The sequence below is a fragment of the Nicotiana sylvestris genome, chromosome 10 (assembly GCF_000393655.2).
Source record: "Nicotiana sylvestris chromosome 10, ASM39365v2, whole genome shotgun sequence".
Classification (NCBI taxonomy): Eukaryota; Viridiplantae; Streptophyta; class Magnoliopsida; order Solanales; family Solanaceae; genus Nicotiana; species Nicotiana sylvestris.
In genome coordinates, this window is record NC_091066.1 from 14,646,844 (window position 1) to 14,791,022 (window position 144,179).

Consider the following 144,179-nt stretch of genomic DNA (forward strand, 5'->3'; position numbering starts at 1 on the left):
AACCCATTCTCCAACACATTGTTCATCCCACTCAATCCAGTTTTCAAAAAAACCGTCGTGCCTCAGATAATGCCATCATTGTCCAGGAACTTATATCCCGATTCCAAAAAATGAAAGGCAAAACCTCATATATGCTGCTCAAACTTGATCTTGAAAAAGCATTCGATAAACTAGAATGGTCATTCATTCATTACACACTAGTCACACTCAACTTCTCATCAAAATTCATCAAACTTGTCATGTCTTGCATTACAACAACTTCCACGTCAATCCATATCAATGGCAATCCAACGGATTATTTTAATCCAACAAGGGGTATTCGTCAAGAGGATCCTCTTTCACCCTACATCTTCATACTTTGTCTATAAATGCTTTCTCGCCAAATCAACACGGCAGTAGATTATCGTGCTTGGAAACCGATTCCTATATCTCCTAGAGGACCCTTCCTATCACATCTATTTTTTGCGGATGATATTAAAACAAACATTTTAGACATATTCCATATGAAAGAAGGAAAACATTTTGGTAGATATCTAGGCTTTCCCATCTTCATTAAAAACCTACTAAAAATAATTTTCAATTTCTACTCGATAATTTCAAAAATAAATTAGCTGGGTGAAAAACAAATTTCTTAACAAGGGCGGGTCGCACTACCCTCATCCGCTCAACCCTCAACCAACTATCTAACCACATAATGCAATATATCACCATCTCTAGCAATATCCTATCTCCTTTAAATAGATAACAACGAATTTTTCTTTGGGGAACAACTCAAGAAAAGAAAAAACTTCACCTCCTTAAATGGGAAAGTGTTACTAAACCACTTGACCAAGGTGCCTTGGGCATACAAAAACTTTCTACAAAAAAATAAAGCGCTACATGCAAGTCTGGCATGACGCCTTTTCCACCACCCACAACAACTTTGGTCACAAGCTCTAATAAATAATTACCAATGACCTAATAAGCCACCAAAATGTTTCCCTTCTTTTATATGGAAGAACCTAATAAATGGTTGGTCTTACTGCTGGTTAGGCTATAAATGGAATCCCACTAACGGAACACATATCAAGTTCTGGATAGACCCTTGGATTAGCCATAATTTTACACTCAGTTCCTACCTACATGGCCCCTTTCCACCCAATGAATACCATAAAAGGATTTTTGATTACTATTATGCCAATAAGTGGCACTTTGACAAGATTCCCATTGAACTCCCCACTGAATTAAAAATTAAAATACACAATATTTATATGACTCTACATCATCTCACACATGATCACATCTACTGGGGTTTAACAAACGATGGAATCTTCTCAGTTAAATCTAGTTACATTTCCATAACTCCTACTGAAAATACTCCTTACTCCTACAAATGGATTTGAAAACTTAAAATCCCTTCTAAAATATCTTTTTTCCTATGGATCCTATCACATAACCGACTCCCTACAGCTACATACCTAGCCCATTTAGGTATCACCAATTCCAGTATTTGTAAGAAATGCCACATGGCACCAGAAACTATTCCGCATATCTTCTTTCACTGTCCCAAAGTAACTCAAATCTAGGCAAGACTAAACATAACCCCTCCCATACCTCCTGATAACTCTATAATAGGCATATCATCAAATCTTACTAACCATACCCAATGGTTATACGCCGTCATACATGAGTCATCAACATCAATTCCTTATAACATCCCAAATGCCATCTTCTTTTCCTTTGCACTATGGCACATATGGCATATTTGTAATAAAAACACTTTGGATAATCAACATATGTCTATTAATCTTCTTTTAATTAAATCTACGGCTGCTGAATATTATTTCCTAATACAACACAACCCTAAAAAAAGTCATTCCTCTTAATATCAAATGGCATCCCCCATTACCATGTTTCTATAAACTTAACATAGATGGGGCATCCTCCCCAGCTCAAAACAACTATCGCATAAGAGGCATTTTTTGTAGCACAAATGGACACTGAGTCCTGGGTTTCTCAGAAGGAACACATCTAGCAACTGCCATCCACACAGAACTTCTAGCATTACTCAAACGGCTGCAACTTGCTGTGCGTCACCAATACACACCATTTATCATCGAAACAGACGCACACAACATCCTCAGTATGTTAGATACGAATAACATACACTACACTAACATTTTAAATGACTGTAGGTTATTGCTTTAACAACTGGGTAGGCTGTCTCTACAACATGTCTACAGGGAGAAAAATAGTGTCGTAGATAGTCTAGCTCATTATGGGGCCAAGCAAGCAATTACCAACAGTTGCATCTTTTTTGTCGAACCACCACTTTTTGTTGCAACCCTCTATAATCAGGATTTAGCAGGAACACTGCACCTGAAACTTGTTAACGTGAACAACTTTCCCTTTTGTAATCGTAATGTTTTGTGTAGTAATGCACCCCATGAAGGGGCACTTGTATTAGCTTCTCCTAGTACTAGCTCTAGCTTACAAACTACTATGCCTTTCAGGCACCCAGCTCCCTGTACTAATGTAACAGTTTAATATCTAATATAAGTCTATCTTTTTGACCCAAAAAAAACACATTACCTACTGTAGGCCTATAAAATTTGCGAAATTAAATTCATAAACTAATTTGGATTACATTTTAAATTCAAGATATATTGATCCAAATAAATATTATAGACTAATATAATTGAATTAATTATATAAATCCAATATACATGGATTAAATAAAAGGATTTTTATATTCCTATACACTATATGAAACTATATTACCCTCCCTACTTAAGTTTTACTATAATTACATTTTATATACCCAATTACCATTTATGTACATTTTAAGGGAATTATTAATAATAATAATTAGTGTGTGATCGAGGTCAACCCTGCACTACTACAAAGTAGCAAGAGTGGTCGAAGCAGCTTTTACCCGAGAAGGTCGGGATCGATTTCCACAGGGAGCTAGAGATGGGAATTGAGTTTCTATCTAAATTAGAGATGCGTAATTGCTCCTATTTGCACTTCTAATCATAGTTGATTTTGATATTAGTTCTAAATTTATACTAATAATATGCTAAATTAAGCTAAGTTGAGTTAAGAGTAAACTATTGAAGGTTGTCTAAATAGTTAAAAGGCACTAGGGAAGTGACTTTCTCCTAGGTAGATACTTGACGGGTTCTCGAGTCTAAGGCTAGGTTGTCATGTTGGGGATTATGATATAACCATTGCAAGATACTACTCACTCTATACCTCTCGATAGTTTGAGTGATTTTGGCCTAATTGACTTTCTCAAGACCAATTGGGTATGATAATTTGTGCAAGCAATTGAAGTTCAAGTCGGGTATTACTATCTCTAGGTTTAACCCTTTATTTGGAGCTATCAATCTCTTGAATACGCCCCAATTCCTTGTTGGGCTAATTTTTCTAGACTTAGGCTCTCTTTCTCAAGAAGAGCCCAAGTCAAATAGGCACAAATTAGTATTTGCAACCACTAATTTAACATTAAAACCACAAATTAGTCCAAATATCAAACACCCATAGACATTCAAGCCTTAAAATGCAAGACTCATCAAATACCCACACTATGGTTGAGCCACAACCTTAGCTAATGGGTCTAGCTACTCATGATAGTAGAAGAAAACAAAGAAATAGATGAAGAAAAACCCATAGTATTTAATTATAAGCTAAAACTTGAAGATTCAATGATAAAACTATTGTAAAATAACTCCAAATGGTAAAAGGACACTGTTCACGAGCGTAGCTCTGCATAAAACTACAACTGATGACCTAAAAATTGGAAAAGAAACTATTTATACTTGGCCAAATTTTCTGGATAAAAATACCCCTTTGGGAGTAGTGCGGTCCGCACAAAATCGAGTGCGGCCGCACTGAGGCTCTTGGCTTAAAACTTCTGCTCTTTGAACTTGGCCACCGCAGTCCGTACAAAATGCACCGCGTCCGCGATGGCATCTATTGCGGTCCGCACAAAAAGGATCGCGGGCCGCATTGGCAATATTTCCCAAATTGGCAACTCTCTGAACTCCAGCTTTTGCGGACCACACAAAATTGAGTGCGGCCGCATTGAGTCCATTGCGGTCCGGACAAATTGCTTTGCGGCCACAATGCTTGAGTCTCCAGAATAGCACCTCTCTGAACTTACTCTTTGCGGACCACACAGAATAGAGTGCAGCCGCATTGGTCCTATTACACTGTGCTTGGACTTGTTCTTGGTACTTGTGCATGTTTCACTCATTTTGAGCTGGTTTTGACGAATTGTCACTTTGTGGACCAAACCCTGCAATCAAGTACAACATGTAAGCCTTTGGGACTATTTTGTACATATTTCTAATCAAAACTCAAGTAAGAAGGAGTATAAAATGCATCATAATTCTTAGTTATCAGTGTGCTAAAATCACTCTAACGTATCTTCCACTCCTCGTTTCTCTCTCCACATCCCACCCCTCCCCCACGTATCTTGCACAAGAGAGAAGCAATTTCACCATTGACAACCATTAAAAAGTTTTGAAGCTTTGAATTCGAATTTGGGTCTTCAAAAAATATTATTTGTTTGAATTGGGTGTTGTTGCAAAGAATTGAAAATTCTCTCTACGTCTCTCTCTCTATCTCTCAATTCCTAATTTCAATAATGTAAAGAAAAGGAAAAGAGAGCAGCAATTCCACCATTGACGTCCATTAAAAAGCTTTGAAGCTTTGAATTCGAATTTGGGTTTTCAAAAATCATTATTTGTTAGGAATGGGTATTGTTGCAAACAATTGGGAATATAGTTTGGAGGTTATATCTCAATTTTGAGGGTGTTTTGGTGAAGATTAGACTTAATTTTAGCTGAATTTCAGATTGAAAATCGAAAAAAGAAGAAGACGAAGACATGATATACATTATATTTACGAAGTTGTAGTAAAATTATAGAAAAATTGTATTCTGTTATTTTTTTTTATTATTTAACTATTGTATGAAAGTGAACAATATTGTATAAAAATTATATTTAAGTTGTATGATATTGTAGATGTATATAACTGAGTAAATATAATGTAAGAAAATTGTAGATAAGTTACAGATAAGTTGTATAATATATAATTAGTTGTATAAAATTTATTTTTACTATGTATAAATCAAATACAAAATATACGAAAGACATATTATATAAATTTTGTATAAATTTTTTATTGAAGTTGTATGTTATTGTAGTTAGATTTAACTGGGTAGAAATAATGTGCGAAAGTTGTAGATAAGTTGTATAATATATAATTAGTTGTATAAAATTTATTTTTACTATGTATAAATCAGATACAAAATATACAAAAGACATATTGTATAAAATTATGCTTAGAGTGTAAGGACTAGTTTGAACCAGTTTGAAATCAAGTGTAAGGACTTGTATCAAGGTATAGTTTTACTCGTCGAACTTTTGCAGCTTTAATTGTTGTATTTTCCTACTGGTATAAAATTTTAGTTTTTGTATTTGCAGATAGAGGACTGAGAACTATGGTCTCTATTGACGGATTTGTGTATTAATCTCAAGTTTCAAACACTACTGACACCAGAAGTTATAACAAGAAGCAAGAAAGAGCTCGTGGATCAAACACTGCAAATTCCTCCACAAGTTTCAAGCTTCAAGCAATCAAATTCAAGCTCAAGAACGAAGAACAAATCAATGTCAAATTCAAGCAATCAAGCTAAAGCTCAAGAATAAGATCATCGTTCTTGGCAACAACTGCATATTCAAGATCAAGCTCAAAGGCCCTTGAATTTATTTACTATTAAAAAGAAGAATCAGAGGATTCATAGAGATTGTACACTCATATTACTTAAAATCAAATACTGTGATCGTTGCAATATTTTTCGTTCTTGATTTTATTTTTTCGATGCAAATTTATTGTCTACAAATTCTGGCACGCCCAGTGGGAGAATCTCTACCTCTCATCTCAACTTTTCAATCACCAAAGTCCAAGAACATCGAAATGGCTTCAAAGAAAATCAACTTCAGTTCAACTTCCACCAAGGCTGCTAATTCCAAGTTCTATGCTGATGTGAAAATATACTCGAAGTTACCTTTGAAAGCTTTGGACCAGTTACGAGGAGCAAAGCAAGATCGTTAGGACAACAAGAACCCCAAGTGTCGTCCGCATCTACCCCTGTTTTCGGATCTTCATCCTCAAAAGGAACAAGATCTTCCAAAAACGCACCTGAAGAAGGAAGCGATGTTGCTGAAATGATCAAGAAAACTCTTGCTCTACTTGACCTCTCCGGATCCAAGCACTTTGCTATGAAGGAAGATGATGATGCTTCAAGTGATGGATCCCCCCAAATTACACCACATAACATGATCCAATCAAGGATCAATCTGTGTGACAATCCATCATTCTCTCCATCGTCCACAACAATCATGCAAGCCATGATGACAAACACTTCATCTGTGGAAGAGCAGTTGGCAAACTTGACGAAAGCAATCGCTGGCTTGACCAAATGCATGCAAAATTAAGATGTTAGAATTGACAAGCTAATAGACAGGGTGGGAATATTGATGGAAGAAGAATCCACCCATGCACCTGGAAAACTCCTAGAAGTTCAAGAGATTAATCCTCCCCCACGACAAGTTGCATCCACTAAGGAAATTCCAGTCTCTTTGGAAGGGATGATTCCAATCAATCAGCTAAAGGAGTTCATTGGAGGTACTATAAAAAACAAATATGAAGTCTCTTCCAAGTCCTCCTTTACCTATGCAAAGGTATACACTTCAAGGATCGATATGTTGAAGATGTCTGCTAGCTATCAACCTCCAAAATTTCAACAGTTTCATGGCAAAGGCAATCCAAAGCAACATGTGGTGCACTTCATTGAGACATGCAACAATGCTGGGACTTATGGAGATTACCTCGTCAAGCAGTTTGTCCGCTCATTAAAAGGAAATGTTTTTTATTGGTACATGAACCTCGAGGCTGGATCTGTTGATAGTTGAGATTAACTAGAGCAAGAATTCCTCAATTGCTTTTATAGCACAAGACGCACTGTGAGTATAATAGAACTTACAAATACTCGTCAACGAAAGGGTGAACTAGTTATCGACTTTATAAAATCATTGAAAGAATGCAAACCTCAACTACAAAGACATGCTTAGTGAAGCTTCGGGCATAGAGATGTGCATCCAAGGCATGCATTGGGGACTACGCTATATCTTGCAAGGTATCAAGCTTGGCAAATTTGAAGAACTTGCGACTCGTGCCCATGACATGGAGTTGAGCATGTCCTCCGCTGGAAATGAAAGGTTGCCTATCTATGAGCCTCGCAAAGGGAATGACAAGCAAAAAGTCAGGAAATGGGGCAAGTTCGTACATAAATCTGAAAACAAAGAAGCTATGAATGTCAACACATCACCTATGAAGTTCACAACGAAGGTGAGCAAGAAGCAGAGTATGAAATCCACTTCTTTCCAAGATAAGCCAAGTGAAAAGTTGACTCTAAAAGAAATGCAAGAGAAGGAGTACCGATTTCTGGATTCTGATGTGCCAGCTATTTTTGAAGAACTCCTCGAGTTAAATCTCATTGAGCTTCCGGAGATGAAACGACAAATGAAGCTAGGAAAACAAATGATCCAAATTACTGCAAATACCATCGACTTGTGAGCCGCCGTCTGGAGAAGTGCTTTATCTTCAAGAACAAAGTTATGGACTTGGCTCGTGAAAAGAAGATCGTGCTCGAAGATGAGAAATCAAGCGCAAACCAAGTCTCTATCACCTTTGGCTCATTCAGTCCAGATGGATTATGTGGTTTTAAAGAAAGTAAAGATGAAGAATTACTAGAGAACGACAAAGCTGAAGTCAATCAACCTGATGATGATAAAGATTGGACATTGGTGACTCGTTGTAGACACCACAAAAGGAGACCACGAAAAAAATCAGTAGACCAACCAACAAGGAAAATGATGGTAAAATGATGAAGGTGATGGAACCAAGTTAAGAACTTAAAGAGAGCAAACGTGGAGGTACACCTCTCTCAAAAGCCACAACATCTAGTGACCTTGGAGGAGTTTTTACCAAGTTGGTTCCGCACAAAGATTTCCCATGAGGGTATCGATGCCTTTTGTTGCCATATGCTGATAAAGGGTAAGAAAAGAGTCATGACCTACCGTCGGCACCATCTTCGGAAAAGCTCATCGAGTCTACTCCTCAAGAAGTTAATGCTTGTGAGGTAAAAGTCATGTTCACAAATGACGATCTTCTGCTAGGTGACACTTTTCATAACCGCCCATTGTACCTGGTTGGCTATATGTGTGATGAAAGGATAAATCAAATTTTGGTTGACGGAGGATCCTCAGTGAATATTTTGCCAATTCGCACTGTGAAAGAACTTGGTATTCCCATGAACGAACTCTCAGAAAGTCATGTGATTATCCAAGGATTCAACCAAGGGGGCAAAGAGCCATAGGCACGATCAGGCTAGAAATCACCATTGAAGATATGCAATCAAGTACATGGCTACATGTGATCGATGCAAAGACTTCATACAACGACTTTCTTGGAAGGCCTTGGATACATGAGAATAAAGTAGTTCCATATACCTACCATCAATATTTAAAATACTACGAGGGTGAAGTCGAGAAGAAGATAGTTGTTGATGATAAGCCAGTCACCGAGGCTGAGTCACACTTCGTCGATGCAAATTTCTACTTGAAGAATCGCATTGTGAAAGAGCTAAAAGCTGATGACAGCATGAAAAGCAAGAATAATGAGCCCACAACTAAAAGAGAAGAGGTGACTAGTAATGAAGCCAAAGCTGTTACTGAGGAGGTACAACCCAACACGAATAAATCTTATAGAGGGAATATTACGTCTTATGGCAAGAAAGTAAGTCCTGCGCTCCAATATGTCCCTAAAAGGAAGAAACGTGAAGGTGAATCATCTAATCTCCAAACTAACATGCTAAAGGAGTTAACTCTTCTGGTCAAATGAATTGAGGTAGTAAAGTCGTTCTCAATGCCGCTTGCAGGATATGTGGCCCAAAATCATTTGCAAAATGTGGCACTCCCTACAAAGCGAACAAATGAAGGTTTTGATCCTAACACTTACAGGCTATTTGCAAAAGCTAGATACAATCCTAATGAGATATCAAAGTTAAGGAAACTACCATCAGAAGCTGCAACGAGATAACCATGTGAAGGTTTGGGATACAAGCAACTGTCACCAGTGCGCATCTCCATAAGAAGGGCAAGCAACAAGTATATCATTATAGAAGATGAATCGGCCGCTTCTAACAAGCCTTCTCTTTTTGATCGACTTGGAAAATCAACTATGAGAACTTCCATATTTGAGAGATTGGGTCCACTAAAGAAGGGGAATAAGTTCTAGAGAAATTATCAAAATACAAGAACATCCGCTTCGCCCAAAATTCAGAAGATCTCTAAGTATTTCCAAAGTTTGGTTCTTTCTAGAATGAAGCGACAAACAAAAGTCATGGTCTCGTGTGATGAGGTACTAAAGGTGAAGCCATACATTGTGGTATATACTAAAGAATGTGATGAAGACGAATAAAGTGTGGGTTCTTCGTATCATGTTACTGCACAAGGTGGGCATGGTGTTTTATCTCTAATAGAGGATGACGAGAAATTGGACGATGTTTCACCATGTTCACACATATCCTTCAATGATGGGGACCCTCAAGAAGATGAAGATGCAAAAGATGCTCCGCTTGAACTTGAAAAAGGGGTTAAGGCAACGATTGATGCCTTAAAAGAAGTTAACCTTGGCACTGATAAAGAACCAAGACCTACCTACCTATGTGCTTTACTAGAAGTTGATGAAGAAAGCACTTATATTGAGTTACTCAAAGAGTTTAGGGATGTCTTTGCTCGGAGTTACAAAGAAATGCCCGGCTTGGACCCTAAAGTAGCAGTCCATCACCTTGTAGTCAAGAATGGTGCTCGTCCTGTTAAGCAAGCTCAAAGGCGCTTTAGGTCAGACTTGGTTCCCCTAATCAAAACTAAAGTTAACAAACTCATTGAATATGGATTTATTTGGGAAGTTAAATACCCAACATGGGTTCAAGTAACCTGTAAGGAAGAAGAATGGTCAAATTCGAGTGTGTGTTGACTTCAGGGGTGTCAATAATGTGTGTCCCAAAGATGGATTCGCGCTCCCTATTCCAGAGTTGATGGTCGATGCTACTACTGGTTACGAGGCAACATCTTTCATGGACGGTTCGTCGGGCTATAACCAAATTCGCATGGTACCAAAAGATAAAGAGCTTACTGCATTCTACACCCCCAAGGGTATTTATTGCTACAAGGTAATGTTTTTTGGCTTGAAGAACGTTGGTGCTACTTACCAAAGGGCTTCTTGGAATATTTTTGACGATCTTCTCCACAAGAATGTCGAATGCTATGTTGACGACTTGGTGGTAAAATCAAGAGAGAAGGGCTACCACTTGAAAGACTTGAGAATGGTATTTGAGTTTCTCTGGAGGTACCAACTTAGGATGAATCCATTGAAATGCGCCTTTGAAGTTACTTCCGAAAAGTTCCTTGGTTTTGTTGTCCGACATCGAGGGATTGAAATTTATCAAGCCAAAGTAGATGCAATCTTGAAAATGCATGAGCCTCGGGATATTCACAAATTGAAAAGTCAACAAGGAAAGTTAGCGTACCTTAGGAGATTCATCTCAAACCTAGTTGGGAGGTGCCAACCATTCAGTCGCCTTATGAAGAAAGGTGTCCCTTTCAAATGGGACCAAGCGTGTAGCAATGCATTTGAAAGCATTAAATCCTACTTGATGAAGCCTCCAGTTTTGGCAGCCCCTATACTTGGAAAGCCACTGATACTATACATTTCAGCACAAAAAAGTTCTGTTGGAGCGTTGTTGGCCCAAGAAAATAGTGAAGGGAAAGAAAACCCCCTTTACTACTTGAGCAGGATGATGACACCAAACGAGCTGAATTATTCGCCAATTGAAAAGTTGTGTTTGGCTCTGGTCTTCTCAATTCAAAAGTTGAAGCACTACTTTTAAGCTCATGTTGTTCGTCTTGTTCCTAAAGCAAATCCCATCAAGTTCGTGATGTCAAAACTTGTTCTTAGTGATCGACTAGCGAGATGGTACTTCCAATTTCAAAAATTCGAGATTTTGTACATCCCCCAAAAGGCTATAAAAGGACAAACATTGGCAGACTTCTTGGCGGATCATCCGATACCTGATGACTGGGAGCTAACTGACAAACTACCTGATGATAACGCAATGGTCGTTGAAATTCAACCTCCATGGAAGATATACTTTGATGGTGTTGCGCATCGTGGGGAGCTGGTGCTGGCATAGTATTTGTCACTTCCCAAGGTGAAGTCTTGCCCTACTCCTTCACCTTGACACAACTCTATTCCAACAATGTTGCTAAGTATCAAACATTAATACGTGGGCTTGAAATGGTCGTGGATATGAAGCAATTGCAATTGCAAGTCTTTGTTGACTCCCAATTAGTGGTCAATCAGCTTTTAGGTAGTTACGAGGTCAAGAAGGCCGAACTATGCCCATATCATGATTACGCTGATGTAACTATTCAGCATGAGCCAAGGAAAGAAAATAAGAAGATTGATGCTTTAGGCGCCCTAGCTTCATCGTTAACCCTGCCTGATCAAGCGCAAGTTACTATCTGCCAAAAATAGGTAGTACATCCGCCAAATGAGACTGAAGGTGAAGAAAATGAACTCAAACATCTTGTCACTATTTCTGAAGTTGAGAAAAAAGAATGGCGACAACCCATTATCGACTACTTATGCTATGGGATACTTCCAGAAAATTCGAGGAGAATGACTGAAATCTATCGCCGTGCACCTCGCTTCCTTTACTACAAAGATACTCTATACAAAAGGTCATTCGAGGGAATACTCTTTCAATGCTTAGGTGAAGAAAAAACATTCCAAGCTTTGCAAGAGGCATATTCTGGAGTATGTGGGCCACACTAGTCTGGACAAAGCTGCACTTCCATATAAAAAAATGGGATTTTATTGGCCAACGATGGTAAAAGATTGCTTGGACTACGCTCGAAAATGCAAGGCTTGTCAATTCCATGCGAATTTTATTCATCAACCTCCTAAAGTATTGCACCCGGTTGTTGCATCCTGGTCGATTGACGCTTGGGGATTGGATGTTGTTGGACCATTGCCAAAGTCCTCTGGTGGGCACCTATACATCTTGGCTGCAACTGACTAATTCTCAAAATAGGCTGAAGTTGTTGCTCTTAAGGAAGTAAAGAAGGAAAATGTTGCAACGAGTAAACGTTATCTATTGCTTTGGCATTCCTCAATACATAATAACGGATAATGGCAAGTCGTTCGACAATAGGTTGATGAACAAGATTTGTGAACTCTTTGGCTTCAAGCAAAGTAACTCTTCTACGTACAATGCAATCGCCAATGTTCTAACCGAGGCATTCAACAAGACTCTATGCAACTTGTTAAAGAAAGTCGTCTCCAAATCCAAACGAGATTGGCATGACCATATGGAGGAAGATCTGTGGGCATGTAGGACAACTCATCGCACGCCAACACAAGCGACCCCTTATGCACTCGTTTATGGAGTTGAAGATGTCTTGCCACTCGAGCGTCAAATAACTTCATTACGATTAGCTATTTAAGAAGATATCACTGATGAAGAAAATGCTCGGCTTCGATTAGCAGAGTTGGAGGCTCTTGATGAGAAAAGGTTGGAAGCTCAATAGAGTCTTGAATGTTATCAAGCTCGATTGTCTCGCGCCTTCAATAAAAAAGTTTGCCCAAGATCCTTTCAAGTAGGAGATCAAGTCTTTGCCATAAGAAGATCCATTATTACTTCCCATTAACCTTTAGGGAAGTTTACTGCAAAATAGGATGGGCCATATGTCGTGCAAGAAGCTTATTCAAGTGGGGCTTACAAGCTAGTTGATGCAGATGTCATGAGAATCGGCCTTATCAAGGCAAGTTTTTGAAGAAGTACTATCCTTGAAGTTGCAACACTCTTTGATGCATGAGCCTAAACTGCATGTTCCTACACTCTTGGCCCACATGAGTCTAAACTGTGTATGACCCACACAAAAAAGTTTGTTAGGTTGAAAACCTCGAAAGAGGCGGCCTAGGAAAAAGTTAGGACATAAAAAATATCACCCATTCGGAACTACGATATGACTTGATCCTCTTCACAGAGGTACATAAGCATCTTAGAGTTTCATTCAGAGTTCAGACGCATAAGTTCAAAAGATACATAATCCCCCAATCATCGTTCGAATGAAATACGATGGAATGTAATCCATTCAATCGGCACTTAAAAATCGAGCTGAGATACCATTCTTCTGTTAAAATTTAGATCTCATTCGATTTAAAGGGGGAGAGACGCTATGGCAAATTGGTGTCTTTAATAAAATGATTAATCTCTTTTAGGAGGCCGCCAAGCATAAGCATTGAAGTCTATGGATTTGCTATCCCTTCATGTTCGCCAAACCTTCAAGGTTTTTGGTGAGCCTTCACGACGTTTCAAATTCAGTGAGACTTGAACCCAAGATACTTGGTGAAATGAATCTCTTGAATTTCAATTGTTGGAAATTAAAAAGGTCTTGCAATTTCTAGGCTTGCACATCAAGATACAAACTTTTGGTGAAGTCACGCTAATTTGGGATTGTCGACATATCAGAAACCAAAGTCGATTTCAAACTATCATCTGAAACTAACAACGTGTCGGAATTTAAAGTTAGATTCAAAATGATATCTGGGATGATTCTCAAAGTATTTGATTCCAAATTTTGGATAGATCTTGAAGTCTAGTTTTCATAAAATTAAGTGGTTTGTGATTTTGACATCCCTACTTTAAGATACAATATTTTTGGTGAAACTGCGGAAATCTGAAACTATCAACATGTCGGAATTTAAAGTTAGATTCAAAATAATACCCGAGACTATTGTCAAAGTATTTGATTCCAAATTTTGGATATGTCTTAGATCTTGAAGTCTAGTTTTCATTAAATTACCGCGGTTTGTGATTTTGTTGTCCCTACATCAAGATACAATTATTTTGGTGAAACTGCGCAAATCTGAATCTATCAATATGTCGTAATTTAAAGTTAGATTCAAAATAATATCTGGGGAGATTCCCAAAGTGTTTGATTCCAAATTTTTGATATGTCTTAGATTTTGAAGTCTAATTTTCATGAAATCAAAGATTCATAATTTCGATATTTCTACACTAAGATATTTTGTTTTTGGTGAGATTGCACAAATCCGAAATTTTCAACATGATGGAATCTAAAGTTGATTTCAAAGTAGTATCTGGGGCGATTATGAAGGTGTTTGATTCTAAGTTTTGGACATATTTTAGATATTGAAGTCTAAATTTCAAGAAATCAAACGGTTCATTATTTGGACTCTCCCACGACAAGATATGTATCTTTTGTTACAAGCGCGTAAAGCTGAAAATTATGCGACTAAGATAATAGTCGGACAATGTAATGCAAAAGAGAAGTTAAAATATTTAAACCCTTCAAATCTCCAAGTTGAATTCTTCACGTTCTCCGCTCTTCAAGTTGAAATATTTAAGCCCTCCAAGTCTCCAAGTTGAAGTTTTCAAGTCCATCGGTCTTCAAATTTCTGTCTTCAAATTCGCCGGTCTTAAAGTAAAATTGTTTAAGCCCTCCAAATCTTCAAGTTGAAGTCTTCAAGTCTGGTAATTTTTCAAGTTGAATTTCAAAAGTCAACCACTCTTCAAGTTGAAGTCCGCAAAGTCCGCCAAATCTTCAAAGTTTTCCAAGGGTTCAAGTCGATATCGTCAAGTCGATGTCGTCTTTGAGTTTAAACTATAACTTTCCAATCTTAAGGTGGACATTTAAGTCCCTTTGCATCTTAAGTTGGCCTCTTCGCGGGTTTGTCCTTAAAAGGAACTATAACTTTCCAATCTTAAGGTGGACATATAAGTCCTTTTGCACCTTAAGTTGGCCTCTTCGTGGGTTTGTCCTTAAAAGGAACTATAACTTTCCAATATTAAGGTGGACATATAAGCCCCTTTGCCCCTTAAGTTGGCCTCTTCGTGGGTTTGTCCTTAAAAGGAACTATAACTTTCCAATCTTAAGGTGGACATATGAGTCCCTTTGCATATTAAGTTGGCCTCTCCGCTAGTCGGGTCATTTTGTGTCACGACGCAAAACTAAACCCGGTTTTGATGGCGCCTATCATGGAACTAGGCAAGTCAACACACTCCCAAAACACTTCTATATTTCATCAAAAGATATATAAAAGCCTTTTTTATATTGAAATTTCATTAAAAAAAGGTCAACTCGAAAACAAAATACGAAAATAAATAGCCCGACATCGAGGTGTCGCTAAGTCATGAGCAACTACTACAAATTGTTCTGAAAGATATCAAGACTAACATAGTTAAGAGTACCCAAAATACACTAAAAGGAAGATAAAGAAGGAGAAAAACAGGACTGTGATCGCCAGGCAACTACCTCGCTATCTTCGATAAAAGTCTGAAACTGGAATAGTCAACAATCGCTATCGTGGCCAGAGATACCTGGATATGCACACAAGGTGCAGGAGGTAACGTGAGTACACCAACTCAGTAAGTAACAAGTCCAATCTATGGACTGATAGGAAGTGACGAACTTAACCTTAACAGGTAAATAGAATAACCTGTGCAGAAAAGTATGCATGCTCTCAATTCAATTATTCAGCTCAACAGTAAAGTAAATACATATCTGGACAATGTGGTGTATCAAGCTCAACAAATCTCTATGTGCCAATATACAGAATGCATGAAAATGTACCGTGTACCTCCACTCTCAAGTGCTCAACCACTCGGTACTTTATATGGCCATCCGCCCAGGGAAGATCCATCCCGGAATATATACACATCACTGACAACAGTCACTCGAGGAAGGCCATTCCAGACCGATGGAGAGATCCATCTCCAGGTATAAATACTTCGGATAAGATCCATGTCTAGGGAAGATCCATCCCTCAATAATATCAACTGCGCTCACTGGGGGTGTGTTACATACTCCGGAAGGGCTCCTACAGCCCAAGCGCTATTATAATCATCAACATAACCACTGCAGCGTGCAACCCGATCCCATAACTGTCACTCATAATCAGAATCTAGGCCTCACTCAGTCATCACTCTTTAGTTTCACACACGGGCTCACAATACCATAAAAATTAGCCCGGAACAATGATATGATGTGCCACTAAATAACAACAGAGACTAAGACATGAAATACATGAATAAGACTGAGTACAGAACATCAATAAAACTAGTGAGATGACAGCAAGAAACGACCACTCGGGTCCTAGAAGTATCGGCGTAAAGCCCTAACATTATACCTAGCATGATTTATAGCTCATTTACTTATTCACATGATGGAAACATGGATATCAACAAGAAAGAGTCACTAAACGTTGCCATGGAATGAACCAGGCCACAATTCTTATGGTGCACGCCCTTACTAGGCATGTGCATCACCTCAATACTAATCACATAACACATAGTTCGGGGTTTCGAACCCTCAGAACCAAGTTTGAAAGTGTTATGTACCTCAAACCAAGCCAAAATCCTACTCCACGATGCTCTTGCCTCTCGACTCGGCCTCCAAATGCTCTGACTCTATTCACAATCAGTACAATACCATCAATATATGCTAATGGAATGAATATCACAAGAAAAATTATCAATTTAGACCAAAATCCCGAAATCGTCTCAAACCCGGTCCCCGGCCCATGTCTCGAAATCCGACAAAGATTACTAAACTAGAAATCCCATTTACTCATGAGTCCATACATATGAAATTCATCAAAATCCAACCCCATTTGGCCCCTCAAATCCTCAAATCAAACTCTCCAAAATCCCAAGCACTAACCCCTCATTTTCACCCCTAATCTTCACTAATTACATGATTAAACAACGTGAAATCACCATATATGCGAGTATTAGGGCTCAAGCAACTTACCTTACTGATAATCCCTTGAATCCCTCCTCAAAATCACTCCCAAAAGCTCCAAAACTGACTAAAAATGGTGAAGAATGGACCAAAATTCGTGAAGCCCACAATTTATACTTTCTGCCCAGAGATACCACATCTGCGGTCCAGCTATCACTTCTACAATGCCACACCTATAGAAAATCCATTGTAGGTGCGGTTCCCATTTATTCCCTCAGAATCTGCTTCTGCGGTCACAATATCGCACCTGTGGTCTCGCAGATGCGCTCCACTTCTCGCACCTGCGCTTCCAGCCCAAACCACTCCTACCCGCATCTGCGAGCCTTTCTCTGCTTCTGCGGGCCTCGCACTTGTGGTTCCCACTCCGCAAGTGCGATTAAGACAAAACCAGCAGCTTCAGCTGCACTATCCAAATTCCAAACTCTCCGTTAACCATCCGAAATTATCCCAAGCCCCTCGGGACCTCAACCAAACATACGAACAAGTCATATATCAACATACGAACTTAGTCAAACTTTCGGAACATTCAAAACAACATCAAACACGAATTACCCTCGGATTCAAGCCTAAGAACTTCTAAACTTCCAACTTCCACAAACGATGTCCAAACCTATCAAATCACCTCCAAATGACCTGAAATTTTGCACACACGTCAAAAATGACACCAAAAACCCACTCCAACTTTTGAAATTCCATTCCGACCTCGATATCAAATTTTCCATTGCCGACAAGAATCACCAAATTTCCAACTTTTGCCAATTCAAGCTTAATTCTATTACGGACCTCCAAATCACATTCTAGACATGCTCCTATGTCCAAAATCACCTAACGGATCTAACCGAACCATCAAAATTCACATAAGTCAACATGCGGTCAACTTCCCAAATTTAAACGTTCACAAAAGAGACTAAGTGTCTCAAATCCTCTCCGAACCCACTCCAGAACCAGACCAACTGACCCGACATATCATAATGTAGCTGAAGAGCACAAAAATTAGTAGAAATGGGGCTAAAACTATTGAAATGACCGACTGGGTCGTTACATCCTCCCCCTCTTAAACAAACATTCGTCCTAGAACGGGTCTAGAAACATACCCGAAGCCTCAAATAGGTGTGGATATCTGCTCCGCATCTCCCATTTAGTCTCCCAAGTAGCCTCCTTCACGGGCTGACCTCTCCATTGCACTTTCACTGAAGCTATATCCTTTGATCTTAACTTTCGGACCTGCTGCTCCAAGATAGCTACTGGCTCTACATCATAAGTCAAATCACCATCTAACTGAATCGTGCTGAAATCCAAGACATGAGATGGATCGCCGATATACTTCCGCAGCATAGAAATATGAAACACTGGATGCACACCCGACAAGCTAGGTGGAAAGCAAGCTCACAAGCCACCTCTCCAATCCTCTGAAGCACCTCAAAAGGCCTAATGAACCGAGGGCTCAACTTGCCCTTCTTCCCAAATCTCATAACACCCTTCATGGGTGAAACCTTAAGTAGAACATTCTCCCCAACCATGTAAGACATATCACGAACCTTTCTGTCAGCATAACTCTTTTGTCTTGACTGTACTGTACGAAGCCGCTCCTAAATCACTTTCACCTTGTCCAAAGCATCCTGCACCAAGTCTCTACGCAAAAGCCTGGCCTTGCCCGACTCAAACGAACCTACTGGAGATCTACACCGCCTCCCATATAAAGCCTCATACGTAGCCATCTAAATACTCAACTGATAACTGTTGTCGTAAGCAAACTCCACGAGCGGTAGAAACTGGTCCCATTAACCCCCAAAATCAATGACACAAGTGCGTACATGTCCTCCAATATATGAATAGTGTGCTCGGACTTCCCGTCCATCTGTGGGTGAAATGTCGTGCTCAACTCAACCTGAGTACCCAACTCTTGCTGCACGACCCTCCAAAACTGCGATGTAAACTGAGTACCTCTATCTGAAATGATGGAAACTGGGATACCATGCAGGCGAACAATCTCTCGGATATAAATCTCAGCCAACCGCTCTTAAGAATAGGTAGTACACATAGGAATGAAGTGCGCCGACTTGGTCAGCCGATCCACAATCACCCATATAGCATCGAACTTCCTCAAAGTCTATGGGAGTCCAACTATGAAATTCATAGTGATCCGCTACCACTTCCACTCTGGAATCTCTATCTGTTGAAGCAAGCCACCCGATCTCTGATGCTCATATTTCACCTGCTAACAATTGAGGCACCGAGCTACAAACCCAACTATATCTTTCTTCATCCTCCTCCACTAATAGTGTTGCCTCAAACCGTGATACATCTTCGTGTCACCCGGATGGATGAAATACTGCGAACTGTGGGCCTCCTCAAAAATCAACTCCGGAAGCCCATCTACATTGGACACACATATCCGGCCCTGCATCCTCAATACCTCATCATCACCAATAGTCACATCTCTGGCATCATCATGAAGAACCTTGTCCTTGAGGACTGAGGATCATCCTACTGGCGCTCTCTGATACAATCAAACAAGGAAGGCTGAGAAACCACACAAGTTAGGGCCCGACTGGGCTTCGAAATATCTAACCTTACAAACCGATTGGCCAAGGCCTGAACATCCACTGCAAGAGGTCGCTCACCCACAAGAAGGAATGCAAGACTACCCATACTCACTGCCTTTCTACTCCAGGCATCGGTCACCACATTGGCCTTTCCCCGATGATACAAAATAGTAATATCATAGTCCTTTAGCAGCTCCAACCATCTCTGCTACCTCAAATTAAGATCCTTCTATTTGAACAAGTACTGGAGGCTACGATGATCAGTAAACACCTCACAAGATACACCATAGAGATAGTGCCTCCAAATATTGAACAAGTGAACAATGACAGCCAACTTCAAATCATGAACATGGTGGTTCTTCTCGTGGGGCTTCAACTGACGAAAAGCATAAGTAATCACTCTACCCTCCTGCATCAACACACACCCAAGAGCCTGAAACTGATGGCATAATTAATACTGGAGTTTTGGTCAAGGCAGTCTTGAGCTTCTGAAAGATCGCCTCACACTCATCCGACCACCTGAAAGGAGCACCCTTTTGGGTCAATTTGGTTAAGGGTGATGCAATAGATGAAAATCCTGAACGAACTGATGGTAATAACCCGCCAAACAAATAAAGCTACGAATCTCTGTGGCTGAAGATAGTCTGGGACAACTCTAGACCGCCTCGATCTTTTTCAGATTAACCTGAATACCCTCACTGGACACTACGTGCCCCAAGAACACCACTGAACTAAGCCAAAACTCACACTCGAAGAACCTAGCATAAAGCTTCTCCTTCCTCAATTACTGTAATAGAACTCTTAAATGCTTAGCGTGCTCCTTCTGGCTGTGAGAGTACACCAGGATATCATCAATGAATACAATAAAAAATGAATCGAGATAAGGCTGAAACACGTTGTTGAACAAATGCATGAACGCTTCTGGGGCATTGGTTAACCCAAAAGACATCACAAGGAACTCATAATGACCATATCGGGTCCTAAAAGCTGTCTTAAGAATGTCTGAGTCCCTGATCTTCAACTGGTGATACCCTGACCTGAGATCAATCTTGGAGAACACCCTCGCTCCCTGAAGCTGGTCAAATAAATCATTAATACGAGGTTTGTTCAACTGCTTGTAATCAATGTACATCCTCATAGTTCCATCCTTCTTCTTCGCAAATAGAATAGGTGCACCCCAAGGTGACACACTAGGCCGAATGAACCCCTTATCAAGGAGTTGTTGAAGTTGCTCCTTCAATTCCTTTAACTCCATCGGTACCATACGATACTGTGGAATAGAAATGGGTTGAGTGCCCGACACAAAATCAATACCGAAGTTAATCGGCATGCCTGACAGGTCTGCAGGAAACACATCCGGAAAATCTCTCACCATTGGAACTGAATTAATAGTAGGAGTCTCTGCACTGATATCCCTCACAAAGGCCATCACAAAGACAACCCTTCCCAACCATCCGCTGGGCCTTCAAGTATGAAATCACTCTATTGGGAACATAATCCGACGAACCTCTCCACTCAATCCATGGACCCCCGGCATGGCCAACGTCACCATATTAGCGTGACAGTCCAGAATAGCATGACATGGAGACAACCAATCTATGCCCAATATCACATCAAAATCAACCATACTAAGCAGCAAAAGGTCTACTCGGGTATCCAAACCCCTAATAGTCACTACACTAGACCGATATACGCAGTCCACAACAATAGTATCACACACAGGAGTAGATATATGAATAGATGAAACAAGAGACTCGCGAGGCGTACCCAAATAACGAGCAAAATATGACAATACATATGAAATAATTGAACCAGGATCAAATAATACATAGGCATCCTCGTGGCAAACAGAGATAATTCCTGTGATCACAACATTTGAAGCAATATCATCCGGCTTGGCAGGGAGTACATAGAAACGGGCCTAACCGCCACCTAATCGGCCTCTCACTCTAGGGAGACCCCTAGCTGACTGACCTCTACCCCAAGCTGGCTTGGCGGGTGGGGAAGTAACTGGTGCTGAAGTCGAAGGTTGACTCCTCTGCTAGGATGAACCTCCCGTAAGGCGGGGACAAAATCTCTTGATATGGCCCAAATCTCCACACTCAAAGCAACCTCTCCCAGCAAATGGAGGTGGGGACTGAAGGGATCCCCGAGCACCGGGATGCCCACTAGAAGAACCAGGCATAGATGAACCATGAGCTGATGGTGCATGAGTCAAACTATGAGCTGGAAGGGCACTGAGAGATGAGTGGCCTTAATGAGAAATGTGAGGACCATGGCCAGATGATCCACCACGGTGACCTGGATGAGCTGACTGAGCATGTATGAATTGACGGCCTCTGCCGGGCTGGAACTGACCTCCAAAAGGAACACCACCAAAACTACCAGATCCGAGGCCTCTTGGCCTCCCTCTCAACTCGCGCCTAGCGGCGAACCAACTATATATCTTGATCAATGTCAACCACCTCCTCAAAAGTAGTAGACACTCTTTACCTGGTCATAAGAATCCGTAGTTGATACGCGAGACCATTCACGAACCTACTGATCCTCTGCATATCTGTAGGAACCAACCAAATAGCATGACGGGCTAAATCGACTCAAACCCGGCCCTCGGTCCCACGTCTCAAAATCTGATAAAAATTGCAAAACTAGAAAGCACATTCACTCACGAGTCCATACATTTCAAATTCATCAAAATCCGACTCCATTTGGCTCATCAAATCCTCATATCAAACTCTCCAAAATCTCCAGCCCTAACTCCACATTTTCACCCCTAATCTTCACTAATAACATGATTAAAAACGTAAAATCACCACATATACGAGTATTAGGGCTCAAAAAACTTACCTCACTGATAATCCCTTGAATCATACCTTAAAATCGCTCCCAAAAGCTCCAAAACCGACTAAAAGTGGTGAAGAATGGACCAAAATTAAGTCTACAATTTATACTTTCTGCCCAAAGATAATGCATCTGCGGTCCAACTGTCGCTTCTGCGACGCCGCACCTACAGAAAATCCATCGCAGGTGCAGTTCCCACTTATTCCTTCAGAATCCGCTTATGCGGTCACAATATTGCACCTGCAGTCTCGCAGGTGCGCTCCATTTCTTGCACCTGCGCTTCAAGCCCAAACCACTCCTGCCCGCATCTGTGAGCTTTTCTCTGCTTCTGCAGGCTTCGCACCTGCGATTCCCACTCCGCAGGTGCGGTTAAGATAGAACCAGCAGCTTCAGCTGCACTATCCAAATTCCAAACTTCTATTAACCATCCGAAATCATCCCGAGACCCTCTGGACCTCAACCAAACATACTAACAAGTCATATATCAACATAAAAACTTGGTGGAACCTTCGAAACACTCAAAACAACATCAAAATACCAAATTGCCCTCTGATTCAAGCCTAAGAACTTTTAAACTTCCAAATTCTGCAAACGACGCAGAAACATATCAAATCACCTCCAAATGACCTAAAATTTTGCACACACGTAAAAAATGACACCAAAAACCTACTCCAACTTCCAAAATTACATTCTGACCTAGATATCAAATTTTCCACTACCGGCCAAAATTGCCAAATTTTCAACTTTCGCCAATTCAAGCCTAATTCTACCACGGACCTCCAAATCACATTCTGGACGTGCTTATTTGTCCAAAATTACCTAACGGAGCTAATGGAACCATCAGAATTCACATCCGAGATTGTTTACATATAAGTCAATATCCTATCAACTTTTCAAACTTAAACCTTCACAAAAGAGACTAAGTGTCTCAAATCCTCTCCGAACCCACTCTAGACCCAAACCAACTGACCCGACATATCATAATGTAGCTGAAGAACACAAAAAGAAGCAGAAATGGGAAAATAGGGCTACAAATCTCGAAACGACCGACTAAGTCATTACATTTTGAGAGTAATCTCTCCAGTAGTCGGACCACATTGAGAGTAATCTCTCTGGTAATCGGGTCATTTTGAGAGAAATCTCTTCGGTAGTCGGGCCATATTGAGAGTAATCTCTCCGGTAGTTAGGCCACATTGAGAGTAATCTCTTCGATAATTGGGTCATTTTGAGAGTAACCTCTCCGATAGTCGATCCACATTGAAAGTAATCTCTCCTATAATTGATCCATGAGAGTAATCTCTCCGATATTCAAACGGGGATGCGTACCCATCCCCTCAAATCCTTGGACTGCCTTCTTAATTCTTGGATCACCTCGTTAAACAAGAACATATCTTTCTCATTTGACCTACAAAAAAATCGATGAATGAAGATAAGTAAAAGATAAGAAGAAGAAATTGTCTTCGTGTTAGTGTTTCCAAGTCATCAAAAGTAGACGTAAAGTGGCTTGCAAACGCTGTAATTGGCACTAATAGAATGATGAGTATATGGTATATATAGATCTCAGAAGTTGCTATTAAAAAGTAAAGCATCGATGTGGGATAACTGCTCTAATTAGTGATGATGTCCATCTCATTGAAGAATTATTAGGCATGTGCCTAATAAAAGTTTCTTTGGTTTGGTAGCCAACCTTGTTGACTTGGTTTGGTTAGGTAGCCAACCTTGTTGAATTAGTTTGGTTTGCTAGCCAACCTTGTTGAATTTCTTTGGTTTAGTAGTCAACTTTGTTGAATTGTGAAAAGTGTGTGTAAATTATCAAATATTGTAGGCTTTAGAGAGTGAAGCTTTGGCTATAAAAGGAGAGCTTCAACTCTCATTTCTTCACACCAATAAAGAGAGAAAGAAAGAGTGAGGTTTCAGAGATAGGGTATAAGAAAACAGTCTGTGAGAAAAATAGAGAGTGAGTGATATTGTAGTGAGGTGGGAATATCAAAAGAGGGTTATTTCTTTTGAGTGTTGTAGTGGTCTTTGGAGTATTTTAATCGGACCTACAAGTGTAAAATTCCTTACTATAGTGATATCAGTTGCTCCTCTCGGGGCCGTGGTCTTTTCGCTTATTAAAAGGGTTTTCCACGTAAAAATCTTGATGTCATTGTTACTCTTTTATTCTTGTTAATTACCGTATCTCGGTGCTACATTATTATTTCGCTTTTATTACCGTGAATATTATTTCTGTGGGGGTTTATTCTCAACAACTGGTATCAGAGCACAGGTTCTGCTCGTTCACTGAAATACTATTCACTATAGGTAGTACTATACTCGGTGAAAAATAAAAATGTCTGGAGTAAAGTACGAGGTAGCAAAATTCAACGGAGATAACGGTTTCTCAACATGGCAAAGAAGGATGAGGGATCTGCTCATCCAACAAGGATTACACAAGGTACTAGATGTTGATGCCAAAAAGCCTGATACCATGAAAGTTGAGGATTGGGCTGACTTGGATGAAATAGTTGCTAGTGCAATCAGGTTGCACTTATCAGATGATGTGGTAAATAACATCATTAATGAAGACATTGCACGTGGAATTTGGATAAGATTGGAAAGCCTATATATGTCCAAAACGCTGACAAATAAATTGTACCTGAAGAAGCAGTTATACGCCCTACACATGGGTGAAGGTATGAATTTTTTGTCACATTTAAATGTGTTTAACGGACTAATCACACAGCTTGCCAACCTCAGAGTGAAAATAGAGGAAGAATATAAAGCCATCTTGCTATTGAACTCATTGCCATCTTTGTACGATAATTTGACAACAACTATCATGCACGGTAAGACTATTATTGAGTTGAAAGATGTCACGTCGACTCTTTTACTCAATGAGAAGATGAGAAAGAAGCCTGAAAATCAATGACATGCTCTCATCACAGAAGGTAGAGGCAGGAGTTATCAAAGGAGTTCGAACAACTATGGTAGATCCGGAGCTCGTGGGAAGTCAAAGAACCGATCCAAATCAAGAGTCAAAAATTGCTACAACTGTGATCAACAAGGCACTTCAAAAGAGATTGCCCAAATCTAAGGAAGGGCAAAGGTGAAACCAGTGGCCAGAAGAATGACGACAACACAACCGCCATGGTGCAAAACAATGATAATGTTGTCCTCTTTATAAATGAGGAAGAGGAATGCATGCACCTGTCAGGTCCAGAGTCGGAATGGGTAGTTGACACAACGGCATCTTACCATGCCACACCGGTAAGAGATCTTTTTTGCATATATGTAGCGGGTGATTTCAGCACAGTGAGAATGGGTAACACAAGTTACTCAAAGATTGCAGGGATTGGTGACATTTGTATCAAGACAAATGTCGGATGCACATTGGTTCTAAAGGATGTGCGACATGTACCTGATTTGCGGATGAACTTGATCTCGGGAATTGCTTTAGACCGAGATGGATACGAGAGCTATTTTGCAAATCAAAAGTTGAGACTCACTAAGGGATCATTGGTGATTGCAAAGGGAGTTGCTCGTGACACGTTGCACAGGACAAATGCAGAAATATGCCGAGGTGAATGGAACGCGACACAAGATGAGATTTCTGCAGATTTGTGGCACAAAAGAATGGGTCATATGAGCGAGAAGGGATTGCAGATTCTTGCCAAGAAATCACTTATTTCTTATGCCAAAGGTACAATGGTAAAACCTTGTGACTACTGTTCATTTGGTAAGCAACATAGAGCCTCATTTCAGACATCGTCTAAAAGAAAATTGAATACACTTGATTTAGTATATTCTGATGTTCGTGGCCCAATGGAAATTGAATCAATGAGCGGTAACAAATATTTTGTTACTTTTATTGATGATGCTTCACGAAAATTATGGGTTTATATTTTGAAAACCAAAGATCAGGTGTTGCAAGTTTTCCAGAAGTTTCATGCTCTAGTAGAAAGGGAGACGGGTCGAAAGCTAAAGCGTCTCTGAAGTGACAATGGAGGTGAGTACACTTCAAGGGAATTTGAAGAGTATTGTTCAAGTCATGGGATCAGACATGAAAAGATAGTTCCTGGAACCCCGCAGCATAATGGCATAACCGAGAGGATGAACCGCACCATTGTGGAGAAGGTGAGAAGCATGCTTAGAATGGCTAAACTACCTAAGTCATTCTGGGGTGAAGCAGTTCAGACAACCTGTTACCTGATCAATAGGAGTCCATCAGTTCCGTTGGCGTTTGACATCCCAGAGAGAGTTTGGACCAACAAAGAGGTGTCCTACTCGCATCTGAAGGTGTTCGGTTGCAGAACTTTTGCACATGTACCAAAAGAGCAGAGAACAAAGCTGGATGATAAATCTGTTCCCTGCATATTTATTTGATATGGAGATGAAGAGTTCGGGTACAGATTGTGGGATCCTATAAAGAAGAAGGTCATCAGAAGCAGAGATGTAGTCTTCCGAGAAAGTAAAGTTGGAACTGCTGCCGATATGTTAGAAAAGGCAAAGAATGGTATAATTCCTAACCTTTTTACTATTCCTTCTACTTCTAACAATCCCACAAGTGCAGAAAGTACGACCGACAAGGTTGCCGAGCAGAGGGAGCAACCTGGTGAGGTTATTGAGCAGGAGGAGAAACTTGATGAAGGTGTCGAGGAAGTGGAGCACCCCACTCAGGGAGAAGAACAGCTTCAACCTCTGAGGAGATCAGAGAGGCCAAGGGTAGAGTCATGCAGGTACCCTTCCACAGAGTATGTCCTCATCAGTGATGAGGGGAGCTAGAAAGTCTTAAAGAGGTGTTGTCCCATCCAGAAAAGAAGCAGTGGATGAAAGCTATGCAAGAAGAGATGGAATCTCTACAGAAAAATGGCACTTACAAGCTGGTTGAACTTCCAAAGGGTAAAAGACCACTAAAATGCAAATGGGTCTTTAAACTCAAGAAAGATGGAAATGGCAAGCTGGTCAGATACAAAGCTCGATTGGTGGTTAAAAGCTTCGAATAGAAGAAAGGTATTGATTTTGACGAAATTTTCTCACCTGTTGTCAAAATGACTTCTATTCGAACAATTTTGAGCTTAACAGCTAGCCTAGATCTTGAAGTGGAGTAGTTGGATGTGAAAACTGCATTTCTTCATGGAGATTTGGAAGAGGAGATTTATATGGAGCAGCCAAAAAGATTTGAAGTAGCTGTAAAGAAACACATGGTGTGCAAATTGAATAAGAGTCTTTATGGATTGAAGCAGGCACCAAGGCAGTGGTACATGAAGTTTGACTCATTCATGAAAAGTCAAACATACCTAAAGACCTATTCTGATCCATGTGTATACTTCAAAAGATTTTCTGAGAATAACTTTATTATATTGTTGTTGTATGTGGATGACATGTTAATTGTAGGAAAAGACAAGGGGTTGATAGCAAAGTTGAAAGGAGATCTGTCCAAGTCATTTGATATGAAGGACTTGGGCCCAGCACAACAAATTCTAGGGATGAAGATAGTTCGAGAGAGAACAAGTAGAAAGTTGTGGCTATCTCAGGAGAAGTACATTGAACGTGTACTAGAACGCTTCAACATGAAGAATGCTAAGCCAGTCAGCACACCTCTTGCTGGTCATCTAAAGTTGAGTAAAAAGATGTGTCCTACAACAGTGGAAGAGAAAGGGAACATGGCTAAAGTTCCTTATTCTTCAGCATGATATTTCTCACGTAGTTGGTGTTGTCAGTAGGTTTCTTGAAAATCCTGGAAAGGAACATTGGGAAGCAGTCAAGTGGATACTCAGGTACCTGAGAGGTACCACAGGAGATTGTTTGTGCTTTGGAGGATCTGATCCAATCTTGAAGGGCTATACAAATGCTGATATGGCAGGTGACATTGACAACAAAAAATCCACTACTGGATATTTGTTTACATTTTCAGGGGAGCTATATCATGGCAGTCTAAGTTGCAGAAGTGTGTTGCACTTTCAACAACTGAAGCAGAGTACATTGCCGCTACAGAAACTGGCAAGGAGATGGTATGGCTCAAACGGTTCCTTCAAGAGCTTGGATTGCATCAGAAGGAGTATGTCGTCTATTGTGACAGTCAAAGTGCAATAGACCTTAGCAAGAACTCTATGTACCATGCAAGGACCAAACACATTGATGTGAGATATCATTGGATTCGAGAAATGGTAGATGATGAATCTCTAAAAGTCTTGAAGATTTCTACAAGTGAGAATCCCGCAGATATGCTGACCAAGGTGGTACCAAGGAACAAGTTCGAGCTATGCAAAGAACTTGTCGGCATGCACTCAAACTAGAAGACAGTGCTACCTCCTCTAGATGAATGAGACTGGAGGGGGAGATTGATGATGTCCATCTCATTGAAGAAGTATTAGGCATGTGCCTAATAAAAGTTTCTTTGGTTTGGTAGCCAACCTTGTTGACTTGGTTTGGTTAGGTAGCCAACCTTGTTGAATTTCTTTGGTTTGGTAGCCAACTTTGTTGAATTGTGAAAAGTGTGTGTAAATTGTCAAATATTGTAGGCTTTAGAGAGTGAAGCTTTGGCTATAAAAGGAGAGCTTCAACTCTCATTTCTTCACACCAACAAAGAGAGAAAGAAAGAGTGAGGTTTCAGAGATAGGGTATAAGAAAATAGTCTGTGAGGAAAATAGAGAGTGAGCGATATTGTAGTGAGGTGGGAATATCAAAAGAGGGTTATTTCTTTGAGTGTTGTAGTGGTTTTTGGAGTATTTTACTCGGACCTACAAAGTGTAAAATTCCTTACTATAGTGATATCAGTTGCTCCTCTCGGGGTCGTGGTCTTTTCCCTTATTAAAAGAGTTTTCTACGTAAAAATCTTGATGTCGTTGTTACTCTTTTATTCTTGTTAATTACCGTATCTCGGTATTATATTATTATTTTGCTTTTATTACCGTAAATATTATTTCTGTGGAGTTTATTCCCAACAATTAGACTCCTCCTAGAAGGATTCAATACGTTGGTGGCGGTGCAATTGCCAAATCCATATTGAAATTGGACTTAATACATAGGTTCAGAAACATGTCACGTTTGTTGCCTTCGGTTTTCCTTTATCCAACCAAAGAATGAATTGCCAAATTCATATGGATCCGGTCTGCTCTTAACGGATAGTCAACAACATTGGAAAGAAAATGGCATCTCCACTATACTAATGATAGTAGTCATTATCATCTCTCTTGTTAATTATAATGGTTGGAGTCACTTTGATATTTAAGTGTGGACCAAACTACTAACAAGCTATCAGCGGACATGTAGTCAATGATACAGCGATCCATTATCTGTTTTGACAAATAAGATTTACATATTATTATCAAGTTAATACTTCAAGTCTAATTTTCAGAAGTTTAAAGACCTTGACAAGCCTTGAAGTAGGGGTATTCGTAGGCGTATAAAATTTGCAGAATTAAATTCATATATTAATTTCGACTACATTTTAAATTCAAGATATATTGGTCCAAATAAATATTATGAGCTAATAATTGGATTAATTATATAAATCCAATATACACGGATTAAATAAATAAGTCTTAATCCATTGGGCTAGCCCATTTAATTGGGCCAAAGTGATGAGCCCACTTCATTAAGCCCAAAATGTCATCTTCCTAGAGGCCCAGTTTGGTGCCACATGTCATATGACGTGGCACGCCAAGTCAAATAGAAGAGCCAATAGGATCATGCCACGTGTCAAAAATGACGAGGCATGCCAGGTCACATAAAAGGCCAATAAAACTGCGCCACGTGTGCACGTGATATGTTCTAGCCAATCAATGCAGCCTTGTCATACTTTAGTTTGATTGGTCGGAAAGAATTTGTTCTTATCATAACTCTTCCCTCCCATAACTATAAATCGGGGTCTTCATAACCCAGAAAAGACACCAGAAGTTATAACAAGAAGCAAGAAAGAGCTCGTGGATCAAACACTACAAATTCCTCCACAAGTTTCAAGCTTCAAGCAATCAAGTTCAAGCTCAAGAACGAAGAACAAATCAAGTTCAAGCTCAAGAACGAAGAACAAATTAAGGTCAAGTTCAAGCAATCAAGCTAAAGCTCAAGAACAAAGACTGCTTAAGCTCAAGAACAAGATCATCGTTCGTGGCAACAACTACATATTCAAGATCAATCTCAAAAGCCCTTGAATTTATTTACTATTGAAAAGAAGAATCAGAAGATTCATAGAGATTGTACACTCATATTACTTGAAATCAAATACTATGATCGTTGCAATATTTTTCATTCTTGATTTTATTTTCTCGACGCAAATTTATTGTCTACACATACTTTTACATATCGATTCACTTGCAATTAAATGACCCAAAAAAATAATATTAACGCATGAATTGAGATATTAGTCAAGCAAAATTAGCCACACAACATTTAGTTTTCGATAATAAGCTTTGCATAATTTATGTAGAGCTCAAGTTATCCGGGCTTTAATACCGGAAGCCAAATGATGTATTAAACTATTAATTATAGGACTTTTTATGGGTTAACCCCCTATTTATTTAAAATAAATACCATTTAAATAAATTACCTCCTACAGATACCTTTTATGGGTTATAACAAATTTTCTAATTTTGGTTATATCCTACACTTAAGCCACTTAATACGCTATGTTTTATTTTTCTCTCTCCATCCTCCGATTTTTCTCTCTCAGACTTACCGATTTTCATACAACTTCTAAACACACGTTCAAAATCACGCTCAAAATCAGAGAAACCTCCTCACCCACACCGTTGCTTCCTCCTTCCCCCAATCTCGGCGTAAACCCTAATCTCCTCTAGATTCTACTAATTTGTTTCTTTATTTAGTGTGGTAAGTAATTTTTTTTTATTTTTTTTCGTTGTGTTTGCTTTTTCACAACATCTCTACTCACCAATTTTTCTCTAATCAACAGTATCCAAGCGTATTCTCACAATGTCTGAGAATACACCCATCAAGTTGATTACTAGAGGTATACCCACTAAAATTCTCAATTTCGATGGGCCCTCTTTCTCCTTGCAAATCACTCAAGGAGAATTGGATGCAGGTATAGCCAAAAATTTGGCATTGGAGAAGAGAACAAAATCTCGACATGACTATTTCAAACAAACCCAAGTCGAGAAATCATTGAAGGAAACAAGACTTCTCATTGCGGAAAAGAGGAAAAAACATATTTCTCCAGCTGTCAAGGGGAAGGAGGTTGAAGCAAGTAAAAGCTTGGATACACTTGAAGAAAAGGTATTATATGATGTATTCATCTGTATTATTGATGTATTTATATGTATACAACGGTTGAGTTCTCTGTTCAAAAAGGATATTCAATGTATTTTTGTACTTATAGAAATTAATAATACAGATTTGTCAGTTGTATTCTGATGTATTCTTATAGTTGTATTTATAAGGATTTTCATGTTAGTTGTATTCATATGTATTTATAGTTGTCAGTTGTATTCATATGTATTTATAGTTGTTAGTTGTATTTATATGTATTTATAGTTGTCAGTTGTATTCATATATATATTTATAGTTGTCTGTTATATTCATATATATTTATAGTTGTCAGTTGTAATCATATGTATTCATGTCAGTTGGATTATGTGTTGTATTCAGTTGTATTTATTTCAGTTGTATTATGACATGTGTTATATTCAATTTACTATGAAAATATGTGTTGTATTAAGTTGATTTTAGTTCTATTCATATCTATTCATGTCAGTTGTATTTATGAAATATGTGTTGTATTCAGTTGTATTTATATGTATTTTACATTTGTTAAATGCAGGGAATTAAGCTGTTTGTAAAAAAACAGTCTATATTTGCACCGCATATCAGTGTATATACTAACACTGACATATTCTCTAAGTTAAAAGAAAATCTTTCTCCAGAGCAGTTCAACCAACTAGGTAATACTTGTTTTGGAAATTTCCTTCAAATGAAGCGTTGTGAAGTCCAACATCAACTCTTTAGATGCTTCATGGCTCTTCAGTTAGAAGGAACTCCTGACAATGTATTTGCTATACACAACAATGGTACTTCATTATCTTTCTCAATAAGGGAGTTTGCGCTTGTGACTGGCCTCAAATGTGTTGGTAACAATGCTGATTTTGAGTTAAGTAAAAATGTTCCTAACCGACTTATTGAGATTTACTTTGGAGGTGCCAATCTTGTCAAGAAGAAACATTTGATGAAATGCTTTGCTGACAAGAACTGGGGTCACATCAACGATGATGATGCATTGAAGATAGCTTTATTTTATTTCATACACACCTTTATTTTTTCATCCGAGAAGAACAGCACAACCATACCCAGGCTACATTTTGACTTGGTCGAGAGTGGGCGCTATTCTGAATATCCATGGGGTTTAAAAGCATTTGAAACACTGATAAAATTTATTAGCAAGAAGATGGATGCTCAAAAGAAGTATTACAGGATAGTTGGGATGCCCCTAACTATGCAAGTGTGGTTTTATGAGTGTTGTTCAAATGTTGATCCCAAAATTGCACTCCGAGTTGATAACGTGGTCCCCAGAATACTCAATTAGAGAACCACCGGAAATCAACCAAACTTTGCTTATCTGATGAGCAACATGTTCAATGATAAGGGAAACATGATAATATACAATTTGTATCGCGGCTACTTTACAATTTACTAATCATTAATGACACGTATAGTTGCATATAGTTGCTGCATACATCTACATACAGCTGAATACAGCTGTTGCTATTCTCATTAGTACTGCTGCATGGTTAATTGAAACTTCAATACAGTTGTTGTTGCCTTCATTAATATAGCTGAATACAGTTGCATATGATTTACTAATCATTATTACTGCCTTCATTTGAATACAAATTACATTTTGATTCCAGTATTAAAATACATCCACTGTAGCAAGACTTTGATTGTATTTCGTTTTTCAGATTGTTTACAAGGATATCCATCCAACCGATATAGAGCTTGTCGTTATTCAGATTCCTCCAGTAGGTGTTGTTGTTGAGAACAATCCTCCTCCTACTCATTCAGACAAGTCGGCAGAGGATTCAGATGACTTTTCTCCTACACCTGATCTACGGTGTAAGAAGAAACATGCTACAAGTATTGGTCCATCTTAATCACCGCCCTATAAAAAGCGCAAGGAACAGAATATTCATCACTCAAATACAGCTCCAGTTGGTGTATCTGAAATTGCACAAAATGTTTTGCATCACAATCAGCTAGCAAATTCCAAAAATGAAGAAGTATCTTCTTTGAGGAAAGACATAAATTCATTTAAAGAATACGTGAGTTTTTTATCACATTAAACATTACAGTTTAGTGCTTAACATTCGTATGTGTACAAATGCACCTTTCTAATTATTTCTGTCTTGCTAAGGTTGTGGGCGAGTTCAAGTCTCTGAGATCATTAATCAATGATAACTTTAAAATGCTTGCTGACCATCTTCAACACAATTAGCAAAAAAGAAAGTTTACACCAGAGAAATGAAACCACAATGACACGTGATAATGGTATTGAAATGCCATATGAAGCCAACTTGCAAAATATTCCAAAAGGTCACAGACAGACTGATACACTAGTCGGCGATAATATTGAGGTTTAACATTTTTAACCTCTTTAGTATATGTTTAGATCTCCTGTTCGCTCTTGTTTTGATTAATCATATATAAAACAATTTTATAACATTGTCAAATACAAGTATATACAGAATAATTCAGTATTTTAAATTATATTAATCCTATATGCATCTATATTTCTATTGTAATTTTTAAGGAGATTCATTGAACATACTTCTAACATGTATTCATATGTATTCGTAAGACATGTATTCAGATGTATTCATTGAAGATACTTCTAAGTTATCTAAGTAAGACATATATTCAGATGTATCTAAGTAAGACATGTATTCAGATGTATTCTGCTGTATTTTCAAGTTATCAGTAGTTTGTAACTAACATATGTATTACAGTAATATGTATTTAATTGACTCATTAGTTTTGAATAACATGTATTTAACTGAATCTCCGTGATGTACTTAATTGCCTCTTTATTCATGAATTTCTGTTGTAGTACAATAAATTCAGATGTATTTTTCTATTCAGCTGTATTCAGTTGTATTATTCAGCTGTATTCAGCTGTATTTAGTTGTATTCAATTGTCTTTGAACATACTTCTAACAATGATGCATACGACTAATAGAATGCAGTGGTTAATGCTCCTTGTGTGGAGACAAGAGTGGAGGGGAATACTACATCAAAGGTGCTGTGCGACTTACCACCTATAGGCCAAGAGGATGTATCTACAGATTACTATGTATCTCAATTTGAGCTGGACGACAAGTTTCTTCCCAATCAAATTCCAGAAACTAGAATTGTGATACACAACAGTGCAAAAAAGTTGCATCAACTCCAGTACCATCTCATAGGAATCGACGACCAAGTAAACGGTATTCTTCACCTTATGAGTCTAACTTCGACTCTGCAGGTTAGTGTTTTATAAAATAATTATATATTTCACCATGGTTTTTATAATTAAAACTCTCTATACATAAATTCAATGAACAACAGGTACCTCAGTAAAGTTGACCCCCATTTTTGAAAAAAGACACCCATTTGAGGATGATTCAATAATGGGGCCGCACCCTACATTAATAATTCAGGAATACGACAAATGGGTTTGTGATGGTCTTCTTGCTAGACATGAGCAGAAGTGAGTTTTTTCCCGGTATGTCTATTACGTATTTATATTTTAAAAAATGGATATAATTCCTTTTTTATATCATTGTTGTAGAAGTAATTTGGAAGACCATTACAAGAAGAACAAGTCAACACTTCATATACCATTGAATTTTGGAGTTGATCAAGTAAATTCAAAAAATTGGTTTTACCTTCTATCTTTTGACGGTAAACTATGGGATGACAATGTAAGTTTTATCCTTTCCAAATCCACTATAATTCATTTCTTTAGTATTGGTTTGTCTAATTGTATAATTAACAAATTGAGCTCTAACCCAAATTTGTCTTACATTACTTTGATTTACTCAATTGTATGCATATGTTACTAATAAATTTGTTGTATTTAATTGTATTCTGATGTATTTTAATATTTTTTTATTAGTTCAAAATGCAACATATTTTTAACTAAATTTGTATGATGTATTTAATGGCATCATTATTCCTGGCTGTATTTTAATGTATTCTGCTGTATTTTCAAAGTTATCAGTAGTTTGTAACTAACATATGTATTACAGTAATATGTATTTAATTGACTCATTAGTTTTGAATAACATGTATTTAACTGAATCCCTATGATGTACTTAATTGCCTCTTTATTTATGAATTTCTCCTGTAATAAAGCAAATTCCGATGTATTTTTCTGTATTCAGCTATATCCAGCTGTATTATTCAGCTATATTCAGTTGTATTCTTTAATATGTATCTTTCTGTATTCAGCTATATTCAACTGTATTTTTCTGTATTCAGTTGTATTATTCTTTAATATGTGTGATGTATTGGACTAACACTATGTAATTAAATTTGTGTATAGCAATTGACGTCATATTCTACTATCTGAGAAAGAAGGGAAAGTACAACCAAACAAGCAACTTCAAGTATACAACTGTTGATTCTATATTCAAGACAAGAATCGCTGAAATCTTCGACGGGTATGCTGATACAGATAGTAATGCTAATGTATCCAAGGAAGAGAATGTGGTATGTGAGTACATAAGGGGCTACAGATTGCTAGCTAATGTACCTTGGCATATTGTTGACTATGTCTTGATACCAGTCAACTTGAAGGACAAACTACATTGGATATTGGTTGTTGTCTCATTCAAGGAGAGGTGTATCAAAGTGTATGAATTGTACAGATCTGCAGGTCATGATGCCTATGTAGCTTCTGAGATAGATAAGCTAGCTAAGCTTGTACCTCTGTATCTATTAATCAGTTGGCTCTTACAGAGATAGTCAAGGCATAGATTGGTCTACTTACTCAGCATAAACTGACAAGTCACATACTGATCCCTTTGAAGTTGTTTTCATATCAAATCTGTCTCAACAGAAAGCTGGGAGCATGTATGTATTCAATCATCATTCTTGTATCATTTTAAAAATCTAATTATATGAATTATTTTTAATTGTTTCAATCAACATTTTTTAGGTATTGTGGGGTGTATGTTGCGGCATACACAGAATTTCTGAGCATTCTTAGTGAGATTCCACAAGCAACATTTGATTCCAATCTACTCTATCAAAGATATGGTTATCTCCTCTGGGACTATGCTATGCGGAAGATAGGCGTTGATATCATAAGCGAGAATGAAGCACTCTCAAAGATTGCTAGGCAAATCACGAAATCAGATTCAAAGTTACAGATATTGTTAGAGTAGCTTTAGGTGAATGTAGTTTTGGAATATTGTTTTTAGGTGAATACTGTTTTTTGAATAGTTTTTTGGTGAAGATGGTATTCAGTTAGAGAAAACCATCACTTTATCATCAGTGTTCGTGTATGACAATTGCAACTTTTCAATCGATGTTTCTTTGTTTTATTCATAAGTATTCATGCTTAATCTTCAGTTTATATTCATATGTATCTTATAGGATATAAGTATGTATTAATATTCAGTTACTTGGCTTGAACAGGTTAATATCAAAGTCAGAAACTTTATGTATATTTAACAGGTTATATTAAAGAATTTAGATGTATTTTTCTATATTCAGCTGTATTATTCAACTGTATTCTTTAATATGTATCTTTCAAATTCAGTTAATACATATTAAAGAATACAAATTCAGATTCACTAAAGAATACAAATTCAGATATATTAAACAGGTTATACGTATTTATTGAAATTGTTATATTATAGCTGAGTATATAGATGTATTCCGATGTATTCTGAATAGTTATGTATATTTAACTAAGACACTATCTATGATTGTATGTCAAAGTATATGTGGACAAGGTTGTATTCGATTGTATTCAACACAATACTGCAACTAAATGTATACAGAATCTAATCATGTTATATGTATTTATTGAATTTATTATATTATAGCTGAGTATATAGTTGTATTCCGATGTATTTTGACTAGTTATATATATAACTCAGGCACTGTCTATAATAAATCTTCAAAGTATATGTGGACAAGGTTGTATTCGAATGTATCCAACACAGTACTGCAACTAAATGTATCCAGAATCTATTCAGGAAAGGCATTTCAGAATTTATTACTTGGCAATGAGAATTTATTACTTGACAATGTCATCATAAGTATTGAGAAATCATTGGAGCACTAATACATGTCAGAGTGTTAACTAAATACTACGTGGAGCATTTCTACACGTTCGCTTGTTATGTCCTCCCTGCCCACATATGCTACATGAATGTTGATTTTTCAGCTGTAGCAATTCACTTAAAGGTTTGTCGCGCTTCTTCTTTGGCCTTCTAGGAGGTATTTTCCATTTGGGTGGTAATACAACCTCTTCTGCAACATGTGCTGGTATATTCCAATCATTTCTATCCGGTAGCGGGTACAAAGGCATATCGTATGTCATTACAATAGAATTTGTTTTGTAATAGTTAGAGCAATATTCTTCTAGCATTAGAAACTTGCTCTTCAATACAGTCCAAGCATGTGGGAATGGTAATTCATCAACTTGGAACCTCCCACAAACACATTTTCTCTCTAACAGACAGACGGTGTAATGCCTCCCTCCATCGTTAACCGTATGTAAGTATTCAGTTGATGGTACCACCTACATTTAAACATAGAACTATAAGTTTTGAGCATATATAACTGAATTACCATATGTATAATGCTGAATTACTCAGTTACATATAACTGAAATGATTGCATACAGAAGAATACATCATATATTTAGACCGGCAGATTATAAACTATAATTACGTCTTAGCTTATGAATACAATGACATACATCAAAAATCTGTTGTACTTTAGGCAACTGAAGTGTAACAAAAATATTAAAAGGCTACGGCATGACAATACGGCTATATAAAAAATTCTGCATAATACAGATTTGTTAGTTGTATTCTGATGTATTCGAATAGTTGATTTTTGCATCATGTATTTAGTTGTATTCATATGTATTCAACTTAGATCTTCAATAAAATGTGTGTTGTATACAATTGAATTTAGTTGTATTCATGGCAGTTGTATTATAAAAAATGTGTTGTATTCAGTTGTATTCATGTCAGTTATTTCAGAAAATAATTAAGCTATATAATACAATGACATTAAAATAAAACTTACAGTCATGCGTGTAGACACTGCCTCATTCAAAGTCAGCATCTCCTGGTATTTTTTTCCAAGCGTTGTGTATGTCTGTGTAGCTTCTTTGCGGTTACTACAATTCCAACGTCCAAACATCTTCTTAACTCTTTCGAGGAAGTCGTATATTGGCAATTCCCTTGCTGACACTAGTGCGACATTGATTGACTCAGCAATATTTGACGTCATTGTCCATCCCCTATTAACAGGTGCATACAACCTAGCCCACTTTTCGTATCCAGCTAAATCCAAGTATTCTTTCACCCTAATATCTATATTTTCCAACTTCTCCATCAGACTGTCAAATTCAGCTTGTGTGTATGCTTTTGCCATCGAGAAGTATATCTCGCTCAACTTGGCATGACTCTTTTTGAATTTCTTATATACGTTGTTCCATAGATGCCATATACAAGCAAAATGCGGTACATCTGGATACACTCTCGATACAGATTTAATGATACTCTCATTTCTATCTGAAACGATGCACATGTTTTCCCTGTCACCGTATGCTATCTTGAATTGCTCAAAGAACCACGTCCAAGCAGCATCGTTCTCTGAATCAATAACACCATATGCTAGTGGCAATATATGACATGTGAAGACAGTTAAATACATATTTTTAAAACATATATTTCAATCTTTAAAATATTAAAAGATTTTATTATAATTCATGTACTCACCTGCACCATCCAATGTGCTTGCCGAAACGAATGTCCCGGTGTAGTAAAGATTTTCGGTGACTTCCATCCACAACAACAATGGGTCTACAATGATCAAATCCCTTTATAAAGGCATACAAAGATATATACAAATACATAAATTCATTTTTGGGCGATTTTACCATTCTGATGTGGGAACCTGGATATGTCATATCCATTTTATATAAGTATCCTGTTAATTTTTTGTATGAATCAGTCGGTTCACCTCTCAAAAAATTCATTGCCTTTTCTTTAGCCCTCCACGCCAACATGTAGCTAACATCTACACCTAAATCTGATTTCACATCATCAATAATATCTTTTGGGGTGTATTTCCTCTTATGATTAGTACGCTTAGGCCTAATCATACCACCTATAAGGCTGCTACATGCCTGCCGCTGCTTATACACATTGTCCTTCAGCGGACATGTATGGTTATCAATGAACTTTCTCACTTTGAATAGTTCTGATTTGTTAATGCTTGCAGCCTTAAACCTCCATTCACAATCTTCTGAAATACATAATAATGCATAGCTGCAAAGAATTAATCATTGTACATATGATTAGCATAAATATTTACAAAACAATGCACTCATATACACACGAATACAATCTGACATAAATATATTCTAACATCTATATATATAAATTATTATACAACTGAATTCAATTATAGTTATATGCATTTAAATACAATGCATACAATTGAATACAATTATTGTTATATGCATACACTTAAAAAGTACAGTAAACAAAATACGAAAATAATTAAAGACACTGTAATATAATTATACCAGTAATATACATAAGAATACATGTATTTAAGGACCATGAAAAAACATATGTTAAACACATCAGTGATGATAAAGTGGAAATCCACAAATACGCATAAATACATCAACGTTTAACTTGCAGCTCGAACCAATAATACAGAATACAAAAAAAAATTAAATACTTGCAAACCTAACATCATTAGACCTATCAACCCGGAATTGAAACCTTTGAGATATAGCATAATTCTCCATCACCTCTTTCAATGTAGCCTTATCCTTATATACTTGTCCAACAATAACCTCCCTTTGATTAGTTTTTGAAATTATCAAATCCTTGTTAAGTTCAAACACCCCAATTGCTTCTCCTGAATTGACAAGATCTAGAGCAAGCGTATGATTCGTACCGGAATCATACCTTTGGAGAGATTCGTCTATTTGCACAATATCTCCTTCACTTAAAGTACCACAAGATACAAGTTCATTTTTAATCGTTGTTATGCACAAAGAATACATCCCGAATTCTCTGTTCTCTTTTTTCAACTCTACATGCATCTTGTAACCCATGTCATTGTGTATTTCCATTGGCGTGCTATTCCCTTCTACTTTGTATTGAATTTTAATGGACTTTGCGCTCAAATCTATGCCCAGTTGATTAGAAATTGAAGCAACCAAATCATTATACGACGCATACTCCTTTATCAGTATTCTCTCAATTGAAAAATCGATGTAATTGCCCTCATCGTTCCACTTACCAGAATGACGCAACAATACTGTTAAACTTGCCATATGTATAATGGAACTATACCGTATTTTGAATACAATTGTATCAATCATAATTTTCCGTGGTTGAATTGAGAACTGCAAACAAAGAAAAGGGAGAAGTGAATGGAAGAACTGCGAACAGATGTTGCTCTTGTTTTCGCTAATTTTTTTGTTGAGTCGTGAATGGAAGAATATAGATTAATGGGTAATAGTTTTTGTTCGTTGAGTTAAATTAGGAGAATATCATGTGATTTGATTTCCTTTCCGTTTTTAACTAGTTCAACCTTCCAGATTTTACGCAAAAACGTTACTGTATTCACATAAGGCCGCGTGAATACAGTCAAATACATATCAACCTTAGCTGGAATTCCTTTTTTAACGCCTATTTTTGCTATTGTATTAATGAATACAATAGTTTAAATACATCAAATACATTGTATAATCACATAAAAGGTATCTATAACACGTAATATAGCAAAAGGTATCTATAAATGGTTAATTAGACCTAAAAGATGATGCTTTATGAAAAATTCTCTTAATTATACGACAATTATATTAGTTATGCATGTTTTATATGAAAACCAAACATTGTAAGTAATGCAGAATTTTATACAGACAATAAATTTTCTAATACTTCAAACAATATGAACCCTGATAGTTTAAAGAATTTTTTATTTACCCAACGAAATAACTAGTAAAAGTGTGAAATTATCTAAGATTCGAATGAACTAAGTATTTTCCCACATGAAGCCAAGGAAGGTGTATTCTCTCTCTAGAAATTCTCATCCAAACCACTATCACTCAAATGGACTTGGATCAAGTTCATCAAATTCCTCCCCCGAAACCCCCAGACATCATTATCAATCAATCTCCTGATAAATCCAAATTGCCAACTATTAGCTTTAAGGATAAATTGATACAAGGTGAACAATAAGCCTCAATCAATATGATCATTGACACAAATATACATGCTTTACCAAATTCTGAAGATATTTGGAAGGATGATCCCATATGCTCACCAAAAGTCCATCAAATACAATTAACTCAAGAGGATATCCATTGAATATATCAACCATGGAAATTCTCGACTATAGTTAAGCTGCAAGGGAGAAGAATTCAATACAACTTGCTCAAAAGAAAATTACATGAATTGTGGAAAACAAAGAAAAACTTCCCCTTGATAGATTTAGGGTGTGATTACTACATCATTAAATTTAGTAATGAGGAAGCTATGCAAAAAGCTCTACATATGGGTCCTTGGTTCATCTTTGGTCACTTCTTAACAGTCCAAAAATGGGAACCAAACTTTCTTGCATCGGAAGCAAAAATATCAAAAATTGCAGTATGGATTCGTCTTCCTCAGTTACCAACGGAATTTTATGATGGTTTAATCCTACAAAAAATTGGTAACAAAATTGGCAAGCTTTTAAAAGTTGATGTATGCACTTCCTCAACACTTAGAGGAAGATATACCGGATTATGTGTCGAATTGCCTTTGGATGTCCCAGTAACTCATTCTATCTACATCAGATCACACAAACAAACCATACATTATGAAGATGGGAATTTTCTCTGTGTTAAATGTGGAAGGCTTGGGCATGTTCAGTCCAAATGTCAGTTTAAAATAGTTTTGAATGCCTCTTCCCCAACTGCTTTGGACTCTACTGTCAACCAATCCAAGGACCACAAAGCATCAGTTCAGGGTATCAATGAAGATTTATTTCATCCTACTAAGGAAGAAGTGTGGCAAACGGTGAGCTTCCCAACAAAAAAGAAGGCCAATCACAAGAACAATTCAGGTAATACTAAAGAGCAAAACAAACCTTTGTCAGGTACATTTTCTTCTATCTCATTAAATGCTAAATCCGTTGATAAACAAATGCTTTTCAAATTTCCCAATAAGAATTCGTCTAAAAATTATATTGCAAGAAATAATAGCCCTCTTCTTTCCCCCACTATTGGAAATAAGTTTCAAGCTTTGGTTAATACGCCTAATCAGGATTGTATGGTGTTGGATGTGGCCCCATCCGCTAATGCTAATTGTCACGTGTCAACCCCGGCTAAGGACCAATTAAACAACATGCATGGCACTAATTATATGCCTACTACCCTAACTAATCAGGTTAACAATCCCCCCATGCCTCATATATCTCCTAATGACTCCCTAATCCCTAATGATCCCATAAATCTTACTGCCAAACTAGCTAACCCTTGCATGGGAAATAAAATACTCACTCAACACCTGTCCTAAGACTCCCCCGTTGGCCAACAAATGGTTAAAGAAACCATACACGTTTCAGGGACAAAATCTTCTCCAAATCCTACTAATACGGCTCAAGCAATCCCCAAAGCATGCAATTAGAGGTAATAAGTATCGACCCCCCTAAAACTCTAGAACCTATAGTCATCCCTTCAGAAAACCCTTACACTTACCATAATATAAATCATTCCTCTACTAGTAACTATGCCCAGAATACCAGTATCCCAAACAAGGCGTTATCGTCTAGTTCAGATCTTAAGGCATCAATGAGCCCATACAATGGCCAACCCTCCGATCCCCCAGGCAACCCAAACAATCAACCAAATATACTTTGTTCAACCTCTCCTTCCCCAAGATCATCAACCCCTCTCCTGGATAGAGCAAGCTTTGATGGGGCATGCAATATCATTCAACATGATATTGGATGGACATGAGACAGTGATAGTCCTTCAAAACTCTCACTTCCTTGCCCAGGTAGTATCGGAAGGATGCATATGGCAATGAGCAACCACTTCAACCATGTTTGGTTGAACAACATACTCCATCCCCTAGCCCCATCAATGAATTCCAACCTAGCCCAAACTATGAGAAACCAATGGAGTCTTCCACCCCATTTCAACCCAATCCAAACTCAGAACATGCAAATGGATCTCCCATTCTTTCCTCTAGGGGAGATCTCGAACATGAACCCAATATTTATGCCATGGTCCATGCCAAACACCCATGCAACGAACCATATGGCCAACCAAATGGAAATTCCTCCACATGCAAACAACCCCCAACCAAACGGTCCTCTAGACCAAAACAATGTGCCACAACAACAACAAGCTCCTCCCAATCAACCAGAACCAGAAGACCAACCAATAGAGGATGTATAGGAGCTGAACTTGCTGGGGTCCGACCAAATCCTAGAGTTTTCAAGTCTAAACGATGTAAAGGTTTATCTACTCAGGGAAATGTGCGAGAAGAGATATGTTCTCAGTTGTCCCCCAACTCGATGGATGTTAGGCCTCCATAGGACCCTACTGTAAGAAGCCATGCAATGATCTTGGTGCCTTCGATCAGGAGGAACCCAACTCCCCCTCCACAGAGAATGAGGGACAATGGTAACATACAAAACCCTATCCTTCATAATATGATGCCTCAAAATGTTAACTTCATCATATGGAACATAAGGAGTGGTAATAACGACACCTTTAGGGTAAACTTTAGAGAAATGATCGATACCCATAAACCTAGTGTTGTAACCCTACTGGAGACTTGTATGGAAAACCATGTTTCCCTCCTTAATGATTTTCCCTTCACTCAAATGATTGAAGTCCCAGCTGAGAGACAATCTAGAGGAATGGTCATTCTTTGGAAATGGTTACAGTGAAGGATTTTGTGAGAAGGAACCAAGAGATACATGCTAATATTGAGGTTTATCCATCAAATATTTCTTGGCTTTTTTCATCTATTTATGCTATTACTAAAGTAGCTAGTAGGAATGATCTTTGGAGTAATATTGAGGGAATTTATGAAAATTATAAAAGTCCTTGGCTCTTGGGTGGTGATTTTAATGATATTTTTAGCATGAATGATAAGTTTGGGGGTAGGAGTATTAATAGTAGACGTAGTTCCCATTTATGGTCAAGTGTTAATCATTGTAGCCTTTTTTATCTTGGTTTTAAAGGTTGTAAGTACACTTGGACTAACAACCGTAGGAAATCTAATAAATTAATCATGAAACACACTCTGACCATAATCCTTTATTACTTCAATTGGTTCCCAACAATAGATTTCATAATGGTAAACCATTTAGAATTGAATTTATATGGTGTAGACATCCGAACTTTATAAATATAGTTAGGACTAGTTGGCAATCTAATGATCTCCCTAAAGTTCATCAGATTTTCAAAGAAAAAATCATTCCTTGGAAAAATGATATCTTTGGGGATATCTTTAAAAAGAAAAAAATTTTGTTGGCACGTCTAGATGGAATTCAGAATTTTCCTAAGTATCAAACTAGTCCTTTTTTAATGAACTTGGAAACTTCTCTCCAACAAGAGTATAATGCTCTTTTAAAATTAGAAGAAGATTTTTGGAAGCTTCGTTCAAGAATTAGTTGATGCAATGAAGGTGATGCCAACACTCATTTCTTCAATAGCATGACTACCAATAGAAAACGTGTTAACTCTATATTGTACTTCAAAGATGAAAATGGCAATTGGGTATCTGATGCAAAATCCATACTAGAATACACTTACAATTATTTTAGTAATTCTTATAAGATTTCTAAAACTATTAGTAAGATGACTTGTTTCAATAATCAATATGACTCCACTGGTCCTATTGATTTAATCACTCTTGATAATCCTGTTACAAAGGAAGAAGTTAGGAAAGCTATTTTTTCGTTCAAACCCTTTAAAGCACCGGGTTCGGATGGTATCCACCCTTTCTTTTATCAGAAGTATTGGAATATAGTTTGTGATTCAGTCATAAAATTTTGTCAAGAAGCCTTTGAATCACAATCTCTCCCTAAGGGTATTAATGATACTTACTTGTGTCTCATTCCAAAAATTGACAATGCCACTAATCTAAACTTTTTTTAGACCTATTGGGCTTTGTAATACAGTGTACAAAATTATTACCAAAATTATTGCTATAGACTAAAACAATTTCTTTCGGTCATTATCAGCCCTACACAATCGAGTTTTTAAAAAAATAGAAGAGCCGGTGATAATGCTATTATTATTCAGGAGATTATCAATAATATGTCCTCTTCAAACAACTCTAAATATGATATGTTATTGAAAATTGACCTCCAAAAGGCTTTTGACAAGTTAGAATGGGATTTTATTCATAAAACTCTAGTTTTCTTTCACTTTCCTCCCAAAATAACTAAGCTTATTATGCACTGTATTTGCACTAGTAATATTGGTGTCCTTGTCAATGGTACCAAGACAAATTTTTTAGCCCAAGTAGAGGAATCCGTCAAGGGGATCCTGTCACGACCCAATTTAGGATTGTGACCGGCGCTTAGGAGCAAGTGCTCCCAAGTAAGCCTTATCGGCAATTTTACAGAAAATCGGGCAGAGTTTCCCCTATTTTTGGACCATCCCAAAAATTTTCCTGTCTCAAATCAACAACCAAACATCCTAATATCATACCCAACAATTGACAACTTGCCAATTAACTAATACAAGTCTCCACCATAACTAAATCACCAACTAACCACTAGAGACACTAATCTATCTCCAACTTTGATAATAAAGAACGATACTCAGCATAAGACTATAATAAATAAATAATACTCATGACACTAAAAGAATGACTATGGAGCGACTCTAAGAATTTAAAGAATAGAACATAACAATAAATAAAATCTCCGCCCACGCGAACAAGTGCGAGGCTCACCAAGAACTATCAACCTGTGCGCTCTAATTAACGAAATCCTCGCCTGTGTCAACTGTTGTCTCTGAAAAAAAAAATTAGCGAGGAATGAGTCGCTAGCTCAGTGAGTAATAACACTTAACTACAACCATTTTTATTGGGGACAAGTCAGAAAACATGTTAGTATCTCAAACAGATAACATCAAAATGCCCTTTCAGAAACAATAAATAATTTTCAGTCTCATCATGTTTTTTCTTGTAGTATAATACAATTAATAGTTCAGTAATAAGCTCGATAACCACTGTATAATATCAATATTCACATTTGGGAGGTTTCAATGAACGGATCATGTAATCGGTATAATAGTGGACTTCTTCGCAAGAAGTCAAATATAACGGTAGTCCCTACTCGAGGGAAGTCGGTAACGGTATGCTAGTTCTACTTTCCCACTAGCGAGGGCTATAACGGTAATCTGTAATTACAATGTGCACCAGGTCTAACGAACCCGCCGTTAGCTATGGAATCCTTCAATGTCTACTCCCATTTATACTTGTCTCTGTAATCCGTATATACTCGTAGAAAATATTTTAAAATAATATAGGGCATTTCGATTTTTATCAAATCATGTAATTTCGTTTCAATAACAGTAAATCTTATCTCAAGTAACAGTAAAACGTATTCAGTAACAATGAGAATATTCAGAATAACTGTAATCGTCTAAAATAAATATAGTAGTATCATATCGAGTAAAGGACTTGTCCCACATGCAGATTCAAATCAGTCGGTAACATGCTCATATTAAAATCATATGTAAATCATGCTAGTTGTAGAAATACAAATTGAGGTAAGGTTACTACTCACAGTACTCGTGCCGAAATACCAAATACTTCACCTCGTGCGATTCGTACGAATTCCTCCAATTAATCTATAATTACATAATATCGATCCCATGTTAATTTCCTCATTTAGGCTAAATCCATCACAAATGTAGAATACCCAAATCCTCCGAGTTTTATATTTCATCATCAATTCGTCGGATGTATTTTAATTACTTAATTCACCTAACCTCATTATTCTATTCACTGTCAATCATCTCATTATTACAATTTATTTGCTAATCCTTAGTATCCAAATTTACAACCAGCAACAGTAGAGACAACGTGGATTTCTGATGCATTCTTAAGGCCCAAAACTTAAATCATTATTGCACGATCATATGCCTTCCTCTTTATTACCCAATCACTAGGTGGCCATTATATCTTAAATTAAAGAGATAAAATTATAGTAGCAAAAACTTTATTTCAAAACAGACTACTCCAACCTTGGAATTTCATATAATTTTTGTTAAACCATTAACTAATTAGTTATTATAATAATTAGTAAGTTATTTTTTCCCCCCAATCATTACCTAATAATTGTAATACATAAATAATAATCAACATCCCAATTACATAAACAAATCACGTATTGCGAGTTTCCAATTTAAGTTGGCAGTGACTTTTCGTTCAACTGCTGAAAGTTGAGACTAAGAACTTTTAAAATTTTCAATTCCCAATCAGCGAAATCGCTACCCTTTAATTATTAATGACAACTTGCTCCAACTTAAATGCACATACAAACGAAAGGATATTGATATTAATATACCTGATTGCTTTGATTTCTCTACCAAAGTTTCCGCACAGTGCCAATTTTTCAAAGTAAATTAACTGATACTTTTCTGGTGTAGTGCCAACGTCTGCTCACCCTCCTTGTAACTTTTTCTATCTTGAAACCAGGAAGTTAATTCTTTTTCTTATCTACTCCCTAGGTCAAATCTGATAGTTGCGTAAATGGGTTTGGCCCAACTTTTTTTTTTGTTTTGTTTTTTGTTTAATAACCTTAGGTGGAGTTACGAAATTAGCCACTGGCCACTTATTTTATACACTATCTGATGTATTATTATTATTATTATTATTATTATTATTATTTACTAATGACCAATACACCCTTACTAAAAATATAAGGTATTACAAATCTCATATCACCATACATATTTATTCTATGTATGGAACTTATGTCTAGATTAATTGATAATCAAGTAGATACTTTGAGATGTGATCCCATAAAAATAACCCCTAGAGGTCCTTATTTCTCACACCTTTTCTTTGCTGACGATTTAACATTAATGGGTAAAGTTAATAATAAGACAGGTAATTGTATTAATCATTGCCTAAATTTGTTTATGGAAGAAACTGGGTTGTCTATAAATTACTCCAAGTCTAGGATTGTGTTCTCCAAAAAATGTCCAAGAGACATTTCAAGTCATTTAGCTAGTCTATTTACAAAAAATGTCCAAGAGACATTTCAAGTCATTTAGCTAGTCTATTTAAAATAAGGGCTAGTTTTGAATTTGGAAAATATCTTGGTTTTCCAATCCTAAATCTCAAACCAAAGCCCAAGGATTTTCAGTTTGTCATTGATAAAATGCGAGCTAAACTCTCTCTTTGGAAAACTAATCTCCTTAATATTGCGGGAAGAACCACCTTAGCATCCTCAACCCTGAATGATATGCCTTCTCATGTTATGCAATACACTATTCTATCTAAAAAGGTGTTAAACCAAATTGATAAGATCCTAAGGGATTTCATATGGGGAACCACTAATACTAAGAAAAAAAATCCACTTAGTCAATTGGAAAACCGTCACTAAGCAAAAATCTGAAGGAGGTCTAGGAATTCATACTGTTTTGCAAAAAAACTATGTTCTCCTTACTAGCCTTAGTTGGCGCCTTACAAATTTTCCTAATAACCCTTGGGCTCAACTAATTGCTAGTAAATATGCCAATAAAAAAACTACTTCAAAATGCTCCTTCATCTGGGCAGCGCTTCTAAAAGGGTATAAATTCCTTACCAAAGGAATGTTGTGGCGTCCAAGCAAAAATTCAAATCTTGACATTTGGTCAAGTAGATGGATTCATCATGCTCCCAGCCTTAGGAATTGTATAGAAGGACCTCTCCATAAATCTGATTACTTAATCTCCCTCAACCATTTGATTTCTAATGATCAATGGGATATGTCAAAAATTTCTTTTGACCTACCATCTTCTCTTATTAATAAGATCAGGGCTACTCCTATTCCATTAAGCTCAATGACTAAGGACCTAATGACCTGGGATTCGAATAGCAATGGCATATTTTCCTCCAAGTCCTGTTACAAACTTTTAGAGGATAACCACATAATGACTCAGGATAAAGAGCCTGATTTTAATTGGATTTGGGATCTCCATTGCCCTACTAAAATCAAGTTCTTTATTTGGCAATGCATGCACAAAAAAATCCCTTGTAGATCTTACCTTCTGTATATTGGTATCAACATTGATCTTATTTACCCTATGTGCAAACAAGGACCTGAGGACGCCGCTCACATTTTTCTCTTATGCTCTATAACTAACCGTTATTAGTCCAGTATTGTCACGATCCAATTTCCGAACCTGGTCATGATGGCGCCTCTCATGAAGACAAGGCCTGTCATTCAACCCAATTCATCCTTTAAAGACAATTACTTAACACAATTATAGTATAAACATGGTTTAATAATATCCAATAGCGGAAAGTATAGATAAAATACGAAAAATCCAACCCAACTCAGCCCTAACCGGGGTGTCACAAGTCATGAGCTACTACAGAGTTTACTAAAAATTCTACAAAGTATGGAATTAGGAACAAAGTCTGAAGATATCATAAATGACAGAAGATAAGGGAGAAAACGGGTCTGCGAATGCCATGCAGCTACCTCGAGAACTCCGATGAAAACTGAACAGTAGAAAAACTCGCTCTATGCTTCAGGAATACCTGTACCTGCACACATGGTGCAGGGAGTAATGTGAGTACTCCGACCCAGTGAGTAATAAATATAAATAATGACTGAAGGTAAGAAAACACGTTAAGGCACACAATATTCTATACAGAAGCAGTGAAATCATTTAAAATAACAATTCGGTGAAACATCATGTGAAATTTCTTTTAAACCGGTAAAACAGGTAATTTGGCAGTAAAATGACGAGTAGAAATCTGCCCCTCGGGCTCAATATCAAAACAACAAGTAGAAATCTGCCCCTCGGGCTCAATATCAAAACACCAAGTAGAAATCTGCCCCTCGGGCTTAGTATCAAAATAATAACTAGAAATCTGCCCCTCGGGCTCAGTATCTCAGAACAGTATCAGCCCCTCAGGCTCAGAACAGTACAAAGCAACCAGTCAATAAAATAAGAGCACATAATTATTATGGCAGATAATGCAGATAAAGAATAAATGCATGAGTGCAATGCAATGCATATTACGGTACCCTCTGGTACCCACTGCGGCATGCAGCCCGAGCCATCCATATTTATTTATCGTCGATGGCGCTCACTGGGGGTGTGTACAGACTCCGGAGGGGCTCCTACAGCCCAAGCGCAATATCAAGCCATCTCGTGGCATCAAATCTAGGCCCTCGACCTCATATCAATCTCAGTATAATCACCCAGGCTCTCGGCCTCAATATCAACGTAATCAACCAGACTCTTGGCCTCAATATCAATATAACACTGCTGCGGCCCGCAGCCCGATCCATGCTCAGTCTAGAAATCATTATAAGCCCCTTGGGCATTTGTAAAATAGTAGTTCTCAACCCGAAATATCATTTAGAAATATCATTTAAGTTTTCAAATCTTAGAAAGATGGCTGAGTTTGCAAAACAGTATTTAAAATATTGGACTGAGGTCAAATGATATGCAAAATATGCGGAAGCAGTGATATCAATCCCTGAAGGATTCAAATAATTGGCAAGAAGTCTACAATTGGAAACATGACTAAGGATATAAATTCTTTAACAAAATAAGTGAGGAAAACCAGTCAAAAATCCCCTAAGGATTCTACAGGTCGGCACAAGGCCCCAAGCATGGCAACAAGCCTAATTCACAATAATAAAGTATACGTCTCAACCAAAAATATAGTAAAATATCTCTCGGGACGGACCAAGTCACAATCCCCAACGGTGCTCTACCCTACGCCCGTTATCCGGCGTGCAAGTCACCTCAATATAGCGTTACGATGTGAAATTCTGGGATTTCAAACCCTCAGGACATCATTTACATCAATTACTCACCTCGAACTGGCTAATTATCTAGCTCACGACGCCTTTGCCCCTTGAATTGGCCTCCACGCGCGTCAAATCTATCCAAAATCAGAACGAATACGTCACAATATGCTAAGGGAACAAAGCCCAAGCGAAAACATTCGAAAAATATCAAAAATCTCGAAATTAGCAAAACTCGAGCCCCGGGCCCACGTCTCGGAATCGGGTAAAAATTTACATTTTCAGAATCCCCATACCCTCACGAGTCTAACCATACCAAAATTATCCAATTCCGATACCATTTGGTCCTTCAAATTATCATTTTACATTTTTGAAAGGTTCCACAATTTTCTTCCCAAATTCCATCTCAAATCACGAATTAAATGATAAATTCAGTGATAGATTCATGTACTCTAACCAAATCTGAGTTAGAATCACTTACCCTGACCAATTTCTTGAAAAACCTTCGAAAAATCGCCAAAATCCGAGCTCTCTAGGTCAAAATATCAAATAAAACCCAAAACCTCGTATTTATAGAGTACCCCTAGGATTCCGACACCGCTGACCGCACAAAAATGACCGCGGTCCGCGCAAAACCAGCGGGGTCCGCGCAAAAACGACCGCGGCCGTGCAGGTCTTGCTCTACAGAGATAGGCTTTAGTATTTTGTCCATAACTTTCGCTACAGATGTTCAAATTGCGATATCTTTACCTCTATGGAAACTAGACACAAAGGACTAAAACTGGCCTTTTTGAATCACCTTAAAATTCCTTGTGGATCAAAAGATATGAGCTTCCAAAGTAGGACCAGTAACCTGTAGTCTTCAGTGACCGCGACCGCGCCCACTTTGACGCGGTCAGCGCTAGGCCAGCGCGCCCAGCGCGAAAAGTAGCGTGGTCCGCGCCACAACTATTGCCCCCTCCATTTTCTAAGTTCCGGGGTGTCCGTACTCGCTCAAAACTCACCTGAAACACGCCCGAGGCCCCCGGGACCTCAACCAAAAGCACCAACGCATCCTAAAAATTTTTCAACCTCGTTCCAATCATCAAAAAACCTCGACTAACACCAAAAATCATCAAATCACATCAAATTCAAGCCTATGAATCTCAAGAACTTCCAAATTCCATTTTTCATAAAAAAAACCCAACCAAACCACGCCTGAATGACCTCAAATTTTGCATACAAGTCCAAAATGACATAACGAAGCTACAGAAACTCTCGGAATTCCATTCCAACCCTCGGATCAAAATCTCACCTATCAACCGGAATTCGCCAAAATACTAACTTCGCCAATTCAAGCCTAATTCTATACCGTACCTCCAAAACCACTTCCGATCACTCTCCTAAGTCACAAATCACCTCCCGAAGCTAACCGAACCATTGGAACTCACATCCGAACCCTCTAACCCATAAGTCAACATCCGATTGACTTTTCCAACTTAAGCCTTCTTAAAAGAGACTAAGTGTCTTATTTCTTATTAAAACCAATCCGATTTAACTCTAACACACCGAATACCGATAACGAAACATGAAGAAGCATAAAATGGGGAAAACGGGGCGGTAACTCACGTGATGACGGGTCGGGTCGTCACATTCTCCCCAACTTAAACAAACGCTCGTCCTCGAGCGTACCCAGAGTTGTCATAGAAGCCAACCGAAAGCTGAATGACCTTATCGAGCATAAACCCGGGGATGATCCCACGTCATCCGATCTCACATGGGTCCGATAACACGTTTTAACTAAAATCACACAATCTAGTCTAGCCCATAAATCATAGAACCACATTTCACTTTTCGAAATCATATACAAGATCAGAACCTCACACCTATATTCAGAATAAGTCTGAACCAGCTATAATAGACCATGCCCAATTGATGTCTGGATCTAAAGCAAATCATTACACCTAGGGTGAAACAAATAACACACACCATGCAAACCTGATAGAACATAACTGGTGCGTTATTCACCGAGTAACACCCAATTACTCATCCCGCTCGACTTCCAGTACTACAACTCCTATCGGAGCCAGACGATCCGGTGCCCGGCACCAAATTAATACCGAAATCAACAACCTCGCCCGGCGACATGCCTAGCCACATGAAACTCATCTGAAAAGTCCCCCAACACCGGAACTGAATTAATGATAGCAACCTTTGCACTGACATCCATCATGAATGCCCAATTAAGAAAGCAATCCTTCCCAACCGTCTGCTGGTCCTTTGAAATATAAACCACTCTGCTAGAACATAATCCAATGCACTTCATCACTCAACCCGTGGCATTTTCGGTATTGCTCGTAGCACAATAGTTTGGAATCACTCAACACTAAGACAACCACTCTGAATTCTGACATCACATCCAAAATCTGACATACCAGCAAACAAAGATCCACTCGAGCCTCCAAATCCCGATTGCCGCTAAACGGTGCCGAATACACACGATCCACCACCACAACCTAGCATGTACATGAGAACTCCCAGTCTCCAACTCCATATGGCACACAAATCATCATACCTGATTCCAGTTTTCACCGTGCGAATACATGCACACCTTTGATTCCCAATCATTCCACGATAAATACTCTAAAATTTCCATGTGCCATACAAGCAACTCGAATATCAGCAGTCGATCTAGCCTTAAAGTGCCGCAATACTATTGAAGTGCCATCAACTTAATCACATTAGCCTTTTTTTCTGAAACATATACCCTCTACAAATCACTATGATTAGAAATACAATTTCCTTAATCATCTGAAGATCGTTCACCCTAATCATCTGAAGCTCATCCCTCTAATCACCTAAAGCTGCCCGTACTGCCTAAGAATGTTATGAGTTTCCCTTCAGAACTGAACCATAATCTTACACACGCAAATCTCAATCTTTCACAACATATCGCATATACCATATCATCCTAAGGTAACATGAGGACTTCACCTCCCTTCCGAACCATGAATGTTTACGTACTCAACTAGTCAAGAACTTCCATTGATCCCATCTAGAAGAAAAATCATTACACATCCCATGCTCTGCATGACATACATAGGTCTTGTTCAAATTCTTACAATACCGACACGACGGATGAGATCTGTATAAATTCATAACACCGCCGAATCAACAATTCATTGGGTCTATACTTCTGGCAAGAACTATCACCTCATTATGAACCAAACAATGGTCTTAGCCCCTTAATTTACTTCATATACTCAGATTGCACTAATCTCGAATTCAATGATCTCATCTCAGCCATTACGAACTGCTCAGGCAATAAGCCACCCCAGACATAATCAAAAGCCGCATATGATGCCCCCAATATGGCAAAGGCTACTAATTCGAACACGATACAAAAAAATGAACTCTGGAAGAAATTACCAATCCCACGCACTAATACGAACTTTCCTTAGAAAATAGGAAACAAGGCATACAAAATAACATATAGAAAACTATACTCAACATCACACTATTGCGGCATGCAACCCGATCCAGATAACATACCCATGGCAGCGTGCCACCCGATCCACACATAGATCTCACATAAGGAGATGCACATCGAGCCAAATTTTCTCATTACAACAAAATACCGAGTATCGATCGTAAGCATGCTAAGTGTATAACAATATCTCTGAGGGACATATAGCGCTATAAGCTACATAACTCAAGCACAACTGAGGTGCGATGTACAGTCTGAATTTCAAGAGCCAAGATGCTCATATAACGTCATTCCTATGCAGATTCTCAACACAGAGCAATTTCTCAAACTGTCTCACAACTCACACGGCGCAATGCATTACTACGCGAAATATTTGACAACGAAACATCAACCTAACTACTTTCCATGAGGACCACATTACTAAAATGCACACATCTGGCCTGATATAGAGTCATTATTCACATTAAATCTATCCACCGACTGCAAGCTGATTCTGATCACACTGACTAGTCTGATAACCTTTTAAAGGTCCATAATAACTCCTATTTTTCTCATAACACACAAGAACAACCATCACAATCGGAGTAATCCTCCCCAGTTCACAACCCAATAAGCCAAGTGCCCTCCAGGCATGAATCTTCAATTTAACGACACCATCACAAACTTCATACTTGGTTTACATCTTTAATCAATCAAGTGATCACATGCCACACTTATATAATCTTCCCGTGGGACACACTCCCACAACCTACCACAATAATATCTGGAGCGTACCTCCAAACCACCGGTCGCACTAACGCTGAAGAGCGATCAAGAATCATTAACTAGGACGCAAAACCCTTTTTACAAAACACCGATCTTAGGTGACGCTGAAGACAATACCAACTTACCGTAAACATCGAAACTTATCTCCTGCTCATCCAAGCTCATGACATCTTGTCAAAATTTTCCTTCACTCGTGCCATTCTCAGCCCAATTTCCACAACCACAACTGATTCACCAGCATGCATCAAATCGGAACTAACATAGTACATAACCGCACAATCCGCTAACCAATAGCAAGCTCCCCAACTTGGCTCGAAGCCATAGATCACAACACACTATACTCATAACGCATATACTCCATTGTTGCCTCAATACCATAGTGAGATTAAACTCGATCCTTCATAAGCTTGTGGAAACACAAATCATTTAGAATTTTTAACTCTTCTGCAAATCTCACATTCACTCATACAACAGTTAAGCCCACTCTCTAGGCGATCCAATTTAGATTTCAACACATTTTATTCACTTGAAATTGAGGTCTTCTAATAGATAACATAAGGATAACACAACTTTAGAACACCCCGCAGGAGATGACCCACCTGTTTTGCCTCCAACTAACATTTCTGCATACCTTCCACCGCCATAAGCATTACGTAGTCACTTGATCTTCCTGAGTCTATACTCATACCGCAACATGAAATTTACTTCACTCCCAACTAGGAGACATGAAAAGATTCTTCACACGCCCATAACTCGGGATATAACTTGAATCGCGATGGACTTCAAGCATCTATTAGTTCTTCCATCATTCAGCAGACCCTCCTCGTGGCTTCCAAATCATATAGATACGCCTCGCAGTACTAACATACTTATCACATAGCCACAACCATCATTTCCTCTAACAGGGACACTACCGAACATATAAATTCAAAAACACTTGTTCACACAATCAGCACCTCGGTGCTCCCGCCATAAGCAAAGATCTAACCTCAAGTCCTCCATACTGGCCCACCATAAACTCACAGGGATAACACCTCGCCCCTCGATCAAGGATTCACAAGCCATCAAGGCACATTTGATATTGAGCGCTCATGCGCGCATACGAACACATGGAAGGAATTTCAAGAGTTTCTTTTCAAGCTGACTTAGGGACGCACGATAAGAATCCAAGAATGTGAAGGTTTCCTAAAGGTTCTGTAGCCTCTCGAGGATAAATACAGACGTCTCCATACTGATCCGTGAGACTCTACTAAACCTGCTCATGACTCGTGAGACCTAAGTAACCTAGGCTCTGATACCAACTTGTCACGACCCAATTCCCGAACCTGGTCGTGATGGCGCCTCTCATGAAGACAAGGCCAGCCATTCAACCCAATTCATCCTTTTAAGACAATTAATTAACACAATTATAGTATAAACATGGTTTAATAATATCCAATAGCGGAAAGTATAGATAAAATACGGAAAATCCAACCCAACGTAGCCCTAACCGGGGTGTCACAAGTCATAAGCTACTACAGAGTTTACTAAAAATTCTACAAAGTATGGAATTAGGAACAAAGTCTGAAGATATCATAAATGACAGAAGATAAGGGAGAAAACGGGTCTGCGAACGCCATGCAGCTACCTCGATAACTCCGATAAAAACTGAACATCAGAAAAACTCGCTCTATGCTTCAGGAATACCTGCACCTGCACACATGGTGCAGAGAGTAATGTGAGTACTCCGACCCAGTGAGTAATAAATATAAATAATGACTGAAGGTAAGAAAACACGTTAAGGTACACAATATTCTATACAGAAGCAGTGAAATCATTTAAAATAACAATTCGGTGAAACATCATGTGAAATTTCTTTTAAACCGGTAAAACAGCTAATTTGGCAGTAAAATGACGAGTAGAAATCTGCCCCTCGGGCTCAATATCAAAACAACAAGTAGAAATCTGCCCCTAGGGCTCAATATCAAAACAACAAGTAGAAATCTGCCCCTCGGGCTTAGTATCAAAATAATAACTAGAAATCTGCCCCTCGGGCTCAGTATCTCAGAACAGTATCAGCCCCTCAGGCTCAGAACAGTACAAAGCAACCAGTCAATAAAATAAGAGCACATAATTATTATGGCAGATAATGCAGATAAAGAATAAATGCATGAGTGCAATGCAATGCATATGACGGTACCCTCTGGTACCCACTGCGGCGTGCAGCCCGAGCCATCCATATTTATTTATCGTCGACGACTCTCACTGGGGGTGTGTACAGACTCCGGAGGGGCTCCTACAGCCCAAGCGCAATATCAAGCCATCTCGTGGCGTCAAATCTAGGCCCTCGGCCTCATATCAATCTCAGTATAATCACCCAGGCTCTCGGCCTCAATATCAATGTAATCAACCAGGCTCTCGGCCTCAATATCAATATAACACTGCTGCGGCGCGCAGCCCGATCCATGCTCAGTCCAGAAATCATCATAAGCCCCTTGGGCATTTGTAAAACAGTAGTTCTCAGCCCGAAATATCATTTAGAAATATCATTTAAGTTTTCAAATCTTAGAAAGATGGCTGAGTTTGCAAAACAGTATTTAAAATATTGGACTGAGGTCAAATGATATGCAAAATATGCGGAAGCAGTGATATCAATCCCTGAAGGATTCAAATAATTGGCAAGAAGCCTACAATTGGAAACATGATTGAGGATATAAATTCTTTAACAAAATAAGTGAGGAAAACCAATCAAAAATCCCCTAAGGGTTCTACAGGTCGGCACAAGGCCCCAAGCATGGCAACAAGCCCAATTCACAATAATAAAGTATACATCTCAACCAAAAATGTAGTAAAATATCTCTCGGGATAGACCAAGTCACAATCCCCAACGGTGCTCTACCCTACGCCCGTTATCCGGCGTGCAAATCACCTCAATATAGCGTTACGATGTGAAATTCTGGGGTTCCAAACCCTCAGGACATCATTTACATCAATTACTCACCTCGAACTAGCTAATTCTCTAGCTCACGACGCCTTTGCCCCTTGAATTGGCCTCCACGCGCGTCGAATCTATCCAAAATCAGAATGAATACGTCACAATATGCTAAGGGAACAAATCCCAAGCGAAAACATTCGAAAAATATCAAAAATCTCGAAATTAGCAAAACCCGAGCCCCGGTCCCACGTCTCGGAATCGGGTAAATTTATATTTTGAGAATCCTCATACCTTTACGAGTCTAACCATACCAAAATTATCCAATTCTGATACCATTTGGTCCTTCAAATCATCATTTTACATTTTTAAAAGGTTCCACAATTTTCTTCCCAAATTCCATCTCAAATCACGAATTAAATGATAAATTCAGTGATAGATTCATGTATTCTAACCAAATCAGAGTTAGAATCACTTACCCCGATCAATTTCTTGAAAAACCTTCGAAAAATCGCCAAAATCCGAGCTCTGTAGGTCAAAATATCAAATAAAAACCCAAAACCTCGTATTTATAGAGTACCCCTCGGATTCCGACACCGCTGACCGCACAAAAATGACCGCGGTCCGCGCAAAACCAGCGGGGACCGCACAAAAACAACTGCGGCCGCGCAGGTCTTGCTCTGCAGGGACAGGCTTTAGTATTTTGGCCATAACTTTCGCTACAGATGTCTAAATTGCGATATCTTTACCTTTCTGGAAACTAGACACAAAGGGATACAACTTTCGTTTTAAAATCACCTCAAAATTCCTTGTGGACCAAAAGATATGAGCTTCCGAAGTAGGACCAGTAACCTGCAGTCTTCAGTGACCGCGCCCGCGCCCACTTTGACGCGGTCAGCGATAGGCTAGCGCGCCCAGCGCGAAAAGGAGCGCGGTCCGTGCCACAACTGCTGCCCCCTCCATTTTCTAAGTTCCGGGGTGTCCGTACTCACTCAAAACTCACCCGAAACACGCCCGAGTCCCCCGGGACCTTAACCAAAAGCACCAATGCATCCTAAACATTATTCAACCTCGTTCCAATCATCAAAACACCTCGACTAACACTAAAAATCATCAAATCACATCGAATTCAAGCCTATGAATCTCAAGAACTTCCAAATTCCATTTTTGATCAAAAACCCAACCAAACCACGTCCGAATGACCTCAAATTTTGCAGACAAGTCTAAAATGACATAACAAAGCTACACAAACTCTCGGAATTCCATTCCGACCCTCGGATCAAAATCTCACCTATCAACCGGAATTCGCCAAAATACTAACTTCGCCAATTCAAGACTAATTCTATACCGTACCTCCAAAACCACTTCCGATCACTCTCCTAAGTCACAAATCACCTCCCGAAGCTAACCGAATCATCAGAACTCACATCCGAACCCTCTAACCCATAAGTCAACATCCGATTGAGTTTTCCAACTTAAACCTTCTTAAAAGAGACTAAGTGTCTTATTTCTTATTAAAACCAATCCGATTTAACTCTAACACACCGAATACCGATAACGAAATATGAAGAAGCATAAAATGGGGGAAACGGGGCGGTAACTCACGTGAAGACTGGTCAGGTCGTCACAAGTATTGGTCTAATTATTAATCATAATAATGCTCAATCAAACTGGTTAGCTATTCTAAGGAATGCTCAAAGCCATGTCAATCATCAGCATTATCGTTGGAAAATTATACTTCCTTTTTCGATTTGGAACCTTTGGAAGAATAGAAATAAAAATAACACAAACAATTTGAATATGGACATTAACCCTAAACAGGTTTTTCATCAAATATGGGAATTTCTCTTCTTTACTGAAAAAAACCCCATACAAAATTCTTCTGTTAGGATCAAAATTCACTGGGAAAGACCTCCTCCAAACAAGATTAAGCTTAACATTGATGGGGCATTCTTGAAAGATAAGTTCCATGCAGGTATAAGAGGAGTTTTTAGAAATAGCTCTGGTAATTGGATCATGGGCTTCACAAAATCTTGTTACACTTACAGTTCCATGCATGCAGAACTATTAGCTTTAGAAGAAGGCTTAAAATTACCTATGGAGATGCCATTTGTTGATACAGAAATTGAATCAGACTGAACGGATATAATAAAGGCGCTTTCTGATGAGAATATTAGTACTAATGCATGTTTACTTAACTGTAGATCATTAATGCGCCAACTGAAATCCCCGGTGATCAGGCACAATTTTAGGGAAGGAAATGCAGTAGCAGATTTCCTAGCTAAGGAAGCAGTCAAGAATTTCAAGCCAGAGAAGTGCTATCATGTTGCATGCCCACCTCTTTTTGTTGAAGCCATTTTGGAAAAGGACATACAAGGCCTCTGTTTGGGTATTAAGCAACTAAGTACAAGTGTTTGTAATAGTTTAGTAACTTTAAATAATAGTAATGTCCTTCGGGACTATATAACTTTGGTGTAAGATTGTTTTCGTATTAATATATATGCTTCCTATCGTTCAAAAAAAGAAGCCAAGGAAGGTGAAAGGCATACCGAATCAAAAAAAAAAAAAAGAGAGAGAGAGAGAAGGGGAAGAGTAGAGGCATACCGAATCAGAGGCTCTAAGAAGACCAAGTTCACCAACATTACCAACATACTATAAGCATACCTCCATTAAATATGTTCAATGTAAAAGATGTCAACTTCTTAATACAGGTCAATAGCATGATTTAAAAAAAAAGTGCAGTTGACCAATAATTCAAGGATTCAAAGGTAGTTAATTACCATAATTTTGGGCTATCTCGAGGTAGTCATTCGAGCTTTTCTTGGGAGTATGGCATGGGTTACTTCAGTGTCGTAGCGCCTGGTATTCGAACATTAATTGGCTCGTTTTCTACCCCTGAAAAAGCAGGGACACGATAACCATCTTTCGGTTAACTTAGCCTCCTCCGTCCCTCAGGACCAACAAGGGTCATCATCCCTCTCACTGGATAACAGACAGTTAAGAAATCCATCAAATGTGCTTACAAGTAGCAAAAATGCTGGAAAGAAAGTTCATTACTGGAGGTGCGGAGGGAGTGGCTGGGAAAGCTAAAATATGTCAGATATTATCTATGTGTGTTGCGGAAGTCAAATGTATATAGTGTGAATAAGTCACAACTACTATACCAAAAATTATGACAGCCACCAAATAATAAATAAGACAATAAAACAACAATAAAGGGAACACCAGAATTTACGAGGTTCGGCTAATTTTGCCTACTCCTCGGACACAACCAATATTTTATTTCACTCCAAAAATACAAGTGAAATAATACTAAAGAGAGAAGATACAAATGCCTTAAACAGATGAGAAGGCAAATGAGAGGTGTGTTTAAATCCTAAACATTAAGCCTTCTTTTATAGGGGGAAAATCCCCCCAACTTTTGTTTTCCCACCGATGTGGGACAAACATTTTGCCAATTTCAACAAATCTCCACCTTGGCAAAATTCCACATCTTCAATTTTCTCTCAATAACAAATTTTGGTTGTGTCTTCATCTTCAATCTTCAGTGTTCAACAATGTTGATCAAATCCAAACAATGTTGAAACTTGATCGCAGTCACCACCTTTGTCAGCATATCAGCAGGATTCTCCGTAGTATGAATTTTCTTCACTGTGACTCCACCTTCTTCTATGATTTCTCGTACGAAATGATACCGAACATCAATGTGCTTCGTCCTTGCATGATACACTTGGTTCTTCGCTAATTGAATAGCACTTTGACTATCACAAAAAATTGTGATACCTTTTTGTTCAACACCAAGCTCCTTTAGCAATCCTTGAAGCCAAATTGCCTCTTTCACAGCCTCTGTAATAGCCATGTACTCTGCCTCTGTTGTAGACAAAGCAACTGTTGACTGCAAAGTAGACTTCCAACTAACTGGTGCCTTTGCAAAAGTAAACACATAACCAGTAGTTGATCTTCGTTTGTCCAGATCACCCGCAAAATCTGAGTCACAATATCCAACTACAGACTGATTGTCTTCCTGCTCAAAAACTAACCCGACATCTACAGTATTATGAATATACCGTAGAATCCACTTCACAGCTTGCCAATGCTCCTTCCCTGGATTGTGCATATATCTGCTAATAACTCCAACAGCTTGTGAAATGTCAGGCCTTGTGCAAACCATTGCATACATCAAGCTACCAACAACATTTGCGTATGGTACCTTTGACATATACTTTCGTTCAGCTTCATCCATTGGCGACATAGTAGTACTTAGCTTAAAATGGGAAGCAAGTGGAGTACTAACTGGCTTAGTCTTGTCATCTATGCCAAAACGTTGAAGTACTCTCTTCAAATATTCCTTTTGAGATAAACAGAGTTTCTTTGAACGTCTATCTCTAATTATCTCCATGCCAAGAATTTTCTTTGCCTCACCCAAATCCTTCATCTCGAACTCCTTCTTCAGTTGAATCTTCAACTTATCAATTTCTTCCAAATTCTTGGAAGCTATCAACATATCATCAACATATAGGAGAAGATATACAAAGGAACCATCTTTAAGCTTGTGCAAATACACACAATGATCGTATTTGCTTCTCTTGTACCCTTGCCACAACATAAACTCGTCAAATCGCTTGTACCATTGTCTAGAAGATTGTTTCAATCCGTACAACGATTTTTCAAGTTTGCACACCATATTTTCTTTTCCAGCAACTTTGAATCCTTCTGGCTGAGTCATGTAGATTTCCTCCTCCAAGTTTCCATGTAAAAATGCAGTTTTTACATCCATCTGAACTAGTTCCAAATCCAATTGTGCTACCAAAGCCAACATAATTCTAATGGAGGAATGTTTTACAACTGGAGAAAATACTTCATTGTAATCAATTCCCTCCTTTTGAGCATATCCTTTGGCCACCAATCTTGCTTTGTAGCGAACATCTACTTGGTTAGGAAATCCTTCCTTCTTTGCAAATACCCATTTGCACCCAATTGCTTTCTTTCCCTTCGGGAGATTGGCCAATCTCCATGTATGATTCTGATGAAGGGACTGTATTTCATCATTCATGACAATCATCCACTTATCTTCTTCTGAACTTTGGACAGCGTCTTTATAAGTAGTAGGAACATCATCAGCTACAATTGAGGTTGCACAAGCAACCGTCTCTATGAGACGAACATGTTTCGTTATTGTTCTTTTTGGCCTGCTGGTTGCTATTGATTCAAGTTGTTGTTGAGGTTCCTGAGTTGGAATCTCCTCTACTGGCTCTCCTTCCAGAGGGTAATCTTCATTTGTTTCCTCCTCTGCTTCTTGTGTAGGAAAAATAAATTTTCCCTCAAACTCCACCTGCTTAGAAGCACCTTCATTTTGTTTGGTATCTTCTGTTACCTTATTTACCATAGCAGATTCATCAAAGGTAACATCCCTGCTGAATATTACTTTCTTTGTCATAGGACACCATAAGCGATATCCTTTGACTCCAGAAGTAATTCCCATAAAAATAGCCTTCTTTGCCCTTGGATCCAATTTTGACTCTGTCACATGATAATATGCAGTTGAGCCAAACACGTGCAAAGAGTCATAATCTACAGCAGGCTTTCCATACCATTTTTCAAATGGTGTCTTGCCATCAATAGCAGCAGATGGTAGACGATTAATGAGGTGGCATGCATATGTAACTGCCTCAGCCCAAAATTCTTTGCCCAAGCCAGCATTGGACAACATACACCGTACCTTCTCCAGCAAGGTCCGGTTCATACGTTCTGCCACTCCATTCTGTTGTGGTGTATGTCTAACAGTGAAGTGTCGGACGATGCCATCATTTTCACAGACCTTATTGAAATGATCATTTTTGTATTCACCTCCATTGTCTGTGCGAATACACTTGATCCTCCTGCCTGTTTGATTCTCCACCATCGTCTTCCATTTGAGAAAAATTCCCAGCACTTCATCTTTGTTTTTCATTGTATACACCCACACTCTTCGAGAAAAATCATCAACAAAGGTTACAAAATAGTGCTTCCCACCCAATGAAGGTGTTTTGGAAGGACCCCAAACATCAGAGTGTACATAATCCAAAATGCCTTTAGTATTATGGATCGATGTACCAAATTTAACCCTTGTCTGTTTCCCTTTAACACAATGCTCACAAAACTCCAAGTTGCAAGCCTTTACTCCTTTTAACAATCCTTGATCTGATAGAGTTTTCAAGGATTTTCCTCCAGCATGTCCCAAGCGCATGTGCCATAGCTTGGTTGCTTCTGCCTCTTTGTCGTCACTGGATGTCACTGTCGCTGTCCCAATAACTGTACTGCCACGATAGCGGTACATATTATTATTCTTCCGATTAGCCTTCATTACCACTAGTGCACCGGAGCATACTCTCATCACTCCATTTTCTGCAATGATTTTGAACCCTTTTGATTCTAGGGCTCCTACAGAGATGAGATTCTTCTTCAAATCCGGTACAAATCGAACATCTGTTAATGTTCTGATCATTCCATCATGGTTCCTTAATCGTATTGAACCAATGCCATATGAGGTAAGAGGGCTGTTATCCGCTGTGTGGATGACTCCATATTCTCCTTCTTGAAATTCCACAAACCAGTCCCTGTTGGGACACATATGATGGCTACAAGCCGAGTCCATCAACCATATGTCTGATGATGTTAATGACTCTGTTGTAACTAATGAGAAGTCTGAATCATCACAATCAGCTACATTTGAATCCATAATGGCCTTTCCATTATTATATTTGGCCTTATTCTTCAACTTCGGACAGTCTTTCTTCCAGTGCCCTTTTTCTCGACAAAAGGCACATTCATCTTTGCTGGGTCTGGATCTTGACTTGGATCTTCCCTTCTTTGTCCTCGTTTGATTTTGAGGACGACCCCTCACAAATAGTGCTTCTCCTTCTCCGCCCTTCTGTTTTTCTCGCTTTCTTTGTTCATAGCTGTACAAAGCCGAACAAACTTCTCTAAGAGAAACTTCGTCATTTCCATGGAGTAGAGTAGTTTCAAGGTGCTCGTACTCATCAGGAAGTGACGCCAACAACATCAAGGCCAAGTCACCATCATCATAAGTTGTATCCATATTTTGCAAATCTGTGACCAACTTATTGAAACTGGTGATATGTTCATTCATCGTGGTACCAGGAACATAGGTGAAGTGAAACAGTCTCTTCTTCATGTACAATTTATTTTGACTGTTTTTCTTCAAAAATTTATCCTCCAGTGCTTTCCATAATTTACTTGCAGAAGTTTCCTTTGTGTATGGATATTTCTGCTCTCTAGCAAGGTAGGATCGAATGGTACCGCAAGCAACACGGTTGATAATTCTCCAATCTTCTTCTCCAATAACATCTGGTTTCTTTTCTTCAATGGCCAGATCTAGCCCTTGTTGAAAAAGGACATCTAGAACCTCGCCTTGCCACATCCCAAAATGTCCGGACCCGTCAAATATTTCTACCGCAAATTTCGCATTTGACACAATTCTTGTCATAAGCGAAGATGCCAATGATGACGTGTTGTTGACACTTGATGTAGATTCTTCTTGTTTATTGTCTCCCATATTTGACACAAATATTATTTAATAGCTGACGACACAAATCAAGATTATTTCCTTTCTGATGTAGAAGATCAGACTAAGCTGCAACCACAGAGCATACTCAGACAGAACCTTGACTCAGTTACCAAGATAAATCTTTTCTGATGTGGAAGATCAGACTATGCTGCAACCACAGAGCATACTTAGACAGTACCTTGGCTCTGATACCAATTGTTGCGGAAGTCAAATGTATATAGTGTGAATAAGTCACAACTACTATACCAAAAATTATGACAGCCACCAAATAATAAATAAGACAATAAAACAACAATAAAGGGAACACCAGAATTTACGAGGTTCGGCTAATTTTGCCTACTCCTCGGACACAACCAATATTTTATTTCACTCCAAAAATACAAGTGAAATAATACTAAAGAGAGAAGATACAAATGCCTTAAACAGATGAGAAGGCAAATGAGAGGTGTGTTTAAATCCTAAACATTAGACCTTCTTTTATCGGGGAAAAATCCCCCCAAAACTCAAGAGCCCACCGATGTGGGACAAAAATTTGCCAAATTCAACAATGTGAACATAATTATATGATTCCATGTCTCTAGATTAGTATCATCTCAGTTCAATAGTATGAGCACCAAAGGAAAGTCACCATTGTATATCTACCAATCTTGTAAGCTCAAGTTCGTTACTGAAAAGGTGTGTGCGCGCGCTTGAAAACTTTACTCATTTATTTTATTAATATTATTATATATATACTAGATAATTCATTTTTGTTTTTTATTTTATAATAAGTTTTAATTAAGTAATCATAAAGTTGTTGATCATTTGAGAAACTAACTAGGGGGAGAATCTTAGAAATTTCGTAAATTCATGAAATATTCATAAAGATATCAAAGACAAATATTGTTTTTTTTTATTTCAAAGCCGCCGAAGTGATTAAAAGACATTCTTCTACATCCCAAAAAAGTCCGCATCATCCTATGTTCAAGAAATACAATGCTTAAATTCTCGAATAATGAAGAATAATTCAAAGAGGAGAATCGGGAGAGAAATATAATTATGCCCACAAAGATTCATCAATAAAATTATATTTCATTAAAAAAAAAAATAAGGGGATAATATTTGTAACATACGGTAACTTTCCCATGCCATAAATACCAAATCCAACCTTGTTTATGGTGTGATTTTGCATTTTTCAAATTTAAAAACATACCAAACATAGAGGATTATTACTATTCTGATACACAATCTACATACCAGGTGGTCCCTAGAATATATTATAGAAACTCATTAAACTGGTAATGTCTTATTACAGAAGTTTATTTATATCATTCCCAATTTTCCTTAGTTAAAAGGTATATTTTTGACCACTTTCAAATTCAGATGTAATTGTTTGGCTACAAATGTTAAAAACTACATATATCGTAGTAACAAAATTATTAGTATGCATATATATCTGTATTATAGGAAATCCATGATCCTAATTACATAATTTTGTCAAGATATTAATTCTTATTTGACCAACCTGGAATTTTCCCTATATAAAGGTATGTCATAAGCTACTGAAATATATCATTTTGAGCCTCCTTCACTCTTCTTTTCTTCATTTACAAAATTAAATTAAACATGGAATCTGGCCTACAAATCGAAATCATTTCCACAAAACTCATAAAACCATTATTACCAACTCCAAAACACCTTCAAAATTACAAGTTATCGTTCTTCGATCAATTAGCTGAAAGGGAACATATGCCTCATGTACTTTTCTATCCTCGTGACAACAGTTCTATCATCGAATATGATAAGTTCGATGAAAAACTCGAACAATCCCTCTCCAGGATTTTAACTCATGTTTACCCTGCAGCGGGGAGGTTATCAAAAGATCAACTCTCAATCGATTGCCTAGACCAGGGCGTTACGTTTACAAAAGCAAAGGTGAATTGTCAATTCGACGATTTCATCAATCAGGTGAAAAAAGATCTTAATCTTGCTATGTTTTTAGTTCCAAAAGGTATTAAAGATTTGAGTGACGCTGATTTTGACATGACTTCACTTGTTGTTGCACAAGTGACAGAATTCCAATGTGGTGGATTAGCACTATCTGTTAGTGCATCACATCCTGTAATGGACGGATTTAGTAATTTTAAATTTGTTTATGAGTGGGCTAAAGTGTGTAAATTTGGGATTTTAGTTGAGGAAATTAATTTCTTAAGCTTTAATTTTGGTGACATTTTTCCAGCAAGAGATTTATCGAGTATTTTCCCGCCTCGTATTTATCCAAAAAATTCGGATGAAAAATTCGTTGGTAAAAGGTTTTTTATTGATGAAATTACTATGTCAGGGCTCAGAGAAAATTTAACAAGTGCTATGGATTCAGGAGAATTGAGTTTTAAACCTTCAAGAGTTGAGATGATTACGGCGATTTTATGGAGGGCATTAATTCGTGTTTCAGAAGCAAAACATGGATATTTAAGGCCTTCTTTGGTGTACTTCCCTGTGAATTTGCGCGGTAAAATTTCGTTACCTCTAAAAGAGAATGCGTTTGGGAATTTTGTAATTGATGCTCCTATACTATTCGTACCGGGGGAGAAAAAGATGGAGTTGCATGATTTTGTAACATTGATTAGGAATTCAGTGCAAAAAACTATTGCGGCTTGTGCTAAAGGTTCAGCTGATGACATTGTCGTGGCAGTGGCGAATTCATATAAAGAATATTTTTTATCACAAGAATGGGGTACTGGAAATGATGAAGTTGATAAATGCATAATTTCGAGTTTGTGCAAGTTTCCTATACACGAAGCTGATTTTGGTTGGGGTAAGCCGAGTTTGATGCATTTCGGATTGCGAGATTATCATACTTGTTGGATGTATGATGCGGAATGTGGAAGTATATGTGTTCAAGTGGACTTGAAGGAATCCTACATGCACTTATTTGAATGTAACCATGATATCAAGACTTTCACTAAGTTTTAATTACTTTTTCTAAGAGTTTTCTTAGTTTTGAATGTTATTTTTTAATCATCTTATCCAGTTTGAAACAGAGTTTTTTTTTTCAATGAGTGATTTCTTCCTTTAATCTTATTAATTTTATTTTTCTTTAGATCTCAATGTTAATTTTTTTTTGTTGGTAATCTTGAATCTCAATATGCGAAAATGACTTACCAAATATATGAGACATTCAAGCATTGAAAATATAATAACTCACATTTTAAGTTGACAGTGAAGATTACTTGTGGAAGAAATCTTAGTAGTGCAGTTGATTGACTGCCTGCACTTTCACCTTATTGGTGATGATTCAAGTTCGCATCTTGTAATTCCCTCCCCATTTCCCCTTTCTCTTCCCTAACCCCTCCCCCCTCCCCCCTCCCCAAAAAAAGAAAAGAAAGAAAGGTACTTACAAAAGAAAAAGAGAACAATAAAAGATATAATCACTATGAAAATTACTTACTAAGGAAAAGGAAACAACAATATGAGATATATTCAACTTTTCAAATTTATATATTATTCACGTTTTAAGTTGAATGTAAAAATACTTACCAAAAAGAAAAAGTGAAAAATATGAGCGATATTCAAGTTGTAGGATTTAAATATACAATTCACATTTTAAATTGACTATGGAAATTGCTTACCAAAGAGAAGGAGAATAATATAAGAGATATTCATATTTTGAAATCTAATTACATTTTAAGTTGACTGTTAAAATTAGTTATAAAAAAAATAATATAAAAAAATATCAAATTATACTAGTCACATTTTAAGTAGACTATGAAAATTATTTACTAAGGAAAAATGAAATAATATGAGATATTTTACGTCTTTAAGTTGAATGTAAAAATTACTTAACGGAAGAAAAAGCGAAAAATATAAGCGATATTCAAGTTTAATAGGAGTATATGATCCACATTTTAAATTGACTATGAAAATTACTTACACAAAGAGAAGGAGAATAATATACTAAGAGATATTCATATTTTGAAATCTAAATACATTTTAATTGGACTATTAGAATTACTTATAAAAAAATAATACTAAAAAGTATTCAAATTTCGAAATCAATTTATACTAATCACATTTTAAGTACTCTACAAAAATTACTTACCAAGAAAAAAGGAAACAATATAAGAGAGATTCAACGTTTCCATGATATATATATATATATATATATATATATATATATATATATATATATATATATATATATATATATATATATATATATATTATTTATGTCTTAAATTCAATGTAAAAACTACTTACCAAAAGAAAAAACGAAAATATAAGTGATATTCAAGTTTTAGAATCTAAACATATAATTCACATTTTAAAGTTACTATGAAAATTGCTTAGTAAAGTAAAGGAGAATAATATAAGAGATATTCATGTTTTGAAATCTAAATACATTATTCATCTTTTAATTTTACTGTGAAAATACTTTTCAAGGAAAAAGAGAACAATATAAGATATATTCAAAATTTGGGATCTAAATAGAGAATAAGATTTAATATCTTGACAAAATTATGTTATCAACTTTGGATTTCACATTATGCAGACATATACGCATAAATTTTAATCTGTTTACTACAATAAGAAGTTTTTAACATTTGCAGCCAAAAAATTAGATCTGAATTTGAAAGTATCCCAAAATAAGCCTTTTAAATAAGGAAAAAATTGCAACTGATATAAATAAAATTCTGCAGTAGGGCATTAGCAGTTCCATGTTTAGTAATGTTATGAAAATTTCCCATTTTTTGAAGATTTTTCATATTTTTCCGAATATAAATAGTATCCGGAGCTTTTGTAGATATATCAAAATTGTCTTCAAGTTTCTAAGGTTTTCTCTCTATTTCCCTTAATTCCATATATTTTTACATAAAAAATGGGTAGCCTTTGTGTTAATTTGAGTGACCAAATTCAAGTTGAAATCATTTCCAAGAAACTCATAAAACCATCCTCTCCAACTCCTAATCACCTTAAAAATTTTGAGTTATCTTTCTTTGACCAAATTGCTGTGAAATCTTTTTATTATTGTCCGTCAAAGAAGTAAAGTTGCTGGCATGTGATCAGGACGTCACGGTTTCAAGTCGCGGAAATAGTCTCTCGCAGAAAATGCAGGGTACGGCTGCGCACAATAGACCCTTGTGGTTCGGCTCTTCCCCAGACCCGCGCACTTAGTATACTGGGTTGTTCATTTTTTTTTCTTCGTTAAAGAGGTATTGAGATGAAAAAAGAAGTCTATAAAATTAAAATAAGCTGTTAGGATGTTACGAGTATTTCAATCCTTATTTCGAAATTCAAATTTTATCGCGTACAAAGAAAGAAAGCCTGGTATGAATATTCATTCCACCATAGCAGTAGTATACAACTTTGGACCTAACGGCCAGCAAACCTCTTAGTCTACTAACAAGACAACAAGCTATTGTACTTTTGTCCTTCGCACACAAAATAAATAGACAGCACAAAAGGTGTCAATAACCCCCCCACCCTTGTTTTTTTAAGGAATTGATATGCGAAATTCAATGCCCTGAACTCTTATAAGAACCTAAAATTTAAAGAAAGCCTTGATATCATCGTCACATTCAAATAAGTGAATGTTATTTTCCTTCAAATCCACCTGCACACAAATCCCATTGCCACATTCTGCATCATACAACCAACAATACTGATTATGTCTTGATCCAAAATGCATTAAACATGGTTTTCCCCAACCAAAATCAGCTTCTTGTATAGGAAACCTACACAAACTTGAACTTGTAAACATGTCAACTTCATCATTTCCTCCCCATTCTTGCGCAAGGAAACTCTCATTATATATATTTGCCAGTGCAGAAACCACATCGTCTGGTGAATTTTTGTCACAAGCAGTAATAGTTTTAGTCACCGTATCCCTGATCAATCTTACAAAGTTGTGCAACTCCATGTTGGGGATCTCCTCGGGTACAAATTTTACCGGAGCATCGATTACAAGATTTCCAAAAGATTTTTCTACTTGGGGTAAAGAAATCAGCTTAGTACGCAAGTTTATTGGAATGCCCATTATAGAACGTCTCAAATGCCCGTGTTGTTTCTCTGAAGCGCGGATTAAAGCCCTCCATAAGAGCGCTATAATCATTTCAACTCTTGAGGGCTTAAAGCATAAAGCTCCAGAATCCGTTGATTTTGTTAATTCTTCTCTGAGTCTTGAAATAGAATCTTGGTTGATGTATAACTTCTTGGCAACTAGTTTAGCATCCATACGATTTTCCTGGGGGATACGAGGCAAGAGAATTTTCGATGCATCTCTTGGTGGGAAAATCTTAGCCAAATTAAAGCTCAAAAAGTTGATTTTCTCTGTAGGAATCCCCAATTTGCACACTTTTGACCACTCGTGAACGAATGTAAAAGTTGTGAAACCATCCATCGCGGTATGTGCATGGCTCATAGATAGAGCCATGCCACCGCAATTGAATTTTGTGACTTGTACAATGACAATTGGCACAATGAGTAAATTAGTTTCATCCACATACCAAGTATCTTTAGGCCAACAAGATAAGGCAAGATTGACATCTTTGTGTGCTTTCTCAAGAAAGTCATTGAGCTTACAATTTACCTTGGCTTTGACAAATTTAACCCCTTGATCGAGGCAGTGAATCGAGGAGTTATCCTCAGTAAATCTGCCAGCAATTGGGTAAACATGGGTTAAAATTCTAGATAAGGATTGCTCGAGCTGTTCTTCAGCTGCAATATTATTCTTGGTATTGCTATTGCCAGGAGGATAGAAAAGAACAAGAGGTAAATGTGCCTCATCAGCTATTTGATCAAAGAAAGATAGTTTGTAATTTTGAAGGTAATTTGGAGTTGGTGAAGATGGTTTTATCAACTTTGTTGACAAGATTTCAACCTCCATGGTTTCTTTTTGGAAAATCATGGTATATAAATGTGGGTATAATGGAAAATGCGAAAACAAATTAAAGATATGAAGAAGTTAGAGGTACTTGAATATATGTCATCAACATCTTGTGTCTTCCCCTTTATATAGGAAAAGTTATGGGTTCGGCCAATCCTGGCAGAGCCAAAAATTTATAGAAGGAGATTAAAAGAATTTTTATAATGTTACTTTTGAGCTTTTAACTCGTGATTTGAAGCAATTTTTAACACTCTTAACTAATTAGTTAGAATTTCTTATGTCAAGAAATTTTAACTGTTTATATATAGAGTTTAAGTGATATAAACCGTCAGTAAAAACAACTTTATACTATCATGCCAATATTACTTGTTGTAGCAAATAACATGTTTTATTCTCGAGATTACAAGTTTCATTTCTTTATAGTAACAAGTAACAATATTAGTGGTGCTCTTTTTACGGGCTTGGGTCGTGGTCCGTCCGGGTAAAAACTTTCCAGCATCCAGTGATAACTCCTAATCATACTATTTTGCAATTTTTAAGTTAAAAATTAATGTATTTTAAGATATATGTCATGTATATTGGAATAATATAAACATCGAGCGTAAGTAAATTTTATCGTCTGACACGGCTAGCTTCCAACTAGTAGGTCTTCACCTATGACCCACTGAGGTTGGATTGCAGAAACGTTTTCAATGTTCTTTAAATGAAGTGTCTGCTGAGTTGTATTGTTGGACTTGCATTTATTAGGTCCTTTCAATAACGTGTCGACTTTAGGCTATCATGCAACTATAACCACACAAAACCTATCAACGTAACAACAAGACTTGGTTTTTAGTGAGGTGTTGTCTTTTAACTTGGTTGTATTTTTGTAAATAAACAGGAAATCACACGTGACTATATGAAAATGGTCCCGAATTCAAGCTACAACAACAACAATTCATTGTAATCCCACTTAGTAGGGTCTGAAAAGGGTAGTGTATACGCAGACTTTACTCTTATCCTAGGGTAGAGAGACTGTTTCCAAATAAACCATCGGCATCCTTCCCTCCAAGAACTTCCCACCTTGTTCTTGGGGAGACTCAAACTCACAACCTCTTGGTTGAAAGTAGAGATTGCTTACCATCAGATCAACCCCTCTTGCCTTAAATTCAAGCTAATTCTATTCAATATGAAAAAGGGACGTCACAATATTAATGATCACATGCTATCATATCATTAGTTGTTAGCCGGTGGCAAAACTCATGTCATCTACGGTCAAATATATGTTTAATAATTAACAACATCACTATATAACAACCATTCACTATAAAAATGAATTTGTTCTCAAAATCGATTTTTATATTATATTATATAATATATATCCTTTATAACAACACTTTATTAGAGCAGCTAAAAAATATTAGAACAAGCGAGACCGTTATAAAGAGGTCTGACTATAGTACTAATGTAGAAAGAACCAGACTCGAGTTGTGCAACACCAATTATCTTCCTGGCAAATTAAATTATACTACATGCTCATTTTATTTGGCACTATTTTTTTTATTAGTTAGGTTAAAAAGAATGATAAATTCTTAGATTTCGTTAATGAAAAAGTTTTCACGCAAATATTATAACATATTTAAATTCAAAAATTTCCGATATATTATAGTCACAAAATGCTATGATTGTTTAAGACCATAAATTTTAAAATCTTTACATATTTCTTTTTTAAAATTAATGTTGAATGAAAATATGCCGACCAAATTAACAAAGGAAATAACAATTACGTATAGGAGTGGAGTGTGCAGTCTGTTCAAGTCAATTATTGTCCTTGCAAATTAAAGGACATATGTAGTATGCCATAAATAACGGTCTCAGAACTCATTGATATCAACCAATGTTTTAAAAGGCGCAGAAGATAGAACTTTTTACCTAGAATAATGAGGCTTAAGTACTGTGAATTTTTAATTACAAAAGTATAAATTTGCAAATATAGTATAAAAAGCAATATTATGAAAAATACGTTAAAATCATAAACTTTAAAAGTAAAATAAAGTGTTTAAATGTAAAAATAAATTGTATAAACTCTAACATAACTATGAACATTGTAAGGTTAATATCAGGACTCCAATTTTGAGTGGCAAGGTTCTCAACTTCTTATTAGTGGGTTAAGAGGGTTTTGATGACCAAAAAGAGAAAGAAAGAGGGTTTTGAATATAGTCCAGGTTTAATTAAGTAATTTTGAGAGTCTGCATCGCTAATTACACACAATTTGCGTAAAAACTTGTTGCACATGCTTTGTGCGTTCGACACATACATCTGTCGCTTGAGGTGTAAATCTTGTGAGAAAAGAGCTAAGAAGTTGTTGGGAAAGAAAAAAAATGGACATAACGTGTTGAGATTTTGAATAATTTAGATTGAAACCTGTACGAAATATTGAAGAATGATTTGTCAAAATTTTCTGTGTGTATTTCTCTTCACAGTGTAACCTATATATACAAAAGAATAGAATCTAGTCTAAACAAACTTTGTCAAGTGGCAGTATTTTACTAGCCTACTCCTAACAGATATTGCAACAAACTAAAAGAATATTTACAAGGAATAATTCTATATACTATGCAAAATATCTGTTTGTAGCTTCTGGGCTCTTCTAAAATTGGGCCGATGAAATCACTGAAAGCTTGAATGCTCATTTGATATAAAACCAAATCCGAAACAAAGAAAGGTCCAGCCCATTTACCCATTACACATAGACTATATCGAACATAAGTCTTTTAAGTTTGTAAGACTTTTGGTCTGAAGCTTGGTCTCTTCTCTTTAGGCATAGGTTTTCATCTTCTTCTTCATCAGTCTCTGAAACTCCATGAGAGGTATGATAGGTAGAGTTGTAGGGTTTCTTCTTCCTAACATCCCCCCTCAAGTTAGAGGGGAACTGAGTGATCCCTAACTTGCCCAAAATTTCCTGATGAGAAATCCCATATAAGGGCTTTGTGAAAAGATCCGCGAGTTGAGCTTTAGATGGGACAAAAGAAAGAGTGATTAATCCTGAAGGAAACTGCTGTCGCACAAAATGACAGTCAATTTCAACATGTTTTGTGCGTTCATGAAAAATGGGGTTACGAGCGATGTGGATGGCTGCTTTGCTATCAGAATGGAGAGGAATTGGTAAAGAAATCAAGGCAGAGAGATCCTCAAGCAAATGCACTAACAATGTACGTTCTGCAGTAACCCTTCTCATAGATCTATATTCTGCTTCTGCTGAAGATAAAGAAATTGATACTTGTTTCTTTGATTTCCATGAAATAGGTGCTCCTCCAAGAGTTATGAAAAAACCACTGACGGATCTTCTTGAATCTTTGCAAGATGCCCAATCAGCATCACAAAAACCCAACAAGGAAAAAGATGGTTCAGCTGAAAGAAGAATACCTTATCCTGGATCAGAGCTGAGGTATCTGAGGACTCGTAGAGCGGCAGTGAAATGAAAAACACAAGGCTTCCTCATGTATTGACTGAGGGTGAGTACAGCAAATGAAAGATCATGTCTAGTGTTTGTTAAATAGTTTAGCTTTCCGACTAAATGATGAAATACAGTGGGATTGTGCAGAGGTTGACTGTCATCCGCTTGAAGCTTGGAAGCGGGATCCAAAGGAGAGCTGACTCTGGCTAAATGTGAAACATCAAATTTCTTCAACATATCTAAGGTAAACTTCCTTTGACTCATAATGAATCCTCCCTTTTCTCTCAAGATTTCCATACCTAGAAAATAATGTATGTTCCCTAAATTCTTGACCTTGAACTCAGCATTGAGAAAATCTTTAATGCTTTGGATTTCCTCTTAATCATCTCCTATGAGTAGTATGTTGTCAACATAGACTGCTAGGATTGAAATAAGATTACCTGTCCACTTAAAAAATAGAGAATAGTCATTTAGGGATGATGAATATCCCTTAAAACTTAGAGCCCCTGCAAGTCTAGCATATCACTGTCTAGAAGCCTATTTTAAACCATATAATGATTTCCTCAAAAGACAAACATGTTTGGGACTAGGAGGATCCAATCTTGCTGAGAACTTCATGTATACTTCTTCTTGTAAATCCCCATGTAAAAATACATTGTTAAAATCTAATCGAGAAACCTCTCAGTTTTTCTTGGCTGCGACAATGAGCAGACACCTTATGGTTGTCATTTTCACCAAAGGTGAAAAGGTCTCACTATAATCTATCCCTTCTCTTTGAATATCCCCCCTTACTACTAATCTTGCCTTTAGTCTTTCAACTCTCCCATCTGATAAATGCATCACCTTGTATACCCATTTACAAGGCAAAGCCCTCTTTTCTTTAGGCAACTCAACCACATCCAATGTATGATTATCCTGTAGAGCTTTAATTTCTGCATCCATAGCTTTTATCCACGCTGGATGTTGACAAGCCTGTCCAAAGGTATAAGGTTCAGTTTGTATAGAAAGAGATTGCATTACATGCTGATTATTAGGTGAGAGAGATGAGAAACAACATTCTTTAGGCCTGGAGGATTGAGCAAAACAAGCTCTGTCCACATCTGTGAACATGATGCTACTACACACATAGTCCTTCAAATAAACTGGTTGACTGGAAACCCTTCCTGATCTTCTTAATGGCATAGGTTCCTCAGGTATAGGAGAAGGTGAGGTTGTGTGTGGTGATTGATGGATAGGGGAAACTGGAAGTTGATTAGGAGAGGTTTGATGGTGATGGCTAGTGTAGAAGCATAGCACAGACACCCAAAGTTCCTCAAGTATCCATACTTGGGATTTTGTTGAAATAAGATCTCATAAGGTGTCTTTCCTTTAAGTACACTGGAGGGAAATCTATTAAGAAGATGTGTGACAGTCAGAATAGATTCACCCCAATATGGCATAGGCAACCTAGAATGAAACATTAAGCCTCTAGCTATTTCTAGGAGATGTCTATGCTTCCTTTCAACAATTCCATTTTGTTGACGGGTTGCTACACAAGATAGTTGGTGCAAGATTCCTTCTGAGGCTAGAAAAGCTACCTCTTGTGTTCCTTTTCCTAGCCCTAATGCATTATCAGATCTTATCATCCTCACCTTCACATTGAACTGCCTCTCAACCATAGACAAAAATGATTTAAGCATAGGAAAAATATTGCTCTTAGCAGACAACAAGAAAGTTCATGTTCCTCTACTATAGTCATCTACTATGGTTAGGAAGTATTTGAATCCATTATAGGTATTAGACTTATAAGGTCCCCCATATATCCACACGTATAAGATCAAAAATCTGTTTGGACTTAATACTGCTAACGGGAAAAGGATTCCTTGTTTGTTTAGCTTTAGGACAAATATCACAAATAAAATCAGAACATGAATCACAATGAAGGAAATCTAAATATCTCATTGCTGAAAATGAGAGATGTCTCAATCTTACATGCCAAAGTTTAACATCGGGAATAACATTAAGATGAATAGGAATAGAAAAGGATTTTGGCTCTGAAATGGAATTTCTTCCTTTTTGAATTGAAAATACATTAGTATTGAACATGCCCTTAGACTTAAGACTACTAGGATCCAAAATGTAAAGTCCTTCTCTAACTTCACCAAAAGCTTGTGGACTCTTTATTGAAAGGCCCTGCAACACACACCCAATGTTTGTGAATGAGACATCATACTTGAATTGTACACAAAACCTATGAACTGACAAGAGGTGTATTTGAAATCTGGAACATGTAATACATTGTTCAAGATATGTCCTAGTAGAATAGACACACTTCCTATATGGGTAATAATTACCTTGAAAGAATTAGGTAGACTGATGTTCAAAGGCACAAGAATTTGAGTTAGAAACAAAAAAGAATTAGGGTTAAAACACAGATGCTCTGAAGCACCTGAATCAATGATCCAGGTGTCTGAATTTAGAGTTCTAAACACTGAACCTGAGTATTTTAGAATAGTACCAGTAATTGCATTAGCATTGATTCCTGAGTTTCCTGCTTGTCCCTGTTTTGCCAGTTTATACATGTTCATCATTTCTACAACCTGCTCCTTGCTGAGTTGCTATCCAAAATTCATGTTGTTGCTTTTCAGAATTTTGTCCTGTTGCATTCTCATGATCTTCATGTGTCAAAAATGCATTTCCCTTGATCTGGTTCTGATAACCTTTCTGATTGGTGAACTCAAAATCATCTGGGAACCCAATGATTCTATAGAAGTCTTCCTGTGTATGCCCTATCTTTCCACAGTAAGTACAAGTCACTTTTGCATTGTATTTCTTCCTTCCTTTAAACTTCTGTTGAGGCTTGTTGAACTTCTGTCCAAAATTGTTATATTTAGGTGCTATTACAGCTCTTCTTTGTACTTGATTCCTATTTTTCTGAAAATTTCTCCCCTGTCCTGTCGCTATGAAGGCTGCAAAATCAGCCAAGAGCTGAGCATTAGGCTGTTTAGTTTCTCTAGCTACCATGAATGAAAATAAATTAGAGTTGAGAGTTCCATTTGCATAAACTTCTCTTTGATTTTCATCTTGCAAGAGGAGTGAATAAGCAACATCTATGCTAGGCAAAGGGTTCATCATAAGTATGTTCCCTCTTGCTTGTGCATAGGTATCATTCAATCCCATTAGGAATTGAATCAACTGATCTTTAAGAGACTTGGTCAGTTTTGCTTTTCCTTCACAAACACACACACATGAACAACATATGATCACATTTAGAGCATCCAATTCATCCCATAGTCGTTTGAGCTTAGTGAAATATCTTGCAATGTCACTATTTCCAGAACTAATCCTGATAACTCTTTTTGCAGGTGATAGAGCTTTGCTCTATTTGATCTTCCAAATCTCTGCTCTAAACTATCCCAAAGTTCCTTTGCAGTTTTGGAGTATATCACACTGTCTCCAATATCCTTAGAGAGTGCATTTAAGATCCAAGATATGACTATGTCATTGACACAACTCCATTGCTCATGATCTGGAGATGTCAAACCTGGAGATTGACACGCTCCATTGATGAAGCCAAGTTTCTTCTTGGCTGATAATGATAACAAGATAGATCTCCTCTGTCCTGGATATCCTCTCCCATCAAACACTGTATTGACTAGTGTCATCCCAGGAGAATCAGAGTTATTGAGGTGGTAAGGATGATTGACGTCATAGCTTGCTGCCTTTGCAGTGTTGCTTGTATCTTCAGTGATGGTGGTGTCACCCATCTTTGTTTATCGAAAATTGAATTTATGTATATGAACTTAGATGATTGTATTGTTGGATCGAGCTGATTGCTCTGATACCATGTACGAAATATTGAAGAATGATTTGTGAAAATTTTCTATGTGTATTTCTCTTCACAGTGTAATTTATATATACAAAAGAATAGAATCTACTCTAAACAAACTTTGCCAAGTGGCCGTATTTTACTAGCCTACTCCTAACAGCTATTGTAACAAACTAAAAGAATATTTACAAGGAATAATTCTATCTACTATGCAAAATATCTGTCTGTATCTTCTGGGCTATTCTAAAATTGGGCCGATGAAATCACTGAAGCTTGAAGGCCCACTTGATATAAAACCAAATCCGAAACAAAGAAAGTCCAGCCCGTTTACCCATTACACATAGACTATATCGAACATAAGTCTTTTAGTTTGTAAGACTTTTGGTCTGAAGCTTGGTCTCTTCTCTTTAGGCTTAGGTTTTCGTCTTCTTCTTAATCAGTCACTGAAACTCCATGAGAAGTATAAGAGGTAGTGTTGTAGGGTTTCTTCTTCCTAACAAAACCTCCATTATGTGCAAATTGTTATGAAATACATATTTATAAGGATGTCCACTAATCAAATATAATTTACACTACTCTTCTCCACTATGTAGATAACCTCACTACTTTTCACCATTATAGTTGTAACTCCCACACCTTCATAACCTTCTCATGATCTTCTTCCATGATCTCAAATGTTTAATACCATGTTTAAAGTAACCTTATTGTAAGCCTTTATATAACCCTATAAATAGAGGTATTGGGGATCATGTACTATACACTTAAACACACTTGGGAAACACTTGATGAAATAAGAAAGTTCTCTCCGTTTCTTGTCTATTTTCTTGTTTTATATTGTTACTTTAAGCTTAATTTCTTAACACAAATATAAAAGGCCTTATAATAGATGCAAATATGAAAAAATAATTTCTTTAATGGGCTTTGGGTCAAGCCAGCATGGATAATTCCAGAATGATCCAATTATTTCTCATTCCTCTAAAGAGTAATAATCCCCTCTATGAACTCAGATTCTTTCTCATTTCTCTTCTAAATTTTATTTTAAAGATTATTCTCCATTCGATATTTTCAAACCTTCATAACCTTCTATTTTCCCTAAACCTTCACAACTATTTGCCGTTGAAAATATCTTCCTTTAACCTTGCTCGAAAAATTATAATATTACGAAGATTTTTCCTTTATATATACTTAGGAGTATAATAAACTTTACAGCAAAATCGTCCAATGTATTAACATGTTGGAGCTACATAAATTAGCACCACACAAAAATCTCAAGTAACAAGTAATAACATTTACGCAGACACTAGCATTAAACAAAAACCATTACCAACACAATGTTTACAAACCTTATACTCAAACAACTTTTAATCAGACAGAGTTATAGTTGATAACACATTAAGGCGCGCAGTCCCACATCGAACAGGAGAAGGAGGCCTAGGAACTTTTTAAAAGTGGTCTGCAAGCCCGTGTCAATATGGTTATACGACAGCAAACGCATCTATATTGATAACAAATTGAATGTACAAGTTTTCTTTTTTATTTCATCGGTTGAGGGAGGAAGGGGAATGTTGTGCTACTGATAGGTTTTGAACCCTCCACCTCATTTTGGAAGGCAGAGAACTCACCAAGTGAGCTAGCCTCCAACCCCGACTGTACAAGTTTATTCACGAGAAATACGTACCAATTGCTTGCCAACATTACGACCAGAGAAGAGCCCAACTAGAGCACCAGGTGCACTTTCAATGCCTTCAGCTATGTCTTCCACATATGTTACCTTCCCTTCTTTTATGTGTGGAGTAACCATTTCTACAAACTTTTGGTAAAGGGGAAAGTAATCAGCAGCCAAAAATCCTTGCATACGGATTCGTTTTGTGATGAGACAGAACAAGTTATGCACTCCTTCAGACTGCTCCAGGTTGTATTGTGAGATGAATCCACATACAGCGATTCGTCCATGGATTCTCATGTTCAGAAGAACCGCGTCAAGCATCTTTCCTCCAACATTCTCAAAGTAAATATCAATTCCATCGGGGAAATACCTATTTTTTGAACAAAAAATTTGGTGAGAAATGTGTGTTCTACGTTCGGGATCTCTCTTACTACAGAGTTCCATGAAAAATGTCAAGGAGAAGAGAACAGGTTGCCTAAGAGACGGAGCTAGAATTTGAACTTTATGGGTTCTACATTCTAGGATAGCGACATAAGGTGATAGTAACTGGATTCTGAATTTTATTTTTATACATATTTAGTGAATTTTTTAATACAAATATACAGTTTGGACAAATATTACTAATTGGACCGAACCCGTACTTTGGCTTCTACCTCCGCCCCCGCATGTTGTAGCTTCCCATTCAAGAAAATATGTCATTTGTGTTAATACTTCAATTTTAGGGATACAGAGGTTTCTGCTGCTAGTTACTCCATTTTCCAGGTGAAAATGAGTCTACATTAGAAGAAAAAAGAAACATGAGACTTACCTCTTCAAAGCTGCAGATAAATCCTGTTCCTCTTTATAGTTAAATGCTTCATCAAACCCAAATTTGTTCTTCAAAAGTTCAACCTAAAAAACACGAAAAACAACAAAAAGTTGAGGTCAAAGCAGAAAGTACTACTCCATGCCTAGATTTATACGTTCATCTTCGCGCAATATTACCTTACAGTAGTATTAACAGACTTCAAGCAATATCATGTATAGTCAAATATCTCAATAACAATCGTATTTGTTCTGATATTTTTTGGATGTTATAGTGAAGTTTTGGTACAGAGGACATATATTATAACATAACATAAAAAATTAGTTTCGAGAAAACTTGGCTTTTATAGTGAATGACTTTTATACATGGATGTTGTTATAAAGATGTGTGACTGTACTGTTGTGAGCGATCAAACCAGCTAAGAATGAATAAAAATCAAATATTTCTCATACAGTTCCAGACAGTTTAGGCAGTGTCTTCCCTTTTCCTTTAGTCACAAGTTGCTGCAAGGGTATCTTTAAGAACCAACTCCAGCTTCTTGCTGTCCGGATACTGATACCTTAGCTGGTTTGATCACTCACTACGGTACAGTCAGACATCTTTATAACAACATCCTAAAACTAAAATAGAGATGACTAGCAATGGAAAAAGAACTTTCCTCCTGATCCCTCGTTAAGAGGCATCGCGGGCAGCAAAAGCCGGTTGACGTTAGTTAACATGAATATCATCAAGATTCGGACAATCTTTGAAATCAATCACATTGAGCAGATCAACCATTGTGGTGAAGAATGTTGTGTGAATAAGAGCTTACCTTTTCTTTGCTTCCAGCACTTCCAACAACATAGCAGCCCAATAGCTTAGCGAATTGCCCGACGAGCTGACCTACTGCTCCAGATGCAGCAGAAACATACACAGTTTCTCCTTTCTTTGGGGAGCATAGCTCATAAAAACCTCCATAAGCTGTTATTCCAGGCATCCCTAACAATACAATTACATTGCTTATCTTTCTATCGTTTTTACGTTCAAAATTTTATACTTATCTTTTGTTTGAAGTGTGAACTTTGTCTTTCTAGATGCAGACAAACCCAATATAATCAGCAAGGGATCTCAGGAAACTGTTCCCAACTCAAAATTTGGGATAAATATAGACCTTGGCCTTCATTCTGTTTCCACAGTGAAAAGAAAAGAAGAATTTTTCCGGCTTGAATATGGATATGAACTATGACAAGGAAAATTAATCCTTACAAATACAAACTCTGGATTGTTTTTTTTAATAACATATTTTGAAAAGAAAAAGAATCAGTTCAACAAAGATTGTAGCATTTTTTTGAGATATAAGTATTGAAGTGTGTGATCATCCAACCCCCCCCCCCCCTGCACGTATAGAAGGGGACTGGGGACATCTCCTACGTGGACAATAAAACATGGGCGTCAAATAATGGATAAACCAAGAACAGAGATGAGTTTGACTCTGACACCATATTAAAGTGTGTGATCATCTGCTTTTAGATAAGATGGTCACACAGTACTAACAATAAGTACTAACTTACTCAGAATTCTATTAACTCGAAGTTCCGATAGCCAATTTCAAATCTCCAGCTGGGCAGGCTCAACATATAACTACTTCAGGAAATTGAATAAATCTCCAGATGGTGCTTATGATATATTTTTTGACAGAATAACTTACCAAGGATTCCTGTATAGTAGGAAAGAGGCACATCTGTATTATGAATTTTGAATAGACTGTCAGGAGCTTTAATAATGCTGTATTCTTCCCATCCAGTAATTCCCCAAACTAAGTCATCTTTCTTGAATTTTGGATGAGCTGAATCCACAACTTTAGCCACTCCAAACCCCACTAGAGGCTACACAAAAAAATGATGTGAGAAATTATAATAGTAGAAAATCATAGTTAGCCAAATTGAAATTAGAAAGGATTCAATTGCCATTCATGTAAAATTTGTAGAATCTAACAGAGATAAGTAATTTTTAGTCCTTTTTCCATGGAATTCTGAATTTAAAGTGACGTTGATGAAACTTAAACAATAAAGAAAAACATCCATATCTACCGACAGAATAGATACTAGTTTTCCTACTATTTAACTAACTTAACCTTGATCCTCCTTGTTCAAATAATATCATTAATTAAGTTAGTTGCTCTTAAATGAAGCGACATGATCTGTGAGGTCCAACCTAAACTTAGAGTTTGAGATTAAGGCTTCGTTCTTAGAAGCGGATCTAGAATTTAAATTCTATAGGTTCAATAATTAACTCCTTAACATAGAATCTATTATATTTTTAAAATTATAGGTTTAAACCTAGTATTTGTTGCAATTTTAGTAAAATTTTCACATATATTTATACTTCCCACCGAAAGTACTCTATTTAATTAGAAGAACCTGATGTTAATATGCTGCATCCGCCTCTGGCTGTCGTTGCTCTGTTAAGTCAGTTGTTGTGGCACCATGCATCACAATGTTTTACTGCCTCTTTTCCATATAAAAAATTATAATTTGTCTGTCTTCTAAAGTCTATGCATACCCGTTAGGACTCGTTCAGTAACAGGGATAAAGGATAATTAATTCCGAAATTAAATTTGAGATGAGTTTATCCTGCGTTTGGTTGTGATAAAATCGTGGTATAATAATTCCGATTGTAGTATTTTTTTTATCTGTATGGGAGGATGGGACAACTAATCCCAGGATAACTAATCATGAGATAATTAATCATGGGATAACTTGTTTCCCAACCAAACGACCCCTCAGGGAAAAACATTTAAGAGTCTTAATTATGAGTACTTGTCTAAACTGCCATTTATTGATTTAAATTTCTCACTTAATTGACACTTAACTAATACTCCCTCGGTCTCATATTAACAGTCGTGTTTCTCTTTAACACCTCCCTTAAGAAATATTAATTAGGGAATGGATTGGACTACTCTACCTTTATTTATGTCTTAAGATATAATCTCCCTTCGTTGAATATTTATTCTATTTGTGTGTTATCTCCATCTTCAACAACAATTACTACTAGGGAAAAACAATCAATTTTGCCTTAACTTCTAAAATGACAAATAATTTGAGACAACTATTTTTAGTAACCCCGACTGTTAATATGAGACGGAAATAATTGAAAATTAATTCTTATTTTCTAAAACATCAAATATCTTAGAATGATTTCAGTTTACCGAAACATAAATAACATAAATTGGATGTAAAAAAAATTCAAAATTCAAAATTAAACATAAAAAAAGGAGGAATTCTGACTTACAGAGCCAGGAGTAAAAGAATCAGTATAGCTGCCCTCTGTTTTCTTCATACGAGGTCTCATATAAGGATCACACGACAAGTACAGATTTTTCACCAACACAGCCTTGGAATCTTCTGGAACCTTCAATTTTATAGTGCTGATTCTCAATTCCATATCTGATTCCTTAGGAACACCATTTACATAATCCTTTAGTATGATCTGCTTGTTACTAACTTCCTCCATTAATTTCCACTGTAATTTGAAAACCTTTAATTTCTTAGTGCTGAGCTGGAGTTTTGAAAAGACTATGAAGAAGAAAGCGTGAAAAATGTGAATAAGAGTTGAGGAAAATTTTAATATCTTATTGAATTATTGCTGGATCATTAGTTGCTTTTACTATTTCTGTCTTTTGCAAGGTGGCTATTTGCTAGTGGGGGTTATGAAGCCTTTTGACTCTTTCTCCAAAAGGAACATTTGTTGCATTTTACTGTTTCTTTACTTTTTAAAATTTTGTTTTTGACTTTAATCCTTGTATGTCCTATTAACAAGAAGAAAAAAAAAAGCCTAGGAGTCCGTATGTGTTCGGTGAAGTCAGAAATTTAGTTGTATTTATATTTAATTAATTTACTAAAATATGTACAAAAATTAAATATGGAACTCAGTTACTAAAATATACTCTCTTCGGTCCACTTTAGTTAATTTTTTGGTTATTTTTACGCATATTAAGGAAACTATCTTTTACCATTAATTAACAATAAAATTGACTATATTAACCTTAATTTGTTTATTAAAAATACAACAAATACTCCTAGACTCCTTACTCCAAGACAAACTTTGGAAAAAAGAAATTATTTCCTTAAAAAATCAAATATTGTGGACCACGAAAAAAATAAAAAAATTAATTAAAGTGAACCGAATGGAGTAATATTATTATCCTAGAATTTAGAACCGATAAAGTTAAATCTTGACTTTGCATATGTTGACTATTTTCGATATTAGCTAGATCTTTATTGACATTTCGTTGGAGCTTGCTACCAGCCCACGAACGAGTAAGAAAACTACTATTCCCTTTGTTTCAGTTTATATGAATCAATTTCCTTTTAGGTTCGTTCAAATAAATTTGAAAATAATTTAGCTTAAATGTCCAATTCTACTTTTAATGATAAGCTTTACACAAATACTCTGCACTCCTTTTTGACTTGTTTAGGACCACAAATTCAAAAAGTCTTCATTTTTTCTTAAACTCCTTGCCCAGTCAAACAAGTTCATATAAATTAAAACGGAGGGAGTAAGTAAAATTACATTATCATTCATCTTTATTTCTAGGTACATATTGCAATTTCAGCAGTCGTACATATAGTGTCCAGCTTTAATGTTCTGTATACGTAATTCTATTTTCAGCTTGTAAAGTATTCAGTATGATATTATACAAATATATTTTTATGTGTTTCCCTTCTTATTTATAAGCAGCTAATAGGTTTGTCTGAGCCAGAAGCTCTTCCACCAGCATTAACACATGAAGCTTCAGCTGCATGATCTTTGTAACTTAGATTCACATTTTCAAGTCTTATTCCACTGCATGGATTCACTTTGCTACAGTCAAATCTCACTCCAACTTCTGTAGCCGATGTTCCACGTATGTCTTGATACGTTACATCACTTATCTTTACGCCCGATACCTGAAAAAACGAGTAATGTTAGATTAAGGGAACATGATCTAGTATTATCATTAATCTTATCGTCATTGTACTAAATTTAAATATTTAATTATTACCTGATGAGGACAACTTTCATGATTAGGGCAGTAATTTTGGTCTATGATGATAGGATTTTGAACATCAGTCATAAGTATATGCTGAAAGCGAACACCTCTAACAAATCCATTGCTAGGCCTTGCCCAAGTTTTCACTCTCACGCCATTCTCTGTTCCACTGAAGGTAACACTCTTAATTGTTACATTTTGGACTCCAGGTTCTTGCAATTTCCAACCTAAACTTCCAATGCTGCAACAATTTCAATTAATTTGGATATAAGCCAATCAAAAATCATTATTGACAGACTTACTTAATTAAATAGTCATTATGTTCCAAACCTTATTCCATGACCAGGGCCACAAGCGATGCCTTCGATCCATAAGTTAGAATTTCCAGGGCCAATTGAGATACAGTCATCTCCAGTACCAATATCAGAGTTCATAATGCTAACCCCTGACGATAATTGCACGTGAATTCCGTCGGTGTTAGGGCTGTTTCCTGGAGCTGAGACCTTCACTCCTTGTAGCTTCACGTTTTTGCATCCATCTACCAAAATGTGGAACATTTGGCTATTTTGTGCAGTTACTCCATTGATTATGATGTTGTTCGAGTTGTAAAAGGCCAATGCCTGCACCAAAATTTAATGTAAAATTGAAACAAAGATGATTGTTTGATGAGACAAATCATCAAAACTCTCTAGTATATTGCAAATTTCTAGGGGTTTTCCTCTCTTTTAGAGCATTCTTAATAGCTTGAACTGGAATAAAGTACACCCTCCGTTTCAATTTTTTTATAAGCCCGACGACATAGAATCTTCAATTTCTTAAAAATAAAATTAACAAATTTATAAACTAAATACAAGTAACATAAGTCACAATATTTAAAATTAATTGAAAATACCTTGACAATATCACAGTAAAAAGAACTTCTTTGACTTGACAGATAGTAATAATGTCACATAAAGTGAAACAACAAAGGAGTAAATAAACGTACCGTTGTGCCTTTAGGACAATTCTTGCCGGAGGTCTTGCAAGCCCAAAGACCATCACCTTGTCCATCAAAGGTTCCACCATAGATGGAAACTCCGTTAACCTTTTCGAATTTGATCCAATTTCCAGCATTTCCAATTACATTATAATCAGAGGGAGCTAAGAGAGTGCCATCAATACGTATAGTAATAGCCTTGCTCTTGCATGTTTGGCCATAAAAGTATGCATTACGAATCAAATAACTTCCACGTGGTACGTAAATAGTGGCCGGGCTAGTAGATGCACAGGCTGCAGCCCATGCACTCAGAAATGCTTTTGATGAATCAGATTTTCCAACGGATTTGGCTCCAAATGTTTGGACATTGTACATGGTATTTGCTGCCAATGATAAGTGGAAAAAGAAGATGAAGAGAATTGGGAAAATTGTTAAGGGACTCATTTTGCTTAGCATTTTAGTTTTCTAGGTGTGGGCTTGGAAAAGTGATGAGGTTTGAGTAGTTTAGAGGGATATTTGTAGGCTTTGGGTGAGTTGAGAGTCAATGTGAGTTAGGTTTTTTTTTGTGGGGGGGGGGGGAGAGGGGGGGGAAGGGGAGTTGTGGATTTTCTTCCCTATTTGGTCATGTTGGAAAAAGAGATTCAGATAACTATCCATATGCAATCACATGGGAAAATCTACCAATGGTTGGTTCTTACTGGGGGCAAAAGTTCAAATTGCATTTAATTTGAAGCATGAGGGTTCTTGATTATGGGATTTGTATGATTTCTATTGTGAATTGCTTATGTATGTTGGACAAAATCATTTCATTAGGATGTCTTGTATTAAAAAATACAATTAACAAAACCCAACAAATCGAATAAGTTATGATAAAATTCTAAACTCAAACTTATAATGTTTCAAATCTTGAATCCGGTTCGGTCACTTGTAATATCTATACATGCAATGAAGTTGCCAAGAAGACAAAAAGAGTACCCAAAAGAATTTCAAAAAGAAAGAAAATGGAATATAGTTTTAGAAGGGGTGGCATTTGCTTGAGAAGGAAGAAAGTGTTGGCGTTGTCACAATCTGGAACCAGCTGCAGTTTTAACAATGTCTTGTCGGACAGGGACTGCCATGGGTTCTGTTAATTGTAAACATTATGGTTTCTCAAGAAATATATATATATATATTGAAACTCAATGTCCATACCGTATTGTATCCTCAATTATATATACTATTTTAAATTACAACTTGCCCAACATTCCCTCAACGGCAAAAATAAGAAGATCAACAATATATTATGTCAAACATCGCCCAAAGTAGTGCATTTTCCTTGTTTATTTATAGTGTTGATACTAAAGAGGAAGAAAATAAATGATATATTAATTTTGAGATGTCAAATATGGACTTCCACACTGATGATTAAGTAGAGGAAATATATATGAACTTATAGGCATATGCAGATGAGAAGTTAGTTATTAATCTGTTAGTAGGACTAAAGTATAATTAAAAGAAATTTAGGGGTGTACTAAAGTAATAACTACTTAGTAGATAACTACTTAGTATATATTAGGCTAAGTCGGCTATTACTGTGTATTAACAGAAAATGAGATTATCTCTTCTTCTACTCTCTGAGTTCAGTCCAAACTAATATACGTTCATGGTGCATGTGAGAATTGTTCATGGTCCAAACTTAGGGGATCTATGCTTGATTAGCACAATTTCACATGGTATTAGAGCTTCAATCGATGGATTCGAGTTGTTCTTCACCTTCAATTTAAGAATTCAACTGAGTTCGTAGATCGCAAAGGTTCAACAATGGCGGAAAGTGAAATTGGACAACTTCCTCACAATCATCCACTATACCTTAAGGATTTAGATTCGCCGGGAACAACTCTAATAGCTCTCAAACTCACAGGGCCAGAAAATTATGCCATGTAGAGTAGATCTATGAAAGTATCTCTCCTAGTGAAGAACAAGTTAGGATTTGTGGATGGAACTCGCCTTAAAGGCTTGTACCGAGGAGAACTAGTGGCGCAATGGGAAATGTATAATGTAGTAGTGGTCTCATGGCTTAGTAGCACTGTGGCAGCGGAGTTGGTATCAAGCATCATGGATGCCTCAAGTGCAAGGAAAATTTGGGACGAGTTCAAGGAAAGGTTTGACAAAGATGACCTGACCAGAATTTATCAGATATCTACTGACATTGCAACCCTAAGGCAAGGTACAAAATCTATGACCTCCTATTTCTCAAAATTGAAAGACTTATGGAATGAATTAGACATCCTAGCACCACTATCCTCATGTGATTGTGAAGAATCACGCCCATACATAGATCATTTAGCGAGACAAAGACTACTACAATTTTTAATGAGGCTGAATGAGAGTTACAGTCATGTGAGAAATGCAGTGTTGCTGAAAAGGAAAGTCCTTACTGTGAATCAAGCTTATATAGATATAGTACAGGAGGAGAGCCAAAGGTAATAAGGAGTGGTTGACACAAATAAAGAGCCAATGACTATGTTAGCAGGAAAAGGAAATCAGTTTCTGAAGGGGAAGAAGCCAGGACTCATCCGTGAGCACTGTAGGTACAAAGGGTATTTGAAAGAAAACTTCTACAAGATCATTGGGTACCCAGCAGACTTTAAAAGTAAGAAGAAGGGTCAATCCCTACCAAGTCCTATGCTAACAATGTCAATGGGGAAAAAGAGGTTACAACGAGTAATCAACAACAAGGGAACTATATGACTGAGGATCAGTACAAGCATCTAGTGAGTTAATTCCCTACAAATTCTTATGCTAACAATGTCAATGGGGGGAAAAATACTACAAGATCATTGGGTACCCAGCAGACTTCAAAAGTAAGAAAAAGGGTCAGTTCCCTACCAAGTCTTATGCTAACAATGTCAATGTGGAAAAAGAGGTTACAACGAGCAATCAGTCACATGGGAACTATATGACTAAGGATCAGTACACGAATCTAGTGAGTTTATTGATAAAATCATCAATGGAAGGGAGTTCTAACAACATAGTAGGTTCAACAAACATGACAGGTATACCATCACTATTTCAATGCCCCATCATATGATTGGATAGTGGATTCGGGAGCATCACATCATATTACTTTTTGCAAGGAAGTTTTAGAAAAATTAAGAGGAGTTAATAGAGGAAACAGTAATAGAGTTCAAATACCTATATGAGGAAAATAAGAGATAGTACACACATGAGATACAACAATACTAGGAGGGCAAAAGATTATGAATGTTTTACATATGCCTGACTTTAAGTTCAATCTCATTTCAGTATCCAAGCTGACTAGAGATTTGCATTGTTTAGCATGTTTCTACCCTGGTTTCTATGTGTTTCAAGGGCTTTACAATGGCAGGGTGCTGGGGATTGGTAGAGAAGATGAAGGATTGCACATAATTAGAGGTGAAGAGGAGGCAATAGTAGCTGGATCAGTCAAGAAGGAGGAAATAAATACAACATTGTGGCATCATAGGATAGGATGAGACATGCATCCATGGGCTCATTACAATGCTTGACGGATTTGAAGAACAAAATGAATCAAGAAGTACAAAAGAACTGTGAGATTTGTCCATTAGCCATACAAAGCAGACTGAAGTTTCCTATTAGTAGTCATCAATCTAATTGTATTTTCCAACTTGTGCAGATAGATGTCTGGGGACCATACAAAGTAGCTACGTGACAAGAGGTATTACTTTGTTACCATAGTATATGACTATAGTAGGTTTACTTGGATCTGCTTGCTACAATTTAAATGTAAAGTAATAGTACTCTTGAAGAATTTCTTTTCTCTTGTAAAGAATCAGTTTAATACTACAGTTAAAGTGCTAAGATCTGACAATGGTACAAAAATTTTCAATAAAAACTACAATGAGATAATGTCATCCTTGGGAATAGTACACCAAAGTAGTTTCCCCTATATTCTACAGCAAAATGGAGTAGTAGAGAGGAAACATAGACACAAATTAGAGGTGGCAAAAGCATTAAAATTCCAAAGCAATATACCTACTAGATTTTGGAGGGACTATATCAAAACTGCAGTGTATTTGATCAACAAACTACCTACAGGTGCGCTAAATGGAAAGTCTCCATATGAAAAACTCTATGGGAACCACCCAAAGTGGACCATCTGAGGGTGTTTGGGTGCTTTATTATGTCAGCACACTGCCAAGGGGAGATAAATTTGCAGTTAGGGCAAAGAAATCAGTATTCATTGGATATTCAGAGGTGCAGAAGGGATATAGACCATATGATTTGGAATCCAGTAGATTTTTTGTAAGTAGAGATGTGAGTTTGGGGAAGACATTTTTCCTTTCAAGGTTCTACCTAGTGAACCTGAGAATTTGTTCCTTCCTGATATGGACTACATAATAATTTCTAGACATCAGCCTATTTCAGCAGCAGACAATAATCTGGGGACAACTTCTCAGCAGACTGTAGATGATCAAATGCACAACACTGTAGCAGATGATTCTAGCAATCCTGAAGAACTAGATATGGACACTAGATGAGGTAGTCAATGACATAGAGGAACTTGGTTCAGGAGAGAAGAGTAACCCAAGATTATACACAACAACAAGGCCCTACACAACAACATGAACATGGAGAGACAACACTTGAACCAATGGCACCAGTTGCACCACAACCTGTACTTCCTGAGAGTAGGAGGTCAACAAGAACAACAAAGCCAACAGTGTGGCTTTAGTATTATGTGACTTTATGTAAATCAAAAGGAACCAACACCTATCCAGTTTCCAATTATGTGAGTTATGCTCGCTTGTCAGAACACTACCAATGCTACCTTGAGTCATTCTCAGCTCAAGTAGAACCAAGATCTTTTCAAGAAGCTTATCAAGATGAAAGATGAATAGAAGCAATGAAGCAAAAGATTCAGGCACTTGAAGAAAATAAGACATGTAATCGATCTACCACTAGGAAAACAAACCATTGGCTCAAAGTGGGTGTATAAGATCGAACACAAAGCCAATAAGGAAGTGGACAGATTCAAATCCATGCTAGTTTCCAAAGGATATATACAACAAGAGGGTATGGATTATCATGAAACTTTTTACTTGTTGCCAAGATGGTAATAGTTAGAACAATGATAAGACTAGCCGTCTCCAAAGGGAGGCAAAAGAACAATGATAAGCCTAGCAATCTCTAAAGGGTGGAATTTGCCTCAAATGGATGTGTACAATGCCTTTCTATAAGGTGATCTTTATAAGGAGGTATACGTCAACTTACCTCAGAGATTCCATAGGCGGGGGAGTATAAAGTTTGCAGACTCCTTAAGTTCCTGTATGACCTTAAACATGCATCGAGGAAATGGAACATAAGCTGACTGATGCATTGACTAGTGCAGGGTACTCTCAAAGTGCCTATGACCATTCCTTATTTACAAAGAAGGTAGGTGTAGAACTGGTGATCATCCTTATACATGTAGATGATCTGTTGATTACTAAAAGCAACAACACATTGGTAGAAGAAGCAACAACAACTCTACATAAGCACTTCAAGCTAAAAGATCTAGGTAAACTCAGATACTTTCTAGGAATTGAGCTCATGAAGCCACTCACATGAGTTATACTTAATCAAAGAAAGTACGCTCTTCAACTAATTTTATAGGTTGGATTAAGTGGGGCTAAGCCAGCTAGCTCACCATTAGAACAAAACCAAAAAATTGACAACAGTTTGAATATGATAAACATGCAGGGATTACAGGAGATGAGGAGTTATAACACATTGTCAGCTATCAGAAACTAATAGAAAAACTTATTTACCTCGCTATTACTAGGCCAGACATATGTTTTGCAATTCAAGTTCTAAGTCAATTCTTGCAACATCCAAAGCAATCACATTTCGATGCTGCATTGAGAGTTGTGAGATACATTAAAGGTTCACCAGGGATGGGAATATTATTGAAGAAAGGGTCACTGGAGAAAGTCACAGCCTATTGTGATTCAGACTGGGCTACTTGTCCAAACACAAGGAGATCTGTGACTGGATATGTGATAAAACTAGGAAACTCTTTGATCTCGTGGAAATCCAAGAAACAATAAACTGTAAGTAGGAGCTCTGCTGAGGCAGAGTATATGAGCATAGCAACAGTAAGTTAGTAACTTTAGAGTTAGTATGGCTGGTAGGATTGCTGAAAGAGCTGGGCTTAGCAATGAAGGAACCATTAATAATGTATTGTGACAGTAAAGCAGCTATGTAGATAGCAACCAACCCAGTCTATCATGAGAGAACAAATAGAAATTGGCTATCTTTTTATGAGAAAAGATTAAGGAAAGATTGATTACACCTTAATATATTTCCACTAAAGAGCAGCTCGCAGATGTAATGACCACATGACTGGCAGTTGAGCAACACAAAACTTTGATATCCAAGCTGAGAGTGTTCAATGTATTTCACCCTCCAGCTTGAGGGGGAGTATGCAGATGAGAAGTTAGTTACTAATTTGTTAGTAGGACTAAAGTGTAACTAGAAGAAACTTAGAGGTGTACTAAAGTGATAACTACTTAGTATATATTAGGCTAAGTCGGTTATTATTGTGTATTAACAGAAAATGAGATTCGATCTTCTTCTCTCCGAGTTCAGTCCAAACTAATATACGTTCATGGTGCATATGAGAATCGTGTAGATGTATGCTTGATTAGCACAATTTGACAAGGCAGGGTGTAAATAATTGAGAAAGAAATATCTAGCTCTTTTAATCTTGGGTACAAAAATTAGCAGTAATAAGTGACTAAGTGAGGCTCTAACACATGCATGCAAGGATTTAATTACGATTGGAATACAAAGTGAGTAAAGTGGATCGGGTCAAAATAGTTTAGGTTGATACTATTACAACTTCGAATAGATATTAAAAAACTTTGGTCTATGAGGAACATAGCTTAGTAGGTATTTGGGAGGTATAGTTGAGCTTCAGCAAAGCTCCACATTGTAAACAATAACGGAAGAATTCAATAAAGAAAAATTACAGACTCTATATACATATTAAAAAATTCACTAAATATTTATAAAATTTGATTATAATCAAGTTATTATATGTTGTATATTAATTTAAAGTCATACGTGGGAAAATATAATCTTCTTATCTTGGATACGCCTCTGATGGTATACGGACATAACTTCTACATGTAAAAATGTAGGAAGGACCAGTTCACCATTCTGTTAAAAAAAATATCATTTATTTTCCAGGAAATATTGTCATGTCATAATAATCTTTGAACATAAGTTTCGGAAATTGAAAATCATTGCATTTTCCATATTAAACATGTTGAAGCATTTACTCCTTGTAAAAAAGTCGGAATCCGAACAAAGTGGACTTCAAGTGCCTAACCTATGGCCAGGAGAGACTTTAAAATAATCCAAAAGATGAGGGGGAAAAGGTTGCAACTTTAACCAATTTTTATTTTTCGTAAAAAAGTGCAACTTATTCTTTTGGTTATCAATTTGTGGTGAAACTTCCAACGTTTTTGTATTTCCCACCAAATATTCATATTGGTGTCCAACTAAATCCGAATTTACGTGGGAAAATCTCACAATAAAAGATAAAGTGTTCCCTTGCATAGTCGATTTCATATTAGGGTTCGAACCCGAGACTAAGACTTCCAACGTTATATGTAACTCCAAAGCACTAACGTGTGAAGTCGGATTTAGAAGAAAAATTTCCATTAGTACAATGTATCTCCTACGTTTCTAAATTTGATGCCAAGATTCTCATTATTGCAAGTATCATATTAATAGGGCGGAGGAGAACCATAGATTCCCCGGTTAGAAGGTGCGAGCGGTTGGCTTTGGCAGGTACGAGAAGAGGTAGAGGACGGTCTAAGAAGAATTGGGGCGAGGTGATCAGGTAAGACATGGCGCGACTCCAGATTTCTGAGGACATGGCTCTTGATAGGAACGTGTGAAGGTCGAGCATTAGGGTTGTAGGCTAGGGGGTAGTTCATAGTTTTTCCCTCTTTCTACCGGGTAGTCTGATAGAGTTTTGCCTATGTCTGGTAGCGGTCTTTGTTGTGTTCACACTATTTTGTTGTTTTGCATATGATTGTATTATTGCAATCCCTTTCACTTATTTGGTATATTTTAAGATATTATTATTACCTCTCTTGCTTGTTTTGTTGTTACAGATCTCTTCTTTCGTTTCTTTTCTGAAATTATTATCTCTTCTGTTGAGCCGAGAGTCTCCTGGAAACAGCCTCTCTACCTTTCCGGGATAGGGGTAAGGTCTGCGTATATTCTACCCTCCCCAGACCCCACTAATAGAATTTTACTGGGTATGTTATTGTTGTTGTTGTTGTGTTATATAAGAATGTTCTTTTTAGCTTTCCTATCCTTTTCTTTTCTTTTTTTTTCTGAAAAAAATTAAATGGGAGTCAAAACTTTAGGTTGATACTATTACAATTCGAATGGATAACGGATAAAGAACTTTTTGTTTCATATTTTAGGTTTATATTGTGAATCAAATTAAACAGCCGCCATAAAGTTGGATAAGGTTCGTAGGAATCGGTTTGGTCTAAGAGAAAAATAGACTACTAGGTATTTGGGAGCTATGTTTGATCTTAAGAAAAGCACACATGGTTAATTAATTTGACATAACTTTTACATGTAAAAAACAAGGAAGGACCAATATACCTTTATATTTAGTTAGATGCATCTCAATTTCCAGGTAGAAGTCATGTCAAGTCACAATCTTTGAACATAAGGGCTGGTTGAAAATGATTGCACTTTTTACTGAACGTGTGGAAGCATTTTAACTCCTTAAAGAAAAACTAAGAACCCTAACAAAGTCATGACTTTGAGGGCCTATACATACAAATATATCTACGTTAATAATAACACACGATGATTTAAATATTTATTTATATGAAGAAATAATAAAATTTAATTAATAAGAAATTTTTTATGTATAATAATACAATAATGATCTAAATACCGAAAAATATTATTACATTAACATAATACATGTATTTAAAATAAAAGAACATCATCAAAACTTACACAAATGATCAATTTTGTCATGTTAGTTAGATAATTATGTATAATAGTTTAAAAGTATTTAATATGATGATATCTTAACGAACCTTTCTTTGTGGATAATACTTTTTTGTGTATGTTTCCTCCTAATGTTTTGGTTGCTCTGCCTTAATCAGAACTCTTGTTGTCAATCTTGATATCCCTCTTGAAAGTGCAACATACAGTTATTCGTGCAAGAAAAAATACTACAGTAAATATAGTCCAATATTTAGTATGTTTGTCCTTGTGCTTTATTTATTATATTTGCAAAATAAAAACATACTAAAATTATTTTCACACAAATTAAATCAGATATTCCTTAGTTTCGAATGACGAATGTTAAATTTAGGGATAAGAATATACTTAGAAGCACATTGACTAATATCATAATTTTTGCATGTAAGACGTTATTGTCAAAACTTCTATATAATTCTAATATCTAGAATTTCAGTTATGTTCTTTTATTATGAGTTATTATGCACCCTCTTACCGTTCATAGAATCTTTTGCATAGATAGACAAGGTTTACCTTTTATTTGATCAGTGAGTAAATTTTATTAGTAATAAAAAAATTTTAAAATACCTATATTTAAATTAATAATAGGATATTATAATACGTCTTCAAATTAAATTAATAATAAAAATTTTAAAAAGTATATCCTAATAGTAATAGAATTACATGATTAAAGATATTTATTTGCTCAATTTTATACGAATTAGACAACCCGAAACTAATTATACTTATAGGATTCCGGTTATGACCTTTTATTATGAGTTATTATGCTTAATATTATAAGGTTATTTTTGTAAACCAACATTGTATTCATGCTTTTATAATAATTAGTTTCTACGAACGTGTGTTGCACGTAAGTAATGAGACGTGATGTTTTAGTCAAGTGTTTAAAGGAAGGGACGCCAAATGCGATAATTATTATAATGCTGGAAATATTATTATATTAGCATAATACATGAACTAAAATTGATTAGACACACATATGAACTTGCAACAATGATCAATTTAGTCATCTTAATTAGATAATATTATTATGTACTTATATTTCGTAAATATGCTATGTGATGACATCTTACCTAACAAATTTTTTTTTACACAATGTTCTTTGTATTGTTTTCTTTTGACGGCGAAACAGTCTTTCACCATATAGGTTTATTTTCAAGTTCATTATTTTTATACTGTTTTAGTGTGTAGATAACAGACACGATGTTTTTTTTTTTTTTTTTTTTTTTTTTTTTACAGATATTATATCAAATTTCTAATGGGTTAGGTTCTAACTCTCTAAATGTCTAAAGATTTCTCATTCAATTAGGAGCTGATGTTTTAACTTTAATATCACGTAGGGGTGATTTGTGTAGTGTCCAATTTTTCGCTTAAACTGATTATAGAAGGACCTGGTTCTTTTAAGTGTTTCTTAATTTACTATTACAGAAATAGTAAATGTGAAAAGTAAAGAACACAAGTATTTTACGTGGAAAACACCTGGCTCAAAAGGTGAAAAAACCACGACCTACTTTCCAGTATGATTTTTTCAAACTCTCCACTAAAATCATTGAGCCAAAAACTGCATTTACAAAATACTTTTATAAACCTAGGATTAACTCTAATCCCGTTGTAGCACACAACCTCTAACTGTTGTGACAACTTCAAGTTAACTCTAATTTGAATACTCTGAGTACCTATTACAATTGCCTCTAAATAAAGCTGAAAGGTACAATATGAAACCACCTACTATAATTGAACTAGAATAAAAGACAGACACTTGGAACTGGTTCTTCTATCTGGTTCATGTAGTTTCAGGTTTCACACTTTAATCACACACGAACTGCTTGCAAAAAATATTGCTATTTTGCTCTCAATTCACGTTTAACTTCTGCGTTTGTGCATTACCTGTAAAAGAGAATAACACTGATATTTATAGAGTTAGTAAATAAAGATTAACTAGAATTCTGATTCTACTCTTCCTTGGTAGAAGAATTCTAGTTGATCTCAACCTATAAGTCCTTCCCTATCTCGAACAGTGTTCTCTTTGAGTAAGGAGTCATTCTCTCTATCAATTATGCAATATTTTCGATCAGGATCAGGAGATATTAATTCTGTCAAGTTAGGTTTATCTTCTTCATGTGCATCTCACATACTCAAATCTGTCTGTATCTGTTCTCAACAGGGATGGACCTGGTTCATGCCTGAGTTCCTTTGTCAGTCTTCAATACTAGCCTTTACTTGGGCCAACAAATTCCCCCTTTTTGATGATAACAAACTATGTACTTTTCATACACTTAGACCCTGTTTAAACTCAGCTCAACATCAACACAATGTTAGAAACATTTTTCCTTTTTCTCACTTATCATCAAGGACTAGGTTCATTAGGTTATAAACATCACTTGTTCAAATCTAAACAACACTTGTGTAAAGCACAACCTATTTATTTTTTCCCTTTTAGCATCATCGAAAAGTTGCATAAAAATGTACAGAACCCATATTATAAAGCTTCCTCATGTCCACTGGGGCTATCCCAAATGCAATCATGGATTAATCATCCTTTGATCAAGCTAAGCATTTCAACCATCAAAGAAATAAAAACAAACAGTTAGAGCAAAAACCAACAGATTTCATTGATTTCATAGAAAGTTGATATGATTCTACCACAATGCATAAAAGAAAATAAAAATACTAAAAACATGAGCAATCAACAATAAAAGAAACATCCCAAAATAGGTCACTGAAGGAACTACACTAGGCTAGGATTTAAGGCTTGGAAGAGGTAGGGGTTGGGCTATTTGCTTGGAGAAGTTTCAACATGTCTTGAAGAATTCCATCATTCTTCTCCTTTTCCCTTGCAAGTTCACTTCTGAGAACATCTCTCTCAAATTCTACTTCAGTCAACCGCGTCTTCAACCTTGCTATCTCAACATCCTTTTCCTCACTCATGTACCAAGACTATGACCTTGCTATTGATTGGTGTCATTTTAGATGAACCAAGTTCATTAGGAGCAGCAAGAACCTCATAGTCACAAGCAATCATAGTTTTTGCCCCAAAATGATCTTTGTTTGTAGCTAGCTCCCACTTCTTCAAAGACACCTTAAAATGAGCAAGCACAGTAGTAAGAGTGAACCCATAAGGAATAGCATGAGACTTGGCACCATTGATAACTCTATCAAGAAGCTGGACTATAAACCTAGGCCAATTTATCTACTTCCCACTGTCTAGACACTCCATCAGAACCAAGTCCATGAAGCTAGCAATGTGCCTCCTCTCTTGCCTAGGCAGAACACATTTGATGACAAATTCAAATAACACCTGTGGGAAGGCTTCATTGCACTCTTATATACAGCCCTGGGCTTACTTTCTTGCTCATGATCACTGAAATTTCTGATGATGGAAAGGGCAGTCGGAAGATTTTCTAGGCTTGGCCACTTAAGCCTTGTGTAATCATTGTACCCCTCAGTAGGTACACCTAGAATTTCACCCAACTCTTTCATATCAAAAGAGATTTACACCCCTTTCACCAAGATGGTAACTCTTCCATTCTGCACAACAACATTTGCCATAAACTCAACTACTTCATCCCTAGCCAATCTGCTATCCATTTGAAGGACCATGTCTTTCCATCCTTGCAGCTCTAGCTTTTCCAGCAGCAGGACCATCCCTTCTTCCTCCAGATCCTTTGGGATTCCACCCTTCAAAATAGTCCTTTTGCCAAACTTGGTCAGCTTGTCCACTTTATTGTCTGATCCATCCTCATCTTCTTCACTCGAATCCTCTTCTTCAGCAATGTTTACTTGTTTAGGTTTCACTGCAGACCTGGTCCTCTTTGTTAGGGTAGATGGTTCAGCAGACTTGGGTACAGATGTAGACTTCTTAGAAGATGTTTTGGCTTTCTTGGGCTTGGGGGTCTGAACCTCCACCTCAGCAGTCACTTTTTTACCTTGATGGACAAGGTCTATCTCATCTACATCAACAGCCTCAATAGGCTCTCCCACTTTTTCTTCCCCTTTATCCATCATTTTCTTCTTAGTTTCTTCTAAAGCTTTCTGCAACTCCTCCTCACTTTGCTTCAGCTTGCTCCTCGTGTCTCTTCCTCTTGGGAGAGGAATTTTAGTAGTATCAGAAGGAGCATCCTTCCTTTTCTTGTTGGCTCTTGTTGTGCCAGGGGTCTTTGTTTTAGAAGTTCTCCTTTTCGTGGGGTTATAACTGTCACCTATATTTTTTAAAAGATCTGCTAAAGTTTCTTCAACGGATGAACCAGGTTTATCTATATACTTTCCAAGATTAACCAGCCCTTCAGCGACTTCTCCTGATCCACTTCCCCCTGTTTTCTTGCCACCTTCCTCCACCTTTTCTGACTCAGCTACACAGATAGATGTCCTATCACTTTTAGAATTAGGTGAAGAATCAACCACTTCTTTCCATTTTCCCTTTCATTACTTCACACACCCTCACTCCTTTTTTCTTTTTCTCTTTTATTTTACCTCCTCTGTTTCTAGACTCAGGCATTTCCACATCCACTACATATCCAACTAAAATAAACTGATTCTCCAGGTTTTTAATTAACAAAGAAATAACCTCATTCATAGTATTTGTTCCAGAAGTTACCTGTTCAGAATCAGAAGACCCAATTGCTTCCCCCTGAGTTGTAGACTTGAAAGAGTCATCAGAGTTTTGGGGTTCTTGGGCTTGACTTACCTGTAGCTATGCATTGAGTTTCCTTGAAAGCGCAACTCTAGCCACAATTTTCAAGCAAGCATTTTAACTTATCATTTCCTAGATTGAGGGGTAGTAGAAGATGAGGAACATGGTTGGGGTGTACTAGGGTTATCTTGAGGATTAGTCATTTTTCTTGATTCTATGATAAAAGAAATGAGTAGGTTGAATTTTAGAAGAAAAGAGAAATTTTGATGGTTTTTGGAAATTATGCGAAAGTGGGAGGGATGATGATGAATGATTTAAAGAAAAGGGGTAATTAATGAGTAACGACTGGTTTAGTAGTCAAATAGAAGTCTAATCAAACTGAAATTTCAGTTTTGAAAAGATTGTTGAGGCGTCCTGTGATGACCCAAAAGGTCATCACTTGTTTTAGAAATAAATTTTGTATTCCGAGGCTTTAAAAACCTCTTTTAGTACCACCTTGATTTGTGTGCGTAGTCCGGATGCATAGCTGGAAAGCCCTTATGTGAAAACCAGTGAAAATGATGAATTTTGCCTTTAAAATGAACTTAAGTTGACTTCGGTCAATATTTTGAGTAAACGGATCCGGACCTAGAATTTGACGATCCCGGAGGGTCCACAGGAAAATATGGGACTTGGGCGTATGACCGGAATCAAATTTCGAGGTCCTAAGCCCGAGAAATGAATTTTTGAAGAAAAAATTTTTCTGGAAAATTTATGAGTTTTAGAAATGAAAATATTTGGAACTTGTTGGTATTGGGCCCGTATTTTGGTTCTGGATCCCGATACAGGCCTTATATGTGGTTTAAGTCGAGCTTGTGAAATTTGGTAAGAAACGGAAGTCAATTGATGTGATTCGGACCCGTAGTTGTAAAAATTGATACTTTGAAAGTTTTGAGATTTTTCTTAGATTTCTATGCTATATTTGTTGTTAAAGATGTTATTTTGGCAATCTGATCACATGGATAGGTTTATATGATGTTTTTCAGTTAGTATGCATGTTTGGTTTGGACCCTCGAGGGCTCGGGTGAGTTTCGGATAGGTTTCAGAAGGTTTTAAACTTAGAAAAAAAAGTTGCAGGTTTTCAGTTTCTGGTGTTTTGGTGTGTTATTCTTCGCGTTCGCAGAAGGACTCTCGTGAACGCAAAGGGTAAGTTAGGCTGAAGGAATTTTCCTTCTACGCCAACGCGAGACAGAGGACGTAAACGCGAAGCTTTGGGGGTGTTTCCCTTCGCGAACGCGGACCTGCTATCGCGGCCATTGGGCCTAGGCAGGGGGAGAGGTATTTTACTCTACGCGAACGCGACCACCCGACCGTGAACGCGATGGCTCTGGGGTTGAAGCTCCGCGAACGCGAGCCTGTTATCGCGAACGCCATGGCTAATTGGACCTGATCCATCGCGAATGCGACAGACCCATCGCGAATGCGACAGACCCATCGTGAACGCGATGAAGGTCTGCCCAGTGATTTTAAAACAGAAGCAAAAACGGGCAGAACCCATTTACTTCTTATTTTCGAAATTTGGGAGCATTGAGGTGACTTTTAAAGAACAATTTCTTCCCCAAAACATTGGTAAATGATTTTAAACCTTTTTCTTTCGATTTCCCATTGCATTTCATCGATTTTCATCCTAAAATCTAAGGTTTTTATGGTAGAAATTAGGAATTTGAGTAGAGTTAGGGCTTTTTGATTAATTGGGATTTAGACCTCATTTAGGGGTCGTATTTCAAAACTAATTGTATATTTGGGCTCGTGGGTAAATGGGTGATCGAGTTTTGGTAGAACCTCGAGTTTTGACCAAGCGGTCCCGGGGTCAATTTTTGACTTTTTGGGAAAAATAATAGAAAACATATAATTAAGCATTGGGTATGAATTCTTTAGCATTTATTGATGTTGTTAAATCATTTTGGACTAGATACGAGTTGATTGGAGGCGAATTCTAAAGGAAAAGCGGTGTTTGAGGCTTGAATTGGCCGTGGAAGTTCGAGGTAAGTGTTTGTGTAACCTTAGCTTGATGGATTAGGAGTTGTGTCTTATTTGCTACATGTTACTTGTTGAGTACGACGTATAGGCATGGTGACGAGTATCTATACGTTGGTATCAAGCATGTCCATGAGTCGTAAATTGAAATTGTTTTGTTGTTAATAAGTACTACGAATGCCTAAGTTGATGATTCACTGTGTTGAGCAAGAAATATGATTATTCTCGTGGAAATTTTCTTATGGTTGAGTATTGGTGCTAGTTGAGGTTTCTTTTGTGAAGTTAAATGTTAGAACAAGTTTGGTTATAGCTGATTCCCTTGCCGAGACGTATTTACTTATATTATCGATTTTCTTGCCGGGACTCTTTTGTGATTGGTATTGAATTGCATGAAATGGATCGGGTTGCACGCCGCAACAATGCTATATTTGGATCGGGTTGCACGCCGCAACAATGTTATATTTGGAACGGGTTGCGTGCTGCAATAGTGATATATGATGTGGATCGGGTTGCGCACCGTAACAATAAATAATAAAAGTGTTTATTGATTGGTTATGATTTCCTTATTCTTGTGTTGTGAATCTTAAATTGTTCTTTATGCTTTTCTCTTAAATTACTGTTGGTAAATAATATTCTCCCGCGGCATGTCCCCCGTCCATCTTTAATTGTTTATTTCTGTTTTATTTTCCGTTGTATATGATATAACTACATAGGTTTATTTGGTAGTCTGGTCCTAGCCTCGTCATTACTTCGCCAGGGTTAGGCTAGGCACTACCAGCACATGGGGCCGGTTATGCTGATACTACACTCTACACTGTGTGCAGATCCCGGAGCGGCAGCTTTTAGATCATAGCTTTGGGTGGCTGCCTTCAGTCTAGTCGGAGATCCCGAGGTAGTCTTGCAGGCGTCCGCAGACCCCGACGTTCTTTTCATATTTATATTCTATTTTCATTTACTTCAGAGACAGATTGTATCTTTCTTTTCACACAATTGTTTGTATTATTCGTAGATGGTCCGTGATATTATGATACCGGTTCCGAGTAGAGATGTACTTGGTATTATCGTACTTATGTTTGGCTATGTTATCATATTATGTCTTCCGCATATCTTCATTTATTGTTAATATTTCACTGTTTCTTAAGTTGTTATGATATTCCTCAATCCTATTCGAAAATACGAAGTTCAATAGAAACTCTTAAAATCTTAAATTTCTCAAATTAAATTCTTTACAACATAATTATTACGCAACCTCAATCTTTTTTCTTCTCAAGGCAAACAATAACCATAAACCAAATAGCAAGGACAAGGAGGCATGATGTAAATCTAAAACTACCCGGACATAGGCATAGCTAATAGCTACGTACGGACTCTCGTCACCTCTTGTGTACGTAGCTACCCACAAATAGAAGCACATTTTGAATTATTTTACCTATGGGGTAAATTCCCTCTTACAAGGTTATAAAGGAGACTTACCTTGCTCTGAAGTTCCATAACCGGCTCCCAAGCCCTTCCGACGACTCTAACTTATGCTCAACGCTCCAAAACTAGCCAATAAATATGCAAACCCATAAAAATATACTCCAATACTCATTATAATCCAATTTATAATAAATTTCTAATCCCGATCGAAAAATCGAAAAAAATCACCCTCAAGCCCACGTACCCGGATTCCAAAAATTTTCGAAGATAAACCTCACCCATAACCCCATGAACTCAAATATATAATTTATTCTCAATTCTATGCCCAAATTCGCGGTCAAAAATCCGAAATACCAAATTCTAGGGTTTCTACCAAATCCCCACAATTTCTACAATTTTCCATGTCTAATACATACATAATCCAAGTATTTAACTTGCAATAGGTGGGAATCACTTACCTTGACATAGATGACGAAAATCTCCATTCCAAGAGCTCCAAAAATTGCCCAATCAAATGAAAAATGGAGGAAAATGGCCAAATCCCGTCTTTATAGTCACACTGCCCAGCATTGCCCTTCTTCGCGAACGCAGTAAGACCTTCGCATTCACGAAGCAATACCAGGTCCAGCTCCACAATTAACTCTTCGTGAACGCGGTGCACCCTTCACGAACGCGAAGTCTAAAAAATCCATAGGCCCAGCTTCCCCTTCGAGAACGCGATGACCCGACCGTGAACGCAAAGCACAAAAATCCGCTACAAACAAATCCTTCTTTGCAAACGCCTGAACCCTTAGCGTTGGCGAAGAACAACACCAGAACCAGATAACAACAGTCAAAACAACCCGAATTGATCCCAAACCACCCCGAAACACACCTGAGGCCCCCCGAGACCCAGTCCAATCACACCAACTAGTTCCAAAACATAATGCGGACCTGCTTGAGGCCTCAAATCACATCAAACAACGCTAAAACCATGAATCTCACTCCAATTCAAGCTTTATGAACTTTAGAACTTCAAACTTCTTCATTTGATGCCGAAACCTATCAAATCACGTCCGATTGACCTCAAATTTTGCACACAAGTTATAATTGACATTATGGACCTACTCCAACTTCCAAATTGGAATCCGACCCTGATATCAAAAAGTCCACTTCCGGTAAAACTTCTCAAAAACCTTCAAATTTCTAACTTTTGCCAAACGACTCCAAAATGACCTATGGACCTCCAAATCCACTTCCGGATGCGCTTCCAATACCAAAATCACCATATGAAGCTATTCTCAGACTCGGTATTCCAAATAGACATTGATAACATTGAAATGAACTTCAACCCAAATTTATAAAATTCTTCCAAAATGCTAACTCCCAAAATAGGCGCTGAAATGCTCCTGGGTCATCCTAAATCGGATCCGAACATACACCTCAGTCTGAAATCATCATACGAACCTGCTGGAACCTTCAAATCCTGATTCCAAAGTCATTTACTCAAAACTCAAACTTAGTTAATTCTTCTAACTTAAAGCTTCCGAAATGAGAATTTTCTTTTCAGATCAACTCCGAATTTCCCGAATTTCAATTCCGACCACACTACAAGTCATAATGCCTGAAGTGAAACTACTCATGGCCTTAAACCACCGAACGACGTGCTAGAGCTCAAAACGACCGATCGGTCATTACATTCTCTCCCACTTAAACATACGTTCGTCCTCGAACGTGCTAAGAACTGCACTGGAGTAGTCTAAAATTGTTGTTTAACTATCACGACCCGGATTCTCACCCTCGGGAGTCGTGATGGCGCCTACTACTACAAGATAGGCAAGCCAATTAATTGCACAATTGACCTTTTTACCCATTTTATATTCATTAACAATTTCAAAATAATAACATTTAAACAGAGGAATTTAACACGAGCAGAAGAAAACAATAAACCATAGCCGTGTCGCATGTATGATTCACGAGCGTGGTAATTTTCTTAAAAGCTTCAAGTTGAATTTTCTGTATTTTGAAAAGAATCAAGAAAGGATTATGATTTAGTTAAAATTATATTCAACCGCGTCGCAGTTATGATTCTCGAGCTGGGTAATTCCTTAAATTTACTTTTGACTGTGTCGCATTTAAGATTCGTGAGCAGGGTAATAGATGCATCTATGGTTCGTGCTGTTTGACCCTCGGTAGTGCACCATTTACATTTATGTTGGATCGGGCCGAACATCCTCGGTGGAATTCACGTGTGATAATAGAATTGGAAACCCTTTTTATAAATTGTATAAATTCGTTATTTGAGAGATAAATGTTTTAAATGAAGGAAGTGTTTGAGGTTTTTTAATATGATGAAAGAATTGTTCAGTTATTTCTTATTCTGAGTTTTATTGTTATCACTATAAATCGTGCTTAATTAGAATTTCATATTATCTTATTGTTGGACCGCTAGTAAGTGTCGGAGTCGACCCCTTATCACTACTTCTTTGAGGTTAGACTGGTTATTTACTGGGTATGCATTGTTTTTGTACTCATACTACACTTGATGTACATTTTGTTGTACAAGCACATGTATGTTCAGTGGCCTTGTGAGCGCAACAGTGTGATTGATGCGGGGACTTAGGTGAGCTGCATCTTATGTACGATCCGCAACCAGCAGAGCCTCCTTCAGAGTAATTGTACTTTCTTTTCTGTCCAAATTTGTATTCCGGACATTTATTATATTTTATTTAAAGTTCCTAGTAAATGCTCATACACTTGTGACACCAGATTCTGGGATGATTATGAAATTATTCAGTATTGAAATTGCTAAAAATATTATTATTTACTCTGTGAAGTTCATCAGTTATTATTTAATTGAAGGAAATTGTGATTTCAAAAATACTAAAATGAGAACTAAATTAACTATTTGGTGCTGGCTTGCCTGACAGTGGTGTCCGGCGCCATCACGACCTTTAATGGATTTTGGGTAGTGAATGTTAATGCATGAAAAGTGATGTCGCGCCATATTTGAGAGTTAATGCATGAAGAGTGATGCCATATCGTTATTATTGTATCATTGTGAGGTTGAGAGTACAAGTGCGAGGGGTGATTTCGTGCCATTATTAGTGTTTCATTGTGAGGTTGAGAGTAAAATCATGAATGGTGATGTCATCCCGTTATTATTGTTTCATTGTGAGGTTGAGAGTAAAATCACGAAGGGTGATGTCGTGCCGTTATTATTGTTTTATTTTGAGGTTTAGAGTAAAAACACGAAGGGTGATATTGTGCAGTCTTATTCGTTATGTTTATTTGTTAACTGGTTAAAGGCATATTGACTGTTCTGGTTATCATTTCACGCTGTATTGTATCATATCTTGTAACTCCCCTCCCCCCATTCACATGTCCCCTCCCAAAAGTACATGGTTAGCCTCTATTTGTTATTATCTTGTACGTATACTGTTATCTGCACAGGTTTATTACGTGGGTATCTTGTCATAGTCTCGTCACTACTTTGTCGAGGTTAGACTCAACACTTACGGAGTACATGAGATCGGTTGTACTCATACAACACTCTGCACTTTTTGTGCATACTTTGGTATTAGCCCCAGCTATTCGAGAGGCATATCAGCTCGGATTGGTTGACTTGGAGACTCGAGGTAGGTCTGCTGGCATCTGCAGACCTTGAAGTCCCCTTCCTATTCCCCTATTTTACTATTTTTTCGTTCAAGATAGTTGTATTTACTTCAGACCCTGGTTATAAAGATTCTATAAGCTCGTGAATTGTGACACCAGATCCGGGTTGTACTAGATATTTTTGGCCTTTATGTTATTCCGCACTCAGTTTAGCTTTATTTCGGTTTAATTGTTTTGTTTATTGAAATTGGTTAAAAATTGGCTTAAAGATCCTTTAACATTGGCTTGTCTAGCAAGTGAAATGTTAGGTGTCATCACGATCCCGATTGTGGGAATTCCGGGTCGTGACACATGCCCTCAAAAAAATGATGAAAAGTCCAAGGACATGTATGAGACCTTATAGTTTTAGAACTTTCAGAAGCACCCAAAGCGTGATAGTGATTTCAATTATCACAGACTGTACTATTATCTCCAGTTTCACAACCTGCCCGAGAAATGAATGTGAATCACAAAATTGAATACTTTTGAGACGTGGAAAAGTATGGATGCAGAGAAAACGAAGAGAAAAAACCTGTCGTGAATAGTTCACGAAATATTATCAATAGCAATTCGAAAAAAATTGCAAACATTCTTTATAGTATTTAGAGTTGACAAATTTTAATTAGAAAAAAGAGTGAATATCACGCTCCGAACCTGAGTCTGGACGTAACACGGTACTCGGTGCCTAACTACATATGACCAAGCGAACCAACTTGTTGGCTGAATCAATATGTGATATCATAATGTACTAAATGAGGAAGATAAACTAACACATGTTGATATACTAAAAGTCTGAATGATATAAATCAAAGTGCGGAAATACTAATACAATTCTGAAATATATTTACAACCACATAACTTAACATGAAAAGCTTGAGACTCTGTCTAACTGTTACTCTAGTCAATGAAGCTCTAATGAAGTACTGAAAATACTAACTGTCTGTAAATACTAAAAGACTGTAAAGTAATGATAATGCTCCGAAAGAACTGGGGATCACCAAATAGCTGGTACGAGAATACTAGCGCTCTAAATCATCAACCTGTAAATCATTACCTACATCGTGAGATGCAGGCCCAGACAAAAGAGATGTCAGTACATTTGAATTGCACTGGTATGTAAAGCAACTGAAAGAAAGAATTATAAATGCTGAAACTGAAACTAAGTTGATAACTGAGAATTTGTAATTGATAACTGAAGTGATAACTATTGAAACTAAAACTGAAATATTAATTGATAACTGATAACTGATAACTAAACTAATAACTGGTAACTGAAATGATAACTGATAAATAAAATGATAACTAATAATTGAGCTGAACAAAGGAAGTAAGGATATGAGTACTCCCTCTTCTGAATGATGAACAACCTGTTTATCTGAATATTAAACTGCAGCCTCAGGCCCAATATATATATGTGCACAACTGCGGCCTCAGGCCCAAGTATACGTATACATAACTGCGGCCTTAGGCCCAAAGATGCATAAAGCATTAACTACGGCCTCAGGCCCAAAGATGCATAAAGCATTAACTGCGACCTCAAGCCCAATATATATATATATATATATATATATATATATATATGAACTGCGGCCTCGGGACCAAGTATACGTATACATAACTGCGGCCTCAGGCCCAAAGATGCATAAATCATAAACTGCGACCTCATGCCCAAAGATGCATAAAGCATTAACTGCGGCCTCGGGCCCAAATACAGGTGTTCAACATTCAGGGATTTAAAATCAGGAACTGAGAATCATACTGCAATACATGATAGTAAAATATTGAATCACACTAAGTTACATGATACTGGAATATTGGATCACACAGAGTTACACAATACTGGAATACTGAATCGGACTAGACTAAGACATGTATTCTTGATCTAATTATGAAAACTGAAACTTCAACTGTTTATGGTATACTCAGTAATCTATACTAAGACTCAGGGGCATCAAACCCAAGTCTCTATTGATTACGCACTGATTTCACAACATTCAGAATGAAAGTCATGAACAAGTTACGAAACTAGAGAATAGAAGTTCTACAACTATTCAAGGAACTAGGCTTAACTATATTTCTGAGGCAATTGGTAATACGGTAAAAGAAACATGGTGTAGGGAGAATCATTAACATTCCTAAACATAGAGAGTTATCCTCACATACCTTAAGTTCCTGCTCTTGAGCGTAATACAACATTCATCAACCCTTTCAACTTTAATCTATATCAATACAAGTCAAAGGGATTCCATATTAGGTGTGATCACTTAAGCATTTTATCAAACACTTGATGATAATAAAGTTTCATAGTCCTTATTAATTGTGTCTCTACACACAATAACCCATTCTCTTGCTCGTAGATAAATTCTAAAGTCTTAAGTGGTTATAATCAACATCATTCTTTATCACCCATAAAGTAAACAACACCCTTAACCAATAATCAACAATCAATACCCCAAACCTATAAATGTTCATGTTTTTCTATCAAACCCATCAACTCATATCTTATGAACTAGAGTCCATAATCATTAATCCAATGCTAGAATCAATTAGAGGGTGAAGACATTACCTTTTTGAAGTTCAATCCCCCTGAATTCGAGTTCTACGGTTTCTTCTCTCAACAATGATGTCCCAATCGAATATCTAGTGATATGGAGGGTTTACCTATGTTAATAAGGTGTTGGGGAATTGAAATTAACTTAGAATCACCATTAGAACTTACCTTGGATGGTGGAGGGACCCTTAAGGAGTTAGGTTTTTGAGAATTCCCCATTCTAGAGTAAGTTTTTATGTTTTGGGGCTGTAGGGGACGAAGTAAGGCTTTAAAATAACCCCCCATGTGTGCCCCCGTGCACCTGTAGGCCCGACCGCGCCCCTGACCACGCAAAATGGCAGTAAAACTGCCACAGGTGCGCTGTCGCGGTCGAGGCGCACTCAGGGCGTGCATATCACACACTATTTTTGTAAAACGCACATAACATTTTGCACAAAGATCCGTTGGAAAGATATTTCAAAGCCCTACAACTTTAATGTTTTGAGTTTTTTCAAATACCTTTCACATTTTTCACTAAACCTCCTGTAAGTATGACATTTTGTAAACTTCGTAGATTTTATCGAATCTTATGCACCTCTTTCTTCATCTTGATTCTAAAACAACTATTTTTACCCATACTCATCCCGCTAGGACTTCATATGTCTATAATATTAGATTAATACCTATTTAACACATCCACACCTAATCCGAATGTACGGGGTGTTACATTGAAGATTTGTGGTTTTACTCTCATTAGTCTTGTAAAGCTAACACTTTTTAACCAAACAACGAATACTCCTAAACTTAAAAGGAGTTGAAAATTCTCGAAGGATTTAACAATTAAATTTACGAACCTTCTTTATTAGTTATCTTTTACAAATAGATAGTTCAAAGAAGGATGGATTTAATATATAAAATTTATTAATTTTAAAGTACTAAATATTAGAAAAAATAATTAAAGAAATATTCATAAATATTAGTAAAATAATTATATGACTATTTTTTTCAGTGTGAAATCTATTTTTGCAGTAATTGCAACTTTGCACTTCAAAACGAAAACTATCCAAAGTTTTAATGATGAAGACCGTGGAATAATTGCTTCTTCTATAAATGTGTTTGCATATATTATTTGGAAAAATAATAATTATGTAAGGTAGAATTATATAATTGAAATAAACAAAAAAAAAAAAAAGTGGTAAGGACTCCTAACTCGAAAAGAATAAAAAGAACTCTAAACTAAAGGAGTCGGAAGTGCTGGAAAAAAAAAATACTCCTAAACGTAAAAAGGAGTTGTAACCAGTTAAAACTTAATAAAGGACTCCTACAAACAGAAAGGAATTGAAAGTGCTTGTAACTTTTACCTGTAATCGGTTAAAATTTAAATGTACTCAATAATGATGTGGTGAGGAGTAGTCCAAAACAGTAGTGTCCTAAAAGAATTTGACTTAAAACCAATTTTGTGGCTTGTTGTATGTGTTATTTAAACAGGAAAAGAATTTCAGCTTTAGGTGATTTATCATTTTATCCTCAAATTATACAAATATTTAAGGTTATAAAAGTCTGTCAATATTTCAGAGATATTTTAGTTATTCAATATTTAGCATAAATTATTCGTGCTTTTATTATAATATAGAATATGGATAGATATAGATATATACTCGGTGGCGGAGCCAGAATTTTCACCAAGGGGAGTCAAAATATTTTTTAAAAAAGTAAATACACCGAAAAGTTTAGGGGAGTCAACGTATAGTAAATATACATAAAAGAAAAATATATCTAATAATACAATGTAACTTTCCGGCGAAGGGGCGTCAATCGACACCCCTTGGTTGAATCATGTGGCTCTGCCCCTGTATATACTAGAGGTTAGGGGCGAAACTAGAGTCCAAATTATGGATTCGGCAGAATCTAATAATTTTGGGCAAAACCTCATATATGTATTTTTTTTACCCTTGAATCGGATAACAATTAAATTTGTATGCCGTTTTAAGGATATGTGCATTGATTCAACACAAATAGTCAGGAATATTAGATAAACGAGTTAAAGACAAAATGAATGATCAAACCAGTTGTAATATTATGGCCTAGCCCGAACCTAGGTTGAACAGTAGTTTTGCCTTCGATCGGACTCCTAGTTCGAACCCAAATCGGATGAGGAACAAACACTTAGTAAGAACCTTTGCAATAGCTAGAAAGCATAAAATGAATTTATATCGTCTTTATTTGCATATTACAATGTCCATCAAAAGAAAAAACCTCCCTTTTATAAAGTAGGAGAGTTTCTTCCCTAGTACAAGTCTAAAAAAAGTAAAAATCTTCCTTGCTCATTAGTTACTGATCTGTACCCGACATCGAGCGAGATCCGTGCCGTGATATCCGGTCAAGTACGAATATCACCGCCCCTTATCCATCGTGCATAACTGTTTACCGTGTTTTCTAAGATTTTAGAACTCGTTCTGGGTCCGGGGAGCGTCGCTTTATCATGCCCGGTGACGACACGTCGTTCTTCTTTCAAGGGTCTCGGTATGAAGGGTTTTTCGGACTCAATTTAGGCTCGTGCGTCTATGCCCTTCTTCCGTTTTCTCCAATGGGAAATCGAGGTATGCTCTATCCCCGATTTTACCTGTATACAGATAGTCCGCTCATGTTGTGGAGAGTAGGTTTGCCGAGACGATGGTAAACAATAGATAAACCCTGATTCTTTCTCTCATACATTATAACTGAGATGAAGGGTAAATCGAAACGTCCCATAAGTCGTGTTGTTCTGACTTTGAACACTTGTTAGACATCGACTAGCTGTCTTCGAACGCGAAGCGTCGTGCAATGATTGCCTTTTCCCCTATAAAAGCTTCAACCCCTTCCACTTCTTTCACTTTTCGATTCTAGATTTTACCTTCAAATTCTCTAACGGCTTCTAACATCTACAAACCTTCATACATTATTCTTTGAGCCTTCATATATTCATCTTCAACCCTTATACATTTTCTTAGAACCTTCATCCCAGACCTTCATACCTTCGTATTATCTTCAAATCTTCATATTTTTCCTCAACCCTTCATATTTCCGGCAAAAATCTCCAAGCCAATGCCTCAACAGGCTGCTCCTTCATCTTGCAACCTAGCCGCAGATGCCAATGTGGCCGTCTATGAACTGGCTCAGGAGCCTCCCATGAAGAGCTTCATACTCGAGGGTTGTTCTATCGGGGACGACTTCAAGATTGAGAAAGCCTCTAGTCAACAAGATCGAGGTGAGAGAGTATGGAGATACATATGCTCTGTCACTGAAGAAATCCTATCTATAATCCAAGCCGACTGTAAATGGGATGGTACAGATGTAGTCATTCCCGATCCCAATAATGATATTACTCTCTCTCTCTCTCTCTCTCTCTCTCTCTCTTTCATTACTTGTGTTTGTGATCGCGCATCTGTTGCCCAAAGTCCTAATGCAATCCCCCAATTCAAGGAATGGATCAAGGGGATCAGCAAGCAGATGCCATACTCCGTGCACGATTGGTGCAAGCTTTCAAAGGGCAAGTGGGAGGCTCATTCCCATGGTAAGATTCTTCGTTGAATAATTATAATCATGCTTTTATCTTACACACTGCTAACCTTTTTCCTTTTTTACAAGGTTGCCTAAGACCACCGAACTTAGGCCATTGGGTGAGGATGAGGATATGTCCTCGCTTGTCGAGCCCTCCATTCGAGGAAGCCTGGGGCTGTCGCGAAGGAGGAGAAGAAGAAGAGGAGGAAGAGGAAGTCCTTGGGTTCCCCGGGCGTCGAGGCGAAGAAAACGAAGAAAGTGACCACTCGTGTCAGAAATCTCAAAATGAGCACTAAGTCCTTTGGACCGGACACCTCTACCGGCTCAGGGACGAGCCTAAAGATGACGATCTTTTCATCACTCATGGCTTGACCCTTAATGAGGGGGGATCAAGCGACGACCGAGAAAGAGGATCATGGAGTTGATCCCCGTCTAACTTGGAACTAGAGAGAGAGACGGAGGCTACAGCCTCCCAAGAAGCTGCTCCTGTTCCGAAAGAGGCTACCCGTGTCATTGACATCATAGAGACACCCTCTTATACCGAGTCCATGCTTGAAGAGGCCCAAGCGGGTAAATAGAAGTCAGGAGAGGTGACGCGTGGCCCAAATGACACCCACATCTCATTCTTCGACGGCATGGATATGGCTGTATTGGAGGATTTTTCGGGCTTGGTCACCTGGAGGTCCCAAAGAAGGATGTGCCCTTGAGAGCGGTAAGGCCGAGCTTAAGCCAGAAATTAACAAAGCAATTTCCCCCTCCGAGTGTGGACCCCGAGCACAAGCGAACCGGCATTATTACAATCTTGGAGGATGGTCGGGTAAGGCGTCATCCCTTTGTACCCCTTTTATGAATCTTACTTTGGTCTTTGATGCCCTATACTAACTTCATTTCTTTTTAGGTGTTAGTGCTTCACCATGAAATCTTCCTCCAATACCGCTTAAAGATTAGCTAACTTGAGTTCAAGCTCAAAGAGCAGGTCCGGAATAAGGACATGTATAGAGCTCTTACTGAGCAGCAGGATGAGGCCCTCAATGACCTCCCGACTCTCCAGGATAAGTTGGAAAAAGCCCAGAATGAGGCCTCTACCCTGAAGCGGGAACACGCCAACTTGGTTAAGAATGTAAAGATCTTTGAGGCTAAACATGAGCAGCTAGTCGTGGTGACTAATAACACCACCTCGCAGGTCCAACAAAAAATAGACCGGATCGATCGGCTTCGGGCCGAGATGGACGAGGTCAAGGCCACAACCGAAGTGTGGAAGGGCAAGATAGACCTGCTTGCTTCAGAGAAAGAAGCTGCAAAGGCGGAGCTGGCATCGATCGAGAACCAACTTCGGGTAGCGAAGGACAAAGCCAATAATGGTCTCGGCTGAATGATAATCTCCGGGCATAGTTGAGCTTGCCGTCAAAGAACGGTATGCTCTTGGACAAGAATACGCGATACTGAGGTCTAAGTTATATACAACCGCTGCTGATGCCGAGGAAATGGTGTCCCAGTACAAGCCAATGTGGAGGCAGTCGAGACCCGCTTAAAGATGAAGACTGTATACATAAAACGACTATCCTGGAGAGAGACCCTAGAAGAAATCCATGCCGAGGTTTTTACCTAGTGGCCAAGATTGAAGAAGTTATGAGGTTCGAGGCTGAGGCGAAGAAGCTCTACAAGCCTAAGGGTCCCAAAGGCTCTGAAGGATCCGTCGTTTCTAGCGACGAGTCGGGCCCCGATGAAAACCAGGCGTAGATGCCTTCGTGTTTTTCTAGTTTTTCCCTTATGTATTTTTATTTATTCATTTTAAGGTCGTTCTATCGAGCCTTTGTAAATATATTTTGGAATATAAAAAATTTCCCTTTCTGGAAATATCGTGCCTTTACTTTTCCAGAATCTTCTTGAAATTTCTATTTGTGTATTGTTTTTAATGCCATAGCATAGAATCAGATATTGTTCCGGGGCATTCATTTTCTAAAGGTTCGAATGAAGCCCGACTTTGATGCAACTTTGTTTGTTATGGCTTCGAACCCTCGGTGAGACCAGAGGTTTTGAAGATGCTTAAGTATTTTTAGACGATGTTTTTGTCGAGGGTAACCCTTTTGTAGGTTTTGAATTTTCATAACACCTTACTTTCTGGTGATGGACTTCGGATGTTTCAAAGCCGTTTTTTGGGTGGTCGTAGCCTTTTATATTTAGGCACCGCCTAATAGGTTTTGTGCCTCTGGGATTCGATAGCTCGAGTCGTTCGAGTTTTCGTTGGACGACAGTTCCTGGGTAGGGGTACCCTGTGGTCATGATAGTCCCCGAATAGGGGTAGCCCATGGGCTCGATAGTCCCCAAGTAGGGGTAGCCCGTGGGCTTTAGGATCCGAGATCGAACAAGCAAAGATACATTGTAACAAAGTGTATGGGAAGTGGAAATTTCTTTCATTTCTTAGTATGCAAAGTACACTATTGAAAGTACATAAAAACTTGTGCCATGGCCAGAGTGGACTCTTTGGGCACGGTTCACACGATCTTTTATCTCTTACAATGAATCCTAAGCCTTAACTTTTAGCACATAAAGTTTTATTTTTTCCTTTCTAAAGACCGTAATCCGAGGGTAATGGCCCCCAGTGTTCGAGGTTGAACTCGTAAGGGCTCGAATATTATTGACCTAAAGCAAATGATCATTAACTCTGGTTTAAAACTGGTATTCAAATCTAGGTTAGCACATTTTACTGTTTCCTCGTTAAAAACCTTGCCGAAAAACCCACTTCGAGACAAAATCGGTCTAAGAAAAAAAGAGTACAACACGTGCTTTCAGACCTAATAGACACATTTGTGCTAAGCTGATTACCTGCATACGTAAGTCTGATTTATAACATGATTAAAAAATAATTGAGTTCGTACCTTAGCAATAGTACCGCTTTAAGTGTGTCACGTTTTGCTTTCTCGATAGTTGTACGTCATTTCCCACTTCGAGTTGATACGAACATTTGCCAGTTATTCCGACAACTCAATATGGTCTTTCCCAGTTCAGTCTCAGCTTCCTTTCATTCGGGTTCCTGGTGTGTAACGTTACTTTCCTCAACACCATGTCCTCGACTTAAAAGTTTCCAAGGATGGCTCTTTGGTTGTAATACCTTTCTATTCGCTATTTATGTGCGGCCAACTGAACCAGGGCGGCCTCCCATCTTTCATCCAATAGTTTCAGGCTCGTGGTCATAGCTTTGCCGTTTGGCTCTTTAGTCGCATACTGGAACCTGAGGCTCGGTTCTCCCATCTCGACTAGTTTTAAGGCTTCAGCTCCATAGACAAAGGAAAACAGGATGGGCCCAGTGCTAGATTTTGAAGTTGTACGGTACGCCTACAGGACTTCGGGTAGGATCTCCTTCCATTTCCCTATCGCACTGGTCAATCTCTTTTTAAGGTTTTGAATTATGGTCTTATTTGTTGATTTTGCATGCATGTTCCCACTAGGGTAATAAGGCGTTGATAGTATCTTCTTGGTCTTGTGATCATACAAAATTTATTCACTTTGCTGCCAATGAATTATTTTTCATTGTCGGCATCGATCTCGGCTGGTATCCCAAATCGACAGATTATGTGGTCCAAGATGAAGTAGTGACTTCTTTCTCCTGCACCTTTTAGAATGCTTGAGTCTCGAACCATTTGAAAAAATAATCGGTCATGAATAGTATTAATTGAGATTTACCAGGTGTCTATGGCAGGAGACCGATGATGTCCATTCCCCACTTCATAAATGGACATGGGGACAAAATCGAGTGGAGCATTTCCCCTGGTTTATGGGTCATCGGGGCATGCCTTTGGCAGCTGTCACATTTCCGTATGAAGTCCTTCATATCTTTCTCCATTTCGTTCAAGTAATAGCTGAGCCTAATTAGTTTCTGAACCAAAGATTATGCTCCTGAATAGTTTCCGAATGTGCCTTCGTGAACTTCTCTCATGGTGTATTTAGTCTCTCCCAGTCCCAAGCATTGGGATACCGGGCCGTCGAAGGTTCCCCTAAATAATGCCCCTTCGACTAAACTAAATCTGGCGGCCATAGTGCGTAAGGCTCTCGACTCTTTGGGATCCGAAGGCAATTTTCCGGTCTTCAAGTAGTCTATGTATTTGTTCCTCTAATCCCAAGTTAAACTTGTTGAGTTTACTTCGGTATGGCCTTCTTCTCTCACTGAATTCATTAGCGGCACTACTGTTCCCTAACCAAATTCATCGGCATCGACCAAAAACCCCAAGTTAGCTAGTGCATCGGCCTCATTGTTCTGATCTCGCGCTATATGCCGCAAGGTCCATTCCCTGAATTGATGTAGGGTCACCTATAACTTATCCAAGTATCTTCGCATATGTTCTTCTTTTACTTTGAAAATCTCACAAACTTGATTTACTATGAGGAGGGAGTCGGACTTAGCTTCGATCACCTCGTCCCCAAGGCTTTTAGCCAATTCTAGACCTACAATCATGCCCTCATACTCGTCCTCGTTGTTAGTCAATTTTACAGTTCTACTAGATTGCCTAATTACATTTCCCATAGGTGGTTTTCATACGATACCGAGCGCGGACCCCTTCGCGTTCGAGGTACCGTCAGTAAAAAGGGTTCGAATTCCCAAAGTGGCCCCCGAGGTCAACAGTAATTCACTTTCGACTTCAAATATTATGGTCGGCGTAAAATCGGCCACGAAGTCTGCCAAAATCTGAGATGCTATGGTGGTACGGGGTCGATACTTGATATCGTACCCCTAATTTCCAATGGTCATTTGGCCAACCGTCCCAAGAGGTTGGGCTTGTGCATGATGTTCCTTAGCGGGTAAGAGGTTAGACACATATGAGGTGGCATTGAAAGTATGGTTTTAGTTTCTTAGAGGCGCTTAGCAAAGCAAGCGCCAATTTTTTCAAGTGAGAATACCTTGATTCGGCCTCACTAGAGTTCTACTGACATAGTAAATAGGAGTTTGCATACCTTCTTCCTCCCGAACTAAGACTCCACTTACCGCCACCTTGGAAACCACCAAGTAGAGGTGCAACTATTTATCTGCCTTTGAATTGTGAAACAGGAGCGGACTCGATAGGTACCGTTTGAGTTCTTCCAAGGCTTGCTAAAATTTTTGGGTCCAAGAAAAGTTATTCTTCCTCTTTAACAGTGAGAAGAATCGATGGCTTTTGACTAAGGACCTCGAGATGAGCCAGCCTAGGGTGACTATGCGCATGGTTAGTCTTTGAACGGCCTTAACGTTGTCCACCACGGTAATGTCCTCTATGGCTTTGATTTTGTCGGGGTTGATTTTGATCCCTCGATTGGATACCATGAACCCGAGGAATTTTTCCAATCGGACCCCAAATGCACACTTCTCCGGGTTCAACTTCATATTATATTTCTTCAGTATGTCAAAGGTCTCCTGCAAATGTTTCAAATGGTCCTTTGCTCATAGAGACTTGACTAACATGTCGTCAATATAAACTTCCATTGATTATCCTATTTGTTCTTCGAACATCCAGCTTACTAGGCATTGATAGGTGGCACCGGCGTTCTTTAACTTGCATTATCAGTAGGTGCCAAATTTAGTGATGAAAGAAGTCTTTCTTGATCATCCGGGTCCATCCGAATTTGGTTGTATCCGGAATAGGCATCGAGAAAGCCGAGTATCTCATGTCTGGCCGTCGTGTCGATCATCCGATCGATGTTAGGCAAAGGAAGGATTTAGGGCATGCCTTGTTTAGATGTTTGTAATCTACACATTTTCATAGCTTATTCCTTTTTTTAGGTACTACCACTACTAGTCCGTGCATTTAACTTCCCGGATGGATCCTATTTTAAGGAGTTTGGATACCTTGTCCTTGACGAACGCATGCTTGACCTCGTGTGAGCACGTAATTTTTGCTCTATGTGAAATACTCCTACAAATTAAAGAAATAGATTTTTCCCTTGTTTGCAATTTTATAGGACTTTTGTAGAATTTTGTTAATTGTTTGCATTTTTGTGCATGTCTAATTTTGTTAAAATCATGGAAAAATGTCAAAAATATCATGCATTGTATTTAGATTTTGTGTTTATATTTCAGGATTAATTAGTTAATTAATTGTCTTATCAAAGTGAAAATCACAACAAAATATCTTTCATTTTACATTTTTAGTCTTTACTGCTAATTTAGTAATTTTCTTTTCTTTAATTTAGGACCAACTAATTTTGTAAATATCATAATTAGATAATTAACTTAATTTCTCAAATTAGATTAATGTAAGATTTAATTTAGGATTTTAATTAATTAAAGAAAGAAAAAGAAAATTGAAAAAAGGGGCATGTTTTAAACCTGAAATTGGGCCAATCTATACACAAGATCTGTCCAAAACCCAGCTCAACACCCAAACATACCCGGTCCAGCACCCAAGCCTCCAAAACGACCCCCTTTACCCTATCCCTCATCTCAGCCGTTGGATTAATTTGATCCAACGACCCGGAACTAGCCTACCCCTTAACATAAAACTGTCTTAACCAAACCCCACCCTAACCCCCCAAATCATCATAGACCTCTCCCCTTTCCTCTCTCTCTTAACTCTACCATCTCTGCCTTATTCCGCCGCCGGAAATCGCCCCACGGCAGCGGCGATGCTCAAAATCCACCCAGATTCACACTACACAATCTTGAGCCCTTCCCTAACACCATTCCACCATCAGTTTCCCCAAAAACACCACCTAATTCCATCAATTTTAGATCTTAAGTCTGACCCTAAAACCCCTAAATCACCCAAACGGCCCCAAAATCACACCCTATAATCTCCTATCCCTCCTCATCCCGTATTCTATTTTAGTTCCTCTCAAAACACCTTAAAACTCTTTAAATTTTAGATCTAAAAATGGTCAGAAAATGTCGGTCTTTTCTTCGATATCTCCGTTGATTTTAGCATACCTTGAGTTTGAAACTAACATTAGCTAATGGATTTTGTTAATAGCCATTGAATAATGTAAGTTTAAACTCATTTCGGAGTCACCGGGATCCGATTGATTTGCCTGTGACCGGACAGAATGCATGTGGGTTCGGATTTGGCCCATTTTTTAGAGCTGGTATTTTCCCATTCCCTTCTGGATATAATAAATGATTTTTGAGGTTTAATTTTGTTTATTAGACAAATTAGGTTAATTGATAAAAATCTTCTAAGTTCAGATTTGTGCCTTTAAGTTTTTTCTTTGCTTGCTTTCTGGGTAATTTTTAGTTTTCATATTATTTTCTTTGCTTAGTTTGCATGCCTTAGTTGGGATAATTTCAGTATCTATGTTCATACTTAATTGGACGTTTGTTAGGTTCTCATCTCAGTAGTCTGTTAATAGGTTTTAACAATTTTCCTTTGAAATTCGTTTTGGTATTAGGTTTGAATATTGTTGTTTTGTTTCTTTTCTAAGTTGGTTCATGATTAGTCTAAAGGTTTAATAGCTTAAAGATTTGTTCCTTTTATCTTTGTTTTGTATTGTTTCTTGCTTGGTATTGTTGGTCCTGATTTGGGAATAGGCAGGACTTATAGGGGGTCAATTGAACAAATAAAAACTTAAGGGGTCAAGGGAGGGGTATGCAAACAGAAATTTGGGTAGAAGCTTCTAGAATTAAGGGCAGCTGACCCTATTTGGCCAGCAACAAAAATGTTGAAACCAATTAGAAGCTGCCAGCTGTCCCATTTCAGTTAGAAAGATGCATTTAGGGGTTGTGTGAGGGAATAATTCCCTAATTCAGTTTTTTCCAGCACATGGCATTTAGGCCTATAAAAGTATCCTTTCTGCACCCATTTCGGACAGGCGGATACAGATTTTAAGACCCTAGAAAACACACAAAAGGTTCTACACTGTTTCGAAAAGCTGAATTAATTTCTTTTGATTTTCTGGAGTAAAATAAAAACACTCTGAAATTTTCTCTGGGATTTCTGCATTTCTAAGTCAAAAATGGGTGAGTTCAAAGCTGTGGTTGGCTATTTCTTGCTGCTTGCTCTCTGTTGATTTCCTGCTGAAAATCCTTCTCTTGGCTACTGAAATATTTGCATCTTTTAGCATTTTTGGAAGCAGTTCTTAAGCAGCAAGGTACACACCTTGTCTTATGCTTAAATCTTTGTAAATCTGACTTAATGTAAACACAAGAGATTTTGCTGAATGTTGTGTTTGTTATGATGCAATTCATCTTCATTAAATGCAACAACCTTTGAGTATTCCTTGACCTTATAACTCTCTATTGATTCAGTGTTTCTCATACTATGAAAACATGTTTCTTGTATGTTAAATACAAAATTTGTTATCTGTTGTATTTGTCTTACATATACTATTTCCATTTGTTCATTCTTATCTAATATGCCTGTGTTGTTGACTGAGTTTGTGCAATAACATAGTTGTCACATGTGTATAGCCATACTCTTGGTGGATCTAACCTCGACATGGTCAGATCCATGTGAGTTCAAAACTTAAATAGGTTTCTGCTCATATATGGGAAAAAGCTGGCAGTTGTGAAAGACTATTGCCTAGAAGTTTAATTGTAATCTTTAATGTAGTTGTTTAATAGTTTCAGGATTGAGTCTATTTGTCATTCCATAGTTGTAGTTTTTGTTCATGAGTTTGTTGATCAATGGTTCATGGTTTGTGGCTGATGTTAGGTGAATATGGAATTTCCATATAAAAAGATATGATGTATAAAGATATTAAGAGGTTCAGAGGTGAATGATTTAAATAGTTTACTTTTTTTCGTAAGTTGGATATGTGAAAATCCAAGAAAATTGTATAATGGTTTAGCCCTTTTCTAATGCCTATTTCATTGAGCGGGAAGTTATACTAGCCATGGTGTAAGTATAAGGTCCAAGTTCATAAACTTTTAAAAATTGAAAAATCATTGCCCAACGTGTTTAATCAGTAAAAGTAGTGCTGCATATGCGTTTTCAATTGAATAACTGTGTAGTTATTTGTACATTAGTAGAGGTTGAATATAGGCAGGGGCTTTAGCATGCTAAGGTTATTCCTATTAAAATAATTGGGTTTGATTTTAGCCCAAATGAGATGGTCTGGTCAAAATCAGACCATGGCATGGCCTCTGAGTTTCCTCCGCTTCATAGGCTCAGTTTTGGGCTTGATTAAATCAGTAATATCATGCGTAGGGCCTTAACATAATAGGTTTCATGCTGGCCCAATTTTTCCCAAAACAATTATATGCCTAGTATATTATTCAATGCCTACCTACAATTAGTAGTTTTAGATTGAACTTTAATCCAATTAAGCTTGAACATCCATAATTCACTTTAGTTGAGTACAATTTTTTTGTAAATAAGTTGAGGTGTGCCATCTAATCACAAAAACTATGGCCCTCACATCAATATCTTAACTAATGTAGAAAAATTCTTTGAACTCTCGTAGTTTGCTTTAGGCGCATTAATTAAATAAATTATCATAGTTGCGGGTACGGTTCACGTGACGTAGTTGTGATACTTAATTTCCAAATCTGGGGATATATTTATGACACCCGAACATAACAACTAATAATGCTAATAAATTAAACATGTTGTAGATCGTGGGTACGGTTCCCGTGGCACGATTCGCAATGTGTACCAAACAAACAAGTCTACGACAATAGTAACTTGTTCCAGAATAATTTCATAAATAATTGAAAGAGGTCAAAGGTTAAAAATGCACAATAGGTATAAAATATATTTTAAAATCAGATAAATAGGCCAATAGTAATAGTTGCGCGACTGTGCTAAAATCACGGAACCCGGGAATGCCTAACACCTTCTCCCGAGTTAACAAAATTCCTTACCCGATTTTTTGTGTTTCGCGAACTGTAAAACAGAGTCAAACTTTCTCGATTCGGGATTTTAAACCGGTGACTTGGGATACCATAAATCATCCCAAGTGGTGACTCTGAATTTGAATGAATAATCCCATTTCGATTATTGTCACTTTAATTGGAAAAACTCCCATATACCCCCTTTTCGGGTAGAAAAAGGAGGTGTGACAGCTCTGGTGACTCTGCTGGGGATAAGAACCCAGAATCTCTAGGGTTCAAGAATTCGAGCTTAGAATAATTGTTATATTTGAATTTTATTTATTATCTGATTTTTATTACATGCTTGGGCCTAATGTGCTAAATGACGCTTTTTACCGCTTTGATATTACTTGAACTATATATAAACTGCTACGAAACCCTTCTCTTCTCATTTTCGGGGAAGTGCACATTGACATGACTTCTTTTCTATTAGTATCATACCTTAATTTAGAAAGAGGCTCGAACAAGTTACAAAGCTAGATGGCCTTTTGGTTCCCGGTACATAGCCCCCCCTCGGCTTGAGTTGTCCGCTCGGGTACAGCAAGTCTAGAACAATATACCCAGGTTTTAAACCTAGAATAACTCAGCCTCATGTAGGATCCCTAGTAGGAACGCTTGTTTGCATCATGCGCATTTGACTTTGGAGACTCAACACAGTAGTTAGGTCCGTCTAGCACAGGTGTACCCAAAAATAAAAAGATCAACTTGATTCATTTTTTTACGTGCTACCTGTGCATTCATTTGTTTCGGCTTAAATGTTAACCGGTTTCTAGATTAAGTAATAAAGATAAAGAGAAAAATCAAGTTCGGGGTATGAAAGAGAATTTCATCCATTTCCCAAAAATCTGGTATCCAAAATATCCCGAAATTTTGCCGAAATTTTTGGAAAAAAAAAGAGAAAGGAGAAAAGTTAATTCAAAGTGCTTGTATTTTTTTTCCGTTGCGTCAAAACTGGCCGAACTATGCGGGTTTGATTCTCACTGGATATGTGATACATAGGCAACCCTCATCAGTTTCAGCCCCGCTTTTGAAAATTTTGAAAAAATATATGAAGTGTCGTCGTTTTTGTCGTAAATAAAGTGGGTGATGCAATTTTTGTCTAAATAGCCGAAAGTCCTAACCGGACACCGGAAGGCTGTTTTTGCAAGAATAGCCACTGACGGTTTCTTTATTAATTTTTGGCCATTTAGCAAACACAACCCTAAAATCTTGCATTTCGAAGTGCTGAAGTGCTGTGTTCGCAAAAGCAGTCCTGATTTATTTGATTTTTGCAAAATAAACCCCTTTTATCAGTTTTTAAAATAAGATTCATTTTGTCTTTAAACCAATCACCTTAATCTAAATGTGCAGAATGAGCATTAGTCAAAATTTACCAATGAAGATCATGACCAAGATTCCATTGGAATTACATCTGTGGTGAGAAGATTTAGGTGGGCAAGGATGAGACATGGTCAACCATTATTTGGGAGCGCTCACTGAATTACTAAAGATAAGTCTATGGGAGATATAATAAAAGCACTAGTGACATTTTGGGATCCAACTCACAACGTTCTGCATTTCTCGGACTTCGAACTCACACCTACTTTGGAGGAGATAGTGGGATATGCTGGGAGTACTGAGGTCTAAGACATAAATACCCGGTCGCTACAAGGGCCGTCACCCTGTACAAGTTTTTGGATTTGTTAAAAATAAGCAGAGGGGTCCAGTATGCAAATTTGGCGGGTGGGTTTTCCACTCTATACTTCATATACCAGTGGTACAGACAAATAAGAGGGTTTGAAAACCCGGAAAGCAGAATCTGTAGTAAAGGGAACCGACCAAAATGGGAAGAGCATAGATGTTTTGCTTTCATGGTGGCATTCTTGGGTCTTCTAGTATTTCCTAGGAAGGATGCGAGTATTGACCTACGGGTAGCCGGAGTCGTCAATACTTTGATTACCAATGCCAAAAGCACCCTTGCACCAATAATAGTGTCTGAGATATTCCGAGCTCTCACAGCTTGCAAAGCTGGAGTAGATTTTTTTGAAGGGTGCAATTTGTTGCAACAAATATGGATGATTGAGCATCTGTGTCACCGTCCTCGGTACATGAACTATGGGTCGACAGGGAAAAACTGCATAGAGGAATTTGATACAAGGGTCAATGGGTTCAAGATGCCAGAAGGGGTCGTAGATTGGATATCCTGCCTCCGCTCTATAACTACAGATAAGTGGACGTTGGGTTGGCTTCCTGTTAATGAGATTATATACATGCCAGCCGTCGGTCCTCACTTCCTCATAATGGGTCTCAGAAGTATCCAACCTTATGCCCCATACCGAGTTTTGAGATAGCTAGGAAGATGTGAAATAATCCCCAAGGACGAAGACCTTAGCATTCATGCAGTCGAGATCCGCTCTGATGGCATGAAGCAGTCGCCAGATCTAGAGTGAGTGCCAATACCTGACGGCAAACACCCGAGTGCGTGATTTATCCAAGGGTAAAGTCTCGTCTGATTACCTTGCTTGGTATAAAAGAATTTGTTGAAGCATCACAGGAACAATGGGATTGGCTGACCAACGAAAATGAGTATAGGGCCACCATAAGCAAGTTGGAAAAATAAGTTAGAGATCTTTAATTTGAGAGTGGTTTGCAAGCCGCTGCGGATGAGGGTGAAAAGAAAAAGTTATCCAAAGAAAATGATGCCCTCCAAACCCAAATCCAGAAGATGAAAATAGTAGCTGAGAACCCTGCTAGAAGTGAAAAGGATGAGAAACTTATAGACAGCCTTAGGCGGAAAGTATGTGACTTTGTGTTTGATTTGGAAAATACCGAGGGCGAACTAGCAAAGGCCTGAGTAAAGTTGGCCAGGAATACGAAGGAACGAGCACGTTTCGTTCAGCAGTTGAAGGAAAAATACGATAAAGGAATCATAGGGTTGGAGAAAAAGATCAATACCCTTGAGAGCGAAATGTCCAAGCAAGCAAAGAACTTTAAAGTGGAAAGAGAACACTGCTATGCCTTGGTGTCACAACTAGAAGAGGATCTGCAATAATTACAAGAGCAAAATCATACAGCCACACATGTTTTCGAGACCAGATCTCAACAAATTGGACATTTGTTATAAGAGAAGGGCGTCATCAGGGAGAGGGTTAGAAGGATTGTTGACTATATTGTGATGAAGTGAAACGAATATGAGGACATGACCAGGTCCATGTTCTTTGCTGCAGTTATGATTTTTGTCCGTCAGATAATGGATGTCATATATCGCCTCCAAGAAGATATGGCACATAGGCCCGCGGCAAGACCGACTGATGTCCCGCGGGCCCCTGGAGCAGTAGTTGAGGCACTTATGTATTTTTTATTTTATTTTTCGAGTCTGTATTTTTGTTTCTTTTGGAGTCTGTTGGTCCACTTTCGAGTCTGTATTTTCAGTTTTTTGGAGTCTGCTAGTCCACTTTCGAGTCTGTATTGCAGTTTCTTTTAGAGTCTGTTAGTTTTTTTTCATGTTTAAGTCTGTAGGATGGAGTCATTGTAATAGAGGAAAATTAGAATGTTTTTATTTTATGAAAATTTGAAAACCCAAAAGAATATTTCTTTCTTTTATTTCGCATTTATCTCCTGAACTACGTAATGATTTGATTCATGCGGTGCCATGACACATAGACAATCCCCATAGGATTCGATCATAAACATAAAATGAAAAAGAGAAAAAAAAGAGACAATAAAAAGAAAAGAAACTAAGTGGAAAGAGATAATGGCAAAACAAGAGAACAAAAGCAAGAGAAAAAAAGAGGAGCGACAAGAACCGAGTGGGAAAATCAATATTGAGTGAAAAGGGCAATAGTGGGAAAAAAAGAGAATAGAAAGTGCAAAATGAAAAGAGTTTGTTAAGGCCAGGATGAAACATGCAACCGTTCAAATACATAGTAGAAACTTTTAACTATTTAGGTGCATTGCACCCCAAACGTGCGGTTGCCTATCTGTTGTTATTGAGCACAGGAAGGTGGTTAGTCTGTTAGGCATTCTGGCAACCCACCTGTACAATACCAGGTTTAAACACAAGGCGATCATGTTTGGCAAAGAATTGGATGCGAGTGTTATTGACCCACCGAGAGAGGAGGAGTAATATGAGCCCGGTCTAAAAGAGGAGTTACATAAGCTAAAACACCAAATGGTCGAAATGTACCAGGCATGGATGAAAGGGAATCCTCCACCATCATACCCCGCCAACCCTGCTTTCGTCCCACTATTGGCTCAATCTCAAGAGCCCCCCGTTGTTGATTTATCCCCACAACACGCACCAAGCTTCACCCCTTACCACCACTATCATGAAACCACTTCCCAAACTATCCAAGCTCCCCCAGCCAAAATAACCACATACCCCCCTCCGCCAGCCACCCATGTCTTCGTAGCACCCCCACCAGCTACACTCCATCGATCTTCCAGTGAGCCGGTATTCCAGGCCCAAGATAACCAGTACTATGCCCCATAGCCCAACTTCAAAGTCCCAGATAACTACTCTTACACTCCCCACTTCGAACTTTCTGTTGAAACTGAGAAGCCAGCCAAAAACACGGAACAAGAGGAGATATTTAGGAAGGTAAAGAGCTTGAAGCAGTCGCTGAGAAATATGTAAGGGTTAGGAGGCCAAGTGAGTGTGGCTTATAAGGATCTGTGCTTGTTTCCTGATGTCCAGCTACCTGTCGGATTCAAAATGCCCAAGTTTGACCTGTATGACGGGCACGGAGACCCCGTGGCCCACTTGAGAGGATTTTGCAGCAAAATGAGGGGAGCTGGTAGGAAAGATGAACTGTTGATGGAGCCAAAGTCTGAGTGGTATAACATTGGAGTGGTACACCCGCCAGGACTACAGCAGGTAGTACACTTGGGATGACTTAGCTCAGGCTTTCGCTCGGTATTTCCAGTTCAATGTAGAAATTATCCTAGATCGCCTATCTTTGACTAATATAGAGAAAAAGCCCAGTGAGAGCTTCAGGGAGTATGATTTCCGGTAGAAAGAACAGGCGGCACGAGTCGACCCCCCAATGAAGGAAGATGAAATGGTGGATTGCTTTCTTCAGACCTTGGAGCCTACTTACTTTGGTCATATGGTCTCGACCATAGGTAAGGCTTTCAATGAGGTGGTGAAGATGGGAGGAATGGTAGAAGAGGGGATCAAGTCGAGCAAGATCATGAGTTACTTTTCCATCAAAGAAACCACACAAGCGATCCAGAATGGCACCGGGTCCGTGTTAGGGAAAAAGAAGAAAGAAGATGTTGCTATAGTCGTCTTAGGATCGTGGACTGGCTTAAGGGGTACGCCGCACCATTACACCTAGCCTCAACCCCAGCCTCAAACCTACACCCAAACTCCATATAATCCATCCCAACACTACTTCCCACCACCAGACCCTCAATATTCAGTCAGGCCATCCCAATACCATGTCCATCATGCACAGTCATATGCTCAACTCCCTCCTTACCCGCAATGGCGTGCACCAGCTCCACAAAATACTTATTTGCCTCCACATGCATACCGAAACCCTACTAGTCCGAGCTTTCGCCCTAGGACAGAGTAGAAAGGAAAGGCAGCAGCAGAAGCGGACTTTCACTTCGCTTGGAGAGTCTTACACCAGTTTTTTTTAGAGGTTAAAGCAGTTGGGCATTCGAAGGCCGATTGAGTCAAAATTACCAAATCCCCCTCCGAAGAACCTGGATTATTCCCTCAGATGTGCATATTGTTCTGATGCTTCGGGGCATGACACAGAAAAGTGTTGGCATTTGAATAACACCATCCAAGAGCTTATCGATACAAACAAAATTAAGGTCCAAAGCCCGGAAGCACCCAACATCAATCAAAATCCCTTGACAGCCCAAGCCGAAACACATATGATTGAGATAGTGTATAAGGATGGGAAGCCTGAGAAGCCTTTGAAGTTTGTCATGATGATCCGTGCCAGTGAAAAACATTCAGTCAAAACTCAAGTTGTTATAAATGAAACATCTTCGACAGTTGAGGGGTTGACAGATAAGCTAAGCAAGATCGATATTAAGCCGTCCGTGGTAGGTGTGAAGGGATCCCCAGATAACGCTGAAGCAAAGCAAGGAAAGCTAAAGGTGTTCGTGCGGGGGGTGTCGGGGGTAGCAAGTAAGCCTGTCATAATTGTGGAAGGAGCTCGCACAGCTCCTATTGTCATTAAACATGTGAACCATCTGCTGGTAGATGACACCAAGGCCGTCCCGTGGAACTACAAGCGAGTAGTAGTAACTTATAAGGGGAAAGAAGTGGAAGAGAAAGTTAATGAAACCCAGGGGTTGACTCGTTCGGGGAGATGCTTTGCCTTAGAGGATTTAGGGAAAGCCAAGCCACTCAAAGATAGTCCAATTCTAGTGATAAACCAGTCACCAAAGAGGAGGCGAAAGAATTTTTGAGAAAAATAAAGGTGCAGGATTACTCCATAGTAGAATAATTGAGAATGACCCCCGCTCAGATTTCTCTTCTATTATTGTTGATACATTCAGACAAGCACTGTCGGGCCCTCATGAAGATTCTGAATGAAGCTCATGTACCTGACAAGATCACAGTGAACCATTTGGAGAAGATTGCCAATAAGATATTTGAGTCAAACAGGATCACCTTCTCGGATGATGAGTTGCCTCTGTGGTCACAAAGGTGTTAGTTGACAATGGTTCCAGTGCAAACATTTTCCCTCTCTCCACTCTGCACAAGTTGAAAATTGATGATGAGAGGATCCACAAGAATAGTATACGTGTCCGAGGTTTTGACGGAGGGGGAAAAGATTCTGTTGGCGATATCGTGCTCGAACTAACAATAGGACCAGTTGAATTTACCATAGAGTTCCAAGTACTGGATGTGGTCGTCTCTTACAATTTGCTGTTGGGTAGGCCCTGGATACATGTTGCCAAAGCAGTCCCGTCTTCTTTGCACCAGATGTTAAAGTTTGAGTGGGACAGTTAGAAAATCATTGTGCATGGTAATGAGAACCTGTGTGCTTACAATGATACATCCGTCCCATTTATTGATGTTGAGGATGATAAGGGGCCTTGGGTGTACCAAGTTTCCAAAACAATGTCAGTTGAGAAGGTTCCAGAAGGGGAATATATTCCAAGTCCAAAGCTAGCTTCTGCGACCGTCATGGTAGCAAATGAAATGTTGAAGAATGGTTTTGTGCCGGGCAAGGTTCTTGTTGATACCCAATTTTTTCCTATATTTTTTATATGCATAAATACCTTTAAAATAGCATATATATGCATATATGAGCATCCATAAGTTTTTTATAATTTTCCTATAACTTTAAAGATTTTTTAATTGATTTATTTCTTCCCCTTTTACTCTTAAAATCCCCAATAATTAGTCCTCAAATTATTATTGGGGTGATTTAATCATTTAATTTCTATATTTATGCAAAAATAAAGTTAAAATATTTTTTATGCATTTTTATAATTGCATTCTGTATTTTTAAAGCTAAATTGCACATAATTGTAATATTAGCGTTATTAATGTATAATTACATTTATATGCATAAGATCGACCTTCTATATTTTTAAAATATTAAATATATATATTAAATCATTTTAGTATACAAAATTATTTTCCAGAAATTATCTATTATTTCTTATAAATTATATAGGGGAAAATTGGCTATTTAAAATATAGCCAGATTTGCATTTCAATTTTAGCCCAAATTAAACCCAATCCTAGCCCAATTTCATATTAAACTACCCGACCCAAACCCTAAACCCGACTACCCAACCCAAGACCAATTGAATCATGGCCGTTGATCTAAGAGATCAATGACTCGTATTAGCCCGTACCATTTTTAAATCAAAACGACCCCTAAACCTAGCTCATTATTCAGAGACCACCGCCTATGTATTCTCTCATCTCCTCTCCTCTCTCAACCACTCAACCTAGCCCTAGCTCCTTCAGCCGCCAACCTTCTTCTTCGATCTTCTCTGGTGATCTCCCTTCAACTCCTAAGCCTCCAATGGATCATCTATTGTCATGCTTGCCTTCTCTAAGGTCTTCAAGGGCCCAGGGCCACACCGACTTGCACCTAGGATTCGCCACTAGTCTGTTCTTGGCTACTTCAGTATGATTTCAAGCAAAATTGTGTTGTATTTGTTACGATCCTTGGGATTCTAGACAAGTTATTTCATCTCTATTTGGGTTTCTTCTGAAACCCTAATTTCTGTCTACATCTCCTAGATCTGTATGATTTTAAAACGATTTGAGTTTGCTTTTTTTGATGTTTTACACTATCCTTGTAACTCTTTACAAGAACCATGTGATTTCAAGAGTTTTCATCTTCTTCTAAAATTAGAGTTTTTAGAACTTCTTCTAAAACTTTATTTAAACTGATTTTTTATGTTTAAACTTCTATTTTTTGCATACTTCGACTGATTCTATGAGTTTACTACCTCTTCAACTTGCCTATATTGAAAGCCCTAATTTTTCTAGGGTTCTACGTTTGATTTTGTGACTAGCCTGTTCTTGTTTGAGTTTCTGTGACTATTTCACTTCGAATGTGTTTCTACTGAGTTTCTTATGCCTAACTTATATCACCTCTGTATGTTTGTGTTTATCTTGACTTGTCAATACTTGCCTCTTTGCTTGCTGTGTTTGGTTATTCATATTTCACTCCTTTTATATGCTAAAATTCTCTCTTTGATTGACTTTGACTCCATGTTTCTTGGCTTGATTTGAAAACTTCCCTGCAGACTTTCAATTTTCCTGTTTAACTTGTTACTCTCTTTAATTCAGTGATTTTGAATCCCTGATTCCCTGACTTACTATGTGCTGATTTTTGATTATTTCCATATTCTGCAACTTTACTTTGTTTTATTACCTTATTTGGTTAACCGAGTACTTTACTGATTCTTCATTAGTCGTTTCCTTAATTAAACCCCTATGTACTTACCCCTAATTGTCTATTCTATATCTTCTACTATACTTGATTTCTTTCCTTAATCATTCCTACCTATTACCGTTTGCTGATTACCCCTTAATTAGAGGAATACTTGCATTGATTTGATTTTGATTCGTATTTGGTTCCATAATTATTATGCTACTATGATTCTTGCCTTATTTTTTTTCGAACTACTATATATACACACTCTCTCATTAACACACACGAACACTTTGGTTTAGAAGCTCTCACTCACACACTTAAACTTTCTGCTCTCTCTTTTGTGCTACTTGCTATTATTCTGAGTTAGCCGGCTGCAAGCCAAGACTAACTATTGTGCTCTCCTGCTTCTTCACTTTTGTTTACTGTCTTCTTTATCGGTATGTTCTAATTTCAATTCAAAGTTCCAAAAACAATATGGTTCTTTTATTGCTTCAGTTCATCATGTTTCTAGTTTGCTTCTACTTATGGTTTTTGTTGTGAAACTTGCAGTTAATATGATTACATGATTAGCATGTAATGTACTCCCCTTCCTTAGGATCAGTATAAACATGCTACCCCCCTCTATGTAGTCTGTCCCTATGTGATTTTGTTCTATCTGGTTTCTTGTATGAGTCTCCTTGTGATGTAGTCTGCACTCATAAACTTGTATAGTTCTAAGATTGACCTGAAATCATGTGGATCATATACTAAACCCCCTTAAGCATTGCTGGTTATGTGACTATGTCTAATCAGTTGTGTCTAAGCATGTCTGTACCAAATCCTAAGACCTCTGCATGTTATGTGTTCACAATCATGTGTTCTATGTATTCCCAATTCCCATAACCCACGTGTGTAGGTTTGTTTCTTTTGTTTCGGTCATGTGAGCATTGATGATGTGGTTTTGGACTCCATGTTTGATTTACCGTTGTCTAATCATGTAACTCTCTCTTCACAAAGCTGTTTTACTGCATGACTCCCTCTTTTACTCCACAAACTATTTCAAATAAACCTTCTTTTTATACTGTTTTCCTACTGAAACCTTTCAAACTGTGTCAAGCACTCTCACTCTACTCCTAAGTCAATTGGTTCTGCCCCCTCCAGTATGTGTACTGCCTTGGGATCCTCTTGAGAACCCTCTAAACTCTGGCATACTGAGGCTGGCCATTCCACACCGCACTAATTCAATTTTGGTTACCAAGTCTAGGTGTAAGCACTGCCTGGTATCCTTGAGATCCTTAGGGAACTTTGATGCACCTAGACTATGACATTGTCTATAGAATTTGGGCATTTGAGGCTACTGGAGGCTTTGGAAATCTGGGCCTATCTGTAGGCTCCCTATAAAATAACTTCTTATTTTCTTATCTACTTATGTAATTCATTCATATGGTCTGTAATAATTTATAAACGAATATTGGGGCAACTAGTGAAAAGGGTGGGTAGTTACATATTTGTGGAGTAATACGGGTAGAAATCATGCCTATAGGAATTTACATTTTTGCTATGTTTGCCTTACCATGTTAGAAATCATGTCTATAGGTCTCCAGTGATTTCTTAATAGAAATCATGCTTATGGGTCTTAAAACCAACTTCACAAGTAGATGTCATGCCTATAGGGTATAACCCAATCCAACTTCTGTTATAACAAGTGTTTACATGTGCTTTTCATTTGTCATCATGCCTGTAAAGTTTCTAAAATCAGTATTAAACAACTAGATATCATGCCTATAGGGGATAACACCAGAAATTCTGCCTGTCGGTCTAAACAAGTTCAGTTTAAATAAATCAACGATTAGTTCACTTCTAAACCAGTTTAATTAAGTGGTCTATTTTCCCTAAAACAAGTTTCAAAACTGCCTTAATCTATCATTAGACAGCATACATATAGGGATTCAAGAGTCTGTTTTAAAATCTTCCTTGTTTCACTTATTAAACATAGTCATCAGTATTTCACGCATAGGCAATCCTATAGGGCGTTTTCAAAACCTTGCAACTCTGAAACCGTTTCTGTGACTTAATGTTGTTCTGGTTTAACAGGTTTTAAAAATCAGTAGGCAGCTGCTAGGGTCGTTACTTCTGAGTTTATAAAATAAACTGCCTTCCTTCTGTATATTCACTTAGACATCATGCCTTAGGATACTATTTAACAAAAGGCCCTTATTTGTGCTTGAGTCGTGCTGCTTATGTGTATTGTTTGAGGAGGTCAACCCGAGCCTCTAAATTACTCCCTTTTATCTTATAAGCTAAAGTCATTATTGTTCTTGCTTGTCGCCTTAGTATTTTCACCTTTAAAACCTTAGGGGTTCTGTCTAGAACCACCTATAGGTAGAGGTCCTAAATCCCTCCAGGACCATTAAGAAGGGACGGGTAACAGCACGCAATAGAGGTTGCTAACCAACACTCACTTTAAATGACCACTAAGGGGATGTGAAGGGTATATATGGGATATGATGACTATGCGCTAATGTCACGTGTAGCCCCTCACTGAGGAGTGTTTACCGGACATTGTGTGGGGTGATCCTATAGGCTAACCAACCTAGGACTTCCCCCTTTTCCCAAAATCCCTTTTGTTCAAACTTTGTTCATACAACTTGTTCAAAATATTTGTCTTATTATTTGAGTTATCCAACGTGCTTTACTTGCAACCTATTTGATTCGACTACTTATTTGCAATGGACTAATTCGTGAATATAAGTTTGGCCGGGACCCACAGTTGTTGACCAAGAGGGGTGCCTAACACCTTTCCCTCGAGTTCATTTCGAGCCCTTACCCTAATCTCTGGTAATGCAAACTAGTCGAAGAGTTAATCACTCTAGGTGCCTTAACGCACCATAATCCGTTAGGTGACGACTCTTAAAATACCTTATTTACAAAAGGAAAGGAGTTATTACCCCCCATGAATGTCGAAACCCGGACTTCTCTCTCCGAAAGAGGGGAAAAAAGTGGGCGCGACAGCATGGAGACTCTGCTGGGGATACTTTTAGGCTCTTATCATAACGAACTTATCTTTTACTAATTAGTCCAAAGCATGCTTTATCCCGTATCCTTCTCCCTTATTTGAATTTAACTGTCCATTTATTAAGCAGTTATAGTTCTTTATCTCTAAAACTGACTTGTCTCTTTGTTTCTTTTTCTATAACTATTTTTCAATTATTTAAATGTTGTATTTATTTTTCCTACGTGAAAATACCTGACTACATATTATTAATTGCTGCATAAATCATGCTCTGTATCATATTCCACTTGTGCGTCTCAAATCCTATAGCAACACTTTAATGAGTGGTTGCGTTCTTCATATTTACTTCCCTTAAATTCGAAAAGGCTTATTTGCGATAAAACCAGTCGATCAGCAGTGCAGTCGACGGTTCCATGCCTTCCCCCTCGAGTTGTCTGCTTGAGGGTACCAGTATAAAATCCCATAGAAACCTTACTCTGATTAAAATTATGCATGCATCATGGTCAAACCTAGTCAGGATCAGTTATGTTGTCCGCATAGTGATCCTTTAAGATAAGCCTTATCCAAAGTCCATCGGGTTTTGCATAATCCCAACGGACACAACCACGTTCTGTGCATTAATTTGTAGACCTAAATGTCGATATGTTGATCATAAATGTATAAATAGTTGAGTCCGGTGGGGGTAAGGTCTAACCCTTTTGTTTTGCAAAAAATGAGGCACGAGGTCCCCAGATTCGGTATGGTTAGCAACATCCCACCATTGCTGCTAGATTGGTGGGAGAAAGTTTCTGGGTAACCTGCCTTCCTTGCTAGATATTGAGCCAAACAACAAACTGATCGAGGCTGCCACTTTATTCTAAGATAGTGAAAGAGCTAAGTTTCATTTCGATGACATCGAAATAACACTGCTTCTGGAGGAAATTGGAGGGCTTGTGGGATTGACTTGAGACAGTCTCGGGCTATTGGTACCAGAAAACCGTAGGTAGAGGATTTTTGAAGATGATGGGGTTGAAGAAGAATGTCGACCTAGTGTGCTTAAAGGAATCCTACATACCTTTCGAATACCTGTACGAAAGGTATGGCCATAGCAAGTCTTTCCTCACTTACCATGATGAGATCTTTCTCACTACACTAGGTCACATCCACTGTAGAGTATTTGTATTCATTGTGTGCTTTCTAGGACTAATAGTGTTCCCAATGAAAAAGAGAAGAATCCACACTAGGTTGGCCATGGTCGCCAAAACTCTAATAGAATGGATTAATGGACAGACATATACCATAGTCCCCATGATCATAGCCGACATCTACAGGGCTTTGGAGAACTATCAAAGAGGGGTCAAACATTTCGAGGATTGTAATTTATTGTTGCAGTTATGGTTGCTGGAGTATTTCCAAAAGGGTCGCTATCATCAAGAATTTCCGCGAAGGGCTTGGAATGACATATTGCCTTCCATCACCCTAAGCAGATGACTTACATTCTAGACAGATTTGCTCATCTGGAAAGTGCCAAAGAATGGGTAGAATTCTTCGACAATCTGACAGAGGAACAGGTGCAGCGGATGTTTGAACAATTCCCAATAGACGAGTTTATTATCGGGTCCAGGGATGCTCCGCACTTGGTGGTGATCGAGTTGAGAGGGATATACCCATATGTCCCTATACAAGTTATGAGGCATTCAAGTAGAAAACAGGTTGTACCAAGGGTTGTCAAGATGAGTCATTTCAGGGCAAACTTCCAAGACAACAATGGTGCCAAGCTCGGCACATGTGGCACTGCAAAATCATTGTGGAGAAAAGCGTCGTTGAGCCAGACAGGTATCATATGGGGTGCAAGCCTCTCTACTCAGCACGGTTGGAGGACAATCTGAAAGGAATGGTGACACTACGGACCGGTCAAGAGAACAGAATCATAGATGAGGAAGCTGAAGCTCAAGTCAAATACAATAGGATGCACAAGAGGGTCCACGACTCTAAGAATGAGCATCGGGAAATACATGAGAGGAATATGAGGCTGATCGAGGAGTGGAAAGAGATGGAAATCACTTCCAACAGGAAACTGGAATATCTGGAGCGAGGAATAGTGGAGCTGGAAGACAAAGTCATAAAGAGGATTGAAAATTGCTAGAACGCTGGAGGAGCTGAAGGAGGATATCTGGCCAGAGCCTACTTGCTGCTGGGACTGCACGAGCTGGGGCATCTATATGATGGAGTCCGGAAGATAGAATCTGGGAAGGTCCTTCTGGGACCAAATAGGCTAGATTTACTTGCTTTTCTTAAAAATGTAATAAGGCCGAGTGCCAAGTAGTGACTTATTTTATTACTATCTTAGTGTCATTTTGGGATTCGTCTATTTTAATATTATGAAATGAAACATTTATTGGCATTAAAAGTTCTCCAAGTTTATTTGTCGCTAGGCCAACCTCAGGCACAACGAGGCTCCCAAATTAAGACGCAAATTTACATTTCTGCAATATATGTTTAGATACTGCAAACATTTCAGAATCCTCACTGACTTGTTACCTTTTATTTTTTGCTTATTTTTATTGTTATTCCCATCCCCTTAGGTTGGTTCATTCATACTGGCCTCATCAGCATATCATACTAGATCCAGAGGCCCTCCACCTCCTCCTCCTCCAAGCAACACAAAAGGCAAAAGAAAGACAAAAATGGACGATTTAAGTGGAATCCAAAAGGAGAATATTGAGAATGCAGAGACTTCAGATGGCCGTAGTACCCCGGCCCCAAATGATCTGGTTTTGAGACTGGAACAAAAGATATTGGAATTGCAAGGAGAACTTGAGCAGGTTTGAAACTTGGCAAACCTGTCACTTACCCTGAATGTCCCCAACATCCACCAACAAAATACAAAGAACCTAACACCTTGTCAGAACACACAAAACCAACAGCCACAAAATCCTACCGCACCAAATCAATACGCAACTCCACCCTAAAATATCAATCCGCTGCCAATACCAACTCCACCAAAACATCATCATCAACCAATTCCGTACCTACAAACCACTACTTACAACACTCCCCAAAACACACAACCCATTCCCGATCCACAAAACTCCACCAATGACCATCTCTACACCCAAGTTCCTGGCACCCATCAAAGCAACCCCATATATGTGGAAACTATACCTCATTCTACCCTACCAATCTCCTGTGCACCGAAATCCTCCGAGAAAGAAATAGTCATTAAGAACATGGTTGAAGAACTCAAGAAGTTGACAAGTAGAGTTCAAGGTGTTGAAGGCGACGGAGGAATAGAGGGTTTGAACTATGAAAATCTATTCATACAGCCAGATGTCGAACTGCTAAAGGGGTACAAACCTCCCAAGTTTGAAATGTTCGATGGTACAGGTGATCCCAGGGTTCATCTAAGGACCTATTGTGACAAGCTTGTCGGGGTCAGGAAAGATGAAAAGATTTGGATGAAGCTCTTTATGAGAAGCCTTACTAGGGATGCTTTGTCTTGGTATATCAGTCAAAATCCCAAGAAATGGTCTAATTGGGTAAGCATGGCATCAGATTTCATGAATCGGTTCAGGTTCAACACAGAGAATGCACCGGATGTCTTTTACATTCAGAATCTTAAAAAGAAACCTACTGAGACTTTCCGTGAGTATGCTACTCGTTGGAGGTCAGAAGCAGCCAAAGTCAGGCCCGCTTTGGACGACGAACAGATGAATAAATTCTTTGTTAGGGCATAGGATCCACAATATTATGAGAGGTTGATGGTTATCGAAAATTACAAGTTCTCTGACATCATCAAACTTGGAGAAAGAATTAAAGAACGAATCAAGAGCGGGATGGTAACAAACTTTGAGGCACTGCAAGCCACGAATAAGGCACTACAATCAGGGGGCATATCGAAGAAGAGAGATGTTGGGGCAGTAATGATGGCCCAGGGTCTAAAATCTCGACTAACCTATCAAACACCTCCACCCATATATCAAACACCTCCACCCACATACCAAGCATCACCGCCTACATATTAATCCTCACCTCCCAGATATTCCCAACCAGCCACTGTCCATCACACCTATAACTCCCAACCATCCCACATCCAATCATCGCCAGCTCGCCAAAATTACCCAAGACCCAGACCCAACTTCAATCGCAAACCACCCAGATAGTACACCGCCATTGCCGAGCCCATAGACCAACTGTATGAAAGATTGAAAGCCGCGAGTTACGTTACACCTATTCCCAATGTAGCATTAGAAAATCCATCCCAATAGGTCAATCCGAACAAAACTTGCGCGTACCATTCCAGTATGAAAGGGCACACCATCGCTGAGTGCTGAACCTTGAAGGATAAGATCCAGACACTAATTGACAACAAGGTCATACAAGCAAAGGAAGTCGCACCTAATGTCTGTAACAATCCCCTCCCTGATCACAAAGGTGATGGTGTACATGTTATAGAGACAAACAAATAATGGGACCCCAAGGGGTCAATCGGGCTTATTCGAGAAGGCAATAACTTTAAGGTTGCAGTCACACTTACTCTTATTATGGTTCAGACTCATGCCCCAATCGAGGTTGAGGTAACTGCATCAGCTCCATTCAAGGTAGAGGTGGCTCCGCTCGCATCCACCCCCGCTCTATTTGAAGTAGAAGTGGTCACACCTTTTACTGTGACGGTATCAACCACATCCCTATTCAACTCAAAAGCAATACCTTGGATTATGTTGCTGAGGCTCTGCGGAAAGGGAAAGCCAAGGTAGAGGAATCTGACATTGCACAAGGGATGACTAGAACTGGAAGAGTCTATACACCTGAACACCTAGGAGGTTCGAGTAAGGAGGCCACTACTAGGTAGCCTGTCATTGAGACCGGGCTAGATAACCTGTGGAGGAAAGTGCAGGCAAAAGAATATTATGTTGTTAACCATCTGAACAAAATCCCTACTCAAATATCTATCTTGTCACTATTACAGAATTCAGAGGCACACAAGAACGCTTGAAAGTACTAAGTGAGGCTTATGTACCCAATAACATCACTGGTGGAGAAATGTCCAACATGGTCGGACAAGTGCTGGAGAACCATAAGATTATCTTCCACGAAGACGAGCTACCTCGTGAGGGCTTGAATCATAATCGAGCATTGCATATCACAGTGCAATTTGAAGACAAGTTCATTGCCACGGTCTTGGTTGACGGAGGTTCGAGCCTAAATATTTGTCCATTGGACACTCTGAAAAGGTTGGATAAAGGTTTCATGAGATACGAGTAGGAAGCATGAATGTGAAGGATTTCGATGGGTCCCTGAGGGCCACGATCGGGGAAATCAACCTTTGCTTACAGATGGGGCCAACTTGGTTCGACGTTGAATTCCAAGTGCTTGACATACCAGCCTCATATAATCTTCTATTGGGCCGACCCTGGATCCATGCTGCTGGAGCCGTGCCTTCCACACTACATCAAGCCGTGAAGTTTGAATGGAACCGCCAGGAAGTAACCATTCACGGATATGGGAGTAACCCCATCTACACTGGTCAAACCATCCCGGCCATTGGACATAGTGAAAGACTAGGAGGGGAAACCTATCATCACATTGAACCGGTCAATGCCGTCGAGAAGGATAAGTGGTGGAGTAACAAAATAGAAAGTATACTAGCATAGTCTGGATATGAACCCGACAAAGGTTGGGAAAGAACCTCCAAGGCATCACCAAACCAATACAGCTAAAAAATCATGGTACCACTTTTGGGCTCAGATACCAATATACATGGAAAGAGTACAATAATTGGTCGCCTCCATGGCGTGGACCATATTACCCTCTTGAGCAGCCAGTGCCACGTTTGGAACAAGCTTTTTACCAAGCTGATACGATATGGGGGACTGCAGAGGAAGAAGAACTAGCTGGGTTAAAGAATTTTTTCTTAGAAAATAAGGACATGGACTGCGGTGCCATAATTGAGGAGGGGGAGGAAGAAGGCCTCACTATTTAGACTGTGGCGAAGGGAGCTGTTCTCAGAAATTGGACTGTCACACCATCCTGAGCCCGCCGAGTCTCTGGGTAGCTTGGCAGAATTCACTTCTATAGCCGTTCTAGGCATTTAAAATTTCCTGTAGTTTCGTTTTAATCTTTACTTATTTCAAAATAAATGCTCGATTCATCGAGTCGTGCTTTGTCTGAACAATTTTTCAAGTTTTAATCAAATGCATTTGCTCTTTATTATTCACTACTATCTTTACACTTTTTCTTTCCACAGTGTTATTATTACTTTTCCTAATGAACCAGTGACTGTGACATGTAATGAGGCAATGCAACATGAGGATAGTGACTCAAAGGGAGAAGATGAGATACCCGAGGAAATTGTCAGGGAGGTTGAGAATTTTGAGAACAAGCCTAAGTCCAACCTGCACGAAACAGAAGTAGTAAATTTGGGAGATGCCGAGACCATCAAGGAGACTCGCATCAGTATTCACTTGTCACCAATAGAGAAGGAAGAGTACATTCGGTTCCTAAAAGAATATAAGGACATTTTCGCATGGTCATATGATGACATGACCGATTTGAGCACTTCCATAGTGGCTCACAAATTGCCTACTAATCCAATGTGTCCGCCAGTCAAGCAAAAACTCAGAAAATTCAAACCAGACATGAGCTTGAAGATCAAGGAGGAAGTTACCAAGCAGATCAAAGCCAAAGTTCTCAGGGTGGTTGAGTACCCAACCTGGTTAGCTAACATTATGCCAGTTCCGAAAAAGGATGGGAAGGTCAGGGTATGTGTTTACTATCAGGATTTAAACAGATCAAGTCCCAAGGATGACTTCCCACTACCAAATATACGCATCCTGATCGATAATTGCGCCAATCATGAACTCCAATCCTCTGTAGATTGCTTCGCGGGTTATCACCAGATTTGGATGGATGAGGAAGATGCAAAGAAGATAGCTTTTATTACACCATGGTATGTATATTGTTATAAGATGATGCCATTCG

The 144,179-nt window shown here is 37.8% G+C and overlaps 10 protein-coding genes and 2 long non-coding RNA genes across 12 annotated transcripts; 5 read left to right on the forward strand and 7 right to left on the reverse strand.

Annotated features, from left to right (window-relative positions):
• Window positions 1-20,966: 20,966 nt before the first annotated feature.
• Window positions 20,967-21,674, reverse strand: LOC138879029 (uncharacterized). Its single transcript, XM_070158603.1, has 2 exons — window positions 21,542-21,674; window positions 20,967-21,349 (listed from the first exon to the last, which is right to left on the reverse strand). Exons 1-2 carry the CDS (start codon window positions 21,672-21,674, stop codon window positions 20,967-20,969), a joined length of 516 nt encoding a protein of 171 aa, XP_070014704.1.
• Window positions 21,675-37,616: 15,942 nt separating this feature from the next.
• Window positions 37,617-40,847, reverse strand: LOC138879030 (uncharacterized). Its single transcript, XM_070158604.1, has 5 exons — window positions 40,252-40,847; window positions 39,515-39,822; window positions 39,271-39,354; window positions 38,573-39,165; window positions 37,617-38,057 (listed from the first exon to the last, which is right to left on the reverse strand). Exons 1-5 carry the CDS (start codon window positions 40,845-40,847, stop codon window positions 37,617-37,619), a joined length of 2,022 nt encoding a protein of 673 aa, XP_070014705.1.
• A 5,352-nt stretch (window positions 40,848-46,199) lies between these two features.
• On the reverse strand, window positions 46,200-48,224 carry LOC104237934 (uncharacterized). The gene is made up of 3 exons (XR_011403055.1): window positions 48,101-48,224; window positions 47,318-47,381; window positions 46,200-46,540 (listed from the first exon to the last, which is right to left on the reverse strand). It is a non-coding gene; the product is annotated as an uncharacterized lncRNA (long non-coding RNA).
• A 12,229-nt stretch (window positions 48,225-60,453) lies between these two features.
• Window positions 60,454-60,792, forward strand: LOC104240215 (uncharacterized). The gene has a single exon (XM_009795002.1). It carries the CDS (start codon window positions 60,454-60,456, stop codon window positions 60,790-60,792), a length of 339 nt encoding a protein of 112 aa, XP_009793304.1.
• Window positions 60,793-67,825: 7,033 nt separating this feature from the next.
• On the forward strand, window positions 67,826-69,172 carry LOC104219386 (acetyl-CoA-benzylalcohol acetyltransferase-like). Its single transcript, XM_009770071.1, has one exon. It carries the CDS (start codon window positions 67,826-67,828, stop codon window positions 69,170-69,172), a length of 1,347 nt encoding a protein of 448 aa, XP_009768373.1.
• A 2,288-nt stretch (window positions 69,173-71,460) lies between these two features.
• Window positions 71,461-73,225, reverse strand: LOC104219383 (acetyl-CoA-benzylalcohol acetyltransferase-like). Its single transcript, XM_009770068.2, has one exon. It carries the CDS (start codon window positions 73,101-73,103, stop codon window positions 71,739-71,741), a length of 1,365 nt encoding a protein of 454 aa, XP_009768370.1. The 5' UTR covers window positions 73,104-73,225; the 3' UTR covers window positions 71,461-71,738.
• A 2,612-nt stretch (window positions 73,226-75,837) lies between these two features.
• LOC138880491 (uncharacterized) lies at window positions 75,838-80,389 on the forward strand. Its single transcript, XR_011403191.1, has 4 exons — window positions 75,838-76,273; window positions 76,368-76,576; window positions 76,653-76,762; window positions 79,863-80,389. It is a non-coding gene; the product is annotated as an uncharacterized lncRNA (long non-coding RNA).
• On the reverse strand, window positions 78,289-79,872 carry LOC138880490 (uncharacterized). Its single transcript, XM_070160726.1, has 2 exons — window positions 79,016-79,872; window positions 78,289-78,690 (listed from the first exon to the last, which is right to left on the reverse strand). The coding sequence occupies exon 1, from the start codon at window positions 79,675-79,677 to the stop codon at window positions 79,072-79,074; it is 606 nt and encodes a 201-aa protein (XP_070016827.1). The 5' UTR covers window positions 79,678-79,872; the 3' UTR covers window positions 78,289-78,690; window positions 79,016-79,071.
• A 1,238-nt stretch (window positions 80,390-81,627) lies between the features above and the next one.
• Window positions 81,628-86,412, reverse strand: LOC104219384 (2-alkenal reductase (NADP(+)-dependent)-like). The gene is made up of 5 exons (XM_009770069.2): window positions 86,068-86,412; window positions 84,485-84,662; window positions 83,609-83,775; window positions 82,801-82,883; window positions 81,628-82,362 (listed from the first exon to the last, which is right to left on the reverse strand). The coding sequence occupies exons 1-5, from the start codon at window positions 86,287-86,289 to the stop codon at window positions 81,984-81,986; spliced, it is 1,029 nt and encodes a 342-aa protein (XP_009768371.1). The 5' UTR covers window positions 86,290-86,412; the 3' UTR covers window positions 81,628-81,983.
• A 923-nt stretch (window positions 86,413-87,335) lies between these two features.
• LOC104219385 (polygalacturonase-like) lies at window positions 87,336-89,255 on the reverse strand. Its single transcript, XM_009770070.2, has 4 exons — window positions 88,794-89,255; window positions 88,139-88,428; window positions 87,821-88,049; window positions 87,336-87,725 (listed from the first exon to the last, which is right to left on the reverse strand). The coding sequence occupies exons 1-4, from the start codon at window positions 89,238-89,240 to the stop codon at window positions 87,507-87,509; spliced, it is 1,185 nt and encodes a 394-aa protein (XP_009768372.1). The 5' UTR covers window positions 89,241-89,255; the 3' UTR covers window positions 87,336-87,506.
• A 1,461-nt stretch (window positions 89,256-90,716) lies between these two features.
• Window positions 90,717-91,250, forward strand: LOC138879031 (uncharacterized). The gene has a single exon (XM_070158605.1). It carries the CDS (start codon window positions 90,717-90,719, stop codon window positions 91,248-91,250), a length of 534 nt encoding a protein of 177 aa, XP_070014706.1.
• Window positions 91,251-116,591: 25,341 nt separating this feature from the next.
• Window positions 116,592-116,972, forward strand: LOC138879032 (uncharacterized). Its single transcript, XM_070158606.1, has one exon. It carries the CDS (start codon window positions 116,592-116,594, stop codon window positions 116,970-116,972), a length of 381 nt encoding a protein of 126 aa, XP_070014707.1.
• The last annotated feature ends 27,207 nt before the right edge of the window (window positions 116,973-144,179 follow it).

Excerpts from the sequence above, each read along its gene's own strand:
- LOC104219384 (XM_009770069.2), bottom strand. The coding sequence starts at position 86,289 with ATGGAGGAAGTTAGTAACAAGCAGATCATACTAAAGGATTATGTAAAT. Across the intron at positions 84,663-86,067 it reads ATTCTTTTACTCCTGGCTCT|CCTCTAGTGGGGTTTGGAGT; the intron begins GTAAGTCAGAAT and ends TTTTTTGTGTAG. Across the intron at positions 83,776-84,484 it reads CTACTATACAGGAATCCTTG|GGATGCCTGGAATAACAGCT; the intron begins GTAAGTTATTCT and ends TTGTATTGTTAG.
- LOC138879031 (XM_070158605.1), top strand. The coding sequence starts at position 90,717 with ATGAAAGTATCTCTCCTAGTGAAGAACAAGTTAGGATTTGTGGATGGA.
- LOC138880490 (XM_070160726.1), bottom strand. The coding sequence starts at position 79,677 with ATGGGATTGAATGATACCTATGCACAAGCAAGAGGGAACATACTTATG.
- LOC104240215 (XM_009795002.1), top strand. The coding sequence starts at position 60,454 with ATGGACATTAACCCTAAACAGGTTTTTCATCAAATATGGGAATTTCTC.
- LOC138879030 (XM_070158604.1), bottom strand. The coding sequence starts at position 40,847 with ATGGCAAGTTTAACAGTATTGTTGCGTCATTCTGGTAAGTGGAACGAT. Across the intron at positions 39,355-39,514 it reads GGCAATGAATTTTTTGAGAG|ACCCATTGTTGTTGTGGATG; the intron begins GTGAACCGACTG and ends TGATCATTGTAG. Across the intron at positions 39,166-39,270 it reads AAGCACATTGGATGGTGCAG|CATATGGTGTTATTGATTCA; the intron begins GTGAGTACATGA and ends TATTGCCACTAG.
- LOC104219385 (XM_009770070.2), bottom strand. The coding sequence starts at position 89,240 with ATGCTAAGCAAAATGAGTCCCTTAACAATTTTCCCAATTCTCTTCATC. Across the intron at positions 88,429-88,793 it reads ATTGTCCTAAAGGCACAACG|GCATTGGCCTTTTACAACTC; the intron begins GTACGTTTATTT and ends ATTTTGGTGCAG. Across the intron at positions 87,726-87,820 it reads ATGAAAGTTGTCCTCATCAG|GTATCGGGCGTAAAGATAAG; the intron begins GTAATAATTAAA and ends TCGTTTTTTCAG.
- LOC138879032 (XM_070158606.1), top strand. The coding sequence starts at position 116,592 with ATGTATAGAGCTCTTACTGAGCAGCAGGATGAGGCCCTCAATGACCTC.
- LOC138879029 (XM_070158603.1), bottom strand. The coding sequence starts at position 21,674 with ATGCCTGGTTCTTCTAGTGGGCATCCCGGTGCTCGGGGATCCCTTCAG. Across the intron at positions 21,350-21,541 it reads TTGTCCCCGCCTTACGGGAG|GAATTATCTCTGTTTGCCAC; the intron begins GTTCATCCTAGC and ends TTGTGATCACAG.
- LOC104219383 (XM_009770068.2), bottom strand. The coding sequence starts at position 73,103 with ATGATTTTCCAAAAAGAAACCATGGAGGTTGAAATCTTGTCAACAAAG.
- LOC104219386 (XM_009770071.1), top strand. The coding sequence starts at position 67,826 with ATGGAATCTGGCCTACAAATCGAAATCATTTCCACAAAACTCATAAAA.